Source organism: Nipponia nippon, unplaced genomic scaffold (genome assembly GCF_047370975.1).
Source record: "Nipponia nippon isolate SJK-2023a ecotype South Korea unplaced genomic scaffold, ASM4737097v1 scaffold_7, whole genome shotgun sequence".
In the NCBI taxonomy this organism is placed as follows: Eukaryota; Metazoa; Chordata; class Aves; order Pelecaniformes; family Threskiornithidae; genus Nipponia; species Nipponia nippon.
In genome coordinates this window covers 38898473-39007638 of record NW_028262391.1, presented here as the reverse complement: position 1 = coordinate 39007638, position 109166 = coordinate 38898473, and the positions used below count along the sequence as shown (strand labels likewise).

The following is a 109166-nucleotide window of genomic DNA, read 5'->3' as shown; positions in this document are numbered from 1 at the left end:
TCAGCGATGACCTCCTGTCTGCCACACCGCTCCCGTGTGCAAGTCTTGTCCACACGGACTGCAGCCGAAAGGTGAGGGTTTTAGTGCCACTCTGAAGATATTAATAGGCATTTACTTAAGGCGTTTCGTGTTCCCGCTTGCAGGGCTGACTCGGTTATGTTACTTTGTTGAGATTTTTTTAAATAAAACTTAAGCATCACCCATTGTATCGGATACCACAGACACACTTTAGTGCCTTTTCTTTTGTTTTCACTGAACGCTGTCGAGAAGAATAACAATCTGTGCAGCAGCAAGCCAGAACAGTAAAGTTTTAAACTAATTTCAGTACACTGGGGATTATTCTGCTTTGCCTCTGACAGGTAAATGGACCCGATATTAAACATGTGTCCCTCAGAATAAACCGTGAGATAGCTAAAGCTTACCGAAGGTGAAAAGCAAGCAGGGGTAGCTCCTTTCCTCTATCCACACTATAAATTGCTAGATAATAACTATTCCACTAGTACAGCTCATGCTTTAATCATAGTAGCTTTGAAAAGAGACTGGATGATACAACAGTATAGGCAGGAAGACAAACACAGTTCACCTGCTTTAATTTTAAAGCACGACTGCAAACAAGAACTAGCAAGAAATGTCAAAACAGAACCCAAATATTAACATCCACATTTGTCAAACAATTTCCTTTTACGGCTTTTTTTTTTAAAGGGCAATGAAAAACAATGGAGGTAGTGCTAGTGGACATACGCAAGATCTACTGCATTTCATCTATAAAAGACAAGTTTAAATACCCTTACCCAATACTACAGCAAAGTAAAACAGTGCTTTCTAAAATAAGTAGCTAATGTTAAGACAACGCCAGGCTTTAATACACCGTTTATTTTAGATAAGGTAGTAAACTGTACAGATTTCTAGTACGTTTTCTTTTTTCATATGTAACAGAGCATAGTTGACTTACCAGATCCTCAAACTCTTTGGAGAGATCCACTGAATTAGGCTTCTAATACTTTGGAGGATCTGGGCCTAAGGATAATTTGTTTAATCATTCCAACTGACGATGGGCATCAAATGTTTTATACAGATTTCTTTTTTTTTTTAAACGCCACATGGAGCAATACTAGCTGACGTTACAGTAAGTCAGCATACGTTAGTTATGCTATAGCATTTGTCATCTGTAAAACGTGACGAACTGTCTGACCGTACCAGTTAGCTTCTGAAGTTCATCACAAATGCCATTTTTAAAGTCCCCTTCAAAAGCACAGTCTTGATCTTCAGCCCATTCTAGCCTAAATAAAATCACTGCAGATCAGCACAGCACGGTTTTAAGCTCCACCGTTCTTTTGGGGACACAAGTCGGACCGTTCCAGGTACAAGCAGCAGCAGAGAACAGTCTTGTACAACTTGTCTGCTCGCGCAGCCCCGTTACTCTCTAACCCTAAGTGTCGGCCTGCTGAGGGTCCTTACAGCTTCTGAGCTACACTTTCTTAACAAAACTGCGGAGAGCGGAGAACCAGGTAACCTCGGCAGGCAAACTTCAGTCCAAGCCAGCCTCTCATGGGCGAGCAAGTCAGACAGTGAGTCAGTGTATTCCTCTAAAAATACCTGAAGTGTTTAGCCAAGTTTTTGTCAAAGACCAGAAGACAAACCTGAGGTAAATGTAGACAAGCTTAATTAGGCGAGAATAATTACTGAAGTTAGAAGACTGACTGCAAACAAATCGGCTGTATAGTCACACGAAAAAAAATGCTAGATTGCAGGATTTTTTGAAGCGTTTCTCTACTGTCACAAGGTACATCTTTGAAATGAAATCTGTGCACAGTTCAAACAGCCTAAATATCAAATTTTAAGAAGTGAAACTTTTTTACTACATGAAGCCAGCTATTTCTGTAGTATTTTATTAATCCAACCTGATGGATTTTATGTTCCTTACCTGTAGAACTACTTACCTCATCATGCATCAAAATAATAACAAGAGTTGTCTTAATAGATCAACTTCCGATAAGAAAGTTAAGACAGCGCACAGTAAATAAACTGTATTTTAATGGGTTACAAAAGCAGTTAATAGCCAGACCACCTTTCCCAACAGACACCCCGCTACTACTAGGTTTGACAAAGATTTCTTTCAAATAGCTCGAGATGAAACAGCTTTTCACCTTACTCTTTTTTCTGTCGCTACGTCAATGTTTCGCAACACAACACTGTACACATTCATGGTGGAATTTTTCACATGTAGGCAGTCTGCATAAAGCCCGATATCCTTCAGAAGCCTCTACAGCTGCTGAATCACACCTGTAAGAGATCACGTGCCTTGTAACGGGTATCATGTCACTAAAATGCTATACAAAAATCCGTTCAAAACAGCTACTTTAGTAACAACCAAAAGACGTGAAGACAAGAAACTGAGCAAGAGTAGCAATGTGTCAAACTTTGAGCTAAAGCAAAAGGCAAAAGTTGGGGGTTTTTAATTTGCCAGGTATTATTTTAATGACAAATATAAAAAGACTGAAAACATCTCATTCTGACTGCCTTTTTTTTTTTTTTTTTAAACAAACGGTCTGTTTTTATGATTACAAATACTGTGTAAGACAATACCTTCTTTGTACTGCAAAACCAACAAATACAAGGATGCAATCAAGTTTCTAAGCATCTCTAAATTTGAAACGTGAATTATTATTTTTTTAATTCGGAAAATTCTTAAGAATTGTTCATTTTTGTTAGAAGATAACTCAAAGTACAACAACATCTAGACCTGTTTTTAAAGGAGCTTTCTTTCCTGATACATCTTTGAACATAAGCACTCCTCTCGAGTTCGGTACATTCACAAAAGAGCTCAATTAAGAACAGCATCACCAATGAATTGACTACTGGAAAGAGACAAAATTTACCAAACATACAGAAATATAAGTTTTACCATAGCAATTATGCATATCAAAAGATGACACCTGTAATTAACTTTAAAAAGATACAAAAAAGAGAAAAACCTGAATTACAGAAAAGAAAGTCATATTTATTTAATGAAAAACTAGAAGTTAATAAAAATTAGCAAATACACAAAAAATATACACAAACAGCAGCAATACTATGTAGTGACTTACAAAGGGGGGGGCGGGGGGGAGGAGGGGAAGCAGCGGCCAGAGACCAGACCGCTCAACATGGCTTGTCAGTCAAAGGGGGGAGGAAAAAAACACAAACAAAAACACGAAACAGTATCCTTTTCAACAGTACAATCAATCTACAAACAAGTTTTTAGAATTATTTTACAACATTTCCTGTAGAGTCAATTCTTAATACAAAAGATGCCCATTTTGGGTGTATATATATTTTCAGTGGTTTACTGTTGACTTATTTTAAATATATTAGTGTTACTACATGCAACTGGTTCCTGTAATTTAACAGCCTTTCCTTTTATTTACCTTCATATATGTCTACCCTCCGCCTACCAAATAATTTGTCTGACAGTCAAAGATGGTTACCCCTACTTTCTGCTAAATTAAATGCAACGGTTTTAAACACTGGCCTGAAGAGGTTCGATTGCCGTTTCAACACATGGATATAGTTACATTGATGCCTAAGTTGCCATTTTCTGCAAAGAGCTGTGCAATGCTGGTGTCAAAGACTAGACAGTCACTATTCATAATGGCTGTTGCAATTCCCTCATGAATAGATCGAGGAGTTGCTTCCCAAGTCAATCGCCGCCTATGACCATTTAACTCAAGTCGATAAGCAAAGTTTTCTGCTTGCTTGCGTGTTCCTATCAGCTGTACAATCGCAAAGAACTGCTGGTGACCATCATATTTTTCCTGTTTCTCCAATACTAACATGAAATGAAAGCCAAAACAAGACTGCATCATAACCCAGTCAACAGCACCAGGAAGATTAATGTCTGTAGCAAGGAACACTATATCTTCTCCCTGAAGTGTTGTAATTGACTTATGTTGATGCATCAGATGTGGCATCACAGCATCCAGAGAACCTTGCCATTTACATGAAGCACCGGGACATGGACAGGAATAAGGCCTAAACTCACACAGATCCTCATGGTCTGCTTTTTCTGTGTGTGGCAAAGTTATCTCACATCCGGAAGAGGCATATTTACATGGGAATAGTACAGAATTGGCAACTTTCTCCATAGCCAGGTTACGAATGGAGCCCAGCGGGCCTCGGCAAGTTGGACAGCACGTAAGTTTGGGGCGACAGTTGCTACAAACAAGATGGCCACTCTGACACTGAAGAATTGGTGGCAGCACATAGTCAAAACACACAGGACACTCAAAGAGACTAGCCAAGTCATTATTGGAGGCTGTAGTGCCAGTCAGGGCAGGCACCCTCTGGGATGGCGTACACTTGGAAGTACCTGTAGGTAGTGCTGTAGCAGTCTGACGGCTCATTTCTGTAACAGAAGAGAGAAAACCGAATGAGTATCTAAATGCATTTTATTTGCCTCTGCGTACAGTATTTCTTGGTTTACAAAGAAGCTTCAAAAGAAAACAGATACAAAGGAAAGCAAAAAAAACATGTAATGCGAACTGCGGATACGTTACGTGTAGAATATCAATTGTGCTGCATACAATACGGGCACTTGTACGACATGCAAATTTAACAATGGAGAAGTTCTGCTAATTATTCTGAAGTGGAATTTACCTATTGGAAGCTGCAAGGGAGATGAGGAAAGATAGGCTAAAAATGTAGCTGAAATCCTCAAAGTAGTTTGTTGTTGTTGTTGTTGTTTTAATATTGCATTTACAAAATACTCCACCCAGATCAGTTGCGTGTAGTAACTAGGAGCACTATGGAATAAGTCTAAGGCTGAATTTTAAGTTGCTGCGTATTTCGTGAGATGAGAAACTAGCCATTTTAAATGAAAAAAATGAAATTCCGGATATGACCTTCCCAGTAATCATGTTTACTGTATAATTTTTTCTTTTTAATTGAAAAACAGTAGCAAGGAAAACCATAGCTAAGATGACTACTACACCGTTTTTTCCCAGGATAGGATAATGACTCTTTATTTTCATTACTCTGTTACCAAGGCCCGTAGCTCGTAAAGCGCATCCATTACTTTGCTTCCTGAACCAAATCATTTGTGAAGATAGCAGAGAAGTAAAACCAGAGCCATTATTTTATTGAATTTCCCAACTAAGACAAGAAATTCAAAAGATTAAATTTGAGAATTAATTTTAACATATAAGTACTCAAACACTTCCAGTAACTTACAAAGGCACTGTTGATGGAGTTTCACATTCGGAGGAGTTTACACTGAAGTTCTATTCTTTCCAGTGTCCCCAGACAAAAGTTAACAGCTGTCTGACCAAACAGCTCGCTCAAGCATTCAACAGATAAAAGTAAAGGTAAAAGGACTGTCTTAACATGTTACGGACGCTACACTCTGTCGTGCACCCCCTAACTCTCCTCCTTCTTGTGCAAAAGGAATTACTAGTACTACCACAAAAAGGAAACGCTCTGTTTTAAAAAAATAAACCTTACCTTCATAGGTTAAGGCAAGTTAAGTTAAATGCTATCCAAAATTGTCTTCCGTTACACAGTAAAATTCTCAACCACCTTAAGTGCTTCTCTGCAAGTGCACCAGCTCTCTATCTGTCTGTATAAAGCTCTCAAAATAAACCTCATATTTAATCTCCTTGCTATTTGACATGGGAATATTAGGCAATAGGCAAGCTTCCCATATTTAGCATCATTTCACCCACAAACTTACTCACACTTGGACTAGATACCTCAGAGCAGCATACTGTGCATGCTTTTGCAAGACGTGCACTGTTTGGGGTACAAAGCGAAGGAACTAAGAGATTCCAACATGCAAAACAACTTATCCCTTGGCATCCAAAAAGGAATCAGAGATGGGCAATTTCAAACTCTTCTACAGAAGCACCTCTCCCCAGTCCAGAGCTAGAAAAACGTGAGTGTCTAAGATTTGGTATTCGGCCATGGATTTTATGAGTCTCACATGCTCACAATAACAGCATCATCTCACCCCTCCAAAGTCTACTCCTTCATCTCAGGCTTGTTGGACTAGAAATACTCAGTTCCTATCTTCGGGGGAAAAACAAACAAGCAAACAAAAACATACAGTGGTTTTCAATGCTGGGCCTTAACCGATACTGCAGAGATATGACAGTAATGTTTGTATCTTTTGGCCTGAATTTTCCTGCTGCAAGGCATTCCAGCCTAGATGAAAAGTTGAAGATATCTGTGACAAATCAAATATATGTTCTGGGGAAGTGATGCCGCACCAGCTTGTTGCGAGGAGATTCAAACGATGCGGCCTCGGTGACAACTGAGCACTGCTGCTATTTTTCCCCAGCACCCGTAGGTGGGAGGCTCACGATGGCACACTGCAGTTCTATGCTCTAGAACAAATTATACACAGAGAATAACCGTACAGGGAGAACAAATTCTGATCGCGCTGTTCGCTTGGAAAGAGCTTAGAAATCACGTGCATATTCATATGCAAAATTCTAAAAGTGTTTCCCTTCCAATATTGTAAACACACACATTTCAGAAAAGTTTGCGCGTGCGTCATCTTACCTGAACCTATACGTCCCGATCCAGGGATTCCCAGTAACCCTCAGATAACACTGGTGAAAACCACTGCGTTAGACCAGTTCCCTAGGCAGTCTGACGAGCTGGGTGAGCTCTGGTTTCTTTAATTACACCTCTCAGAGCCCATCCAACAGTTAAATTAAGCAACCTACAAACTTTGCACAAGACCTTATGCACAGATGTGCTCCCCACTTAAGCTGTCTGAGCTACGGAAGTACTAGCGAGAAGAACCGTACAGCCCTGTTTTATCACCGTTTCTGCATGCGACCAGCCTTCACACACACCTTCCGCAACTAAGGACCATCCAAATGAGCGGGAATCCGTGAACCAGACCATCGAGATAGCACGCAAGGAAGAAACTGGATAAAGCTACAAACTGTAATTTAACCAAGCCTAAACCTGCCCAAAGCCTACGTTTTCATCACTCTTGTTAACGCAAAGATGAATAATAAATACATCATGATGGAAAAGTCAGAGAAGTTTTTTTTTTTTATAGCTATCTTAAAAACTACAAGTTAATCACAAGTAAAAGTGTTAACAGTGTAATACATTTAACCCACCAAACTATCAAAAACGTACAATTACAAACCAAGTGAAAACAACTACAGAACTGGAAATAAACTTTAAAGATATTTTTAGTTACAAAACCTTCACTACAGGTAAAAACCCCTGTAGGCAGTTTTTGTTACTTATGTTATCTTTGTTCGCACACACTGGGAATAAGTCTCTAAGCAACGGTGACAATCTGAAGTACAGTAGGTGTCATCTCCAAAGGTATTAGTTCCGACAACACAAATTATTCAAGAGATTGTACAAATTTGAAAAAGTTTAACCAACAGAAAGAGTGAAAAAGGGAAAATGTATTTTAAGATTTCCTAGTTCTAGATCAAGAAAAACTTTGTCCTTGATGACATCAGAACGCACCGACCCGTTGATGAAACTATTCTCAACACCATTCTGGGGAAGGGTGAAACGCACACGCCATCGAGATCTCCCGACGGACACGATTCCAGAGCTCCTACAAAACCAGCCTAAAATACCGGGCAGAGCGCAATTCAGAAGTCCCTACCTTTCCCCTTGCCGGTTTTACCTCCCGGCAAGCACGCACACAAGACTCCCTTCCACGAATGCAGGCAGCTGGAGGCAGATCTCCCCGTCATGGGGGGCGGAGGAGCTCATGGCGTTTCGGCGCGGAGGAGAGGGGCTGGGGGCAGCGGCCCCCCCTGGGCGCGGGCAGCCCGGAGGCCGCGGGGCGGCTGGGGGCCGCAGGCCGGGCGCTGCCCCCCGCGATCCCCGGCGGGACCCCGCGCCGCTCCGCGCCTTGCTGCTACCGCTTCGGGCCCGGACCCCCCCATCTACGGCCGCGCACACTCCGCATCCACCGGCTGCATCCGCGCTGCGGCCCGGCGCCCCAAAATGGTTCCCCAAACTTCCCCCGCCGCGCCGCGCCGGGCCGGGCTGGGCTGGGCCGGGCTGGCTCCTCCCCGCCGGCGCTGCCCCGCGCCCGGCTGCCGGCCAGCGGCTGAGGCGGCCCGGCCCGGCCCGGCCCTGCGCGGCGCGGCCGAGCCACTGGCGGCCCCGGGCTGGGCCCCGCTCCCGCCCGGCGCAGGCCCCGCCCCGCCGCTGCCCGGGGGCCGCGGGGGCGCGCAGGGGAGGGCGCGGCGGCCCCGCTCGGGCGCGGCGCCGGCGGCCCCAGGCGGCCGCCCGCTGCCGGGGGGAGGGGAGGGCCCCGCCCGGCCCGGCCCGGCCCGGCCCGGGGGAGCTGCTCGCTGCCGGCTGCCTCTCCCCGGGACAGCCGCCCCCAAGAGCGCGTCCCGGCCCCAGAAGGCCACGCCGCCTCCATCTCTCGCACGCTCCTAGGGAAGGCTGCGTACCCGTACGGAGCTCCCTTTGCTCGTCACCTCCGAGTCAGGTGGAACAACAACAGTGTGTGCTTTACACGTGTCACAGCTAGCTCCTTTTCAGAGACTTATAGACTGACCGACCCGATCACCTTCCCTAAATAATCGTTTTTAAAAGCCCTAGATTCCATTCAAAACCCCCCTCCATACACGAATTTCATTTCCCGTCCCTGCCATTTCAAGGATACTGCTCAAATTAGCATCTTCCACTGTCGACCTACAAAGTACCCGTTCAACAGGAGTTCTCTCCGTTTGTATAAAGATCATTCAATTCAGCAAAAGCATAACAATCTCAAGGAAAAGACCAACAGATTTGGAACAATGTGGCATATTTGAATATCCACATGGACTATTAAAAACATTAGAACAGATTAAGGATAAAGGAGTTTGAAACTAAGTCAACATGCTTGCATGATGCACACGCTGGGCTCAAAAAAGCTTAGGCATTATGGAATACAGACGTTAATGACGATAAGATGATGGAAGTACAAGTTTCAGTGGAGGCAAGAGAAGAACACACTGCAATAAATTGTTTTGGTTGCATAAAAAGTAAGGCTACAGTATCCGAGTAAAGAAAATTACCTGTAAAAATGCTTTCCTACTATGTGAAATTCAAGTCCTGCTCAAGGAAGACTGTGGAAGCTTGTACCAGCACGATAACACGTGCAAATAACGCCCAATTGCTATTAACAAAAACCACTAACTCGATACAAGGTATGCTTTCAGCTTCACCCCCAAATGTGCAATATACAATGTCCCCACCAGCTGAGTCAAGAAAGCTCCCAAGCAAAACAGAAAAGCTGAAGGAAACCAGCACAGAAACGGCTTTCGAGAAACTAAGGGCGTGTTCTGAAGTGTCTGAAACACGCCCGAGGCTTTCTCTCCGGCAGCAGAGCAGATGTCCCCAAAACAAAGCCAGGAGCCCTTCGCCAGGTTAGCTAATGCCCTATGCTCTTTGCTACCCTGTGGTACGACGTACAATGCCTGCAGAGAGAAAGGCTTCAAAATCCCAGATGGGTAAAAAAAATTACAGTGAGAATGGGAAGAGGCAATCAATTCACTGTTTACAAAGCTCAGCAGAGGTGCAGACATAAGGAAAGCGGTTTCAAGAGAAGTTCAAAAACATGACGTACCTCACATGCCATGGAATTAACAACAGTATATATACTGGGATAGACTGATACCCTTTCAGCTTCTCATCTTTCAAAGGTGTTAGCTTCAGACACCATCCTAGAAATCACATCTCCTGCATTTCACTGAAATACAGGACACCTTTGACAAATTCAAGTTAACACCATCCACTTCTCCAAAATCTTCAGTCATATCAAATAGACTAGACTTGGATTTAACAGTTTTATTTGCTTTCGAGAGGGTACCTGAATATTAGTTTTGGAAAAAATCCCACAAAACTTCCGTACCGTCATCTTAATGGCTGGAAGGGGAAAAAAATCTCATTATAGAATGCTGAAGAGTGATGCAAGTATAGAAAAAAATGCCTTATCACAGATGTCTATATGTGATGCAATACAATCTTTGTGCAATCACATTTCAGAACTAATTGAATTCAGAGATTTCCATTCAAAATGCATTCTTAATGCATTCCAGCCATCAACAAAGTAATACAAAATCTTTCAACTTTTGCAACTGTACAATCTTATTTGAAAATTAGACTTTTTAAAAAACTATACCCTGCTACAGAGCACTGGAAATGAGAACATTTCATGACAGTGTTCGAAGTTGTAAAAAAACACTTACAGGTTACTTTTTTCAAAATGGGATATAAGCCAAAGAATGTCAAAACCCAAAAGCTAAATGAACTGTTGAAAATACTCATTAAACAGCTGCAAATCAGAACTGAAGATACAGAAAGATTAGCCAATATCATCAGATATTTGTACAATTCAATATTGATAACTTCTGTAAAGTATTATAAACAATAAATATTTTGTAAAATATTATAAACAATAAATTGAAAAGATTAAAGAGTCACCAATATTTCTTTGGTGGCAGAAGGAAGGTTTCATGAATGCAGCGGAAAAAAGCAGTGTGTGTATATTTAGAAACAAGAAGGGGGGAGGGGGGTGTCCCTACACACACACAAGCATACACAAAGTACATACCTCATGCCCAAGAAACCACAAGTGTTACTGATACAGAAGTCCCAAGTGAATATTATCTTGAGAATGAAGGTAATTAAGAAGCACACTTTGCTCTGATTAGAAAGGGGCACCGGTGTATTTTAAGTAGGGAACTTTCTCTCAATTTTTAAAGTAGCATTAGGCTAATTTTATATTAAGAATTCTTAGGATACCATATTTTTGTACCATAGCTGCTCAATTATGAAAAGTCCTAAACTGTAGCATTACGGAAAAGTCAGCTTTTCAACTACACGTACTTACTATTTCTGAAAATAATTCTCCAAGGAATCTACCTTTTCTCTATCCCCTCTTGCACTCATAATCGTCAATGTACAGTAAAACAGAAGGCAAAAAGGTCTTAGCAAGCTCTAGTGAAAATATAATATGTTGCCCTCACCACCACCAAAACCACACTTGAGCAATCAAGCACATATAACATTAAATGTATTATGCCCAAGTGTCTCAGAGAATAGCTTGTGAATATTTTTTTAAATTTTTATTTTTAATTTCTATTTAAATTTTAAAAGGCATTTTAGGGCCCAAGGTTTTTCCATTTTGAATCCTATCGATTTATCTCTCTCAGCTCTTGGGAGGTGTTAGATCACAAAGGCCTGGCATGGTTTATATCAAATGCATGCCTGCTCCTGCAAATCTGACAACACTGGACACAGAAATGTACATCCCAGTTGACACACAGCCTTTGTACCTACTGGCCTACTTCAAAACTTTTAGAAGACAGTTCATGACATAAATTATTAATCAACTACATAACACAATTTAGTCTCTATACACTCTGTTTTTGATTCATGAATTATGAATTTTTTCAAGCCTTCCAGACACTGTTTTCTTTAGTGCCCTTAACTATATGCTATTTGTTATTTCAGACACCTCAGGGCTTCTCTTTTCCTGCATAATAACCAAAAGCCAGAGCAATCCAATGTAACAGAATATTATAAAACAAGACAGAAGAATTTTACAAAATTGAGGCAAGTCTCATGATGATTTCCTTTTCCAAAACGTCATCTGTCCAGTTCATCTCCTTTTCATACAAAATTACAACAATTTCCAGTACCTTGTAGCAACCCAGCCTGCCTGAAATTGCAAGTAGTTTTTCTTCTTGCACCTCAAGACACTCCCTACCAACCCTTCTTTCCAATCATCAGGAAAGGAAAGCCCAATGGATTTAAATAATCATGGAATCAGTCATCCTCTTTGTGGCTACCTCTGCAGCGAACCACCAGACCTTAACACTCAATGTTTCTGATGCTATCATATACGTTCTCTTGTACACAATGTGATCACCAATTGAGTCATTTGCTAGTCAGCAATCCAGATCATCTCCAAATTCAGTGCATACTATGTGGCAGATGCAGATACGAACAGCACTATGTAAACACAAACAGCATTGTTATGCCCATCAAATAGTGACCTGCTTCTAATCCAATACAAACACTTGAGCCTTGGCTAGCGCTGTTTGACTTCTGCTTCATCACTATCATTCACTATTTCTCCTGCCTATCTATGCCAGAATATTAAACATCAGCCCAGAAGGTGTTTTTTTCTAGCTATTAAAGATTCTTTCCAACAACTTTATAATGTAAAATTAAGAAGGAACAGTGTCCTACAGAAGATATACAACCACCACATAAAAATCATACTAGCAAGCAACTACCACCATGACTATAGCATTCATTTTTAAATGCAACAAAGAACTTCATCAATTTTAAAAAGTGAATAACCCATACTCTAGCCAACCAGAACTTTCCATATTCTAGAGAATCAAGATCCAAGTTAGCATGGAATATCGGAGACTAAACCGCTATAACACTTTAGTCTTGCAAAGAAAGACAAGCTGAGGAACAACGTTCAGAGAAAAAATGACTAACTGAAAAAACCCCAAATTTCATTCTAGAATGAAAACTCGAAGTGTCTGATCAACAGCAAAAACCTGAGTTTGGACCACTCACTCTGTACTATATAATCAGAGAACATCCCAGCTTTCACATATCTTGTAATTGTACGTAGCAGTAAATAAGGAAACAAGTTTCTTTGTAAATTCAGACCATCAACAAATTACAAAGCAAAATAGGATGTTTATCTCCCCCATCTTTTGAGCTTGGAAGAAGTAGGACAGAAATCAAAAGCTGGGGGAACTATAAAGGAAATTCCTGAAAATTCAAGCTATAATAAAAACAATTTATCAAATGCCACCTCTAGAAAAAGAAAATGCAGCAATACATTGAATAAACATGGTATAAGCAACAACAGCAAAAATTATTGATATTTGGTAATCTATTGTAATAAAAGAAAGTTAAGCTGCAAACTAGCTAGTGAATCAACCTTTTCCATTATATATAGTTAAACAAAAATACAGAGAAAAAGAGTAATTCTTTAAATACAAATAAAAAACAAACACTTGCATTAAAAAGATCATGGACCACTTCCAAATTGGACTTTACCATATTTTTCCTTTTTAAAAACACTCAAATAACTTATCTCACTGACACTGCCAAATCCTACCTACTACAGCGGCTGAAGATGGTGATACAGAAACACTGCTCAGAGCTGTGTCCTGCACACTCTTGCACCGTACCTGAAGCACTGCTCTGTGACAAAAGCCTTCTCTTTTCTCCGTTCGCTGGCTCCGTGTTCTCAGTGCCAATATCGCTGGTGAGTCAATGGCCAGAGCCTTCCTTGACATAGGACACCTGAACCTCTGGCATGCCCACACATGGAACCTGTAGCATGATAAACTATGCTATGAACTCAAAACAGCAGCTGTCCCACACTAGCCTTCTCCGATACCAAACTGAACTTGCCTTTCTGCAGCCTGCCGTAGTTTGAGCACCGTAAAGCTAATTGAGATAAAGCACAAGTACAGGTTTCAAAATAAAGATGGCAGAAACCACAGAATCTAAGAAAATAAAGAAAAACTTCGTATGAAAATAAAGACAACTCTATGCAAACAATAAATAACAGGGAAAATAGGTTTTGTTTTATTTTTTAGTAATATCTAGTTTCCTTTCACTGGGCACAGAGCGTGCTGAACTGAGCTGCATCAGGATCATCTTCCAACAATAATTCAGCCCAATAATTGAGATAAATACAGGTGGACAGTTACGTCTGAAAAAGTTCCAGACATGGCATGTTGCAACAAAAAGGCAGGCAGGCATACAGGAGGATCAGCTACAAAGAGAATTAGTAACAGCACCAGAAAAAAAAGCAAGTTATTTTTCATGCTGTAGCATATGCTACCATTCAGAAGTATCTAAAGCAGGAAGCACTTAATTCTGTTCTACAAGATATCATAGACGGGCTCTGTGTACAATTACACTCTATTAGTAAAAAAAAAAAAAAAAGGGGGGGGGGGAAGCCCTGTGTAAATGTTAACAGCAAATCCTACCGAGTGTGACAATTCAGGGGCTGTGTTTCTTTCCTCAGTCTGATTTTGCAAAACCTATATTCTTCTCTGCATACTGTAATTGCCACGCAATATTGCATCACCATTCCTGTGTCTGTGGCAGACACAGGGAAGAGGGTGTGGCATGGAAGTGCCTACCTTAATTCAACAAGGGTAAACTGAAAGAAGTACCTGTGCTTTGATGTGTCTTCACAGACAAAGTCTTTCTGCGATAACTATTCCAATTCAAGTTCAAGACCTATTTTATGCTCAATATTTTTCCTGCATAACTGAATAGTACTAGGGAGCAGACCATCAAAATAACCAGACCTGATCAAGGAGCACCTGGCCTATAAAAGAGACTGATCATGACACAGAAAGCTGCTCTGTAGGAGGAGTCAGGACAGGATTACGTACGTCGACTATTTTTACAAACATCCACCTTGTGCATTCCTTAGGTTCATACATATTTCCATCTTAAATAATCATTTATTCTTGCAGTCCTTAATATGTTCTGTCCTGATGACAGTGGAGCCCCGCGAAGAACGGCAATCTGACCTCTGGAGGGCGAACCCAGGGGAGGGCTTGGAGAACCGCAATACTGATTCCAGAGTACAGATCTTGGTGCCCTAAGGTATCTCAAACATGAAACCTACACGAGTACATCCAGCATCACAGAGCACAGAGTAGTGACACTGGAAGCCTAACTTTTAACTCATCAGGAATTACTAATTTTTCAGAACTTCTAGTACTAACCTACACAGAATCTCTAGCCATTTTGAGGGAGAGTTTTTACGAGTTGGGTTTTTTTTTTTTTAAATCCAGATATTTAATCTTCAGAAGCAAGAACATTTAGAAGAATGTCAGATAATGTCTTTATTATATCACACACACAACCAAAAGAGAATAAAATGCACAATATTTTAAATGTAAAGGATCAAGTCCATATTTTTAAAATGGTCATTTCTGCATTTTGGAAGTAAGATTTTCTTACTATGGATACCTAATTCAAAAGCAAAGCTATGGAAATCTAAGATGGGGCACAGGCTTTTGTATTTTGTTGATATACTGCGGGTAGAAAATAAAGAGCACTGAAATTATTTACGTTGTAACAAATATAAGACCTTAGTAAAAGAAGTGCAAAAACACAGTGACACCTTCACATTTCTGATGGTTCCAAACTTTTCAGTACTTCAGTTCTTTTAACTCCCATCTTCTACATGTCTTGTGTTTCTAGCATCAATTCTTTGAAGTACAATGTGCCACCATTAAAACCAACACGGTTTACTTAAGTGACTTAAGTTTTCCCTGCTCATCAGTTCTGAATCTACTGTTTCTGTAGTATTGTTGCACAAGAATTCAACCGCCACCATTAAAAATCTTTTTTTAAATCATAATCGCAATGTTACTCAAATTCTCAAAACTTGGCTACTGACAAGTCTACCATGGTCACACTCCCACACAGAGCAACAGCTCTATTGCTTTTCATGAAAGCGTCAGTTTTAGAATGTGGCTTTATCTCACAAATAAGAGCACTCTTCAGCAAATATTATCAACCTGAGGCATAGCAAACAGAAATGGGTTGAACTGCTGACTCCACAGACCACCATGTGACATGAAAAGATTGAAACAACACTCCTTGAAACCTTAAAAAAAAAAAAAAAAAGATTAGTGGTATTGTGGCATGGGAGACCTGGGTTTAGTTCCTGCGCTGTCACAAGTTTCTGAGTCACCACAGGCAAGTACTTCCCTGCCTTTTACAGGTTTTAAAATACCATAAGCAGCTGCGAGTCTCAGACATTAACGCAAAAGGGAATTAATTAACTTGATAAGGATACTAAATTAACTCTGCAGACCCTATTCAAATTTACTTCAGGTAAATAACTAAATATCATTATATACTAAAGGACACTATTTTAAATAATTTAAAATCTCAGTTTTTACAGTCAACGAGAGCCAAACTTCAATCACTGTTTACCTTCCAACTCCTGCTCACATATGGATAACTGTTCTCTGTTCAGTCCAATATTTTGTTCATCAAAGAGACAAATTAGGGAGACATTGGCAACACCCTTCTCACTAATTCTATTGTATCTAATCCAAAGGCCTCCTTCTGAGACATCAACTCCATACTGACATTTTATGGAAAGCAAATAAAGTAACCTTTCTTTAGAGGGACCCTTGTATTACCAAAAAAATTCCCTCAGCTTTCTTTGTGAAGATCCAACTACCCGGCTTTTGAAGCAAGTGATTCAAATTCAGCAGAAAGAGAGCTCTCGCGCAGGAGAATTATATGTTCTTTTATTGCAATTAAATTCTCATCAAGTATATCTCAAATGCTAAGTAAAACACACTCACTATTTCACTTATTTGTATTGCTTGGGAAATGCTTCATGGCATACAAAATTAAAATTCAACCATAATCACTCTGAAGTCAGGCCCAAATCTGCATCAGAAAATAAAACACAAGATATTATAAACGGTTTGGAAACAACAGGATTAGATGTATCTTTCTGCTACTTCATGCTCTCTTTATCAGCACTTTCTAAATTCAATACCTATCACTACATCCTTCTCTGCAAAATATTGTCCTCTCTTCTGTTACGTAGTTAAATCAAAACTTGGGTCTATGTGGCAGTGCTGAATCTCAAACATCAAATCCTAACGACGACTCACTATCTGGAACGTAGAATTCAGTACTTTTTAGCCTTTTTCTTTTACAGGAGTGTTACAAAAATATATTAGGTTGGAAGATCAAGAATTCAAAAATTAGGAAATAAAAAATTTAAAGTTTCACAGGCAACCCTAACTCTACTTCCTCATGTGCATATTAAGGAACAGCCTTCATGAAATAATCTTCTTCCCCACACTCAGCTCCTTTAGTAGATGAACACCTGTATATCCATGGAATAATTATGATTGTACAAGGAACAACAACTTTTCCTTAAATGGAACACCTGATTTTAAAATAAAACTGTTTAGGGAAGCAGCTAGTTTTAATATGCATAAAAGTGCTCTTAAAATTACTGCTTTACAGGTGCTGTTTTAGAAGAACATCCATCTCAACTTCTATTATAGAATGCATACTTCCTATTTGTAAAATTTCCTTTCTAATGATTATACTTGACCTAGCACAAAGCCAGACTAAAATTTTACAGCACACCATCAACATCTGCCAGCCAAATTACTCCCTAGTCACACCTGTGCAACCAGTCTTCAAATTACATCCTGAACATACTTGCGTAATCACACAGATATCGGCCATGTAGAGATGAACCCTACACAAATTAACTCTCAACCGTATTGACACCTTCACGCACAAAAAAGGGGAAAAAATTCCCGTGAATAAAAGTCATTTTGTTACTCTAATGATTTTGTATATATATATAAAACACATAGATATGTGCATATATATTTCAAAATAAAGTCATTCAGAAATCAAAAGATTAGTAGAGCAGAGCATTTTCACAGCTTTTACAAGAAGACAACTGCACATGCACATAAGCAGAAGGAAGGGAACAAGACTTAAGGCTCATATACAGGCAAAAATAAATAAGTTTACATGAATTTAAAAACTAGCTTCAGTTAAACATGAGAAGTTTATCTTGTACACCTTAAAGTGGGGTTATATATGTGTCAACACACAAATGCACACTGAGGCGTGTTTCGAATGTGATTTTCAAAACAACATTAGGTAATTTAAGAAGATTAAAATATCTGATCATAAGACTAGCAAATTCTGAGTCCTATGTCTGGTCAAAAAAATGACAGGAGGTAGTGAGGTTTCAAAAAAATAAAAAAGTCCATTTTCACAGATCTGCGGACAGGATTAAGGTCTTGGTTCTAAGTTGATGCACAGAGTTATAGTCATCTTTCAAAGAGAAAGTAGCAACATTACATGTTTTAAAGGTTCTTAAATATTTTAATAGCACTTTTAAGAACTGCTCAGTTACAGTATTTCTTAAGAGCTTTCAGATACCATTACAAACAACTGAAGACAATAGTTCATCTACAGCACAGAGAACAATCCACCAGATATGGGCTCCCCGACTCCAGGCACACACACACAGTATGTCACAGTGCAATTCCACCATTTCTACAACAAACAAAAGCAAGCTGCCACCAAAATGAATGGTTGCGCTGCCTGCCTTTTACCCATTAGTTTTCTTTCTCCTTAAGGTAATGTATTCAGCAAGATCAGTCTTGCACAACTACACGAGTACCCTGGCACACCAGGAAGACACCAAAAACAAGTTGGCAATGGAGGGTGAGACCATTCTTTCTTAGCTGTAAGCCTGGACTTAAGACTGATCCCGAGTGCACCCACAATGACAGAGGATGACATCTCTTGCAGCAGCGCTGGCTCTTACGTTACCATGCAGCAAGCTGCTCTGGGAAGTGAATCAGGTAGTAGTTACCCACTCCTCACAGGTGATTAGTTTTCAGCTAAACTTGGGACTAAAACTGGCCCATTTCACATCCACATTGGTGACGGCAACGCTGCAAGTTATCACCGGCAGCCTGAACCAAAACTGTCTTTAGCTACTTCAGAACTGGACCCTGGATGTGCTACAGCTTGTGCAGTGCTACATCTCCTATTATTTCTTCTTTCCTAACACTGATGTGTTAACAGCAACTAACCACGTATTTTAGAAATAATGCTGACTTTTAGAAAAATCATAGGAAAAACTAACTTTTAAAACCCACTTCAAACTAGTACCTACATCATGTTTCAGCATCGAGCAACATGCCCTAAGATTTACAAAACAGAACTTAGAAACCTCATATTTCAGTTGTCATCCCCTCGCAAAATACAGAAGACACAGAACCCTCCCTCATGAAAAGTCTGTAATAGAGAGTAAACAGAAACAACAAAGATAAGCCTTTTAATACACCTACATTTCTAAGCAAGACACCAGCTCTAGCAATTTTTACGTAAAGGAATTTATTTTCAAGATTTCCCTACTCGAATTTAACACTAAATTGTTTTAAAATACTCCTACTCCAGTTACAACCTTTTCAACCTTTTGACAATCTGTACATTAGCAAAATTTAACATAGCATTTTCCTTCATATATAGTTTTCCTTTGACATATTTCATCTGAACATGTATTTGAGAATAGCTCTTAAAAAGTGTGCCATTCTAAGTGCTCCTCCTTGTACAGCGTTCAAAAAAAAACAAATACAAACACTGAAAAGCCACTGTGGTCTTTCATCAAAGACTAAATGAATTTTTGCTCCATTTAGTACTATATGCAAGAACTGTAGGAGAAAACTTTACAATATTAACTTAAAGACTTCATGCCACACAAACCAAAGTTCAAAGAACTGCTGTTTCACTTTAAAGGAGCTGATGACTAATTCTTTAAGCAGCAGAAGTTATCACTACATGCTCGTGTTTTTCTTCATGTCTCAGCAAGGTCATCAATTGTAACAAGAAAAGATACAAACTTGTTTCTAGATAAGGCAAACAAAAAAGGAAATGGGCAACAACAACTGTCTGTAGATGAATTTGCTGCTCTTTTTATATGAATTTCCCTGTAGGAATATATCCACAGTATTTTTTTAAAATGCATTTCCAGATGCAGAAGGACAAATACAGTCTTCACCATTCAAATAATATTTTACTTGAAAACACAGCCAACCTCAGCTTCCATATTCAGCTGCTACAAAGAGAAACAAGTAAAAATCAGAAGTGCACCATTTGGTTAACTGTAATTATCTAGCACTTGATCTGATTAAAGTACTGTGGAATTAGTAACCAAATCTCTCATTATTCCTGATTCACCATTTTATAGATTAACTCAAACAGACATATATTTAAAATAGCTATCCTGGGCATTACAGAAACATAGTACATAGTCTGGATTAGAACTAGAAAAGATACACATATATGAAGTGTGGCATAAAACTTAAGAGTATTAATGGGCATTAATGCTAGGTTTTGTCTTCTTTCTTTACCTAGTATAGTTAACAGCTAAACACACTATAGCACGGTATAAAACAACCCCAAATCAATGACTTGGGAATATTTTTTCCTATTAGTGTTTAAGTAACAAAACTCAGGTAAACCTGCAGTAACGTCTCACGGTAACAACACAGTATTTAAGCATATCTCTCCATTTCTAGTCCATGATGTGATACTGTACGCAGAAGACATACACCAAAATTGCATTTTTATCGTGACATTGTACATTTAAGACATGAACAGTACGTACACTTTGAAAAAGAGTAAATTGCTTACAAAGAATTTTCTTATTAATGAAACAAAACATTTATCAAGGTAACAATGTCTCTACCTGTCACGTATTTCTGTTAGAGTCAAAAGGAATATTGCTTACTATTCTTTTTTAATCACAATTAGTTTTAACTTTTCTTAATGCTGATTTTCCTTCAAAAACCAAAGCAACAAAAAAGAAAAAAAATCTAGTAAAAACGATCTCCTGCATCTACGATGTTCACAATGTTTAAAACTGCAAACTTCAGAGAAGAAATCCTAAGCTTTAGGCCCTCAGTGATGGCTGAGATGAACTAGGGTTTGCCAGTGTCCTTACTTCACTGCTACTGCTCCCTGCAGCAGGTAGCACTTAACAGCACCAACCAGGGATTCAGGTAACCACAGTCAGCAGCTGGAAACACAATTTTCACTTTGGCTTTCTGCAGACTAGGTACATGCATCACAACTGCAGAACGGAGTTCCTTATATGTGTCCAGAATTTCAGATGCCATTGATTTACCTTGTCTATTCTGGTTCAGCTTAGCTCCTGAAAATGAGACAACCATTAAAGCAAAACACACGCTGATAATCTACTTGGCAAAACTCAGTCCAATTTTTAAAGTTGACAGTTACAAGACTACAAAGGCCACTACAAGCAGAAAAATAAAGAAAAGAGATTCTAACGTAAAATTAAGAACATCACGTTTCTCATAGAAGTTGCATGTATAGCCACCTAGAATGTTTCACGTGAAGACCCAGAGTTCATGAAACTGTCCTACTTGATTCTTTGAGTTTTCAGACCAAAAAGAGTTGTTTCTTATGTGAACATGCTCATGCTCCCCCCTCTTCTGCATTAGAGGCAGGTGTCTGACATCTGAGCAGTACCTCTTTCTCAAGTCATGCTAAGCAGACAGCAGCAACTATACTCAAACCTAAGCATGGAAGGTACTTGTATTATTTAAAATATTTACTTTCCTTAGTTCACACCTACTTAGCTGGAGCCACCGAATTTCTGAGCTAACTCCTCTGGTACAGTCTAATTAGACTATAGCATTAAAACCTTACCAACAGGAATGACAGATTAATGGACAAGATACTTTGTCATGACATGCACTTTCAGGACCAAAATGCCGATCATTTCATCAGTTTCAGAATTCTTGGGTCACAACAGATTTCTAAAACTATACTACTGATGGATAACTCTTATCCTTGTGCTTTCCTGTATAATTTTTCACTGCTGTGAAAAGTGCTGAAGCTATTCAAGAACATTAGCTTCCATTGAAGTTAACGCAATTATAATTTCTAGCACTCAATTTTTACATCAATGTTACAGCATAGATCAAATAACGAAAGTAGAACTAATCAATTTATTCTTTAGGTATACTCCCAAAAGTTGTTTTCTGCAACAGATGACTAGTCCAAAGATCCAGGTTTTATCCTAAAAGCCTCTGTATTAGTCTACCTGTATTCCAATACCTCAAATCTTCTTCAAGACCAGCTTGAATAACTCGGGGTTGAGAAGAGTCCCTTCTATTTTTCCTCCCCCTCTAGAATGCACTGTGCTAGCCTCAAAGTTTAGAAGGGAGATAAACAAACAATTAAAACTATGTCCCGCGTGTGGAATATCCCATGTCCTTCGTGACCTGGTCCAATTAGCTATGAGCTTCCTAACATCCACTCATCTGCCACGTTAAACAAATTAAGTCACTTTATCTATTTATTTAGCATATGAGTAAACTGCTTATTACAGAAGAAAGGTAGTATTCACCGAGACTGGTTGAAATAGAGACTGAAGAGAGAATACTGGAGAAATACTGTATGTTTACAGTTACAAATGAAACGTGAGCTTATGATAAAAGTGCCACCAGTTCACCTCTGGAAAAGAAACTTGGTTCTTCTCCTGAAGAAATACTTGGGATGCTTTGCCTTTCGCTACAAATACTATTGTTTCCTGTGCTTTTAAAACCGCGGAGAAGGGGAAAGAACGAAGGTCTCCAGCCTTTTAATTTCGCAGAGGAACCCGTGGGATGAGCAAGAAGCTCCCCCGCTCTTTGCTCTCACCGGATTAGAGAAGAAGGAGACAGCAGCCTTCCCAGGAAATGTCACAGAGGGGCACCCAGCGGCCCATTTGCTCCGGCAACCTGTTTCCCGCGGCGGCTGGGCCCGCGGGGACGCACGCAGAGAGGGGCGCCGCCGGGGCCCGGAGCGCCAGGCCGCCCCCGCCTCCCCGGCCCCGCTGACCTTCGCCGCGCCGGCAGCCGGCGCCGGGCCCCGCTCCGCTCCCGCCAGCACAAAGCGCCCGGCGCGGCGAGGCCGAGGCCGAGCCCACAAAGGGGCAGCCCCGCGGCCGAGGCGGCGCAGGCCCGCGCGCGGCAGGCTCTCCGCAGCAGCCGGGCCGGGCCGGGCCGGGCCGCCGCCTCAGCCTGGCGCACAATAGCCCGGCAGAAGGGCTCGGAGCCGCCCGCCGCCGCCTCCCTCCTCCCTCCTCCCCTCGGGACCCGCAGGCCCGCCCGGGGAGGAGAAGGGCCCGCCGCGCCTCGCTCCCTCGGCCCCCGTGGCGGGCGGCGGCGCGGGGCCCGCCGGCCAGCAGGAAACCGGACGCCCGGGCTGCGCTTAGGCCGCGGCGGGGCCTTGTCCCGACTCTCCTTTGCGGCCGCCGCGCCGCCCTCGCGGCCGCGCCGGGGCCTTCCGCGGGCGGCCGCCCAACGCAGAGGCCGGGCGGGCAGCGGGCCTCGCCGGGCCAGCCGCGCTCGCCCCTCCGCGTCCCTCGGCCTCCCTCCGCGGCGCGCTCACCTGTGGGCGCTGGGCTGGGCGGGACCCCGCTGAGGCGGCCTGGCTCCCCCGATCGTGCGGGCTGCGGGGCGACTGGCTGCGCCGCTCTCGCCGAGACGCTCGGTGCCCGGCCCGACCGCCCGAACCGACCGCGCGCTCCCTGCCTCTCGCTGCCGGCCGAGGAGACACCGCCACGGGGGCGCGCCAGCTGCGGCGGAGCGATCCTGCCTGCCGGGCGCGCTCCCGAGGCGGGCGGGCGGCAGCGCGCGGCCGGCAACGCGCACGCGCACCCGGCAGCGGCGCGCGGGCCGGGCTGCCCCGCTCGCGGGGCGGCGCGGGCCGGCGGCGCTGGGGAACAAAGGCCGCTCCGCTCCGCGGGGAACCGGCGCGGCTGGCGCCCGGCCGCCAGCGGCCTTCGGGCCCCTCCGTGCAAAGCGCCCTCCCTGCTTTCGCCCGTTTCCCGGGTCCGGGGAGAGGCCGCCTCTTACCTGTGCTGCCGCCGAGCCCCGCCAGCCTCCCCCGGCTCCCCTGCGGCCCCGAGAGCGAGCGAGCCCGGGGCGGCGCCGCGCCCTGGGGCAGGGAAGAGGCCCCCAGCCCGGCCCTCGCCCTCCTGCGCCCGGTGGGTGGTGGCGGCCCCTTCCAGGTCAGCGGGAGCACTCCTGCGCTGAAAGCGAGTTTTTTGGCACACCAGCATCTGCGGGGTCAAGGCCCCAGAGGCCCAACTGGGGCCTGCCACGAGGGCTGTTAATGCTGTTTTGAAAAACGAAAGAGCCCTCGAAAGCGGCCTTTCTTCCAGAGGCCGGTAACGTCCAGCACAGGAGCATTCTGGTGATTTTAAGGGTCTAACAGCAAACCCCTCCTCCAGTCTCCTCCAAGACCGTGCATAATTCAGGTTAGGCCCCAGTCCAGCAATGGCCTAAATACATACGTAACTTCCAGCACATCAACTGGATGAAATTGATGTAATTACTGGTGTGCTTGCATATGCTTTGTTGGATTAGGACCCTGTTCATCTACTGGGGCTATTCAGAGGTTTGCCAGAGGAGAGCCACTGTATTTTGAAATATTTTACTGAAAATAAAATAATGTATTTGCTACCTTATTTCAGTTTTTGAATGACTGAAGCATTTTCTTGGCTAGTTTAGTTGGTTATCCAGATGGTTCTCAATATCCTCCTCATTCCTTTTGATGACCAGAAAGCACTTCTTTTTGTAAAACATTCATATGTTGAATCTGCCAAGTCTGCTCTTATTCAGAGATTTTTGGGATTAGTTTTAAGGCAGCTTCTCAAAAATACATCACTGTAGTGATGCAGTACAATACGTACCAAACCCATTATTTAAGAATCTTCCCAAGTATAGATAATATCAATTATTTATTGTCAGAGGATGACAACTATAGGAGTATAACTTCTTTGCCCATAATTTTTCCCTACACACCTTGTAGCTATGCAGTGGTTATTGAGCCTTTAAGTATTCGTGACATACACATGGCAATGATTGCCAAGCCATAGTTGGGTTGACTTACTGAATACGTAAGAAAATACATGATGATTAAGTATTATTTTTGTCCTGGATAGGAAGGGCACAGTCCTGAAGCAACATGTTATCAATATTAGAGGGTTTTTTTCCACCTGTGGTTTTAGTAAGAGTAGGGCCAATCATTTGATGTATTTTTAAACATATGGAAGTCTATTCAGTAGTGGAAACTTCAAAAAACGTAGTCTCCTATAGACAACAAGGAAAAAAAAGCTTCTGTAATAGTCGCAGTTAGTATTTTTAGATATAAGAACCAGAAGGCTTATCAGTTCCAGTAGTCTGTGTGGTTTCTTACAAAGTATCTCTGTGGTTAAGGCTTTGATCCTGCAAACACACACTAACTTTTTGCTAAAAAAAGACAAGTTGACAGAGTCTCACAGTGCTATATCAGATCAATGCATTGCTAGTTGGTCAGTATTACTAAGCATTTGCCTTTCACTGAATAGAAACTAGTTCCTTGAGCAATAAAAGTAATTAAGCCTAGTTTCTAATGGATTTTTCTCCTCTCCCTCTCCTCACCACAGGAACCTCCCACTTCACTCCCATGTTCCTGCTAACCTCACCTCTGAAACGCCTCCAGCTTGCCCACGTGCCTTAACCCTGTGTAGCACCCCAGCACGCTCATGCCTGTAACCGAGAGCTGCCCCAGAGGGAGCACCCAACGCAGCTGCTTCCCGGCTGTGTGCATACACCCGCTGCTCCATCCCCCAGTTCACATCTTCAAGCCCTCCAGCTGGCAGACCAAAGAGTCCATGTTTCCCTCCTTCCCTCAATAGGACCACTTATCTAAGTCTTCCTCCGCTATCCTCCACTTTTCAAGAAAGTTACAGGAACTTCAGTGTCTTTGAGACATTCCTCCCTCAAACTGGGGTGAAATTAGCCCACAGGTTCAAAAGTCAGTAGAGAGCACCGACTGGAATAGACCCCATAGCATGATGGCACAAGCTTCATTACTGTGGGAAATGAGGGTTAAAAGGTCTCAAAAGACACGTTAAGAGGTCATCTAATCAATTTTCCTGCTCCAAGGTAGAATCAGCTATGCCTTCATTATGCCTGACAGATGTTTGTCTAAACAGCTCATAAAAATCCTCCTGCAGTAGAAATTTTTAAACCATCCTCTGAAACCTATTCTAGTGTTTGCCTGTCCTCTCCATTGCATTGTTTGTCCCCATGATATATAACCTAAATCTCCCATTATAGTTTTAGCCCATTCTTGAAACACTTCAGTGAACACAGAAACATTTTTTTCCCTTCTCTGTTTTTGAAGACTTTAATCATCACTAAATTACATCAGTTCCTTTCCATCTACAGGACACCACTGCAAGGCCTCTGATCTTTCTTGTCTTTTCTCTTTGCATACTCTGCAACTGCTCCTTTTATTCTTTTTTGACTATAGTTCTGGGAACTGGACACAGCGCTCCAACTGAGGCCCTTTTAAACGCTGAGTAATAAAGGCTGACTCTATGGGGATGCCATTAAATTAGCAGCATCAGTCAATATAATAATTGCAAACTGAAGCTGGTCTTTTGAACATCAAGTTTTATTAATTATTAATTCATTGACATTACTCTTGTATGCGTTGTTTAGTAGGAAAAGTACCTACTGTCACTATGGAAGTGTGTAATACCACTGTGGTTGATAAAGTTATATATGTATGTAGGCCTGTAGTTTAATGGGATTACTGTGTTTCCTTACTAGACAATAATGTCTGTAAGTCTTCAGTTTCATATTAAGGAGTAATAAAATACTTTTTTCTCCTCTAAACTTTAGATAGTATTCTCGTTCTTAAAAGTACTGTTATTTCATATTCATTTAGTAAAAGGGATAAACTTGTTCACACTATTTATGTGAGCTGCTGTAATATTTTACAAAGTTCATATATATTATTATAGTATGCATGAGGTTTTAAGTGAAAAGTCATTAGTGATATTTTATATGTTTCTGTAAAACACATTCTTTGTTTCAAGGATGAAGAGAGTATTAGCAACACATGGCAGCATTCTCTTGAGATGTAGAAATATGATTACCAATGGATAAACTGGATACTGAAATGTTGTGGCTGGATCTGGTTTCTTGGGCAGAAACACTGCTTCTGATCATTCACAGTAACCCTTGATCCTGGTAGCTAAGTGCCTACATCCTAAGCAAAGCACTCAAACACAAACTCATTTCTAAGCTTGTCTGTAACAACACTGAAGCTAGCAAAAATACACATGCTTAAGTGAATTTTCTGCTTACAGCATCTTAAAGTCTCTAAAAGTAAGGAAGAAGTCATTTTTACCCAGTTTTGAGTATTCAACTACTTTTTTGTATTGAAATGAGAACATTAAGCCCTTAAGAAAAATGAGTAAAGCGTCCAACAAAACACACTTATTTTGAGACTTGTGTAAACAAAGTACCTGAAGGTAACACAGTACACGAGTTACAAATTAGTGATTACACAAATTACAAAAGGACATCCGAGATAATCATTCCTCAAAGTACTAAATACAGTATGACTTTACAAGAAAAAGGCTATTCTTCATATGCAAAATGATACAAAAATAAAAATAAAATTATATTTAACCTTATTTTTTCTAGCCAGTTAATATTTTACCCATACATATTAGCACTTTGGATACATTACTAATGATTTTTGCTGTCTGCAATTTCCCAGTATCACAGAAAGGAAGATGACAAACTTTCAAAGTTTGTCTCCAACATCCAGGAGGGATCTTAAAGACGATAATATTGATTAAGACAGGAGATCAGTTGCTGATCTCTACTGATCTCTTCATCCTGCAGTAGGATGAGTTTCTTTTTTTTAATTTATATTCTTCACTGCCTAGGCTGCTAAACATCTCTATTCCCAAACAGTTTATTTATGACTTTCTGACAGAAAGAAGGTGAAAGACTAGCACAACTACTTAAAGCAGTTAATTAAAAAATAATCTTACTTTTTCAAGTAAACATCGATAGCCGTTTCATATGTTTGGACCACACATTTTGTATAGTAACAAAATTCTGAGCTAACAAGAACTCCTCAAGAAAGCAATTTTGGGATACACTGAAGACCTTCTTATATAAACTGTTGAACTAAACCTAGTTTGTAAGAAAGTAATGAGATTCTCTGAAATATGTGTGATATCCCACTCTCAACCTGCAAAGCCTCATACATATACAGGATTGCTGACTCCAGTAATTTTACTGATAATTACTTTACATGGCAAAAAGCTTGGGGATTTTTTCTTGCAATGCTACATCGAACATCTGCAGCATTCAAGTGATTCCCTCAAATTTGGTTTCCACTAAAAAAAGTGAACAAAAAAACCCTTCCAAAGTAAAAGCTAAAGTTCCAGAAGGCAAATAAATAGAACCCAAAACATAATATTTAAAATAATAAATATTTTATTTTGAAGGTAATGTTATGTTAGACTGGTTGGATTTGATGGTCCTGATGTACCAGTTGACTTCACTGGATATACTCATAGAAACTATATGTTACAGTCTATTATTAATTACGGATCCACTTAATTGCTTGTCCACTGATTATTATCCACTGCTGCTGTTTTACATGGGCACCAATGATACAGCCAGGGCAGTCTGAGGAGTATCAAGGATTACAGAGCCCTGGGAGTGGCAGTAAGGGACTCTGGAACGCAGGTGGCTTTTTTTATTAGTCCTCCCGGTCAAAGGGAAGGGGGTTGAAAGGGCCAGTCGAATCTGGTGAATCAACAAGTGGTTACAAGACTGGTGCCACAGCCAGGGGTTCACCTACTTAGACCACGGGTCTTGCTTTGAGAAACCTGGTCTACTGGGGGCTGATGGGCCCATCTGTCAGAGAAGGGGAAGAGCATTTTCGGTCATAGGCTTGCCAAACTGGTGAAGAGGGCTTTAAATTGAAGTTGCTGGGGGAGGGGAACCTCAATCCATCACACTCCTACCAGTTGGATGCCAGTGCCAGCAATAGATGCCCAGAGCCTAGAGAAGGATCACAGGTCAGCAGGAGTGCACCTGAAGAGCAGCACAAAGGAATTCCAGCCAGTAAGTCAGCTTCATCAGGGGCCCAACTTAAATGCCTCTATGCAAATGCAGGCAGCATGGGGAATAAACAAGAGGAGTTAGAGATGTGTGCACACCTGCAGGTCTATGATCTTATTGGATCACAGAGACATGGTGTGATGGCTCCTATGACTGGAGTGTTGGAATAGAAGGGTACAGGCTCTTTAGGAAGGACAGGCAGGGGAAACAAGGAGGGGGTGTCACCCTCTATGTCACTGACCAGCTGGAGTGCATTGAGCTCTGCCTGGGGATGGATGAGGAGCTGAGAGCTTATGGGTCAGGATTAAAGGGAGGGCAGGGACAGGTGACGTTATAGAGGGGGTCTGCTACAGGCTACCCGACCAGGAAGACCGTGCAGATGAGGCCCTCTATAAACAGATAGAAGCAGCCTCACGTTCATGAGCCCCGGTCCTCATGGGGGACTTCAACCACCCTGACATCTGTGGGAGGGACAACACAGCAGGGCATAAGCAATCCAGGAGGTTCCTGGAATGCGTTAATGATAACTTCCTTCTCTATGTGATAGAGGAGCCAACAAGGAGAAGTGCTGTGCTGGGCCTTGTTCTCACCAAGAAGGAGGGGCTGGTGGGGAAGGTGAAGCTCAAGGGCAGCCTTGGCTGCAGTGACCATGAGATGGTGGAGTTCAAGATCCTTAGGGCACCGAGGAGGGCACACAGCAAGCTCACTGCCCTGGACTTCAGGACAGCAGACTTTGGCCTCTTCAGGGATCTGCTCAGTAGAGTACCATGGGATAAAGCCCTGGAGGGAAGAGGGGCCCAAGAAAGCTGGTTAATATTCAAGGATCACCTCCTCCAAGCTCAGGAGCGATGCATCCCAACAAAGAAGTAGTCAGGCAAAAACACCAGGAGGCCTGCATGGATGGACAAGGAGCTCCTGGACAAACTCAAAAATGAAGCCTACAGAGGGTGGAAGCAAGGACAGGTAAACCTGGGAGGAATACAGAGAAATTGTCCAAGCAGCCAGGGATCAGGTTAGGAAAGCTAAAGCCCTGATAGAATTAAATCTGGCCAGGGATATCAAGGGCAACAAAAAAAGCTTCTATAAGTACGTCAGTGATAAAAGGAAGACTAGGGAAAATGTGGGTCCTTTCCAGAAGGAAACGGGAGACCTTGTTACCCAAGATATGGAAAAGACTGAGGTGCTCAATGACTTTTTTGCCTCAGTCTTCACCAGCAAGTGCTCTAGCCACACCACCCAAGTCACAGAATGTAAAGGCAGGGACTCGGAGAGTAAAGAACCGCCCACTATAGGAGAAGATCAGGTTCGAGACCATCTAAGGAGTCTGAAGGTGCACAAGGCCATGGGACCTGATGAGATGCATCCACGGGTCCTGAGGGAACTGGTGGATGAAGTTGCTAAGCCACTGTCCATCATATATGAGAAGTCATGGCAGTCCAGTGAAGTTCCTGCTGACTGGAAAAGGGGAAACATAACCCCCTTTTTTAAAAAAGGAAAAAAGAAAGACCCAGGGAACTACAGGCCAGTCAGCCTCACCTCTGTGCCCAGCATGATCATGGAGCAGATCCTCCTGGAACCTGTGCTAAGGCACAAGAAAAATAAGGAGGTGATTTGTGACAGCCAACATGGCTTCAGTAAGGGCAAATCGTGCCTGCCAAATTTGGTGGCCTTCTACGATGGGGTTACAAAGTTGGCGGATAAAAGAAGAGCAATAGATGTCATCTACCTGGACTTCTGCAAAGCGTTTGACGCTGTCCTGCACAACATCCTTGTCTCTAAATTGGAGACATGGATTTGACAGATGGACCACTCAGTGGATAAGGAATTGGCTGAATGGCTGCACTCAAAGAGTTGCGGTCAACAGCTTGATGTCTAAGTGGAGAGCAGTGACGAGTGGCATTCCTCAGGGGTTGGTATTGGGACCGGCACTGTTTAACCTTTGTCGGCAGCATGGACAGTGGGATTGAGTGCACCCTCAGCAAGTTTGCTGATGACAACAAGCTGTGTGGTGTGGTAAACATGCTGGAGGGAAGGGATGCCATCCAGAGGGACCTTGACAGGCTGGAGAGGTGTGCCCGTGCAAACCTCATGAAGTTCAACAAGGCCAAATGCAAGGTCCTGCACATGGATCGGGGCAGTCCCAAGCACAAATACAGGCTGGGTGGAGAATGGATAGAGAGCAGCTCTGAGGAGAAGAACTTGGGGGTATTGGTTGATCAGAAGCTCAACATGACCCACCAATGTGTGCCAGCAGCCTGAAAAGCCAACTGTATCCTGGGGTGCATCAAAAGAAGCGTGACCAGCAGGTCAAGGGAGGTGATTCTCCCCTTCTACTCTGCTCTCGTGAGGCCCTACCTGGAGTACTGCGTTCAGCTCTGGGGCCCCCCAATATAAGAAGGATATGGACCTGTTGGAGCAAGTCCAGAGGAGGTCCACGAAGATGGTCAGTGGGCTGGAGCACCTCTCCTATGAGGACAGGCTGAGAGAGTTGGGGTTGTTCAGCCTCAGAAGAGAAGGCTCCGAGAAGACTTATAGCAGCCTTCCAGTACTTGAAGGAGGCCTACAAGAAAGCTGGAGAGGGACTTTTTACAGGGCAGCATAGTGATAGGACAAGGGGTAATGCATACAAACTGAAAGAGGGTAGATTTAGATTAGATATAAGGAAGGAGTTCTTCACTGTGAGGGTGGTGAGGCACTGGAAAGGTTGCCCAGAGATGTTGTGGATGCCCCCTCCCTGGAAGTGTTGAAGGCCGGGCTGGATGGGCCTTTGAGCAACCTGGTCTAGTGGAAGGTGTCCCTGCCCATGGGGGGGGGGGGGTGTTGGAAGTAGATGATCTTTAAGGTCCCTTGCAACCCAAACCATTCTACGATTCTATGAATCTGTAATTATAGTGCAGCTATGTAACTAAAGTCTTCAAACACTTAAAAGACAGACAGCATTGAAAAAATATTAGACTCATATTCTGTATTTAGTAATTATCATAATTGACTAATTTAACTGATCTCAGTTATTTCATAAAGAAACATTTTCCTTTTTTTTTTGTTTGAACTTCACGCATTTGATTTATTTACCACTTATGTCCTTTTTCAGGATTTAAAAGAAGCTGAAATTGAAAGAGGAGAAGGAAGAAGACAGGTTTTATAGAAAGATTAGGAAGACAGAAGGATTTTTAGTTTAACAATGGACACAGTGTTGGGGAGACAAACAAAAAGAATCTTTTTAAAGTGAAAAAGATACTAAATTATTTTTAAAAAGTTATTCTGGCTGGGAAAAGGTGCCTTGTTACCCTTTAAATCATATAAGCATATTAAAGTATATTACAGAAGCATTTTCAGAACTGGAGATTTTAGGCAATAGCAAATCTACTAACTCTTCAGAAGCACTATGTAAGTTAATATAAGACTTGCCTTCTTCCCCAGCTGCATCCCTCCTGATAACAGCCAGCATCTTGACATTTTGTAGATAGCATACAGGAATCATAGGATTAGGTGGCACATATTTTTTCTTTATGTAGCAATTATTTAGAAAATATATTTTAATAATCTATCAACCAATTGTAGGCTATCTAGCAATTCTGAAAGGTCATAGAGCTCCACAGAAATATTTATGATCAGCATATTTCTAGACAATTATTACTTTGCAGTTTTAGGAGGGAAGCAAGTGGCTGTCTGCCACTGTGGGTGAAGTAATTAATATAAATTCTGGTTTAGGACAACAAGCTCTGATTTTTGAAACAGAAGTAGTATACTATTAGCAACAGAAAAAGCCAGCACAAGCACTGTCCTCCTGAGGATCAGTATGAGTCCAAGAAGAGGCTTAAGACCATCAAGTTACTTTGCAAGAATCCATAACTAGCCATTAGACAAAATACAATTCCAGTCAGCCCTGACCTGTTTTAGATTCCAACTAACTAAATTTAAAAACCTTTAAAACCAATTAAAATCTCCTGAATTATCCAGTTCTACTATGTAAATATGCAGTCTTCATTTAACTCCTTCTGAGTAAAAAATGAAATGTGTATTTAAAATGGTATAACATTGGAAAAATTCTGTGGACATTTAGCACATGATACTACAGAGAAATAAATTCATAACTACTTGGCAATTCAGCTAGTCAATTACAAGATGAAAACCTGATTTAAAAATAGTGTCAAACATACATAATAACTTTTCCAGTTTTGAAATTTGCATGTCTGTAAGGTTGAACAAGATAAGAAGGTGTTTTTGAGGGTTTTCTTTTGGCAAGGTTTTGGGGAGGTTATGCCTGGGTGGAAGAAATTATTCTTACACCATGCCCTGAAGCACAACATAACTGGACAGTGATAGGTAATTAGAAACATTATCAAGTTATAGGTCATCCATTAAACAGGTTTTTTCTTTTTTTCTTTTTTTTTTTTTTTTTTAAAGTCAGAGACTATTACCAGATCTGAATTAGCTTGACAGATAATCTGTATACACAAATAATCAGGTGCCAGCCAAAGCCTAAACATTATATTAAAAGTTCTGAACCCAACTCAACACATCTTTCGTTTAATACAGAAACAAACAGCGAACAGTGTATGCAAACACCTGTAGCTGGCACAAAGTAGTTAGTTTTCCAAGAGGTATAGTACATAGTCCTATACCAAGCGCATTATAGGTTGTTCCTATCTATATTCTTAGTTTGTTTCATTATATTGTTACTCATGGTTCAGGCAAACAGCCAACATTTTGAGCCTTCCTAAAATGTTTCACTCGGGAGGAGACCCATGTAGGATTTAGGTAGGTCTTTGGCATAAGCCTATTTATTTATGAAGTAGTTGCCTTGAAAATACTGGAGGGAAAAGGAGAGTGGCAACATTTTCCTTGCTTACAAATTCCTTTTTTGCTTTTGTGAAGTACCTCTGACAGAGGCTCATGGCTGCTCTTCAAGTTTTCTGATGAGAAAACACATACTAATCCCCATTTCTATCCTTGCAACCAATCTCCTGAGGCACATGATTAACACCTTGCTCAGATCCTGCCACGTCTACCAGTTCCTACTGTTCTAGCTCTCTCAGTACACATGAATGTTTCATTGTTCCCCTGTTCAGCCTTTACTTATTGACTGTACTCAGGCCCGTGACTGAGCATAGTCACAAACATTTGCCAGAAAAAGAGCATTTTGAGAACACCTCCAAAGAAAATGGTCATGCTTCCACCCTTTTTTCCCCTCTGTTCTTCCTCTATCCATACAAACAGGGACAAAAAGTCTCCTGGTTTTCATTTTCTGCATGAATCAGTAACAATGAGAGCACTACTGTGGAGAAGCTTGGACAAAGAAGCAAGGTTTGCATTCAGCTTTAAATGAAGGGAAACTGGGGAGTCTTGATTTTTCCTCGTTAGTAATTTTTCAGCAGAGTTCTGGTGGTCACCAAGACATAAATGCACCAGATCATACAGTATAGTAAGGGTCCACTTTAATCACATTCCTATTTATGTTTAAAATGCATTTAAAAATCATTATAATTCTCAACAAGGTCTTGTCACCAGAAATACATCAGCAAATGACATACTGGCTAAATATAACACCTTACATTCGGTGTTCTGGAAACAGTACAAAGTGGGGATATTTATTATCAGGTATCCTTTGTCATGCAACATTCCTGTTAATTTTACTGGGAGTTAGTCTGAGCAAACACCACAGAGTGTAATAAGGATTATAAAATCTGAGAGGGCACCTCACGGAAGAAGCTGTTGGCCACAAAGAAATCTGATTACATGCATTATCCCTGACACTTCTGATTTACCAGAGAAGAGGAAAAATAACAAAAGACAACATTCTGTTTTTCACACCTGAGTACAGAGAAAGCTTGAGGCATTATAACGTTCTTTGATACGAATGCCTATTTCATACCGCACATGTCTTTTTTGCTTCCTACTGTAATATCATTTACCATTGTAGCACCTCTTGTTTCCAGCCCTCCCCCTAGATTGCTGGTGCTGCACGGGAAAGCTTTTGAGTCACAGGCTTCCTTTTATTCAGTGAGGTCATTATAACAGTGTTATCCCTGGTCTCAAGGGGAAAAAAAAAATAAAACACAGCCTGGTTTGCAACAGGATAATTCAAAGAATGTAATATGACAAGAATAGGTTGGCCATTCCAGTTAGCATGGTGACACTCACCATCAATAATGTCACCATAATTTTCCCTACTAAAGATATTGGGGTTTTAATTCCTGTTATTGTTTGTTGGTTTGTTTTTTGGGGTTGTTTTTTTTTTTCTTTTTCATTTCTGTCAGTTGTGTGGAGAGGACAGCTGCCTGGCTAAGATGAAAGACAATTTTTAAAAAATTATTAGACTGGATTCATTAAAGATTAAGCACATACACCGAAGTAAGCCCAAAATTAAATGTAAAATCTCTTAGGTAGTTATAAATAAATCCATACTTGTTTTGATTATTTTGCACATTTGCTGAAAATGAAAAGCTCTTGGGAAGATCACACATTTACAGAGCTGCCTGAGAGAAAATTTATAGCTTGTCAGCTGCATAAAGATATCATCTTCCAAAGTATTTTTGGGTGACATGGTAACAACATTCAATAAGACGTTAAACAGAAACCCTTTGCAAGCTGTCCCTGTGTTCACTGTGATACTGCTAAAAAGTTTATTTCTCTCTAAATGAAAGAAAGCAAGCACATCATTTGAACATCTGCACAATGAAATACACATCTTTTCTCATAATTACGGAGCAAATCCTGCCCTGGCTGGCCCAGCGGGGATAAGGAGAAGCATTGCATAGTGCATCCATTACCACAGGGATCCTGCAGGCTAGGATTGGATTCCAACAGGCACACCCCAGGGAGGCACTTCAAGACATGATAAAATACTGTAACCCTGTCTGCCTGCATGGCCTTATATACAGTATTAGGGTAGTATTAACCTACAATATCACCATCATCTTATTTTAAATAATATGCAACTGAAGGTATATCATATCAAGCAGAGGCCTGCCACAGTCTCAATCTTGCTATTTCTTAATGTATTATTGTAACACATGCTTCCTTAAAAATTTATGAAAAGAGTGGTAATGGAAAAAATCCCTAGTTTGTTCAGAAGAACATAAGCTCTAGAACATGGGAATTTCTTGCTGCAGAACTATTCTTGCTGGTGGGCATTATACACATTTAGAAAGTTTGGATGGGTCGTAGGGAAAGCTACTGCCATAGCAATAAAATCCATCACCTCTGTATGTATCCTAAACGACACTGTTTGGGGACCAGTTTCAAATAAATTTACTCCAATAGTTTCAACAAATGTCTGTCCCTTAGTCATCACATTGCAGACAATAATTTTCACAATCAATACATTTCATCTATGAACTTCCCATTATAATACACTTCTAAGGACTGTTTATTGGAAGCCCTGGAATGTGACCTATCCTGGTAACTAACCAAAGCAGAATCTTTCCCAGCTGCGCATCAAAGCAGTTGTAAAACTGCTTTTAGCAAGGAATTAGTTGGATTTGTTTGAATGAACTCCAATTTACCCTATCAAAATTCTCCTCATCGTTGACTGTAGAGTTCCTATAGTGCTGCATCCAAAGTTTTGGTTTTTTGTTGTGGAGGTTTTTTTCTGGCGTAGATAAATTTCAGCATATTCCTGGAAAGTAGGAAAGAACTTCCTGATTCCAACTGCTAAATCTGCCACCTCTCCTCATTTCCAATTTCATTTTTACAATTTACCTTCCTTTTACAATGACTGCTCTCTCTTGAAAAGTTTTATTCCACTATTCAGGTTCAACTTTTCGAATTGTGCATTGTGTTTTTCAGGGTTGCATATCTTCCTTTTTCTCCTTAGTTAGGAAGTCCATTAAGAAACTACTTTAAGCCATGGCCACTTTAACGTTTTCCTCCTTTTTTAACTGGTGTTTACCATAAGCTCCCGATTTTATTGTCATCTTCCTGATTGCTGTCTAACAATTAGACATTGAAAAGCAAAAGGGTATCTGGAGTTTCTATCAAGGAGAAAGTACCCCCCGGGAATGAAAAACAACCCATGGCTGCTGCATCTGCTGAATTCTAATGGAAATGAATTTAATCTAGTTAGGGGATAGACACTGGGGCTTATTAGTGCCAGAGGCCTTCTGAAGTGTGTACATGCTTATCATAAATCCTCACAAACTATTTTAAATTTCATTTATCTTTGTAGCTTTCTAGTTTTGTAACTTTGTTATAACATGGTGCTTAATGAACCCATAACAAAATCCTTTTACTATGCAAAACTTTTTTCAACATGATTTTATACAGTACAAACTGCAACCAACACAAATAAGAACTGGGGGGTGGGGGGACACCTGTTTATGTCAGTACTGCTAAATACATGGTCTCAGCAGCCTAAGCTTGCATGTGCCAAACCTGTAACCATAGTTAAAATACTATCCCCAAAACCTGCTTACCCTAAAGAGAATGGTGAAAAGACAGTATCCTAGAAAAGGAGATAAATCTCTACAGATTATCAATACAAATTAAGCAGGGAGGTTATAAATTTCAATCTCTCGTGCTGATGGAGGAAAAAAGCAAGCAAAAAGTCAGTCTTGCCCCTAAAATTCTTGGTCTGAGTGAGGCACTTTTCTGAGCCATTTGCAGTTTATCATGTTTTTACCTTGAGTTTTGAACTGCAATTGCAATGACACCAATATGTAAATATTGTGATCTGACTTAAGAATGTTAAAACACTATACAACTAACTAATTTCAGCTAGTAGGCTACGAAATACTGGTTTCTCTGCCTTTCAGATCAGTTGCTGTATACATTTTTTTATTTGTGCACCAGCAGAGATTAGCTTAGACCAAGTGCTATAACTACATACTATTACCTGTACAGACAAGTTACAAGGCTAATAGAAAAATATCATTTACTCTTTTGGAGATCCGACAGATGTTATTTCCTATATCAAAAGGATTCTATTATCTACAAGATAAACTACGGGTAATGTATGCATTATACTGTGTTAGTAATCTACCAAGATTCACTTAGACAAGCATAATCTGGGAATACCCGTTCTAATGTCTCCTTTTGTACATATTTCATACAAACAGTATTGATCCTCCATATTCTAGGATACCTTGAATTCAGACAATTAACAAGAAAAGCAGAATAGGACCTGAAATCCTGTGTCTCTGTTCCCAAGAGCAGATTCTGTATGTCCTGGGGGAAGATGGAATAAGTCACTGCACTTCTCCAATTGCGATTTTTCCTTGTCTGCACATGTGCATAAAAAGACTGATATGTTTGATTCACTACCCTTGCAATACCTACAAGAGGACTAGGAAAAATCCAACTTTTCCTGACTGTAATTCATGGAGTAACCCTCCTGAACAGCCAGGCCATTAGAATGCTGAATGGACAGCTTCTCATCCTTTTGATGTCACATCTGAGACTACATACAGGGAAAGGCAGTGAAGTTACCTACGAGCAAGCCCCCTGGCTAAGGTGTACATGCAGCCCACACACAGTTGGCTCAGTTTCTGTGACAGAAGACTGAATTTAATTCTTTCTTCTATGCAAAATGCAACTGACCACCTCTTCAAATTACAAGACAATAAAGTGTATTAGGTAAAAACATGTCAACTGGATTTTCAGAGATCTTTGTTTGATCATAGATCCCTTTACATAGCCTTAATAGTGTCAAGTCCAGTTTCACACCAGGCTAAGTTACACAGGTAATGCTTCTTTTATTAAATGCACCCATGCCTATAAATCGTAATCATATGCCAGGGCTTCAGTATGCCAATTGTTCAATGAACATAAAGTTAGAAGGACACTTCCTGCCCCACAGAGACTTTTGTATAAAATGAGAGAAAAGAGAATACAGACAAAAGAAAGTGGCAAGACAATAAAAGCTAGCAATATAGGAAGTAGTTACAGTATGTTGACATCCTGATATTTATACTCTGTTTTGTAGGCATGACCAAAAAAAAAAAGGGACCAAAAGGTTTACTGGGATTTGAATGAAAATAACAGAGTTTTACAGGTGTGCAAAACCCTCTTCTGAAGCGTGAGGAGTGGCATAAAAAATGTGAATATTTTAATTGAGGCAATTAATTAAAAAGGCATGGATCCTACTGTGTTGGTGTTATTGGAGGAAGGATTTAACCATTCAGTACCATTCAGAGGTGACAGACAGTAACGGAGAGGCTGTGAATGGATCTAAGAAGGAGAATAGTTTGTTTGCTTGATGCAATCCGCAAACCAGAAGCATATGACTCCAGAACAGGATCATAGTCTCAAAGCTGCTGTCTAGTAAAAAAAAAAAATGTTTTAGCAAGATAGACATCAGCAGAGAGAAGTACCAGAACACGTTCATTTACTATGAAGCACAGATACAGAATCTTAGAAATACAGCTTTTTGTGTGTGTGTGTGGCTGACATACTGTATTTGTTAAGAAGTAGTGAATTATAGTACTGAGAATCAGACCTCACAATGTGGTTTTGGAAAGCATTTCACATTCGCCAGCTACACGTTTAAACAGAAGAATCCCCTGGCATCACCACTGGTTTACACACAGATTCACTTATACACACTCCATTTTTCATGAGGTGCCCACATCAGCCATGTAACATTACTTACAGAGAAGCCTTACTGATTTTTCTCCACTGTTTTTCAGTAAGACAAGGCTTCTGTTTCCTCTGGGTCCTACCATTTCCTCTTCTTTACTTTATATCCTGAGGCACAGAAGAGCATCTGCTGCCTTTCACTGTATTCCTCTGCTGGCTGCAAGGAGTAACTTTCATGCTTAGTGTGTATAAGACCTTCATTAGGAGAGATCCATTTTAGCCAGAAGACCCCTCTCTGGTTTGGGAAAAGATTAGGTTATTTCTTCTGCTATATCTCTGTCCTCATGAAGAAACTGTGTTAGGACTTCCCTGTTTCCTGAAAGTCTAGCCAGAGTTTCATCTTCCCAAGAAGCAGATCTTCATATGCTTATGTATAAACAGAGTTACATATATGAGCTTACACAGGACTGATTCCAGCTTATAAAAGGCCTTGGAATTCCCACAATATTAGGATTGTGTGAATGGCAGGAAACATTTGTACCCCATTCGTGCTGTGGGAACACAGCCCTTTACTGTCTACACAGCAGACACGCAGAAAGATTTGGGGGCCAAGCATGAATAGCTGAGCTATAACCGAATGGATCTCCCAGGCTAACTCATACATTGCGTTTAAAATTAATATTTCTGTCCCGCTGATGATGGTGCAGTGGTGAGAGAATGGAAACTGCTGTCATAATTCTTCTGTACATATCTGCCAACATTCTGAGCTATAATTCATGGAAAATCTCCCACAGGTTTCAATAGTTGGTAGAGAAGGGCTCAAAGTGTTAAGCTATTTTACAATTTTCATCAGTAGTTTTGGGCATTAATCCTGTTTGATCTCCATCAACACAGATGCAATTTGTCAGGCATCAGATCTTCAGGGAGCTCCTCTGGTACTTGCTGATAGTCCTCAGGAAAAGTTCTGTTTTATTATATTCCTTTACTGAAACATGGGCAAGAGAACTGCTTTAAGCCTTTTCCACTTTCAGGAGAATTTCTAACAAAACCTGTGTTAGAATCTCCATAGCTTTAGTGATTTGAGCCTAACAGGGAGACTAATTGCTCAAGTCTTTGAATCTCTCAACTGGAAAAAGATTGCAACCTGTAATTTAATTTATTAACTGTGCACATACCCTTAATTCTCTACAGAAATTAAGTAAAGGATAAGAAGGGGAATAATTTATCTTAAAGCCATACATTTAAGTGGCTATGAATTAACTCCCTCAGTTACTGCATAATCCATCATATTTTGCTTCTCTTATCCTCTACATATTACTGAAAAGTCTGACTAGGTAAAAGGAAAACAAGGAGAACTTGTGAAGAACTACAAAGGACCACTGACATGTATATCTGGATATGCACAGCAGGAAATTAAAATCATCGTCAACATACAGGTTTTCACTTTATCCTACCAAACCCTTATATGGGGATTTTGCAGGCAAGTTCCAGTTTGGAGAATAGCGTATGAGAGTCTACACAGTGAGAAGTGACTTTCTAAGTTAGAGCAAAACATTTTAGAGGATAGACCATATATGCTCTCTCTATATTCTAAGACCTCTGTTCAAGGTGGTGCAAATCTGCATTAGGTTCATCACTTCAGAAACAGAGAACAGTGGTAGCATCTGCTCCTCTGCCTACAACATAATTTAAATAGGAAAGTAATATTCTTTTTAAAAAGAACACAATTGAAGAACTTACAAATTATTAAATAATAACGTTTTGGACTTCATATAACCTGAATGTGGTCTCCTTTCCAGTGACCACAATCTAATTTCATCCACAGTAAGACCTGAAATAATTTCATTACTAGAGAGGTAAAATATACTACGCATCTGTAAATTAATCATGAGGGATGGAGGGAACGTTTTCATATAGCTCACACAGGAAGATGAGATTATGATAAATGTAATCACTTCCCACTCTGTCAAATACTGTTCTCCAGTTTAACAGATCCAGAGTTTTCTGGCTACATTGTGCTTACACCCCCTACAAATGGATCAGCTCACAAATAGAATACTAATACAAATTAGGAACTTCTTGGGTAACAACTCAGTGATGTTTCAAAGAACCTGTTTGTCATACTAACAAATTCCTCCCACACATGATGGCCATAACGTAAATCTTCAAACGCAAGTCAGAGTTTGAACGTACAAGAACAAAAGGCATATCCTCTTAAGGTTTCAAGGGAACGGGGAAGCGGTGTCCATCAAGACAAAGACTTTGTGAGCATTATATTACTTGCTATCACCTTATTTTAAGTCTCTGTATTGATTTGTTATAATCATCATCCTTCTCTAACTCCATGTCATCAATCAAGTTACAAGTGAACATGCTCACATCCTGTAATTAATATATCGCTCTATAGTGGAAATTTATGAGATTGCCAATGTTTGTATTACAATTTATAGTGCAAGAAAATACCTACAAGTGAACTTTATCTGCCCATCTGTCATCAAAATCTCTGAATCACATCTCATAATTCTGATTTTCCCCAAAAAGACAACTTGTATTTCTTCTGTATTTTTCTAGCATTCTTTCTACAAGGGGAAGGGGATGTCAACGGTTCAAAATGTAAGCCAGGATAGATTCAAGTATGCCATGCAAGAACACCTAATCTCTCAGCATCATACAAAGCAGAAATATTCAACTGTGTTATGATACAGATAACCTTTCCCATTATTTCCCAGAGAAAGTACAAGTGTTTGTTTAAACTAAATATAACCATATCAAATGTATGTTTCTTCATTGCATATGTGTCAGACTGAAGAATATTCAAAGCATTTTTTTATTGTTATTATTAAGATAAAAGGCATTTTCCTTTTAACGTGTATTTCATGTACTTTGACACGATCTGGGAAACTAACCAGAATAAAAGAACTAAATAGATTTATTTACACAGTGATATGCTGCCAACAAGTGTTGGATATGAAGGCCAGAAGTCAAGTTCCAGTCTTCTGAGTCAAATCCACAACAGAAAACAATGTCACCACCTCACATTTTCTGGAAACATTTTCTGTGTTTTTTGCTACCCATTTGTCAGCACTCCATCGAGCTTCTGCCACACCATAATGAACTGTTAGCTACCTCAGACTATTCACTATTATTAATGTAAGATCTTGCACTATTTGGCTAGATATTTTTGAAGCCTCATTAGCAAAGGTTACGTCATTAGTGAAGATTTAGTCCTGGCAAGGCTTGGTCCGTTAGAAAGAAAGGCTGAGCTGTTGTACAATATAGTAATTTTGCAAGTTATATTGGCTATACTTCCACACAGTACAACTGTGTTTATATTAGGTATTTTGTTGGTATGAGAAGAAAACATAATTACTAACAAACATTCACTCTGCGAGCAGTGAAACCAATGAAGTCCAGGCTCCTGTCTGGAATTTGAGCACTTGTGGCATCTGATCACTTACTGTCAGAAATACAGTAGAAAAAACCCTACCTTCATCACTTTGGTAGAAACTGGACAGTGGTGTGAAAGCTAACAACTTGAAAAGCACCTGAAAGAGGGCAAAATCTCATAAAACTCATTTAACTGGGAAGCCAAGCAGAGTAAATATCAAGTCCTAATCTAGATTATTACACCATCAAGATACTGCAGTGTGAATCAGGATTTAAGAGAAATGATGTTTAGAAATCTGCATATTAAGTTAGTATTAAATGCTTTCTAGCAAGTACGAAAACAATATAATTTAAGAGTTAGTGATGAGATAGAATATGCTAACATAAAATGCTTCTTAAGAAAATATACTCAATGTATTCTGCTCATATCACCAACTGCAGACAGCTGTATAATGTGATACACACACGATAAAAATGAGAGAACCATGAAAACGCCTGCTATCTTTAACACATTACGCTTTTACAGTCCGCTGCAGAGAAAGCTTAAAGCCTAGAGTTTACTTAGATTTATTTTTCAGAGATTCTAGGGGCTCCTAAGAGGACCTTCAGATACTGTCAGAACACCTTTAATTTATCTTGAAATGTGTAAACCAACTGTTCTTCAATGACTGCTAAATGTTTTCCACCATTCTTCCCCTGCTGGCATTACACTCCCTTTGCAGAACCTAAGCTTAGCATTCTGCAGCTATTAAACTTATCTTGACCCATACAAGGGGCCAGAAGAACTGAACACACAGGCTATTTTAATTTCTTTATGGTCAGCTTGTGAAAAAGGTCAGTATGCAGAGTATGGGTGGGTCAAAGCCCATTGACATAGACAGCAATGTTACACAGGGGCACCAGGATGGAAGCTTGCACAGGAAGTTGCAATTCCAGTTTATGTATCAGAGAAAGGTCACACAGCAGAAGTCCCTGCCATTGGTTTGGTTGATCCTAAGAAATAAAATGATTAAAAGATGGGGGAACCATATCTACTTTATTCCTCCACTCTGCTTTCAAGAGCAACATAGTGTAGTAACAGAGATAATCTGGGCATTGGGATCACTCTTACGTGAGCACAGCCACATACCCCAAGCTGCATCCTGCTTTAAGCTAAATTCTTTCCCAAGTCACAGCAAAAGCTCTGTCCGTCCCACTTACTGTCTTGTCTGAATAGATCCTACTCTATACATTTTACCTTCAGAACCTTAAAATTTTTATTTCAGCCACATCCTTTCTCCTCGGCATATGTTCCAAGGAATACCAGTAAAGTTTCCTTAAAGGAAGCATCATTTATGTGATGCCTAATAAGTGGTATACAATATAGCATAGAGTTATATACTACCTCTGTAGTAGCATATGCTTTCTAAAGCACATATATGCAATTTTGACAAGGTAGCTGGAATTAATCTTTGTATCCTGGTATGTGCAGAAATAAAAACATCAAAAGTGAAGTCTCCCAAAACATGTTTTCTCACTAGCTGATAGATCTCCCTTTATTTCTGATTTTGCAGAACAGCAGAGTATGCCCTGCCCTCTCTAGTATATGCATTTATTAATGTTTCCTCTTGAACTCCCATACTCAGGAGGGAGTTTCCCAAAGGCAGGCCTTCCAAATAGTGTCCTGTGTCAACTTGTGACCCTGAAGCAAACTAGCTGACATGCCAGTATCTTCCAAGGGTGACATATCTATTCCCCTGATATATGAGCACCTTGAACTCAATGTTATGTAGTCCAAATTGCAGGGATGACTACATCATGATGCAATTCTGCTGATATAGCAGGATTGCATAGAGGTATATTTGGTTTGTGGAACTCAGCAATGTTTTCATCTCTGTTTTGAAAGTGTACTGGAGAAAGACAAAATCCCCCAGACTGCCTGATTAGCTCCATTTCTTTTTTCCCCACTGCTAGTACTCTGACAGATGTTAGTTTTAAAAAAAACAAAAAACTGCAGCATACCATGTAGATACTATTCCTTCAAAGGCAGGCATTGTACTCTGTTTCTTGCACTCTCATTTTTTGTACTATTGCCATGTTCTAAATGCCTGCTATACTCTGAAATGATGGCCCTTTCCTCCTCCTTCTGTTTCTACCCCCATATTGACTTCCTAACTTTCACAGATAAGGACAGAGTGTAATCACAGTACCGACGTTAGAATCTAACCTTTTATATATACAGCACTTATGGATAACATCAATATAACAATAAAACAATCTCCTGAGAAATTCAGTAGTGCTCTTGCAGTCCCACCAAGGTCAGTGAACATGTAGGAGAACAGCATTTGTCCCATAATAAAAGTCCCCATTATACATAAACAAACTTTCTTCCAAGAGCCACTCGGTTTTCTTCAAATAAACTTTTTTTTAAAAAAGAGTGAAATTTAGCCTCCCAATTACTTAGTTCCTGTTTCTAGAATGAATAACCTGTGTTAGTGAAACAGTTTTGAAAATGTTACCCCAATCTAATACAAAAAATAAATAAAAAGAATTTTTGAGTTGAAAATTTCCCTCCTCAAATGTAGCACCGATACTTATTACAATGCTAGCTCCTTTTTTTTTTTTTTGGCATTTTTAGATGCATGGCAATTATGTGTGTATGTTTGTGGATGATCCTTAGAAGTTCATTGAACATTTTATACTTTCAGTTTCCAGTAAAAACATTTTTGTAAGATTTGCTGATTCTCCAGAAGTCTTGCAGATACTGTCCAAAACTTTCCCTACTGCTGAGTGGCAGTGGTGAAGAAAACAATTATAGTGGAGAAGAGTTAAAAGGAGCGATTTATAGGAAGAAAGTAAGAGCCATTAATCTTTCATTTCAGGAAGCAATACCTATAACACTATAGATTTTGCAAAACTTTTTCCCTCTTTTTCCCAAGCATGAGTTGTAAACACACTAAGAACTGCAGCCAGTAGAGAAGACCTACCATTATCCCAGCTTTGCTTCTCACAGCAGTAATGGGGGGTAACTGGTTTTGACTGGGCAGTGGATAAAACTAGGAGCACAGGGATCAGAATGTAGAATTTAATTTTCTTTGTATTCACTTTCATTTTTTGAATTAAGTCTCTGCTGCAGCAGCAGCAGCTAAAAACACTGTTAAGATTAAATTTATGAAAAAAATGTGTATGTGCATATTTATATTTGTGAGAGATTTTCATTGGGTAATATGAAACAGCTGAAAGTGGGAATTTATGTGTGAGGCACATGTTCCTATCATCAGTGGTTAGAAACTCAAATCTCATTGGGGCTTTCCTCTGCTGAATTCAAAACACTGCCATTGATGACCCCACTGTTCCTCACCATGGACCAAAAGTCACACACAAACAGGGTTTTAACATGCTCTGCTGGCCAGGTCAAACCCTTTGCAAAAGCATTATGGTATTAGCCTGTCATTTGTTCCTGTATTATTTGTCCAATTTCTAGTAATGCTGCATGAGTACAAATAAGAAGGTAGAGGACAAGGAAGTGTGACCCATAGCTGGTACATCTAGAGTCCCCCATTTTCAGAGAAACTATAAAAATAATTAAGATTTTTTTAATGAAAGATATAGTGTCCAATTCTTGTGGCAAAACCAGCATCAAATGTAGTAGCTTTGCTCAGTCAAATACAGAACAACTTAGGTCCAATCCCCTGCTCAAAGCAGGTGCAAGTAGACCTGGTGCAACAGGGCTTTGTCCTGTCCAGTTCTCCAAGGACGAAGATCCCATGACTTCTCTGGGCATCTGTTCCAGTGTTTGATCACTATCACAGTGAATACATTTCTCTTCATATGTAATTGTCATTTCCTGTGTTCCAGTTTGCATCTATTGTCTCTCATCCTATAGCTGTACACCCCCTGGGCAGAGCCACCCCCTGTCTTTTCTATACCTTCCCATTAGATAGATGTAGAGAGCAATAAGGTTTCCCCTTCTTCAGGTTCAAATAACCCAGTTGTCTCAGCCTCTCCTTGTGTATCATGTACTTCAACCACCTGGTTATCTTAGTGGCCTTTTGCTGAATTAACTCTAATATGTCAACGTCTTTCTGGTACTAGAGAGCCATTAAGAGATTTCTGGCGCTCATGTACCAGACAGATGCATCTCAGTTAACTGACTCTGAAAGGTTTGAAATTCTTTCAAAAGTAGCAGTAGAATATTTTACAAGTGGATCATAAATAGTCATACTTTTGCATTTTATCTCCTTCATCTTGCACAAAGCTTTACACACTACAATATACATGATTTAATATATATCAATACAAGAAGCTGTCAAACTTCTGTTTTCTAAAGTTTTTCTGCTGGAATTAGGAACTGAAAGTAGGACACTTCCTGCGTAAGCTTTACCTTCACTCACAGTAAAAAGACATATTAACAAGGACATCAGGACTTTGAAAAGTGTCATAGCTTTGCTGTCCTAGATTTAAAAAAGGAAATAGCAATGCAGTGTCTGCTACATTGAGACTGACTCCTGGGAGCCAGAGGGAAAGCAGATGAAAAGCAACTTTTTTTTTTTTTTTTTTAAATTTAGAAACCTATGCTGTCATTTAAGCCTCCAAATAGAGAGATCTTGCAAAGATCTTGAAGTGATACCTTATCCCACTTTAAAAAAAAAAAAAAAAAAATCATTGTTTCTAAGTGCTATTCATATATAGAAAAATAACAGCACAGGGATTACATCACCTCAAGAATACATAAAAGGTTAATCAAGGATTTTGTGCTTCAAAAAGAGAGGTGGTGCAAACAGCAGCCTTCTCTTGGTTAATATTGACAAAAGCCAAACGAAACAAACTTTCTCTTGCTCACACTATACCTCGCAAAGACATGGTTCCAGTGGGGTGTGTGCAAGTGGAGGGAGCTGAGGCAAGCCAACGACCTCACGTGGGCTAGTGTGTGGGAACAAACACTGCTTCCTTCTAAGAAAACACTGCAGAGATCCCTGCATAATACTGCACCTGCACCTAGTACTAGCAGAATGCCTCACATTTTCTCCAGTTGGTTTCCTGAAGCACTCAGAGGATCTCCATAGCTCCAAAAGACAGCCAGGTCACATACAATAAATAAATCAGGAGCCTGCTAAAATGTGCACTCAGCCAATAACATAGCTTTCAGTGTTGCTTTTATTTAAACCAATGGACACCTGGAGGCAAAAATAGGGATTCGAGACCCCTAAATCCTGTATTAAATTGCTGACTAGATTACTCAGATACATTAGCCTGTGTTGTAGGCAGAAAATCTTTGACCTCATTTAAGCTACTGCAAAAACAGAGACACAAAGATGGCAGTGAAAAACATATTTAAAATTAGACACTGAGATATTCAGACAGCATGTGCTGAATGCTGTTTTATTCACTGTCAGGGAGGGAGTGCTGGAATCGGGAAGTTCCATAAAAACTGAAAATGACAGTGGCTTGTGTAGCGAGAAGGGAGCGAGAACTAATCTAGCTAGCTTCTCTGTCTGTCCATAGGCAACAAAATTCTTTATGTTTGTTTTGTATGATTTTCCAAAGAGTTTAACCCCAAATGGGTAAGATCTTCAGCCCCTGGCAGATAGCTAAGGCTACTAGTTAACAGTGACAAGAGTTAGAGACCTCCCGCAAACTCCTTGCATAAAAAGCTACAACTTGCATGGAAGCATCTGACCTTTGTTGAAAGTCATACCAGTGTAAACAGAAGTGTTGTCTTTCCATAACAAGTACTTGCATAACTAGGGCAATCCCCTGAACAGATGAATTCAAGTACCTTTAGAAAATACAGGGAAGCAAGACTATAGCTGGAAATGACCTGACTCGCAAAGAATCTCTGTCCATTTGTTCTGCTTTCATTTATGCTTCAGGAAATAATCAGAAAGGTTGGCACTTCCACTGTTATGGGTAGCGGTTCAAGAACATCAACCGGTCCTCCTGATTTTCTTTCTCACCAAAAGAGGATTTTTTTTATTTTTTTTTTTTTTACTGTGGTATTGCCAGTCTTACCCTGTGACATTCAAATCTCATTTATTGTAGCAGTTGGTGTTGTTTTCTTCAGCTCATATTTAATGCTTGTTTACAGTCTCATTTTCTACCCTTAACTTTTGAGAAATAAGATGTTAGTGGTATGTCTAGTATTTTAGACTTTTGCTATGGATGCTGATTGATACAACTGGTAGAGCTCTTATATAAGCATGGGAAAATTATTGAAAAAAGGGCTTTAATCTGAAACACTTTAAGATACCTTAGGGGAAATAAAAAAAAAAAATCTCTGCAATACAATAAGAGAAAAAAAATTTAAAACCTATGCATAAAACTTGAAAATAAACTACTTTTATCTCTGAAATATTGCCAGTGCCAATATTATTAATAGTTTTCTGAAGGACAACATAAAACCTGAAACTCCATAATCACCCAACTAGTAAAAACAACCAAAATGAGAGCACAGAAAGGGGATTTTTTTTTTGTTTTGTTGGGTTTTTTGTTGTTTTTGTTTTAAGAGGTACTAATGGAGAAAAAAAATGAACTGTTTTGAACTGTCCTGTTCTTATTTTTTTAACTAAATATCTGAGTGGCACACAGGTATCAGCCTTCTTGACATGATACTGTTAAAATGGATCTCTGGTCTCACCACACCACTTTGGAACCTTAGTCCATTATACCTCTGAATAACCTGAAAAAGGCTTAGAAATAAAAATACTGAAATGAATTCAAAGGAGTCATAGGAGGAAATGGGCAGGGAAGAATCTGTTCCTTTTCAATACAACATTTAGGAAGAGACAAAGTAAATACAGCACAATCTCAATCATTTAGATGCCAAGAAAAAGGATCAACTATGTTTGAAACAAGTGATTTATTATGGTTTATATAGTCCATGTATCCACCCACATCCCCCTTCAGGGATCTGGATACCAATGTCACATGGACCTTCACCTACTACAAACTGGGAAGGAGGCCAAGAACAACCTTTCCGCTGGCCTTTGATGGCTATGTTTTCTATCAAGCCAAGGAAAATTGCAGAGGGACACTCAAAAAGTGAATGTATTTCTATGCTTCAAAAATCTGGACTGATCGTTTTTGTAAACAAAATCTCAAATTAAAACCCTCATAAGATCCATGACAAGCAATATTCATATAGTTGATGCACATGGAATGGATCCTGTATCCATGTTCTGCACACCCATATTACTATACCATACAATTTTTAAAGATATTGTAAAAAACCTAATATGGAGCCCTTTACATTAATATTTACTGTTTGATTTCTGAGCATTTATTATTTTTATATTTTCTCTTTCCTGCCAGGTAGTAAATATTTCTACAGTTTCCTCTAACATTGGAACTTTTTAAGTGAAAGTGAGACAGCACATCTGAGCAAATATATCAGAGGTTGGCCTGATTCACCAGCTAGCTCTGAAGAATCCCTCTGACCTTCTGGGATAGTTAGGGTGTAGGGTCTTAGGATCACACCTATAGCATTTAATATTTAGAATGATTGTGAAACATATATTGCTTTAATTATTTTAAAAATGTATTTAAATATAACAGAGAACATAAATGATATCTGGTCCCTTATGAATAGGCAGCCAGAGTAGAAGTGAAATATCTTAGATCATCATGATGGCCATGGACATTCATGCTTTGGCAACTGATTCATGCCCCAACAACGAAGTCCCAAAAACTAGGGGAAGTAGGATGGAGCATGCAGGATTTGTGCCCAGTCTGCTGTGTCTAAGTCTAAGCAGCTGCATAATACTAACTGCATACCTTATGAGGATGTAACAGTGCTTAATTAAACTTCAGGTAACACTTTCCGCAATCAGAAAACTTTACAAAATAAATCTTTATAACCTGTAAGATATTGGCATATCATAATTTTACAAATTGAAATGCAATTATTTGAGTTCCTTGACACAAAGGACTACAAAATTGCAAGGAACCAGGATGGAAAATTGACTACAGTGGTTTATGCTCAAAGCCAGAGAAGCTTAATAAGGGCTGGAGTGCATATGTTCAGCTAGACCTCTCCCCATCTCCTTACTCCCCAAAAGGCTTTTATTACGTATGGGAACAGCTTCTCATGTTGTTTATAAATTGCAAAATGAACATGACTTAACCATGCAACTTAAATTCAATCAAGAAGGCCCATCACTTTGAATTTATAACTACATTATAGTAGTAAGGAGTTAAATTTATTCACTAACTAATCAACAATATCAATGTCCTTCATGGTTACTAATGCTTATAGGCAAAAACATAAATATTATGATCATCAAGGGATATTTTCTTCATGGACTCATGACAGTGTTGCTGTTTCATGTAGTATTCAGTACCTCAAAGGGAAATGCTTGGTACTTCTCTCATTTGGTCATAGAGGTCCAAAATTATTTACTCTTGGAGGAAATAAATTGCAAGTTTGCCAAAGGCTAGCAAAGCAGCTTGTCATATTTATGCTATGACATCAAATGGCAAACAACAAAAATCAACTCAGAGTGAAAACTTCCACTACCCAGGATTAGAAATTATTTTACTGCTATATCTTTGCAAAGTGATTCCTGAAATGTTTTTGTACACATAATAATCCTATGATTATTACACTGCAGAAGCATTCTGCACATGAACTTGAATTTAATTTTCTATTTTTTCTTAAAATACTTAGTATTAAAGGGCACTTACTGGGTCTCAGTTAGTGGAATTGATGGTAAATTTTATCTCAGAAGAGTAATGCAAATGAAGTACTCAAACCTCCAGACACCTATTGCAGTGCATTGGAGAGAGGCCAGTTTTCACTCACAATGTTCTTTGACTAAATTGAATCCAGATGTTTACATGGAATAAAATATTAACAAATGTCTCCCAAGGGCAGCCAATCATTATTGAGTGCTTTAATAACCTAAACCAAAAATTCTTTAAGGTGACAACTAGCCTTTAGTCAGAAAGATACTTTTAATAATGCAGGGTGTATTATCCTAATTTAATTCCAGCTTGTCATCAACAAAATACTTATCTGGGATAATTCTGAAAAAGCTGTACAACAAACCATTTGTGAAAGCAGTAATAACTTAGTTCTAAACATATGGTTCCAATTTTGTTTTTCTTTTTTCTTTTTCTATAAACATAAGTTACTTGTTGTAGTTTTATTTTTGTAACACAAATCAGATATCTTTGAGAGAGAGATCTAGACATAAAAGAAAAGCTGTATTTATATTTTAAAACTGCTTCAATAGCCCACCATTTTGTCCCTATTACAATATAGTACTATTTAACAGTGTTCTAGTTCTTGAAGGTTAAATTCATAGAGAAACTATTATTTAACAGGAATTTCCTGGAAAGACATTTCACCTTTACATTTCTTGGGAAAATTACTTGACACTGTCTAAACAAACATATAGTTTATTTGTGTCTGCAGCTTGTACACATACAAATCTAAATTCTAGATTTCATAAAAGTCGGTGTGAAGTTGACCTGTGAGGACTCAATAGCATGTCAAGAAGCTAATATGCATTTTCAATATGTCCGAACATACAGCAAGGTAGTGCGAGATTCTCATTTACACTTCAACTTCCTTCTTGAGTAGTTTGGCCTAACTTGCTTTATTAGGAACTTGTAATGTGCAAGAAGTAAAGTTATGGTCCATTTTAGTACTACAAAGTATTTTGATAATTAAAAATGTATACTAAATTTTCTTATGTTTTTTAAATTTTTCTTTCACTTTCTTAAATACGCTTACCAACTTATATCCCCCCTGGTCCAAATACAAGCCAGGTTCCTGTCCTTGAAGATTAAGGATGCCCATTCCTCTCATATGCAGAAGTCTTATCCTGAAGTGCCACTAAGTGTTTAGTCAGGAAAACTCCTTCGTGACTAAGATTCTCCAGGCACAAATTTCTTTCTTTCTCAAAACTGCTCTCCGACAAACTTGTCGCTCTTTCCTGTCCTAACTGTTGCAACCATTTTGCATACAAGGAATCCCTAACCTCCTGATTTATCAGACATATTTACATGTCTGTTAAAATGCAATATATGGATGGAAAAGCTGAAATTCTACGTAAGGCATAGACATTTCCAGAGCATCTTTATACATAAATGCTGTGAGGAATTACTACTAAGTTCAAAGAATGCTCAACATCAGATACACAGGAGAGTTTAACCATCCTATTTTATACTTCCCTAAAACAAGAGATGGAAATATGTGGGACACGTTAAAAGCTTTCAGTGCATGTCATGTGAAGAGATAATGCAACATGCAAAAATGCATCAGCTAAGACTCGTAAGTACTATTCACAGAGAAATACTTGTGGGACTTATCCACTAGACATGCAAAGACCAAGCCAACACAAACACAGATGGTGAAGCCCTTTTCAGACCCTATCTGGTGTCAAAGGCAGGAGAAGGTATCGAATGAATTTTGCAACCCAAAAGTAGGCGAGGAATCCAAATTCCTCAATCTGCTTTGCAACAAGAGTTAAGCACACTAAAAGAGAGAAAGATGCAAGAAGTAGACTTTCTGGTCTTGCTTTTTGGTTTGCTACCAAGGACTTCTTTCAGAACTGTACCAGGGTTACAGGCTGACAAGCCTGCTTACCCATAGATATACACATGGCTACTACCTTCTCTTCTACTTTACTTGAATTTCATATCAGTTACTGAAATAAGATACCAAGCATGTCAATGAAAAAAGAAGTCCAGTGTTACACTGACATATGGAAGAGAAATCAGAGTGGATTCTTCCCTCCTCTACATAGACTGGGTGGTGTCGCTGAAAATATTCCATATTTATATCATTTGGAGAACAAGATTTAGGCCTACATTTTATTTTCAAGACAGACTGTTGATACTTACTGGTTGACAGAAAAGCAGTAGCTTCCAGGAATGTACTCAGACACTACAGAGATAACTGTAGTACACAAATCTATAAAAATTGGATTACCGTTCACTCTTTCCAGGCCTCTCTCCTCCCTTGAGGATTCTAGCCAATTAGTTTAAGGGGGTTATGCACTCAGGTTCCCAATGTATTTCCATGGGAGCTTCTAGTTTTTCTAGACTTATTGCAAAACTGTAGTCAAAAACAGATAGTACCACTCCTTTTAAATTGCAGCTATTCTCGTCTTCCCAATTATCAAATCTTGTTTCAAATGCCATATCTTAAATAAAGTATCAGGATCCGTCCTAGCATTTTTTTCTTGATAGTTTCACATTGTAATGCAATCAAAAGAAGGGTGCTTAGAGAATGAGGTGCCTATGCCAAGCCTTGGTGTTTAATTAATCTTCATTCATATTTAGTTCCAGAAAATTATTTATAGCATCTTTGAAATGTTTCACTTTAGAACTTAGATAATGGGCTGAGAATTGCAAAGAAGTAGGATACTGACTATATTTATGGTCTGCAAGTGCTACAGAATAAAAGAAACAGGATTGTAGCATAAACATACCTGCACTTTCACATACAAAAAGTTTCTACAGCTACTCAAAACTGAACTGAAAATATTTAAGGGGAAGGGGAAAACAGGCAATTTCTGCCTTTGCTAGTAATGGCACTCATATCTGTACAAAAGACAAAAAGTAGTTGAAATTAAAATATTCACCGATGATATGACATCTGTGCTTTTTCTGGGTCACATTAAATAACATTTATACCTTCTGTTGATTCTGGATTTGTCCATATTTATGCAGGTGCTTTGGTAGGAAGAAGAGCTTAATCTTTTTAGGCCAAAATATCTTATCCTGACTGTTAGTTCATGGTACCTTTAATCTTGAGGGAGCCAAGTAAAGAGACCTCATGATTTAGCTTTTCAGTATAGGCAAGCACTCGCAGTCCTTAAACAAAACAAGCACAACGAATAGTCAAGTTATTTTAAATTAATCTATTAGGAACAGACAGTAAACAAAATTCCCAACCACTTCAGAGGTTCTTCGTCCCTCTAAATAGAAAAAAAAAAAAGGAATCTAAAAAGTTCTCTTTGTTCATACCTTTCTTCTCTCTCTAGATTCTTTCTATTTCTCTTTTAGGATCTTCATAAACCTTTCTTCCCCTCTTGGCCTCTGTTACTACATATATACAAGTAAATAAGATTAGCCAGAACCTAGTCTCTGACCCTGAGGACAAGTGGTACACAGCCCAGCCGACATCTGGGAGTGCTGAACTCCCATCTTCCGCACCCTCACCGCCCCCCCCCGCCCAAGTCTAGCCCTGCCCTGTGCTACCCACCAGCCATGCCTTTACACTGCCTGGGGGAGTGCTCGCTGGCAGGCCAGAACTGCCTCAGGGAGCATGCTAACAATTAAACAGCACGGATGACTAAGGGCCAGCACGTGAATCTGTGCCCTAGTCCAGCTTAGTTTGCTAGTACAGACTGGAAAATAACTCTTTTTCTTTCCCCTTGTAGCCTATCTTTTCCTTTCCATATTTTAGGAAATTTGCAGTCAGACCAGACATCCTGCTCCTGCCATGGCACTTCTGTGAAATGCATGGGAAAAGTCATAGCACCCCTCAAAAAGCAACAGTTGGTAGCCTCCTACTTAGATTGTATTTGAAAACATGCTTGTAGCTGTAAACTTCTACATTCCTTTTAGCTGGAGCTCTTTTGGGGTTATTGTTTTGCCTAGTACTTCTTGGAGAGCATATTTTCCAGCTGTCACGAAGGAAAAATATCTGGAGGTTAGGCCATCTAGCAGTGTTTTCATTACTACACAGAAACCAGGAAAGGAAAGCAAGGAAGTTATCAAAAAAGAGATGGCAGATTTGGGCATACAGTTGCATACAAATTAAATACAAAATGCCGACACCACTAGAAAGTCAGCATTACCACTCAGAAGGACCCTTAGCCTTAGATGAAAATTAAGAATATCGGATTGATTCAGCTGTAAAACTCAAAGTCCTGATTTCCACAATGGTTTGCAATCTTTGCTGGGCCAGATCCTGAAACAGCTGAACAGCTATGATTTGCTTAGGACCTATCAGCCTATCTGCTTATGCTTTCACCTACCATTATAGTGTCTGAATACTTTGTATATACAAATTAGTAAAGTCCAAAGTGTATTTCATAAAATATTTGTCACGTCTCTTTCTTGTGAAATCAAATGTTTGAGACGCCTTTACTTAAAAAAAATTTTTTTTTTTGTCAAAATAATTTAGTGCTGCCTGGGTTTTCTTGGGCTGAAGCTGGTATCCAGATTATGTATGTAATTCCAACAGTAAGAAGACTTTTTCCATGAAAAAGATTTTGCACAAGTTCCCAAAGATGTTCAGTGCCTGGGTTTAATCTGCCCTGGAAGTATGTTTCTAAGCCAGAACCACTTAAACGGAAGAACTTCATCCAGGACTTTGTGATCCACATTGTCCCACAGGATCACAGCTGTTGTCTTAGCATTTCAGAGACTGAAATTCCATCTTCGGCGTAGCTGTGGTTTGATCTATTAACTACTGTGTCTTGTCACCAAATTAATGAAAAAACTTTGGAAGACAATATGTTATGTAAATTTAATCCACGTAACAGCAGCATTATTTAGGCGAACATTACCACTGGAGAAATCCATATTATACTAAACATGACCGCCACAATATACAACATTCTGAACTTTGTTTAGAAACAATCTGAACAGCCCCATCAGTTATACAAGACAAGAGTTAGAGACGTGATAATGAACAATTCAAGCACAGGACTGATGACAGGAGACATATCTAGAGAATACGTTTAGTGTGTACAGTCCTCTTGAGAAGGAAGTTATGCTGGTAAATAGGAACCATACGAGAGGCAAACTTCCTGTTTGCAATAGTATAGCTGTCACAAGGGAGGAATCAAGGTCACAAGCAGTTTGAACTTAAAATAATAAAGTATGTTAAACAGAAGAGGAAACAAGAAGTTCGGATGCAAATACCTCTACACAGTGCTTCACAGCCTAAACAAAGAATATTGCTTTAAGGTCGATACAAGTCTCTAAGCAAATCACTGGAACTTATCTGCAAAGTTATCCCAGATGGTCCTTCTTGGCTTGACACCACAGTAGCTGCCTCAATGACAGGAGCGATAAAACTCAGTCATTGTGTTAAGATAACTAGGCAGCTAAGGGAGTATATCACCATTTGGAAATTCCCTGGAGAATTTCAATGAGCCAGTTAAATGTCAGATATTATCAGTATCTAAAAAAGATCAGCACACCCTCTTACAGATGTGCTGGGACAAGCGTAGGGTCTTCCTGGGAGACATAGGAAATGGAACTCCTCCCAGAACCCCAAATAAATGAGTAAGAGATGGTTACAGAAAAAGCCTTATTTTCAGGCTATGCATCTTTATTAGGGGTCCTTTATAAACAAAGCCTCATAACCAGAAACAAAGACTCATTCAGTATGAGAATAGCTCAAGAAACGCACTCTAGAACTATTACATTCAGAGAGGAAGCAAAAATCTTCCTAAACTTTGACCAATAACAACCTATTTGCCTAAACAAAGCACTTGAAATGGGTATAAAAAAGTTCCTTAGCATTAATTTTAATTTCTGTGACCTCTGACTTTTCTCAGATCCTCCTCTTCTGCCTGTTACCATTTCTCATTGCATTAATTTCATGTTAACTCATAAGCTCCCTAAGGCATGTTCTGTTCCTGTCACACACTATTTAGCTCCCAGTAGGATGCTATGGATAAATTCTGGCATACTCTAGAAACACACCAGAATCTCACTGCATAGTGATCACATGAGTATTCCCTAGTCATGAACAGTCTGGTAATAAATATCAACTTTATACAACCATCTGGTAAGAATTTTAGAGCCAAATTCAAATGAATATTGGCCTTGACAAAATTTCATAGGGACAGAACTATGCAATTCTTATGTGTCATTCAAATGAGCTAGTGATTACTCAAATGACTACTGCATAAAGAAAACAGTGTGAATGCATATTGAGGGAGAAGTAATATCTAATATCAAGATTATGTGGTAAAAGGAAAAACTCCAGAACTTTCATCTTTCAAAATCAAAATGTTTAGAAATAGCAGAATTATCATCTTGTATTTGCTAGCATCTCATCATTTAGTTGTGGTTTGAATTTCAAAACTTAAAAAGCTAAACTGGAGCTACTTCATCATTAAAAACAAAACTGAATTCAACCAAGTGAAAGTTTTAAGATTCAATCCGTAAAGGACTGTCTTTATGTATGAAAAATGTTCCTCTGTGAAGAACAACTTATTTCGTAGCATAATGGAAAAAATTTTCCCAGTAAATTAAATACATCTTGAGAAAATTCTTTCAAAGGCTTCCTAACTGAACTTGCTTAGGCTCACAAGTATTTTTTTAAATAGCATGTAAATATTTGAAAGCCAATAGGAACAAGGTATCTCTAAGTTTTACTTCTTAAGAATTAGCAACAAATACCTGTTGAAAAGACAGTTTGATTCTGATTTAGAAGTAGGGTTTGGTTTGGTTTGTTTTTTTTTTTTTTTAAATGGTACTCTTACAAAAGCAAACCAAAACAAAACTTGGTTTCTTGTTCAACCACTTTCAAAAAGTCTGCAAGGCCAACATAGAAAAGGTTCTAAGTATTAGAGAAGGTGTTTTTAATCCCTTTAATGAGGTAGCAGTAATTGCCTTTAGGGTTCTCTTCAAATCAGCAATGTGCTAACATGCTTGCTGCTCTGCCCGGTTGCTGTGAAGTGTACCCTTCCTTCTCCCAGGGCCTTAATTATTGCTTCCTCCAGTGGCCACAACAATCCATTCTGATTTTCATTAGAGACTGTTGCCAAGAGGGATCCTCTTCTACAGACAGTGCCATATGGAACTAAAATGCTAACACTAAGTTAAGCAAGCTCTTTGGAGCCTTCAATGGGCACTTTTAAACACGTAAGATAGTAACTACTGCTACCCACAAAAGCTTAAACAATAACTTTTAAATTCAGCAACATTTTCACATACCCAGAACTAAACAATTCATAACTATCCAGAAAACAAATGTATTCAGAGCCTGTAAGTCCACGCTAGAAGCATAAATTCCCTGATGTCTTCTATGCCCTGGCTCCACAATAACAGAATTAGAAAGACAGTAGGTCAATTCTGGGCAAGTCAACTCTTGCTGCAGCTTTCTCTCACTCAAAACTAGGCCACCTACTTGCTCTGGATGAGAATATTTTAAATAAGCCAATTCCTGTGAAATTTATCCCAGATACTTCTGTTAAAGTCCTAAACATTTCTAAACAGTAAGAAGTGCATGCCAAATCCTATTTCAAAATAAAGCAAATCAGTTTAAATACCTACACCGACAATGATATGGATAGTGCTAACTAGATCTGAACTTTCCTAGAACGCAGAGATCTTTGATATCAATTTTGGCATTTGTCTCAGAAATGAGAATATTTGCATGAACGATAGTTTTGGAGCCGCCACTGCAATGTATGAACTGGAGAAACTACTCTTACCACATCCAGCTCTGCAACACTACACACTGACCTTTCCAGTAAAGAAATAATACAGAAAGTGTAAAAGCATACTGAACTAGCCAAGGATTGCACAGAAACATATTCAGAAACTCACAATTTTTGTCATCTCTGACAACCAAGTACCGTGCAAGTTACTTGACCAGATTCAAAACCCGATATACTTATGCAGTCTAGCCTTGTCAGGAAGTTTTCTCCTTTCTCATGCTAGGAACGTGACTTTAAACAAAACTACATAGCTGAGTTACGCTCCCACATCATTGTTTAAAAATAAACTTAAATCGACTTTTTGTAAATTCATTTTAGAAACTTTTCTGTTGATTTGTATGTATTCTTAATCCCTCAGATAAGTACAATGCTCAGATTATAACCATTTACATAATTATTCATAATTAGCAGGGCTATCTGTGTACTACTTGTTATCTAGGACTTTCTGTTGATTACATGTATGCTACAAAGCAGATCTCAAAAATAGAAGCTTCCATTTAATCTCCCCTGCATTACACAGAAATATTTGGCACTTGTTCATAATACATTAGCTTCTAAGTAACATAATAATAGAGCTAGCTGTCTGACTCAGGGCTATTTCTGAAGCTGCTAATTTGATTTTTTTCCAATAAACAGAAAACTTTCCCCATTATATATACCATTATGTGGCTTTTCTGCTTGCAATGAATTATCCCAGATTGCTACATAAGTAGATAATCTGATAAGACAAATTTTGTTTGTTTCAAATAACCTTCATTCAAAGCATCCACTGCATACAATGATGAATGTGAAGTGAGGATATAATGATTTTTTAATAAACATACCTTATACTTTTGACTTATTTATATGACCGTAATATATCTTAGGTATCAAAAGAGGAGGTGTGTATGCTCAGGGGGCTACACTAACACAAATCTATAGCACAGACATGGCACATTGGTAGCTGGGCAGCTGAACACTCAGGGACACATTGATGCAAGCTCATTGTGCGGCTGTAGTTGATCTAGATTAACATTACTTTTATAGATATATTTACTTGGTCTACATGAAGACTTTTTCCCCATATCTAAGGAAAAAAAAAAACAATCCAAACTTTGCAGTCATCAATATTACAGTGTCCATAAAAAAGCTGCATGCCAGTAGAGCATATAAATATTCTTATATCAATAATGTGCTTCTAGGTTAAGTCACAACTTTAAGATAACCCTAGAGCTGTACACATTCTGTCCCATCCTGGACTTGTTCCTGAGCTCAATGGAACAATTTCAAGGAGAGATGGGGAGAAATTTTTTCATTTTATGCTTAAAGAGCTAGCCAAACAGAACTGGGGGCTTTTAAAGGGGTAAAAGTGAGAGTTCTCTTGTCCAGTGAGTACATGGAAACTTATTTGGCAATTCAAAATTTCAGATTTCGGTTTTGGTTTCATTATTAGTCATTGCAGACTCTTTCAGAACATGAAGGACTGAATTTAAAATTGAATTCACATAACTTTACTTACAATTGTTTTTACTGTAAGAACTGGACTAGCAATCATATACAATTTAGTGAATGCATTACTATACAACAGACTTGACCCTACAGTTCTTTCGGTTAAGAACTCTGAAATTAATGTGGATTTTGCCAGTGAGGATGCAACTTTACCTCCCATCCCTGTCCCTGAACTGTCAAAGATCAAATAACCCTAGAGTTAGTAGTTCATTAAATAACATAGACTGCATAAACAGAATATTTGATTGGGTTCCAGTTTCTCATAGATGAAACACTAGGGCTGCTTCCTGGAGATTAGCCAGATTGTGTGCAATGATACATATTTTGCCTTTTAGGTAGCCACAAATCAAAGATGTGGAGTTTCTCATAAGAGGTTTAACTAAATATACCTCCTGATTTATATTCAGCTGATATTGAGAATGTATTTGCATTTCAGTAATAAAATCCAAAATAATCTGAGAATTTACTTCAATTTGCTGATCCCACATATCAGATTTTGTTTGCCACAACCAAACTATTGACTTTTCAAAATATGAACCTGAACAAGTCCTGCCAGAGGTTTAATTTTTTTTATATATATATATATATTTTTATTTTTTTGGTCAACCCCTTAGGGAGTTGCAAGAAGTTGATTCAGAAATACTGTCATTTTCTGGTCATTCAAATCCAAACCAAACATAATCACTTAATGAATCTGAGACATAAATTATTATGATACTGTGTTTAATCCAATAATCATCTTCTTGGGTGTCAGAGAATCCACTCAATAAAAACAGCAGTCCCTCTGATTACCATCTCAAGATTTGGGCACAATCCAGGTAATGGGAAAGGAGTCAAAAAGTGATCCATAGTTGTGTAATGAAACAGCAGAGGTGACGCTAGTGGCAGCAGAGAAACAATGGAGAGAGTAAGACTTGAGAAGGAATTCTCCTATAGTGAGCACTTTCAGGTAGAAACCTTTCCTTGTTAATATTGCTGGCATAGAGTCCAATTCCTGAAGATAGCGGGTTAAAAATGCACAAATATATGACAACTCATATCTGTGCAACTTTTACGAAGCTTTCAGTAACGCTATCCATACTGCACCTTTTGTGAATGAGATGAGGGCTTTGACAATCACATTTAGAATTAGTCATTTTCTCCAACAATTTTTAAAGAAGTAATAGTTGAATAAATACATTTCTTTGTTTCACCTTTCATATCTGCCTTCATGAAAGGAAAGCAAGTAATGGCTGCTACAGACATCATAATAGCAGATTTCATGTGATCTCACATAAATCATTCTGATTACTGCCTTCCGAAACAGTAGTGTCACCTCTTCACCACCAACATTCTTTTCAGAAAGACCAATCATCTTCAATTACAGTTGACAATGATGAGAGATGCATATGTAATTTTAGCTCTTTCCAAGTCACCAGCTCCTAACTGTTGAGTACCCAGAGAAACCCCAAATTTGTAACAAGCTGTGAACTTTTTTTCTTGCTGGGTGTGAAGATTGAGTGGGCCAGCTCAGGGACAGAAGGGGAAAGAATATTAGATTGCCTACTTCCAACTCCCAAGGAGACTTCATCTACACATTTTTCCTGCAGTTCTGTCTTTTGTTTTATCAACTGGAAGATAAAATAGTAATATAAACATTTATGCCACCTTATGCTGCATGAGTCCTCATATTGACCCTAAGGACCTGGATTGCAATGCACAAATACCACCCATCAGCTGGTCTAGAATTTTTGAGCAAGCTAACAGGGAGATGCATACATTTCCATAAGGACTGAAACATGCAGAGAGTAATCAAGCATCTGGAGATGGGTAGTGTATGTTATGAAGGGAGTTGAAGAATAATAGATGGAAGTTTCTTGTTAAGGCAAGAAGAATGCATGCCCCTAGGCTGCAATAAAGAACGAGACATCCCAATTCCCATTGTCCTTAAGTAACCACTGCAGCCATCTCCACAGACAACATCTTCGTGGCATTAATATCATGCTATTATTCAGGCCTTCCTCTCCCAAGTACACAGACTAAACCTTCTAGCTGCAAGTTTGGTCACCTATACTTTTATACATAGGTCATATAAGAAAAATGAAACACTCGGAAACCAGCTTATTTGTGTTAAGACCTCCAAGAAATGCTTAGTTGGCATAATTCAATTTCTTTAGTGTTGTGTCAACAAGAATTCTGCTAATAAAAGACAAAGTTGCCTTTGTGGTATGAAAAAAAAAATCATCTTATAAATGATTCATTATTTGGGGGAAAAAAAAAAAAAAAAAAAAAAAGAGGTGCCCCATATACAGAAAGATCAGGTCAAGAATCTCTTGTACAACTTTTTTTTTTTTTTTTTTAAAGAGTTAGGGTACCTTATTTCAGTAATTGTGTAGAAATCTGGAAGCAGTTTTTATTACAGAAAATGCCTTATGAAAAAGGTCCTTTCAGGCTGGGAAGGGAGTGCTGGATTATAAACCATGTTATGCAAGCTTGCTGCTCCAGAAGCCAAAACCCTGCCCCATCAATTGCATAACCAGCTCCAAGGGAGATCTGAGCCCTGGTCCTTTACGAAGGAGCCTTGATAGAAATTCAGCAAGTTACCAGCCTTCCCCAGGCAATAAACAAGGCATTGACTGTCACTTGGTATTTACTGGAGCCAATTGTGCGCAATTTGATTTTTTTCCCCCCTTCTCATTTCACAGTGTAAACAAAGAAACAACTTACAAAAAAATGACACTAGGCAGACTGTCTCCTGTTGACACCATTCTGATCTGGGAATCATATCGCCCCTTTGAAATGCTGAACAAGCCTGTAGGCTGCTGGTACAATTCTGAAAGGAAGTGGGAGAGGCAAAAGCAAAACAAGATGCTCTGCAATGGAATGCACTAAAGAAAACCAAATATTTCCACCAATATTTAAATTCCTCAAGCGTCAGACAAGACCTACTGATCTCATCCTTAACAACTGAAACCACTACAAAAAACATAAGGCTGATTTATATAGACATTAAAAAAAACGTCACGCTTCACTACGGATCAAGAGACACCTTAACCATTCAGTTACCATATTTTTGCTGTACTATTCTTTCTAGATTGTAGCTCTCAGTTCTGTTACAGGGCATGCCAAACTGTTTTGCCAGGTTTGTACAAGTAAAAAGGTTACAGAGAAACAGCTGAAAATAACAGCACAACTTTCATTTCCCATGCACATCTGCACTGAGTTTTGATCCGAATTAATATTATTCTTCCTCTATTGTTAGTACTGCATTACTAAAGTCTTCTGTATGCACATTGTTTTCATCTTCACTGGTCTATGAACTGATTTAACATGCAGGATGTCGCACTGTTGCTTTTCCATTACAGTAAAAGGCAAAAGGAGAAAAGAAAGATACAAAGTCTATCTGAGCCTTGATAGCCCATTGGCTAAGTCTGGTCAAGGGATGTCATTTTCCATAGCTAAAACCACACGAAGGAGTCATATGACTATTGTACTTTATAAGCAGTTCCCCCCCAGCTCCTTATTTCTTCTTCCCTTGTCCTTCCAATTTCATTCAGCTTGGAAAGGATGACTAGAAGTTTCACTCAGACACCAGGCTGGAATTAAGAATGGCAAATGTTGGAACAGACAGGTAAAGTATGTTTAGATTTAATTTCACATGTAATTTTGTTTTACCCTTGATTTTAAAAACAATTCTCATGGCTGATGTTACATTTTTCTAAATACCACATTTGTTGATTACTGGTTAGGGCAAAGAATTTTTGTAGAACAGCATGTAAATTTACATCTATTTCTCTACAGCAGCAGTTTTTCAAACAATATCTCCTGGAAAAAAAATCTTGTATTTTATAAAATATATTTTGTCAATCATTTTCCTGCAAAGCATTCAGCAGAACTGAAAGACCTGAAAAAGACCTCAGTTACATCTCCTTCATAGATTTACAAAGAGACTGAAGTATAGCAAAAATACCATCCATGTTTGAAGAAAGCAGCTGCACGGTCACCCAAAAGAAAAATTTACTCACCATTCTTACACCATTTTGTGTCACATTTGACTTGAAAAAAATTAGCCACCGTGCTAAAAATCTAGCCCAAATATTTTTAAGTCTCTATAAGCAATTAACTGTAAACGGCAAAGCAATGTTGTAGTTTGTAATATAGAACCCAGCAATTAAAGATCTGTGCACTAACAGGAAGGACTCAAAGAAAGGTCTTTTGAGTTTTCAGTTTCTAGGATTCCTTAGATATGATTCATAAGATAAAAACTGATGAAGTTCACAGTCAGCACAAATCCCCCTCTCTCCCTTTAATCAGATTGCACAATACAAGTGATTGAGCAACATATCCTAACTACCTTTAAGATACATTCAATTATCCTGGCCATAGCTCAGTGTGGACTTTATTATAAAAAACTAGATAACCAAGTGCAAAGATAAAAATTATAGTACGAGATACATTAACAGGAGCATTATTCCACATGATTCTCAAGGCATGAACTAGTTACAAGAACTATCAAATATTATTACTGAACATCTACATGCAAACCAGCTCTGAGTAGGTAACTTTTTCCCCCCTTCACAATTAATTTTCCTATTAAATTAATAATCATTAATCAGAGCCTGATGATCTTACCGCAGGCATGCGGAGGATTCCCTTTGCTTTGCTGCTTTATTAAGATGACTACTTTACTCTCATTGCTTCCCGATTGCTTAAAAATCCAGCAGCTTTGCTCTGAGACGTTAAAATCCCCCTGAAAGACTATTTTGGCCATACACGTTCCTGTAGCATCCTAAAAGTCACTTTAAACACTGATAAAATTAAGTAATGCATGATTGATTGAACAGAGCTCAGCAAACGAAGGTCTTTTCAGCTATCACCTTAGCCCACACATTGTTTTCTAATTAGTTACCGTGTTTGAATCTATGCCAAACAACACACCCTTAGCTAAGCATCCATTAAAACTTTGATCAGTAAATTAGTCAAGTTGTGCAATCCCTTTTAACTCTGTCAAGCCAAATAAATAAATAAATAAATATTGCCTTGACATTATGGAGACACTTTGAGTAACCAAAGCAAAATGTGTTCATAATATATAAACCTGAACTGTTTTCAATTAAAAAACAAAACAAAACAAAAAAAACCAAACCCAAAACCAAACAAAGAAACCAAACCAAAACAACACAACACCAAAAACCACTTTTAGCAGAAGGGTAGTGTTCCAAACACACTTATTTTCCCTTGAGATCAATGGGAAGGAGCCAATTATGCAGTTCTGAAAATTCCATGAGGTGTATATCTGAATATTCAGTTACCAAAAATTTCATTATAGCCAGAGTTTTCAATGAACTATAATGGTCTGGATAAGTTGCTTATTTACAATCCATTGTGGCAGCTTATGACATGTATTGTACTTTAAGAAGAGACATGCATCTTCTGAAGCAAAGGATATCCAAATGTATTCTCTGTACGATTTTAAACAAGCCAATAGAGATTATATCATACTGTCACAGATAAATTACTCACATTTTATATAATACAAAAGTATTATATAAGTCTATATAATACAAAGTATTATATTCCCAGAAAATAAAAAGGCACTAGGGCAGATATCTACAGGTACAGTACAGTTGGGCTATGTCATAAATAAACAACCTGTGGACCTTATTTTCATCTGCAATATAATTCTCAACCTAATTGTCTCCACAAAATCACTTACATATGCCAAGTTTAGTTTCCATCTAGGCACTTTCAATGAAACAAAAAAAAAAAGTTACAGATGCATCTACTTACAGACAGGATTTGCTTAATGGTTATAGTCCAGGTCAACTTCCCAAGATTTAGTTATTTTATTATTAAATATATTTTATTAAATGAGTTCAAATATAATTTAAGCTTAAGTATGTTGGTAATGAAGTGTTCTCTGGCAGCGATTAAGGAGCAGTTTGAATTAGGAGCTTCTAACTATGATTAATCTATAACCTAAGAGTATTTAAGAGGAAGAATTTGTGAGGGAGGGCATCCCGTGTACTTCTCACCAGCTACTACTTATTTTGTCACAAGGGTTGCTAGTCTTCACAAAACCCCAACAAAGCATCAGTTATCTATCCATCCAGTTGCATACAGAGTAGACCTTGACAAATAAGTCTGTGCAATTTATAGGGGAAAAGATCAGCAGGTAAGGCAACTGTATTTTACCCTGCATGTACCAGAGCATTTCATTTATTATCATATACAAATATATGTGTATATGATATATATACACGAGATATGTATATGATATATATATATAATATTCTATTTGTAACAGGGACTACTAAAAAGACTAAAAGCAGGCTGACAATAGATCTCTAAACATGATTATCAACATTTGCAGGACTAGATGATCTATTCTTGGATCATGCCTTTATACTTGTATAGGCAATCTAGACAGTTGTGCGAAACCTTTACTGCCAAAGTCTTTATAGGATGGCAAGTAACATTAATGATGTTAAACACGTGGTTTGGTGGTCATGTTGAATATTAATATAATTGAGTGTATTGCAATATATCTAGGAAGGAAGAAGAAAGGACACAAAAATGTACATTTGAGATGGAAGCCACCCTGAAAAGCAACAATTCACAGGAAAACCTGAGGATCATTGTAACTAACACAATTCAGCTCTTCGTGCAACCTTGTAACAAAAAGGATCAGCAATACCTATGGTAATAATTTTATTACTTCAGTAGTTCTTTACAATGGATTTTTGCATATTTGTAAACAAGAATATCAAGAAGAAACGTAATACTTTGCATCTGTGCAAATCTTTGGAAAGACAGCTTCTCTTCAATTCTGATATCCATACTTCAAGAATGAAAATATTTTGGAAAGCTTGAAGCACAGAGGCCCTAGCAGTGACACAGGGGACAGGAGGTTAACAAAGTTCAACTTTGTCAAGGAAGATTTTGATAGGTGACAGTCACTAAGCGTAAGTATTTACACATTAAAAACAAGCTTTTCAGTTTTGCTGATAAACAGAAACGCATGCAAGACAAAGTCAATGTTAATATTTCCTAACGGTGAAGTTCCACTATTTCTGATAAACATTTGTATTATGGTAGATGGCAGAAGAATCTCTCACCTAGCCATTCACATATCCATAGATGGGTCTTAATGGCATGCTTTCTCCTAATTCTCTGCTTGCAGCATTTAATCTCCCAGAATGCAAAAAGCTGGACCCTGGGACAACCATCCAAATTACTAGGTGAACTACAATTGCCTGTCAGGCTATATAATCTACTGGTTGTCCATGAAAGTACAATATAACTATCTTTAACTATGTAACAGCATGCAGACTAATTATGAACACAGCAGAATGCTAGTGGCTTCTGGAGAACAAGACACAGCAATTCCTTGAATAGCAAACATTAAGTATTTAAAAAGCTATTACTTAATTACAATTAACTACATATAATGAAGAAGCCAGCCTTAAAAAGTCAGAAATTCGCTTGGTATTAAATAACAATAATTAAGCTGTAAAATCAATGTATCATTTTGCCCCAGGATGTGTGTCAAATGGTAGTACATATTCATACATACAATAGCAATATGTACCCTAAACCAACTTACAACATATGGATCCAATGAACATGAATATTACATCCTTTTCTTCCCCATATTTGTTAAGAATGTAACAGTAAGCCCATGACTCTGTCAGGCAAAAATCTGCTGCATTTAGTGGTAAAGTATTGAATAAGGCCTAATAAATAGAACACCAATGTCTCTATTAACATGTTGAAATAGAATTCATCAAGAGGTTGTGAAGTTAGCTATTAGCAGTTTCCTCTTTCACTTGCAGTTTCAAAGCTGCAAAATTCAAGCCCTTTCATGGTTTCAGTGGATTTCTTTACATTTCATAACACGATCTACAGAACAAGGCTAGCGTGATTAAGATTATTGTGTTAAACATAGCATTTTGCGTAGTGAAATGCATGGCATACCATTTCCTATAAACCTCAAATGTGGAGAACTATAATTATAATAGGTTAAGATTTAGTGACATCACCAGCAAAATAAGGATATTTCCAAGATATATTTGCCTTAAATTCTCTTTATTACGACCAACAGTAGCACTTTCAGGCACAATTTTTTAATAAAGCAACTCATTATATTATTGAACTGCCAGACCAGACTTTCAGCAGATGGAGTTAATTAACAAATGTAGCATACCAGGCAGGCAAAGAACGTCTCAAAAAGTCAGAGTTAAAAGCAAAATGGTAATACATGGAACATTGATCAATTCCATACCATTTGCTAATTGTGTTGCCATTAAGCAGATCTTGTCTTCCTCAGATTTACCTTGATGACTGAAGAAGCATATAATCTGTGCAATTTATACTTACTGCGCTAAAAAACCCCAGTGGCTTTCTGTTGGAAACTTTTTCATGGGCTATTTCCTGTTGATTTGTTCTACTTAGGTATCTAGCTAGTTTTCATTGGCAGGATTTTCTGTTGCCAAAGGACTGGAACGTTGAGGCTTTTACATTGACATGCAGGTTTTCTGTGTGTGTGATCTCCCTGTTTACATGTCCTGGCCATTCTGAAAATGCCAAATCAAACTGAAATGCTGCAGATGAAGATTATTTCCTTTCCATAAAATATATGATAGATTTGTTGTGTCTGCTGACTAATGTACATACATAAAAACAACATGCAAAGATGATCCTACTACTAGAAGTGCTGTGTTTTAATTGTTTCTGGACAGAAACATGTCATGCTTCTCAAATTAAGTTTTGCTCCACAAGAAACTTCCTTGAAGAGTTTCAGAAAACATTTCCACAATCACATCCAAACATACAGTTCCATAAACTAAAATCATAATGAGAAAGCTCTTCAATATTTTCAACTTCATTGTAATCTTAGCTTCAAAAATTTCAGCTTGAACCCCTCCCAAATTTGCACCTTTGTTAGTGTCTCTGAATTGGGGGAAACCAGTCAACAGGCTTGAGGGCAAAACTCCCATCCAGAGACACTTAGGCTGAAGGCTTGGGTCAGCAGGAACCTTACAAAATTCAACAAGGACAAGTGCAGGGTCCTACATTTGGGATGGAACAACTGTGCAAGAATACAAGCTGAGGACTGTCTGGCTGTGAGCAGCTGCGCTGAAAAGGAGCTGGGCATCCTGCTTAACGGCAAGCTGAACATCAGCCCACAGTGTGCTCTAGCAGCCAAGATGGCCAATAGCATCCTGAGCTGTATTAACAGGAACACAGCCCATAGATTGAAGGAAGTAACTTGGCATTCGTTAGACTGCATCCAAAATACTGTGACCCATTTTGCGTTCCTCAATCAAGCAAGACTGATAAAATGGAGAGAGAGTTCAGTGGAGGACCACCAAGAGGGCCAGGGCCTGGAGCACTTATCCTGTGAGGAAAGGCAGAGGAAAGAGCGCTGTATAGAGCCTGGAGAAGGGAAAGCTTTGGGGGAACGTGACAGCAGTTCCCCATTACCTACAAGGAGGTTATCAAGGAGACAGAAGCAGGCTCCTCACAGCAACATATAGTGGAAGGATGAAAGATAAAAGACAAATTGAATCAAGAGAGGGTCAGATGGATACAAGGGAAAAATCTTTCAAGCATGAGGACAGCCAAGCAGTGGAACAAGTTGCCTAGTCTCAGTTCAATTGGATGTTTTCAAGACCCAACAGGATAAGGTCCTGGGCAGCCTGATCTTGTAGCTGACCCTGCTTTCAGTAAGAGGTTGTACTAGGTGGTGTCCTGAGGTCCTTTCCAACCTGAATTAATCTATGATTATATTGACTTAGTAAGCAAAATTGGGCCCTATCTTGCACTAGTTGTTAACCAAACTCAACAGCAGGGACAATAAAAGATAGCTAAAATCTTCCACCAAACATGCTTAGACTTCACAAAAGCATTCACTACAGAGAACATAAGGAACATGAGCACTGGTAAAGCTAAAGTAAATGAAAAACAGCATTAATCTTTCATAAAAAAAAAAAAGAGGAATAAGCATACTAGGTGCTGGCTTTGCTACTCTGAAAAGAGGAGCTGTGTAGACATGATATTGTGATATTCACGGAAACAAGAATTTCCATATCAAAATTCTTGTGTTTATACCGGAGGAATTATCTTTCTCCTATCCCCCTCATCAAAGGGAGGTTCTGGACAATCATCTTGGGGTCTGAGACACAAGCTTGGAGCTTTATTTTTGTTTCAATAACAGTAAGATTTTGCAGTTACTGTGTTTATGAGGAATCTTGAATCCTAATTTGCATACATAGTTATAAAATCTACCAATACAGAAGGATCTTTAAAGCTACACTGTTTTCTTTACTCAGATACATGAATATTCAAGGACTCTACATAAGTGTTTGAAGTTAAGCAGAAGTAAGTTACTATAGGCTGAAAAAAAAAAATATCTAAAAGTAATTTTTTTCTTTTTATGCTTAGAACTTTTATAAGCTGTGAACAACCATGGATCTATAGATGGATGCCTTGATTCTAGAAATGAAATTCTGTTCTTTATCATCTAATTCAAGATCTTATGTTTGCCATTGAGTAGACAAACAGTGGGCCAAATAGAACCAATGTACACAATCATCACAAACATGATCAGCCTCTCCAATAATACATTTACTGGAAAAAGTTCAGTCACTGAGACAATTTTTTCCAAACTTAAAAAACACCCAAACAAGCATGTAGTCCTATTAAGGTCAGCTGAATAAGAGCTGCAGCACTGGGCAGCTGATCTATGATACTAAAGTCAAATTTTAGAGTATTTAATAGACATTGTTAATGAAACTCACAAGGCTATAAACTTCCCAAATAGCAGTTTCACTGTCATGTGGATTATTTCCAAAGACTGCCTTTGTGGCCAAGGTTTTTCTTTAATTTCTGACCTATTTTTTTGAGAGAAAACAGTTCCAGCAAATAGATTACAGTGGGAGCTGAGCATCCTGACTCAAATAATGAAACCTTATACTGACTCCCCAGGTAGACATGCAGTCTTCATCAGTGAACTCTTAAGTTTACCCTATAGATAAACCAGCTGGGAAGGTTCTGCAGCACTACAATGAATGCCCTCTTCCAGACCATATGCTCCTTCCAAGACCATATGCCCTTTGTGACAGTCCCAGATTAACCCAGTTTGTGTGAACTCAAAACCCACATATGGCACCTTTATAGGCCACAGGAATAACTTACAGAACCCCCTTCTCTCTCTCAAAAAAAAAAAAAAACCAACCCAAAAAAAACACAACAACAAACCAAAACCAAAAAACAACCCACCCCCAAATGCACCTCCCACCAAAAAAACAAGACACCTCTCCACCAAAGAACCCCACACCACACAAAACATTTTGTTTTCTTTTTTAAAAAATATTACAGACTTTCATCATGTAGAGAAAGGAAGAGTTTGGGTTTCAGTTTTTTTTTTTTGGTCCACATGAAGCAGAATCAAGGGTGAAAATACTAAAAGGATTTGCTTTATTAAACTAGTTAAAACATAAAAACCCAAATTAGGGCACTTCCAAATCAAACCCAAACTGCAGACCAGTTATGACATCTCTAGAATTTAGAAGGACATGCTTGTCTGCAAGTCTTTTCTTCTTTAAATCCATGACCAATTTTATTTCATAAATGAAACAAGTGGTACGTTCAATATCCCATTTGCAAGTGCATTGACTCTTGCAACTTAATTAAATGCCTCGCTAACTTCACACAGCCAAGCATTTCTGCATGGTTGCTTCATATTAAAAAATTCACAAGAAGCAGAAAATAACACAAAACACTTTTGTAATCAGATATGCCATTGTACTATAAATTATTATTTTTGTGTAATAGAAACTGTGCTAATAAATACAGAGGCAGCTGGTAGAGAAGCCTTTATGGTTAAACAGACCATCATCTCTTTATCATCAGTTAAGCAGAGGGGAATTCCTACGGTGACAAACACTTTTAAGAAGCTTACCTCCCAACTGACAGGCTAGGCAGATTAACGGCATTGTCACACCAAATCACCATGATTGTTACTTCACTTTTATGCAAGCATTCTGTTGCTTGCTAGTTTTGTATTTTAAAACTACAACAGCTTATTTAAAAAAAAAAAAAAAAAAGCAGCTTGTGTACCAATGTTTGAAGTAAACGTTTATGCTTACTTTTGTATTGAACAGCAGTTGCAAAAGTAGTTATGGCAGAGGATGAACTAAGGGCCTGGAAATCACCAGCAAAACAAAAGCTCACAAGGGAGATGGGGAGTTTGTCAAGAAGGTCTTTCAGGCCAAGAGGGCTCTGATTTCATATTAACCTAAGATCAAAGTATCAGTACATTTAATGTGCCAAAGACATTCAGAATGGCTCTATGGCATACTTCACACTGGAAATGCTCTTTCTGCTTTGGAAAAGTATCATCTTGTGCCAGGTTTAGACAAAAACAGACACTCTGAAGTACACTGAAGCTTCTATGAAAGCATTTCAATGTTGGTTGGTCTCTGCAACAAGATACTGAACTCGCTACCTTTAATGCCAGCAAGTGACAACTGAGCCTGATGCTCAGTATTTTAGGACTCATAACTCAGAGTGGCTCTTGCAATAATCTGTAGCCACATTTGGGGCAGTTTATATGGAAATGCTGCACAGCCATGTGGCTGCAGTTGCTCCACATACTGCTCCAGATGGTGCTAGTGGCATGGGACCTAAAATACATTTACCTCCCACTGTAAATCCACATCTTATCTTCCTGTCCTGAGGTAGTCACATTTTGGTGATACTATATGAATGCAAAATAGGGGCTTTTCAAAAACATAAGTGCTTAGGTGCTAAAGCCACACTTTCTAAAGTACCTGAAGCACTATGGTCTTCCAGAGGTATTTATGTACATAGACACTTCTGAAAAATTCTGTAGAGCTCCTATCTGTATCTTTAGACCCCTAAGTGCCCTGTAAAGCTCCTGAATACCTTCTGGAACAAAAACTGCCCTGTTAAAAAACAAGAGAAGCTGAAACTCCTGGACCACTATCTAGTACAATTTGACGAGTTGGAGGTAAGGAATTATTTGTTTATATCTTCACATTGTCCACAAAATTATTGTAGATTTAAAAAACAAACTGGAAAAAAACCCCAAAAACCTGAGCAATAGCTAGATGAATATCATCCCTACTGAAAAGCAGAAAAGAGAAGGATAAGAAAATTGAGCTCAGCTGCTTTGACTTCCTCAAATGCACATAATGTTCCTTCTTAAAATTATTAAACAGGTTTATTATATTAAACACCAGATCACATCAGGGGAAGAAAATGTGTAGTGTATTGCCATCACTTAAAAACTGTCTATTAACAGGCAACAGCTATATATAGAAATATATATGTTACATATAGTGACGCAAACTTTTTTTTTTTTGCAAAATTTTGGAAATATTGTGAAGATAACAGCCCCAACAGTACAAATTCTATTTTCGCTACAAGATTTTTTCCTATTATTTTCTTTATTACTATTCAAACTGCAGGTTTTCCAAATTGCTTAAGCAGACCTCTTTCTGCAAAACCCTTGAGGTTTTTTTGCACTTAATTTCTCTATCCATCAATGGATATCCAACAATATGTACTTCTTCGTAATAATTCTCTAGAGATTACAGGTGAAGAATCCCCTGTATATCCCAAGAATTATCATTAGTCTGTAAATATTTTGTTCTGCAGCACCTTTAAAGGAATTTCTGCCTACAAAGAGCTTTTGTAAATAGCTTAACAGTAACGCATCATGGCACCACATTTTGATACAGGAATAGTTTTAGGGCTCCTTGATCGTAGTCTGCTTAAGTCTTTGGGAAAAACATACACAGGCAAAAGTTCATTCAAGTAAGAATGCTAATTTATATCACAGCTGATAGGCTATATCTAGCTTGGAGAGCAATATTCCATCTACCTAGCTCAAACGGTATTTAAGCACCTGAAGATACCAATGAGAATCATAGCAAGATTTTCAGTAGTTGTTTTTACTTTTAAATTAATTCTATTCTGAAACAGAGTTCTCATGGGGAATCAAACCAACACAACAGAAAAATTGGTCTGTCCAACCACCTGCTAGCTTATTTATAAATAAACCATAAATATCTACATAATTTTTTTCACTAAAACTTATATACCTCACTATTTAAGCTACGGCAAGATGACTAAAGCCAACATAAAAATGGACTTGCATAGACATACAAAAATGTCATATTAAAAATTGTCCTTATCAATTAAGAGTTGGTCATCCGTTTTTCAAGTTCAAAATTCTGGCTTTCCATTACTGGTTTGGTTTCTTCCCCCCCAATCACTCATCAATGCATTAGAATCAAATACAAAACATCATAGGCTTACATCAAAGCAATAACTTATGTAGATTGCTAAAACAACAAAAAATTGACACACAAAAAACCAACAATCAAACCTACAAGATAACTAGAAAATTAGAGGGAAAAACCCCCAAACCTTACATGAAAAAAGAGCCATCAAACTCTTCATATGCCTGCATCACCCTCCCAGTTCTTTAAATTTTCAATTCAGAATGCAGAGTCTTCATGACATAGCCTATCTTTTCCTCTGAATTTGCAGGTCACATGGCATAACAGAACCTTAAGTCAGCTGGGTCTGTCAGTTACCCATCATTCCAGTATATATTCAGTTCACCTGTGAGCTAAATTACCTTGTCAGTGCATAGCCTTGCTTTAGGAGTCATGGGGGAGTGGGGTATCACAGATGTCTTCAGTATAATGCTTTCAGAAAGCTTCAGGGAACAACCTGGTTGAAGGAGGAACACAGATGAGGTTGCAGCCCATCACAGTGTGTGCCATATTTTGTCCCCCTCAACTCTGTTAAGAGATGGTGAATTCCTTCCTGCTCTTTTTTCTGTCTTAGCAGGAAAGCCTTGGAAGCAGCTGTGCCTTTTTGCAAGTGCAAGGATTGCAATTGTTGCCCTGATGAGCTGCATAATGATAGGTCCCGATATAGACCTTCACACACTCTAAAGCCAATACCTGCATAACATAAGAACCACACAGTATATACGTCATTTTTTCTTCTGAAATATGCACAACAGAAGACATGCACATATTTCTAACATTGTTCAGTAGCATAGAGTGTCAAATCAATTAGCAGAACAGACAGTTCTCAGAAAGGCAGTTAACTCAGATCAAATGTTAGAAAGTGTAAAATTTTAAGCCTGTTAAACTTGTATTGTACAGTAGGATATGATTTAATACCTAACTCCTTCCACAATTACAATCCGTACAGAGACAGAGTCAGACAATAGCATCGTCTATGGCAGTTTGGTAAGTTGTTACAACACACAATCTATTCCAAAATAGAAACACAGTTTTCAAATATACCATCATATTTTCTCTTGTGGAATAGAACTTGCTCCATATGCCCACTCAGTGTGTTTCAGAGATTTCTGCTGAACGTTGCTTATCGTATTTCCCACCCTTCTACACACTGATATCTGATCAGATCTTCTGCTCCATGTCTGCATTCACTAACCACAAGATAGCCGTAAACAAGATTCTAATGTACAGACTGTGCTTGTTTCACCCAGCAAGAAACTGGAAAGAAACCTTCATAACTTCAAATTTTCATACTTTTTAAAAATAGTTTTATAGCAGAGTATGGAACTATTCACTTTACCATGTAAGGATGTCATCCTTTGGACTGGAAAGACCTTTCTAGACAGAACAGCACACCACCTTTACTGTTTGTTTTGATACCAAACAAGGTATGTCCTTGCCGAACAGCTTGCCTTCTTTTATTTAGCTGAATTCATCTTCTGTATGAGTGTTTCTGTATGTTTACAGCATTAGGAGATATTATCTCAACAAAACTTTTTCAAAGTACACCTACCCTGTATTTTATAGGAGGGAGAGAATACGTGCATGCAACACTAGTATTTAATCCATAACCACAACAACTAAATAGCGCTCCTAGTAATGAGAAGGTGTCACATGTACCTTAGATGGGAAAAGAAGATCTAGATTCTATTTCTGTCTCTGCCACTACAGCACTGACTAACCATTGGCAACTCTGCTAACTCTCCACTGCTGCTTCTCCTCCCACCTAAGGGCTTATGAACAGATACACACAATTTAAGGCGGACTCCCATTACATCCTTCTTCCTATGTATCACTCACCATTAGTGCATTATGGTACAAACAAAAGACAAGCAAGAGCCTATCAGTGAGGAAAGAAATAAAGGGCCATAACATTTTTACAGGAACATTACAAACTCATTTAAGCTGCTTTATTATTTGTATATAATGAAATATCATATTAAAAGAAATCATAACCTCCCCTCCCAAATAGCTCCTCAAGCAGCAATTACATTCACCTCCTACCAGAAACATTTGAATAATGTCCCTGAAAGGCCCTGAGACTAAATCCACCAGATGGGATAGATGAGATATTCTGGGCTTTTGCATGAATTATTTCAATCCATCATAATTTGGAAGACTCATAGCTGCTGTAATACTGGAAAGCTTAATTTGATTTCCGTTTATAAAGCAGGGCTTTGATGGATGCTATAAAACAAAGGATAACCATCTAGCTACTGTATCTTTATCTTCTCTGCATTTTTGTTGACAGCAGAGAACTGAGGGCTCTGACTCATGACCTACAGCAGTTTAAACCAATATGCCAGCTGTGACAACTGAGAAACCAACACACAGCACTCCTGCAGTAGCAAGGGTAGCTGAAGTGAATCTCCTGCAAATAATACCAGTAACATTTTAGGCCACTAAAACATATACTACTTAGGAATCTGAGCCCTAAATAATTTTTAGTCAAAACTAATGTATTGAATGGTTTAAAACAAAAATAATTGTGTGCACACACTGAATCAGTAGAGGCTCTGCAAATTAATTTCTTGATCACACTAGCATTGTCTTAAACCATTTAATTTTTAGTGCTATCTCCTTATTAATTTACTCAAAAGTCAGGTTTTGGCTCAGCTCTGGAAGGGAGCAAGTTTGAACATTGTGAAGCTGAGTGTTGATGTCACATGTTTCACACTAAAAGTACATTCAGCCCTGGAAATTTCTCTTTAGATTAGGTGCTAGCAGCTGATAGACACGCATGCCAAGAGAATAAAAATTTCATTAAAACTTAAAATATAGCAAATTCTATTTCCCTAATGTAAAGAATCCTTGGGTAGCTACACATGCAACAGAAAATATTAATTTGTTTCCAGCGATTGTCAAATATTACTATTTTAATGCCCCTTCACTTCAGAATGTCAAGAATGTCCTTATCCATATTCTTGGTGTTCTGCCAATAGGAGATCTGGCAAAGGACTCTGATGTGCTCTTTTTAATTCAAGGCCCTTTGCTGCAAAGATCTCCCACAGAAAAGTATTTATAAACCACAATGTATCTCCTCCTCCTCTCAGGAAATATTGCCAGACCTTCATGCTCTGCCTTTTAGATACTCGCAATTTTCTTCTGTCTTTGCAAAACACACAATTGACTTGGGTTCATTTGGATTCAAGGTGCAGTAGTGTTCTTCACATAAAGGAGTCAGACTCAGACTGGGTTCAGTATCATTTAGTCCTGTGTGCTCGTAAGTCACTGTCCCAGTGAAAGGGCTGGCCCCTTCCTGCCTCTGCTTTTGGATTCTGCTTTACTTCTCACCACGTTTTGGCAAAAGTAGGCAGCCAGCTCTGCTCTTGTCCTGTTATGCGAGTATCTGTGATATCTTCTCTGAGTTTTAATGTAATCGCTCTGAATTTCTTTTTTTTTCTTTTTCTTTTTTTTTTTTTTATTTTAATATACTTTCTCATGCACTGATCTCTTAACTTTTGGCAATCATAATTGTCCAAACAGCAGATTTCTGGTTGCAATTTTGAATTCAAAGAACTCATATCAAAGGTAAATATATTACTACCGATTTCATTTGCATCTCAAACCTAAACTATTAGCAAACAGAAGAAGAGTGCAGTCCGTGAGCCAAGAAGCAAATGAAACCTAACATACAGCAGTAAGGACACCCATAAAAGTCTAAAACGATACAATAAGACATACAAGTGAACTTCTGCACTAAGACAGGGTAACTGTGCAAACACTTACTATGTTTGTACATCATCCCGTAACATTCTACATTTTCTTTGGAGGCCAAGCATGCAACCATTTACGTTTAAACTGAAGAGTTAACAAGTGGCTCCCTCTACTGTTACAAGAATGTCAGTACTGGTATTTCTTTCCAGAAACTTTTAAACTGTTTTGTGACCATCAAAATCATTATGTAAAATTAAAGAAGTCAAAAGCTCACAGTTTGGATTCATCTTTAATATTTGTTTTTAAACGGGGATGTGTGTGTGTATACCAACATACATGCAAGTCAGCCTTTTATTTTTTGCTTTTATTTTTTTATTAATAGCCTCTGCATAATATTTTGCTCCGCAAAGTTTTCTCTTAAAATTAATAATACTAAGACTTAATACTTCGAATACTGTATGCTCATTCAACATCCAGGTAGACAATTATACATTACTTTGGATTTGAGTCACAATGATTCCTATACTTAGTGACAAACGATAAGAAAAGAAAACTTAATTGGTATATTTCAGCAGAAGTCTGATATCCTTGGAGCATAATTTCTATTCTTTTATTAAAAACATGTAATATTTTAGTTCTCTTATGTACATTGAAAGTATAATTCCCGAAACAGTTAAAAAAATGTACTCAAGTGGAGACTGAAAAGGGGAACCAGTGCATTCAAAGCCAGTTTCCTCTTAAAAAATGCTTCCTTTGAATTAGCCATTTAAAATGGTATAATGCGATCTTACAGAATTTATCTAGCCATGAGGCAGACAGCAAAACTTGGTTTGTCATACACAGCTGCAGAGTTTCAACAGTACAATGGAACCACATTCTAAACATAAATGCGCATATACACAGGTGAAAAACGTACATACTTAAAATCCATGTTTTTTAAAATTCATCAATTGTCTATCCCTTTTACTTGAGCATTGTAATATTTCCACTGTACACATAGGCACTGTCTCTGCTGTTGCAAAAGGCAGTTCAGAAATGCTCTTCCAAAAGACAAACTACCCTAAAACAGCACTGCAAGAGAAAGGAAAAACAGCAGCACCAGCACTGAACACTAGGACTGGTTTATAGCTTTGCTTATTTAAAACCAGAATAAAATTATTTACATTACGTAATGCCTATCTTAAAACTTAGAGAAAAACCTCCTTTTAACAATAAACTGCTGAACTTATCACAAAAATCTTGTACTCGTCCTCACATGAGGAATCAAAGTATCAGCACTTTATCCCAGAGAGACGTTCTATAAAATGTTAAAAGCAGGGAGAGGGTAATGTCACATCACTCACTCATAAGGAACGGTCCCTGTTATTTTCCACTCAAAACACTGCTTCTAGTTGTGTTTTTTCAGCGACCAAAAGTTGAATAGCACGAAGCATACTTTAGGAACAGACTTTAAAGAAAGAAATAAAGATTACAACATATGTATATTCTCACACCAGCACCTAAAAAATGAACATATATGCAACCAGGCTACACATAAGTGAAAGAAGACAAGTTCAACAAGCATGTTCACACATGCAAACAGGCTCCAGGCAGTTTAAGGGAGCCTATAGCTAATATAAGACTGAGTGCAAACAGAGAAAGCCATTTCTCTTTAAAACAGAGAAAAAACAAACAAAGCCCAAAAATCAAACTGGAGTTCTGCCTTTGTTTGATTAAGTAATTGTGTGACTTTGAAGTGATTCATCTATTCCTGATTAAGTCCAAGCATGAATATTTATTTTGGCATAAGAACATAGTACTTAACATTTTTCAGGCATAGCTCAATCATTCAGGACAAGAAAAACAAACCCCAAATATCTCTGCCATCAGTTGCAGAAAACCAATTCATTTGAACAGAAGCCTTTCTATATACTGAGGTAAAAAGACTGAATCCCATCTCCTTTACTACAGATAGCTACAGCATTTACACAGTATTTGCACCATTAAATCATAGCCCTAACAGGCAACACATTTGATTGCATCTTTTAGCAATTATTTAAAACCAGAAGTACAGTCTTGACCTCTCTGAATCCCCTTACTTTGTACGTAGGCTGTTCAGCACAGTGGGCTACCTGCAGTTTGCCATCTCCGTTTAATACTGACATTACTATATTTTGTCAAGCCTAGCGGTCCAGATAGAGCAGTGAGATCTAAGCTCACCTAAAACACATACCTACTGTGGAGCTGCCCTGTACCCAGCTGAGGGCTTTGCTGTTACCAGACGGTCTGCCACTGGGAGCAGGGGTTTGGCTTGTGGTCCCTCATCCCGTTGCTTTCCCGCCAGCCTCTCTCCCCTCCGTGTCTCTCATTCATTCAGTCTCAACCTGCCTGCTTCAGCTGCAAAACTGGTCCAAGGCATAGAAAACCAGCACAGCTGCTGCCCAGGTTGCCATACAAGCTCACAAAGCCTTCCCTTAAGTCAGTCACCAGCCACCCTCCACAGCCGTCCTGTTTCCTCACGCCCCTTTTCCCTCCCTCCCTGCCACAGCTCACCTGAGGTGAAACAAGATGGATGCCCTCAGAGGCCTCGTTTTCCACAGCAGCAGGGCTGTTGTGGTGCTGGTTGCAGGGTGGATCATACTGGAGCCAGCTGAGAAAAATCTTCACATCAGCCCTGGACATCTGCCTAGGCAGGATAGATGTTGTGGTGGGACGAGGAGGGACCTACCAAGGAGCTCGTTGTTGCGGTGAGGCTTGGAAGTTTAGTCACCACTTCTGTCTGCCATACTGAGCAGTTTTAGGCAAGTTGGTTCTTTCTTGTGCCTCAGTGTCTCTGTTTGAAAAATGGGAATGATTATTCTGGCCATCTCTGTGGAACGTTTTGGTTGATAAGAAAAAAGATACTCGTCAAATACTTTCCTTGGCAATTCTGTAGTTCCTCACGTCAAAGCCCTTTTCTTCCATGTTTTCCACCCATTAAAATCTAAGCATCATCTCAGATCTGTCTATAAAAAGAATGGGAATTATGTAGTGATATTCGCGCTACAAATTGACCCTCTGTGTGGTCATTCTCTGTGTTAAACAAAAGGTGATTTACAATTATGTTGTTAGCTTATCATTAATCGATTAGTATTTTTTCATAGGCAAAAAACCCATGTGGGCACTTGCTGTATACCCAGCCTGTTATCTGCTGCCAATAGGCACTGTCTTGTCCTCAGCAAACTTGTGAATGGACCTATGTAATGCTCCCGTGTGACTGTGTGCAAAAAACTTGTTCAGTCCTGTAACACTCTCTTCCTAGAGATTTTTACCTACTCATATCAAGGTTTTCATCTTAACTTTTTTCAGTGAAGAACAGCTTTCCCACAAATCACAATATTTTGACAATTTTTCATATTTTTGTTTCTTCATACAAGTTAGCATTAGGAAATAGTATTTTGCAATAAATATAAAAGTATATTTCATATTTTTAAACTGATGTGCTTTTTTTCTTAGGTTCAGTCAACTCTGTCTTCCAAGATGATGGGAAAGGTGCTTGGAACACCCATGGCATTAACACTGGTAGGAAAAAAAAGCCCAAATACCACATTATGGGACACACTGGGAAACACAATAAGAAGACACTGAGCATTAGCTCAGGTCCAGCAGGAATGACAAGTTCAGGCTCACCATCAGTGCAGGAGTTGCTTGCAAAACCATGTAATTCACTGTACGCTTCTTTTGCCAGCACAGAACCCAATAATGTATCTGAAATGTGAGCTGTCTGGGATCGGGAGCAATGCAGGAAGCAGGGTAGAGAGCTCTAAGATCATTGCTTAGAGCTGGATCCTGCCGGTCCCAAACTGACAAATCCAGAGTGCCTGGGGTATCTGAACTGCACTGTTTGCTACACAAGGATCACAGCAGAACTAGACCATAGTTAGACATTAGTTATCACACACACAACTACTTGAATGCACTCAGACAATTATGATATTTTATTGTTTTAGTATGGAGCTAGGAGATTATACATACATCCAGGATTTTGGGCTTTCTTGTTGCTTATTTCTAGGTCTTGGCACTTTTTTACTATCACAGGTAAACTCAGGGCTGTTCTGTTCAGGTAAAAGTAGCTGTTATCTACCTGGAATTATTAATATCTTATTGTAGTGCCCTGTTTTTGGCTGGGATAGAGTAGATTTTCTTCCTAGTAGCTGGTATAGTGCTGAGGGAACAGGGAAGTTCTGAGCAAGATCAAAGAAATATTCCTTTATCTTCCCATTTCAGTGGAAATACCAAGAAATTGAAAGCTGTATTAGCGATGTATACCATCTCACAGAAAATTAGTTTATTCTAGGGATCAGGAATATTCTGGCTACATTTGGACTAGACTTGACCTTTTCCTCTGCTCATTCCACTCTAAGTTAATAAAGGAGAATCAGAGACCAACTTTCTTGCATAAAAAAGCATATTTTCTTTGCCATTAAAAAAAAAAGCCACACAAAAACCTTGTTCAGCTTTCTCAGTTGCTGTGTTTCATGCAGTGCTAGTTCTGTTGTGCACTGAAAGAGGCTATTTATGGATTTTATGAACAGCCATACTTACAGTAAGTAGGCTAATAGGGAACTAAGAACAAGTGAAAACAAAACTGAAAGACACCGATGGTTTTGTTCTAAGTGCAGCTGAGATGCCACCCTGGGTGTTCCTCTACCATATGGCATAGCATTGCAACAGCTCCACCCGTTTCCCTCAAGGAAAATTCAGACCATACTAGTTATGTTTGTCATCTGCCCTGTTAAGAGATGCAGTGTTTAAAACTCAAAGCTGAAGGGACAATAGAACCTAAAAAAAAGGAAAAATAGAAAACAAAGAACCTTTGGCCTCACTTGGTATCATTTTACATGAACTTTAGCTGTGACAGCTTGCTTTAACGTCCAGCAATAAGCTTCTGCCATCAAAATCAATTAATTTGTGAAGTCTGTCCTCTATCTGGGAAAAAGTAGTAAGATTACAGGTTTTAGATAGCTGCTATTCCCAGCTAGGCTTCTTGTGTCATGCAAAAGTAATCAGCTACTACTCTGCTGAACACTTGATGCTACATTCCTCTTTAATTCCTTTCAAATTGGATGTTTAGCACAGAAGTGAACAGCACATCAGCATTTACTAGCATTAATCATAGAATCGTTAAGGTTGGAAAAGACCCTTAAGATCATTGAGTCCAACCATTAACCTATCACTGCCAAGTCCATCACTATACCATGTCCTCCAGTACCACGTCTACCCGTCCTTTAAATACCTCCAGGGATGGAGACTCAACCACTTCCCTGGGCAGCCTCTTCCAATGCTTGACCACCCTCTTGGTGAAGAAGTTTTTCCTAATAGCCAACCTAAACTTCCCCTGGCGCAGCTTGAGGCCGTTTCCTCTTGTCCTATCACTTGTTACCAGGGAGAAGAGACCAACCCCCACCGCACTACAACCTCCTTTCAGGTAGTTGTAGAGAGCAATAAGGTCTCCCCTCAGCCTCCTCTTCTCCAGACTAAACAACCCCAGCTCCCTCAGCCGCTCCTCACAGGACTTGTGCTCTAGACCCTTCACCAACTTTGTTGCCCTTCTCTGGACGCGCTCCAGCACCTCCGTGTCCTTCTTGTAGTGAGGGGCCCAAAACTGAACACAGTACTCGAGGTGCGGCCTCACCAGTGCCGACTACAGGGGCACCATCACCTCCCTGGTCCTGCTGGCCACACTATTCCTGATACAAGCCAGGGTGCCATTGGCCCTCTTGGCCACCTGAGCACACTGCTGGCTCATGTTCAGGCACCTGTCAACCAACACCCCCAGGTCCTTTTCTGCCAGACAGCTCTCCAGCCACTCCTCCCCCAGCCTGTAGCATTGCATGGGGTTGTTGTGACCCAAGTGCAGGACCCGGCACTGAGCCTTGTTGAATCTCAAATATAGTTCCCTAATCCACTGCTAGCCAGTGAAGAGTTTACGTGCTTCACTATGCCTCCCACACTAGATAGTAATCAACATGGTACTTCCCTTTTGCTGCCCCTGCAGTGACATACTCCATTTTTAATCTTCTTCCTTCCATGTGACAAAAACCCCATATTTCTTTTATCTGCACTTCTGTACTGCACAGTTGGTTTCAGTTTTGAGTATACTAATATGCAAAGGAGACATGAAATAGTTTGTATTGCTCTTGGCCCACTTCCTTGATTCTCATGATTGCCTCTGGAAGAGCTTATTAGGAATTAAGAAACTGACCCAAAGTTCCCATGTCTCTCTCCAATGCAGAACTAAGCAGAATTATCCAGTTCACCACCACTGTCTTCCTTGGAATCCTATCTCTGTTAAGGAAAAGCCCTTCACTGGTCATAATTTATTCCCTTACTACTTATTAAAATGATATCAACTCCAATCAGTGACAACAGACTTTAGGAACCTGCCTAAGTTTTTATGGGGACAGAACTTGGTGAACACATAGTGCTTAGTAGGTAAGCACTGCTTGGCAAACATGTGCTGGTCAGAATGACTCTGCCCACCTGACTAATGAATTGCCCTCTCATTTATACAGAAAAAAAAAAAAATTAAGAGTTTTCTATTTGGATGTAGAAACATATTCAAAACCTTTCTTCATCCTCACTTGTATTTTTGAGATGCTATTATAACTGTTCCCAGTACTTCTCTTTTGCTCTTGCTGCAATCATCTTTCAGTTTGCTCCTGTTAAGGGAAGAGCAAGACTTTGCCTTCTGTTTCTGATTTCACAATACATGTGAAAGGGCCATGCAAGAAGAGACTTTCAACAACCTAATTTCCTCAGTATATTTCAGCTCTTTTGAGTTTAAGCAAAGAGTGATTTCAGAACCCAGGGAACACCTACTGGAGAGAAAACCACTATTCTTATGCTTTAGGGTAAGACTCAGTATGTCAGAAGCTTAATGTGGGCTTTCTTTACAGTTTAATTTGATTTTACTAATGTGAACACTTGGCACCAGAAACCAGTTAAAAGGAAGGTGTAACAGACTTAAGCATGTACAGAGACGTACACACAGAGTAATCTTCACTTTGCTCCTGCTCTTGAAAGCGGTCCTGTTGGTCAGCTTTCGTAAATTATGTTCCTCTTTTTCCACCCTTGGGACAGATCCCAGAACAGATTTAAAGAGGTGCAGCTGACCGTTAACTGCAGTGTATTAGCTCTGCACAAGACAGCATGCCATTTCTATATAAACAGCATCACATTCTGTTAATAGCTTATCACAGCATTCAGATTTAGAACAGGCAGGGCAAAGACAAACAGGTAACAGTGCAGATTGTTAAAGATACTAGAATTATTCTGAAGGAGTACTGATAGTTAAAAGAATTTCCAATTTAAAAAGCAATGTAGGTATCACAGATCTTTTAAAGCATTACAAATATCTTCTATTGAGGAGAGTTGTGAATTTACACTTTCTAATTGAAACCTTCCCTCTCCTAACTACTCTAGCATAGAGTCTCTCAATCTGGATAAACAGGCAAATGGATTTTCTTGGTTTTCATTCCATGGGCACTAAGATTTTACCCATATACACAAAGCTTCTTAGCTGCTTGTAATATCAGAAGGCTGCTTAGTATCCGTAAGTTATTCATATAATATATGATTTTATCCATAACACTTACAGTTATTGTTATCTGTCTTACATTTAATCTTTCTTTATGCAAGAACGAACACTTCAGAATATGTCAGAAGCCTTCCTGCTGACATTACAAAGCAACAGATGCATAACGCCATCTTGTGACAGTACTTCAACAATACACCGAACATCCACTGCTCCCATACAGTGATCTTCAAACTGCTGTCCACAGATCCTTAGGAGTATAGCCTATTTCCAAAATCCACGACGCAGGCTTAAGGAAAGCAGGTTCACATATACACTACATAGAAGTCTTCGTATCTGAAAATATTAAAAAGGTCTGTTTTATTTCCATGGAGAAATATTTCAAAGTTCACGAGTGAAGGAGGTACTAGTAGAGCATAGGTTTTCTAAGAATATCTATACTCTAGATACAAACACCAACAATGATATCTGACAGGCGCATGGCTTATGTTATAGTATGTTATGCGTGCATCTGGAAAATATATCTGAAGCTGTAAGAGTCACTTTTAAGCCTCTGACATGATTTTTCCCTTTTGAGGAAAGGGATTTTTAAAAAGTGCTAACACACTATTTAAAGTGATAACAGTTCTTTAGAACTGCTACCGCTTTAACAAGCAATTCAAGTGAAGCAGAAGATTTGGTTTTTTCATAGAAAATATTACTACAAATCTGTAGTAGCAGCAGTTTTTAATTTACCAAAAACTGGCATCTATTAGCAACAGAACATACACAAAAAATATCTTTGTTTATACAAATAAAATTAGGTTCTGAATATTCACAAAGTAACACAACAGAGCAACATTTTTCTTCACATTGATATTCAAAGTTAGTCAGATCAGTTGTGATATAAAAACTCTGTATAATATTCAGTCAAGCACCATGGCAGACAGTGCATTAAGATCTCTCATGAATGGATGATCAGCTAGTATTTGATCAATCTTCTGTCTTTGCTCATTATCAGGAAAAATTTTTATCAGGGCTTCTCTTAGCTGTACTGTTTCTGAGGCAGATCTCTGTGGTGGAATTGGCAGACAAGCCTTTATTTTTGTTTCCACTGGAAGCCATGTTGATGAACGATCACCATGTACTCTGTTTTTAGGCTGTCGACTGCTACTGGTTGGTTTGGGGACTGGCACGAAGAAAGGTGTCTCAGAAGAATGTTGTCCACTGCTCTGTAAAGCCTTTTGTGCTGACCGAGAATCTCTATGGAACAAAATAAAACTTTTGATTAAATTAAGGTAAAGGAGATGCTAGATGTCTCTGTACAAACAGAAAAGAAAAATGCGTATAACTCCTATACTTCACTGCTGCTCAGCTAGCTACTGATCAGAATCAAATGATAAGCACTTTTTCAAAGTGAAACAAAATAGTAGGTGTAACAGTTTTCAGTTTGAATCTGGCACGACTAACGACATTAACTAACATTATCTAGGACTAGTTCCAATATGCTGTGAGTACTTTACTTGGCAGAACACAGCAACAGTCAAAGCTTATTTTATGAAGTATCAACATCAGTATTATTGAGCTAAATGGATAAAAAGATACATTGAACACATGTACGCTGACTCAGAACATGTGAAAATACTGACAGACCAAAGGGGCTTCCAGATGCTCCACAAGACTATTCCTCATCTACTTTTGCTCATGACTGTGAACTGTGCTCACATTTAGATCAAGGCCTTGTTTCCCTCATATGATATCCTTAATGGGGCAATGAAGTTGTTCAGCAACTTCACGACCTGAATATGCTTCCTCAATTATTGAGATTTCATTTCAGACTTTGAAAAGTTGTTGCTACTCTAAACCGCTAGCACTACAAAATTTAGGGCCAAGTCTACTTCAGATAACACAGAAATGTGAACTGGAAATCATGTTACAGTCCATTCTCCTACCACCAAGGGAAACAGTAACTAAATTACAGAGCTTTATTTTAAAAGCATTTAGGTTATGACACCTCCCGCTACTCAACATGGAAAGGCTCTCTAATTGCTCGAGATCCTTCTAGTTTATGATCTTATTCCTGGTGCCATTTATGCCTTCTGCATCATTTAACTCAAGTAGAAAAGTCTCAGGGAAGGAACAAAATTAACTCTTTACACTGGCACCTTTTCTGTCTTAAAAAACACCACCACACCCCCGCAAAAACCAAACCCTAGTTCGAGTTCCAAGTTTACAGATAGGAAACCAAGCTCTTCTAGAGTCTTCTCAAGAGAGTCTCTTTCCATTTCTACAATCACAGTCACCTCTCAGAACACACTCTGTTTTCACTTTATTTTTCTCGGACACAGGTGGCTAAACCACGGTGTTCCAAATGACATCTTGTAAGGGTTTTATATTAGAGCTTGAATACTTTCTTAGTGTTTCTTATTGGAGTTCCAGAGCTGCACTTGCTTTTTTCATGTCGACGTTACATGCTTATTTTCAAATCAGCCTGTGACCTACTGGTATATACATGTCTCGCTTTCCTCAATTGTTTCCAATAGCTGAGATTCCTGCTTATTCTTTGTGTTAATCCTTAAGCATAGCTTGCCTTTTGTTTTGCTAATTTTATTTACCTTACCCGTTTCTAAAAGCTCTCTCAATACTCCTCACTATCATTAGCATTTATAATTCCTAAGCTGGTGAAAGAAGAGCAAAGAGCAGCTTATTTTCTTGTGCAAAAGAGCAAACCCATTCTCAAGTCTTGGCAGTTAATGCAAAGCAAACTCATACTTTGAATATATGCACATTTAAAAAGTACAATGATCTTAACAGAACAACATATGTTTATTAATATTTAAAATTATGAATCAAATACAAATGCATTTAGTAACAATGCGTCTCAAAAATCATTTAATTAACAGTACAGTACCCTCAAGTGTGAAGTAAAATGCCTCTCCTGTGACAAAAGAACATGAGTGTAGAGTGTTTCTTTTGTAGCACCTATTGTCCCGCTATGAATAAGTGATCAACCAAGGTGTTTTAAATAACATCACTGTAACTAACAGGATACCAGGCTACCACATACCCAAACCACTGTCAGCTTTATGCAATGTTAACACAGTTTGGACCACCTTTGTATGAAACCCACCGCAATCAAATCTAAGAGGAAGTTACTGTCTTGCTTATCTTAGTTCTGAGAGAGATCTTGATTAGATGCAAATGTCACCAGCAGTTTCTGAACAGACTGAAGTAATAGGAAAAACATGTTTTTGTTAAGCTGCTACATCCTACAGTGTTCTTGCTTAATTTTACTTTACCTTTACTATATAGATCTAAAGAAGTGTTCAAGTGAACCAGGAAAACAGTTTATTTCACATTTGAAATCATAACTGTCTCAAACAAAAGTGAAAACAGTGCTTGTACCTAGAACAGCCTTCACTTCGAAGGAAGTCATCTAATCTAGGCCCATTTCTTCCCAAAGGATCATCAGGCACCATAAATATGTCACCAGCAAAAGTGTACTGGAGCAACCTGCAAGAGAGTTCTTTCAATATTATTTACTAACAATGTATTACACCCTCGCTCCCCTTCACCTCTGTAGCATGAGACAAGTTGCCTTAGAGCAGACACTTCACACCACATCAGGAGTCACTGAAACTTAGCTAGTAACCCATTTTAGATACAACCAGCATTCACTGTCAAAATAATTTAATTTAATGGGAGCTTATGTGAACTGTTCCCATTGCACTGCAAAATGCTGAGCTTGCTTTTTTTTTTTTTTTTGACAGCAAGTGTTGGATGACTGCAAAGTTTTGCAAAGAGACGAGGGTAGAATTTTCTAGGTGATTAGAGAAGACTTTCTGATTGTTAAAACTCCCCTTCCTTGTAAGGATCTTCAACCACATAGCTAAAGTGTGTATGTTATCAGAAAGCCACACAACTAGCAAACATAGCATTAGCTGTTTACAGTTAAGACACAAAGAAGCTTTTTTTCTGGAATCATTTTGGGACAGAGAGCAATCTGCATTAAAGGAAATCAGTTCAACTAAAATTTGTCTGCAAGGAGAGAATTTGGTACAGTGGAATTTCCCCAGAAGTAAAACTAATAGCAGATGTTAACACAAGCTCTTTAAAAACCACAGATTCAGAATGACGTGCTCAGTATTCTTGCTAAAGTTCTGTACGAGAACAGGACCTGACTTGGGTAGAATTCACTCAAGAAATAGCGTAAATACCTACACGATCAGCCAACATCAATTCCATGTTCTCCCAGCTATGCTGTGAGAACCCAGGACGGTTTTCAATTACTTATTTCATTAGACCTGTACAGATCCCAGTCACTGCAGTAGATGTACCCTCAGAAGATGTCAGGGAGACTCTGAGGGATTAGTGAGAAATTTGGGCAATAGAAGATCATACCTTAATAGTAAAATGACCCGATTTAACTGGAGGGGGAAAAAAGAAAACAAAACCCCAAACGAACTAAAAAAAGAAACCAGGTGCACGGGAGAAACTATAATTCACAGAGAATCCACAAGCTGAAGCAGGGATATGTGATAGCTAAGTGAACTCATCTAAACCCAAAGGACACTCAACAATTGCAGTGAAATGGCTACAGGGATATGTTGCAAGTGTTCATTATTTTGTTTAGCTATGCTGATTTGTTGTACTACAGTGAAGAGTGATTGATTCTGAAACCTTGAAAGTGACACTGTATGTCTGCATCAGCTATCATGTCTCTTTGAAGAAACGAAATGTAAAACAAGAAAGCCTGTGAGAATGGACCACAAAGTGTGTACTCTAACAGGATCTAACATTGAGCTTCAGAAGTGATATAGCTGGGATGCTACACCAAGCTCCTATTTATGTGAGCAATTAACAGACTTACATTAGAGAATATATGAATAATAGGGACATTAGACTACTCAAAACATGATTATAAGGCCATGAATCAAAGTGGTGAAACAAACACAGTACTTTGTTGGGCTCTACCAGAATTGCATGACAGATTAATTAAAAATAAAAAATCCTACATGAAGGTAGAGTGCCTACAACTGTAAGGACAGACATCCTTTTAAGGTTTCATAGAAAATGAGTAATTACCTTTTTTGAATAATTTCTCTCCAGGCAAGTGATTCTGTCACAAATTCTCTGAAGTTATCATTAGTCACAATAACACCTCCAGTTTTATCAGCAAGGTGTAGTAAAAACCTGTAAAATTCATTTCAAAGACCATTAAGGTAGTCTGCTTTGCTGAAAATCGTCCAAAGATCTAGAAAACTAAACATTTCACCATCCACCAGTAACCTATTTGCATGAAAACAGGCACTTTGATTACCAGGAAATTACTCTGTTTTGACCCACCATATAACTATAAACAAAGTTTTAGGTAGCATGCATTTGTTTAGTCTAGCAGAGTCTTCATAGAAGGCTTTTTTCTCCATAAAAAATCCCCCACATGCAACCCCCCCCCAAACCCACGGGTTATCAGATACTGAAATATTTGTAGAGGTAAATTGTTTGCTTTACAAAAGAGCACAGTATTTATTACACATTCCAACACAAACCTATTTCCATATATTTTTTTGCTTAGCATTAATGTCCGTGTTCTGCAAGATAGTGTTACACGTTAGTTGTTTGCTCTGTCAACACTTGTTAACAAAGAGTGCTGCTACCAGTTTGTTGTTAAATAAATTATGACAAAAGGTAACTAGTCATTTATTAAGAAAATCCCATAATTTTTTTTACCGGTCTGAAAACAAGCTTTTTGCCATTTGAAACTATTTTAGTAAAGAGATAATGGGTGGTATTCTTTTAAAGAAATGTATACACTTTTGATGAAAGTGCAAATATGTTGGCACACCACTCATTTCCACAGTAATCTCAACTGTAAATACTGTACCTACATAGCATTTTATATGAAATGCTGGGTGTATATAAAATATTGGTGTGTAAACAACTCCAACTTGGCTGCCTTCTATGTTTTTTGGCTACAACATTATTATTTAAGAGATCAGAGTTGCTGTATTTTAACAAGGAAGATAAATTAAGTGCACTCTATGTATCTTTTGCATATCAAGTTCTGCATGAACATGACAACGCAATCTAGTAAAATAGCATGCCCATGATGCAAAAACCTGGCAATTTTGTACTCAGAAAAATAAAGTACAGATGATTATTAGTAGGAAGAAAGAAACCGAAATCCAGCGAACTGCAGCTAGCTACAAAACATAATTTCAAAGCTGCAAACTGGTCATCAATGCAGAAGTAGGAAAGCTGGCTGTGGAAAAAAATTAAGCAGCATGCATTTTTAATCATGTCTCAAGACTAAGAAAAACTGGCAATAGCAATGTAAGCACTAGGAACCACCCCCAGCACCCAACCAAAAACCCTGAAGTTTACTGTTGTTCACTGAAAGATGATCCCCATATTTTGAAGTTGAACTTTGGTGCTTAAACTGACTTGGAAATTTACTAGTCTACACACTGTTACAAATACACTGCTTCAAATACACATCTATGCCCCTATGCCACAATGGCATAAAAACAAACCAAACCAAACCAAACCCAAAATGGAACAAACTAGTACCTGATCAGATTTATGCTAGTGCCCCCCAAACATAAAAGACAATTCATGGATAGACCAATGATCAGGAAAGCACAAAAACATTACTAAAAGACTAATGTCTTCCTCAATGCAAGTGATGACATTTGAAATGGATTAACTTTTTTTTTTTTTGTTAAAATTGCCATTAAAATTTGCCATTTTCCACGAATTTCTGAAAACAGTATGTACAATATTATTAGAGAATTATGTATAAAAATGTTTCTTAGGACAGTAAAATAACGTAACAGCTGAGCCTCAAGTTAGATACGCAGTGCTCTGTCTAGACAGTTTGAAGAAGCTTATGAAGTATTAAGCTTTTACAACCATTAATCAGATGTTCAAAAATACTTGAAAACTACATATATTCCATACCTGTCATCATGAGCAGCAATTCTTGCTCCTAAAACCATCCTTGCAGGGGTTAAAGACAATATTCCAACATCCTGGAGCTGTGTTAAGAAATCCTGCTCTGTTAAAACATGAAACAACTGTTCTTAAAAACAAAAGCTTTCTTCTAAGCTATTAGAGATTTGACAATTAGTCTGAGATATAATTAGCAGAGAAGATAGCCTATTTTTGTACCTATTACTTTACCAAAATGACATATTGACAGCTGAAGAACTGCTAATATTATAAAAACGGGGAGGAAGAGGTTGAAACTAGAAATTAAAGGGTAAACAAAACCCAAACTAAACAAAAAGGTCTCCACTTACAGTACATCAGTTAGCCTAAACAGCCTTTCAGAGTGTCTCACATTGTATATGGAAACCCCATTACTCATGCTGAGCAGCCAGACTGCTCATGCTTAACATTTTATGAAGTATTCTTTCTCCATTCATTCTTCGCAGAAGTATCCAAAAAAATAGTTACAATTTAGTTTAATAAAGAAAACATTAGGAAACTATTTCCCTCACCTGTAATGTAAGGATCACGTCTTGTTCTCCACTGTGGAACGAATACGGTAATATTTCTGTGGCCACGTTTCCAAAAGTAGTCAACAGCTATTGCAATTCCGCGACAGGAGAAGAATTTCTTTAGACCATGACTGGGGGTGAAAGAAAGAGAAGGGAGATTAAATTCACTAGAGTTTTACTACTATGAATACGAAGAAAACTGAACAAAACCTTGCAAAGTGAAGCTGTAAGTTACACATACAGCCTCACCAAAATAAAAGGCAGATGGACATTATAGATGAGGAATCTTATAAATGGAAAGAGATCTTCATCAAAAGAAGAAAATAGAAACATCACTTTGCAACTTCATAGCTCAGTCTTCTTTCAGTTTTGTGGGCACAATGATATTTGAGTAATTCGAAGTGGGTTTAGCTTTAAAAAGAGGGCAATAGTGATGGTGTCCTGGTTCTGGCTGGGATACAGTTAATTTTCCTCCTAGTAGCTGGTACAGTGCTGTGTTTTCGATTTAGGATGAGAATAATGTTGGTAACACACTCATGTTTTAGTTGTTGCTGAGCAATGCTCAATACTGCCCTGCCAGCGAGGAGGAGGCTGGAGGTGCACAAGAAGCTGGGAGGGGGCACAGCCAGGACAGCTGACCCAAACTGGCCCAAGGGATATTCCATACCGTATGATGTCATGCTCACTATGTAAACTGGGGGGAGTTGGTCAGGGGGGCACAGCCGCTGCTCAGGAACTGGCTGGGCATTCCTCAGCAGGTGGTGAGCAACTGAACTGTGCATCACTTGGTTTGTATATTCTTTTATCATTATCATTATTATTATTATTTTCCCTTCCTTTTCTGTCCTATTAAATTCTCTTTATTTCAACCCATGAGTTTTACCTTTTTTCCAATTCTCTCCCCCATCCCACTGGGAGGGGGAGCAAGCGAATGGCTGTGTGGTGTTTAGCTGCCTGCTGGGTTAAACCACGACAGATGGTTTCCAAAATCTATTGATTATAGATTAAAATGATCATAATCTAATATTGTGGTAGTTCCAAATACAGTCTCACTGCAAAATAGAACACCTTTGGTTCAACTGGTTCCCAAGGATTACATGTGACAAGTTCTCTGATAATATAAGATATTAGGGCCTCCTCTCCATTTCAACAATCTGAGCTATCATTTTCAAGGAAAATAATCAAATTTCTTTGAAGAAACACTGTATATGTTAGTGGAAATCTTTTTTTTTCTCCCCCATTTAAAAATGCAAGATGTTCATTACCTGTTTTTGCAACTCAGTTACGTGAGTTTCCAGAAAAATCAGCAACTGCCCAATATGAGGGATACAGAGATTGGAGTTGATGACCTTGTGAGGTCCCTCTCCATCTGAATTATCCCAATGATCCTATATGCCCATTTAACTTATGGCATGGTCCTCCTTTAGAATTAACTGTCTAACCAGACGCCGGGAACTGAGCTTCAGAAGAATAATGGAAGAAGAATCTCAAAATAAAGCACAGCAGACAGTGTCAAAAATACCTCTAGAATAAATTCCTGCAAAACACCTATTAGCACCTTACAAAGGCTAAATCCAGTTTTCATTCAGAAACTTTTCCCCTCGCATTTTCATAGATTAGAGGCTACACTTAGACAAAACAAAGACAGGCTTAGGTAGAAAAGACACACTGATTCCGAACTGATGACGTGAACAGGCAAAGCACTTCTTACAAAGTAGTACATACTCTGTTTTGAGTTAGATGTTAAGTCACTACAAAGTGCTTCTCACAACAATAAGTGATCAAGTAGTAATCATATTTTAAACCAGTCTCCTAATTAACATGCAATTGTATATTATAAACCTAACAGTAAGCCTTATTAGTTTTGAATGGAATCTTATCTTTAAACCCTTAGTTTAACCTACCAAGAAATCTTCTGAACAGAGACCTCTTTAAAACATCTCCATGGAAATATTTTACAGTGAAACTCAGCCTTTAGTACCATTCATGTATCCTTTTCCAATTTTGTAAACTAATTTTAAAATAAATGTATCAAAATATAAATCTATTAAGGTTCTCTGAATTTGGAGAGGAATGTTTTATGTAGAAGGGCAGAAAAATGAGTAAGCTACATCTGGACTACAAAAGGCAAAAAATCCAACGTATTAACAGAGTTTCTGGAGAAAAAAAAAATCCTATGCCACACTGGCTCCAATAAAATCGAGTGTTCTTGATGTCAAGAGCACTCAAATAAAGGAATGCAATTGTGACAGAAGAGTTACCCCTCGTAAACATCCTAGGTCATAAACTTAAAATGCAGTCATCATCCCCCCACTTTAAGTTAGACATGCTATTCAATAAACTGGAAAACTCTGTTAAATACTTTCACTGTATTAATGGCTCTCAACTGGACTTCAAGAGATGCAGAGGTCTTGATGTTCATGTTGAAAGTTATGCCTTCTCTACTTGTCCATTCTTCTGTTTTAGAGCTTTAAACCCACTGAACTACACAGAGCACTGTTTTTTAAATGTTTTGAAGCCTAGAACAGCAGGTCTTGATTTGTCCTGCATAATAACAAATTCCTGCTCTGTAGCAATTAAAAAAAAAAAGCATGCAAATAGAAGCAATATATTTAACTTTATCAAATAACATGTAGAATTAAGGTGAGCTATAATATGAATAAATATGTCACTGCTAGATAAACAGAAATATGAAATGCTTTATTTGAGCTAGGTAAACATCTGAAGGACAGTAAATTACCACAGCAAGGTGGTCTTTTCAAGACATCCATCTCAAAGACTGCATCTGTTCCCCAACTGCCATTGTAAATACTGGTTTTGGCTATCCCAGTTCTTTAAAAAACTGTGAAGACCCTACAAAGGTATTTCTGAAGTTAAATGAGAGATGATCATAAGCAGCACAAAGCACCAAACAGCAGGTTGCTTTCCAGGACATGTAACATTTTCCTTTTGGTTTTGTAACTAAATTAAGGAAAATACATATCATTATTTACAAACAATTTTAGCAAGATACAATTCCATCCAATTATTCTTTCATTATGAGTTTCTTCCACATTTTAATAAAATTAAATTTAAAATTACCCAACAACTATTTGGCTATTTCAGTCTGCCCTGAAAGGCCTATTTTCCGCACACAAAAAGAGGCAATTTTAAAAAATAGTTGTTAGTGGTTAGAGTAAACTCTGGGCTTTCTCTCATTCAACAAGCACACTGAAAGTACAGCTAGCTTTAATAGACCAATGTGCCATTTTTACTAAGCTGCACGTGTCAAGAGGAAAAACTCTTCAGCTTCTTGCAGCCTTCCAGAGTTAAGACACAAGGCAAGTGATTTGGAAGCCCATTCAGCCTTAGTCCAAGCATGTGGGCAATGCATTAATACCCTGCCCCAAAAACACATGACACTCAGAGGTCAGAAAAAAAACCCAACATAGGCATGGAAGCAGCTGTCCATAACCTCAAAGTACTGAGAAGTAAAACTGAAAACAATTCAAAGCCAAATTGAAAACAATTCTTCACTTTCTAAGATGTAAGAAAATAACGAGGCTTTATTTAGCCAGAAGGAAGCTGCAGAATACCTACATTAAAAAAAAACCCAGGCCCCCATGCATTGATTATTTAGTAGGACATTTAAATATCTCGATGGCTCTGCTATTTTGAGGCAGTTCTCTGTCCTTTGCTTTCCATAAGCAGAGTTTTCATTTGGTTGAGCAGCAGGTGGCAGATGCTATATAACCACATTTGGGGACTGTACGTCAATGGCACCCAGCTACTGAGCCCTCCTCTAATGTGGGATGTGCGCACCCCAGCTGGTGTGCAAGACAATCCATTGGGGTGCGTGAAGGAAACATGAGAACTTCAGTAATGCACATATATAGTTGATAAATATACATATATTGGGGGTGCATGCTCAAAGATTTTTATTGCTCATAGAGGTGTGTCATGGTTTAACCCCATCCAGCAACTAAGCACCACACAGATGCTCGCTCGCTCACTCCTCCCCCAGTGGGGAAGTGAGAAAACTCATGGGTTGAGATAAAGACAGTTTAATAGGTAAAGCAAAAGCTGTGTGCGCAAGCAGAGCAAAACAAGCAATTCATTCACTGCTTCCCATCGGCAGGCAGGTGTTCAGCCATCTCCAGGAAAGCAGGGCTCCATCATGCGTAATGGTTACTTGGGAAGACAAATGCCATCACTCTAAATGTCCCCCTGCTTCCTTCTTCTTCCCCCAGCTGTATGTGCTGAGCACGTTGTCATATGGTGTGGGATATCCCATTGGTCAGTTGGGGTCAGCTGTCCCGGTTGTGTCCCATCACAACTTGTGCACTCCCAGCCTACTCGCTGGTGGGGTGGTGCGAGAGGTAGAAAAGGCCTTGACTCTGTGTAAGCACTGCTCAGCAGTAATGAAAACATCCCTGTGTTATCAACACTGTTTTCAGCACAAATCCAAAACATAGCCCCATACCAGCTACTGTGAAGAAAATTAACTCTACCCCAGCCAAAACCAGCACAGGGTGCTCAATCAAAAAAAACTTAGGAGACCACTGCCTACAGTAGCCTCGCAGCCATCAGAGAGATAAGCAGATTTACCATCTTTTAATTCATTGATTTCAGATGTATTTGGTTGTTCTTAAAAGAAAAAAAAAAGGACACAGAACCCCATAGATGAAATATGTAGATGAAAAAATCTCTCCATGTTAAAAAAAAAAAATACACAAAGAAGATGTGGTGTATTCGTTATTTTCTCCATGACCCCAATAATTTGCATTTCTCTTCCATTAATACACATTTGGGAAATCATCTTAAAAAGTTCAAGGTAGCTTATGACTCAGTTGTGACTTGCACTTTTACATCACTATTTTCTAAATAACAGAGTCTGAACAATGAGGAAATAAGTTTGCTTTAAAAACTATTTACTGTAACAAAACACTGTATTTGAATTAAAGCAGTGTCAAGAGTTCCCCTTTAAGTTAGCAAGACTATAAAATGACAGAAAAACCTTAATCTATTAATTCACTTAATTCTCCAGTGATTGACTGGAAAAGTTTTACTGTTTCTAGTCATAAGGGACTAGCTCTGGGCTCTTTAACCTGGGGAAATCAATTTATAAGGATGATCATCACCTTCTTCAATTAATGATCACTTGGTAGGAAAGGTTACACATGAAGAAATCTTCTGACATTCCTTCTCATAAACAGAACTTACTTAGATTTACTTTTGATACCTCATCAGTGCTATAGAGACTTTCCGGACTAACTGCAAACACTTCTATATTACTAGGTCCCTGGTCCTTAAACTGCATTTGAAGCTAATCATATTTAAAAATGTATGTTTTGTTCTGAATGGGGAAAAATAGCGATGTAGCAGTAACATGTGCAAATACATAAGAGGCCTATAGAAAAAACAGGCAAAGTGAGATATATTTTTACATGAATTAAGTTTAAAACATCAGCAGAAGTATTTCTGAATGAACTATATGTCTAGGAATTTCACAGTATCATCTGGCAGTCTATGTAAGGTATTAGCAAATACCAAAGTATCAAAATAAAAGTCATCAGGCTAGGACTGTACATAAAGAGAAGGAGTGAAGATTGATTCCCCAATTTGCTAAGATAATACTAACAGTTCTACTAGCACTTCATAAAAATAACAACAGAATTTATTATCTCTGTTCTCAAGCAAAATTCAGAGAAAAGGGACTTACAAGTATTTACTATCCCTAACAATTGAGGAAGTTTTGCTATTCCATAAATTTTGGTGAAATGTTTAGGAGCTACAGTAGATCTTTCATAACCACGAAAGAACAATATCTAAGGGCATCTTTATCTCTGTGAAACTAGAAGCATACATCCATTTTTTCCCCCATTAACACAACTGTGTGTACATGCACATGCAGATCTGTGTTTACATAGTTACTTCTGGGAAACTGTACCAGCTGTCTGTCAACTGTCTGAAACATTAAATTCATTTTAGGTCAGACTTTGACATTATTTTCTTATGATACATAACATTATAATTTTTTTTAAAGGTTTATTTTCTTCCCCTAAACAGCATTTAAGCCCATTCTTTTGAGAAGCCTCTTTCATCTAGTAGCTGGAAGTAGATGACATACGATACACGTACCTTAATCAGGCAGATGTGTTTTTCTAGCCTAAGAGCATCCTACAGAATTCATGGGGTCACTGGTGGTACTCTGGCCTATTCTTAGAAAATATCCTATTCAAGAATTAGTTACGACTCATCAGAGGAACTCCTATTCAGAGGAACTCTGAATGCACCAAAAAAATCTTAAATAGCAAGTTAGCATAGTAAGTTTACTCTTACTTATTGTTACATTGACAAGTGGAGCAGGAGAAGAGTCAGTCAGTTTGTTCTTAAAAAATACCACTTCCTCATTAAGAAGAAGAAATATTGCATTTGTCATTGCTCACTTTCATATTCCAAAACTACAAAAAAGCCCCATAGCAAACACTGACAAAACCTTCTGACGTGTGCTTGCCAAAATTACTTAGTATAAAAAGAGCAAACCCAAGTCTCTTCCTGACTAGAGAACAGCAATCAATTCAGGGATAGTTTTAATGAGACAAATGTTAAAATGAACCAAGTGAAGCACAAAATTTTAAAGATATATAGGTTCTAACTGATTTTTGCTATTCCGGTTAGTTATAACAAACCTAGAAAAAAGAAAATGAAAAAAGAAAATTGTAATTGGCAATGCCCTCCAAAGTTGTCTAAAATAGAAACATTGGGGAAAAAAAAAAAAGTAATTAGAACCCTGCATCATAGTCAATGAAAGGGATTTCTTGATCTTTTCAGTATTAACTGCGCCCATTTCATAGGGTTTGTTTGCATGGTGCCATGTCACCCAATCTATTAAAATTATCCAACAGCCCTGTAATTGTCTACTATCGTTTGCATACATTCTTTCAGGTATCAGGAGGAATAGGAGACGAGGTGTGTGCACACATACACACAGTTCCCTATTCTTCAAGTTTTATGGAGGGGGATGGAATATTTTTGTTGCATGCCTACATTTGCAAAAAGTAACAGGACCCAAGCACTAATGTGTCATGTTAAAGGACAAATATATTACTACTATATAAGAACCTCCACTTTAAAATTACAAGACACTAAGAGCAAAATTAAAAAACAAAACACTTAAGTTGACGGTAACTCAACTTCTTCGTTAGGTGTGTGCAAAGCAAATTAAGTTTCATGCATAAAATTGCTTGCGCAGAGCTCACTGAAATTACTTCTGACTGAAGCGTTCCATCGAGCTGGAGCACTGATAATTCTAAGTAGGTTGCTCTGAAATGGCACAAATTGGGCTTCAAATTTGACCGTTACCTAGTAAGAAATGCTGTAGAATTAATTCACTTTTCATTTTGAAACATTGTTATCAAAAAGGATCTCATCTACCTCTAACATATATCTAGTTTTAGTTTCCATTGCCTGTTCTGTTCAAGTTTGTTTCAGGTTATTTTAGTATTTGGGCTTCACAAATCTGAGCTACCTGTTTTTACAAATTCACAAATTTCTACCAGAGTAGGAAAGCCAATTCTTAAAAGGCTTTACAGAAAATATTTTCCAGAATATTGCAACTACCAACCAATTTTTAAGTAAAAATCAAGGATTTTCCTTAATCTATTTTAACCGTTTATTGCATTTGTTCAACTTCAGATTATGCAATTTTTTTAAATCAAAAGTAAATTCTATAAGAATTGTTTCACGATAGAACATCCCACAACCACACTGTTCTATCTGGATTTGCGTACTGCAGTAAATGTCATATAGTGCACCTGCTAAAAACTTCTGAATTTCCTTCTATGCACAGTAGTTCAACAAAGAATAACAACTCCAAACAAGTCAGTCATAAAAATGAATGCTGTCACTAAATGGATAATAAAAACTATCAAAATTGCTATGCGTTGGAAATTAAAATGGCTACGGTCAATCTCACATAATTTTCATTATCATGCCTTGCCATAACTTACCAATGCAGCCATTACCAGTAGCAGAAAACCTTGCTGTGTACGTGGACTGTTGGTCACCCAAAAAGCTAGCTAGCAAAAACTTTACACATGCCACAAGCAACCTCTTAGTCCCTATTTCATTTGAAAGTTCATTGAAGTTTTAACAAAGAGATAGTTGAAAAGAACAATACTTACGACATTGCAACATTGCTTCCATCAATAATGATATGTTTTAAATACTGTTTCCCAGGTTCATTTTTCAACTCCAGTCTGTATGGCTTTTTCAGAGATTCCAAAAATCTTTGAACTCCAGTAACTGAAGGATCAGGATGACGTCTGTGTGGTCCCACTGTCTCTCTATCAGCATTTGAAGGATCTATTTGTGAGGACAATACCTGGTCTGGGATAGGATTTTCAGAATTTGAGGTTTGGGAAAGGCGCTGGTTGAGACGTCTCACTTGAGAAGAAGCACTGCAGTGTCCTAATTGGTCCTCAAAAACAGGATGACTATTCTGTAGAGTTGAGGAGCCTGCAGATTTTTGCTGAACTGCAGTTTTAGTCTTAGTTGAGATATGCTGCACATCTGAGCTCCCTCTGGCTACAAAATCAACATCTTTTAGAGCTCCAGCTTGTATAGTGCCAAAAGTTACACCACCATCAGTTTCTATATCACTCGACCTTGAACTGTGATTCTTACCAGAGCAATAAACGTCTCTTTGTTCATAGCACATAGCTGAATTTTTACTGGAAGGAGAAGCAGGTTTGCATACCAACATATGCATTTTATCTTCTGCATCAATTTGCATGCTTGGTGAAACTCTTATTTTGCAATATTCATTTTTTTTCTCCTTTGAAGTATGACTGGATTTAAGTGGACTTTTATTGCTAGAAATGCCTTTGTCTTCCAGCTTTTGTGAATCATTTGCATTACTTCCTAGAGGAGGATTGATAGTTCTAGGCTTTTGAGATGACTGTTCATGTTCTTTTTGAAATTTTAAATTTTCCTTTTCAATTTCTTCTAGCAATGTTAATGGTTCCACAGATTGTCCTAGGATACCAATAACTTTTTCTACAATATTTTGTGAATATCCCATTGTTCTGAAAAAGTTCACAAGAATCTTATATTCCATTTCCTCACTGATACCATCACCTTCTTTAAGGCAGTAACTGGGATCATCTGATTCACTGCAGTTATCCGAAAGCAGATCAATAACGGCATCACTGTCTGAAGGATCACTGTGTGAAGCAGATTTTACTTCCTGATCATTTTCCAAAGAGAACTGCTTTTTAGGGAGCCTTTCCTCATCATCAGAAGATCTTCTTTTACATGACTGCCTTTCTTTAGGCATCACTGCCTCTAACAGAGGCACAACGTTTATGGGAACAAAACTTGTTTCAGGAGCATCAGAAAACACAGTGTCCATTTGCTTTGTAAGCTCAGTTACAGGTGTCCCAGCATTGTTTCTTGCTTCCTCACCACCTGCTCTTCCATCTCTGTTTGTAGCAATTACTTTGGAGGCTTTGTTTTGTAAAAGCTCTGTCAGGCTTTCAGAACCTGTAAGATCTATGATATTGCTCTCCACTTCACAACGTTCAGTTTGTGTGAGAGCTAGGAGTTCTCTTTTCAGTGAGCTAGGCAAAATCAGTAAATCCATTGTATATTTATCTGCATGTGCTTCAACAAATTGTCTGAATTGCTTTTTAATCTCCGATTCGTTGTCACTTAATAAGCTTTCATTATTCTGAAAAAGTTTCACAAACTGCTGAACATGACTTTGAGCCATAACAACAGCTTCTGCACCCCCCTTAATACTGAGCAATCCTATTTCCAGAACTGTTATATCAGCACAGGTATCCTGAATAAGGCTGTTGAGGAACAGGCTCTGTGCACCAACAAAGATGCAGTGCATGTCCTTTGGGTAGTGCTCCTTTTCTTCTAGTTCAGGTTCACAGAGTCCCTTAATATACTCCTAGAAGCAGAAAAAGACAGCAGAGTGAATATTTGTGAAAAACTAATATATAAAATTAGTTTTGGTTAGGTCAGTAATGGACAAGTACATTAGAAAATAAAGCCAACTTAGCATAAGAAATGTGAGAAAGTAAATACTGGCAGTAAACCGGGTAATAGAGATAAAATGCAGATATCTGAAATGATTTTTAAATAGATCTCATAGAAGGCTTTCTTTTATATCCTACTGTTTATAAATAAATTTACTTGAAACGGATAGTAACAGAGTATCTCAGATGTAGCTCAAACAGTTTAAAAGATGAGTCAAAAGAGATTTATTTTCCCATCCCCATTCTTTGGTCATAGAGAACATATGCTTCATGAACAAATGCCTTGCACTAGAGAATTCTACCCAGTCCATGAAACTGAACTTCTAAAAACAGTTTCTAAAGAAAATTTCCAAAGGCTCATCACAGTAGTAGCTATCCTATTTTTTTTAAGTAGTTATAAATAATTAGTTAAAAATATCCTACATTTTTAAGTAGTTATTATGTGTTACTTATTCTATACTAATGAACCAAGGACATGGATCCTGTGGCAAGGCACAATATAATTAGTCGCCACAGTAGTATCCATTAAAAGATACCCTATAGAAAAAAAAAATATGCTAAAACCAAACAAATGATAAAACCACTATCTGGACTCTGACAGATTCCCTTATTAACCAAATAAAACATTTGTACTTTGAAACTGCAACTGCCAGAGCACCTACTTACAATGGGTACATAACACCAAAAAAATCACACCCAAAAAGCTCAACAGAAAGTCAGCTTTCCACATGAAGCTTTGAAACTCGGTATTTTGAAAAAGCAGATGATACTGACAAATGACTGAGAAAACTCCAGGCTCCAGCTAGTTCTGTGTTCTAGAAGTTCAGGGTTTTAATAGATTTTTTTTTAAAAAAAAACAAACAAAACCTCCCACTGCTGTTTCTGCCACCTAGAAGTTACAACAGGTAAATTCACTATACTACCTTGTTTTAAGTGTGTCAGAGTTCAGAACTCTGTCAATACAGTATACTATTTCTTCTTTCAGGTAGCATTACTTTTCCCCAAACTGTTTCTTTCTGTGCTTAAAATTCTGTAATGTAGTGAAACTAGTTTCTAAGTTGCAGTCATTGTATTTGCAGACTCCCAAGTATACCAAATTTTATTACCTGTCTTTACTCTCAGAAATTAAACTTCTCTTTTAAATGGAACTGAAAAACCAATACAAGGCAGTGAATAATGTAACACCACTTCCTATCACCTCTTGAGTTACATCACCACAGGTATCAAGGCAGGCTGCTTCAAGACCATATTAGCACAAACTGCTTTGGCAACAGAAGCCACAGGATTACTTTTCATGCCTTAGTCATCATATGACTGCTCTTGCAGAGCAACGGGACAATAATGAAATTAGAAAAAATGATATTCAAAATCTGGGACTTTTTTTCTTACATTTACTAAACAGCACTGAAGAACGAATACACGGCACGTGACTGATGAATTAAAACACAAATTGCTATCACAAAACCTTTTAAAGGGAGATAATAAAGACGTGCAATTATTTGTACTTTCTAGTCAATAATCCCTCCAGATAGGGTCTGAAAACTGCTCTACGTGTAAGGGAAGTCACGTCTCCCATACCCTTTAAAGTATTTGGAGTAGGAAACATTTTATATGTTATTAGGAAAAGCAGCAATTAGAAAATGGAAATCTTGCGCTGTTTGTTTCAGGCTTCAATTTTCTGGAAAAAAAGAAAGTTGTACTGCAGCTGCCTGGAGAAGAATAGCTGTTTATGCTACCTGTAAGGGTTTCTGGGGTCTCTGAGCCCAAATACACAAGCAAATTGGTTTTGAGTCAATTTCAGAGTCAAATAATTCAAAAACATCAACATTCAAAGTATTCTCCTAGAAGTCCTAGGCATCACATAGTTAAGGAATGAAGTTTTTGAAAGCGGACTGCCAAGTCTGGGAATTAAGTCACAAAGTACATGCTAAGGATCTCCACTAATATATATGTGTATTTAAACAAACCAACAAAAAGACACGAACGCCCACATATGGAGATTTCGGTTTTGAAAGCTGCCTTCAGCCTAGCTAGTGCTCACACTACCGTTCTCATCCCATGATTCAAACAGCTATAGTTGCCAGGTCCACTATGAGTAATATTAATTTCGTCATTACTACTGAGCTCCCCCAAAGGTTAGCTGCACAAGAGATTTAACAAAATAATTCTGTGAAGATACTTCACAGCAACTTGTGTCGCAGTCAGAGACACAAACAGAAAAGAAAACTACCTGCTCCAGCAAACAGACTGGTGAAGCAGTCTGGATCTGCCAACTTTTACACTAAGGAAATACTAGCTCTGTTACGCTGTTAGTGAGAGGTTTGCTAACAAGATACTAAATGCCACAGAATCAGCAAAGTCTGTACAGCAACTGTGAGATACGGCAACACCCAACCAACTCCAAAGAATTTCTTGACTTAGGGAAGAAAAAGGAGAGCTATAATACATTTTAATCGTGCCGTAAAGCAAACGTTGGCCCATTCTCACAGGTGTTAAAGCCCCTCACAGTGACATTTCACAACCTGGTGACCGTAACGCACTCTGCGATGCCGACGAACTTTGCACTTCTCGGCTGAATTGTTTCTCTCTACGCTTATGTCAACGCCACCGGAGACACCCTGGCACCTGGAACACACCTATGTGGCAAGGCAGGACCGCTTCTGTTTCCTGGTGAAGCACTGACTTTTCCCCCACCCTTTCTTCCTCCTACCCGCACGTAGCAGCCCCGAGCCCTGCCCCGGCCGAGAGGGGCCCTTCCGCCCGCCGACACAGCCCCGCTCTCCCCCCGGGTGACCCCGGCCCCACCGACACGGCCGGGCGCCGCTTCCCGCCCTGCCCCCGGCCCCCCGTACCTTGGCGCTGCGCACGGCCTTCCCACCGCCCGCCAGCTGCACCCAGATCCTGGCGGCGGCGGGCGGCGGACCCGGCGGCGGGATGGCGGGCCGCCAGTCCCCCTGCGCCCCCAGCACGGCCAGCCGCACCTCGAACAAGCCCTCGATGCGGCCCCGGCTCCCCTCCAGGAGGCGGCTCTTCTCCGCAGGGACGGTGAACTCGTCCACCCCCGGCTGGGAGCCGCGGGCTGCCCAGCGAGCCGCCATCAGCGCCGGCCGCGCCGCCCCGCGCTCCGGCCTCCCATCCCGCCGGGCCCCAGGACAACAACACGGGGAATCCCCGGGCTCCCTCCGCACGGCCCGCGCACGTCATCGGCCCGCGACGGCGCTGCCACCGCCCCGCGCCAGGGGGCGGGCAGCGCCCCTCCGCGGCCGCGGCGCCATCTTTAGCCAGGGCGGCGGGAGCGCTCCGCCCTCGGCCGGGTTTCGTCTCCCCGTTGCGCGGGAGGGGCCGCTTGCGGCGGGGCGCGGAAGGGTGCGGGTGGCCGAGCCGCCCGCCCTCTGCGTTCGCTCCGGCTCGCGGCTCCCGCTGCAGAGCGGCGGGGGCCCGCACTCCTGCCCCAGCTGCCCTGAGAGGAGCCTCGCGGCTCCTCGCCGCGCCCCGCGCGTTGGCGCCCCGCGCAGTCCTCAGACGGCGGTCTCTCCCCGCCTGGCAGGCAGGGGGAGAGGCGCCCGCCCGCCCGCCTAGGAAAGAAACCTTCCTCTTTCACGATTTCACAGCCCAGAAGTTTGGTTTTAACACACTGTTGGCACAGCCATGTTCTGGTATCGTCGTCTTGGATTTCATTTAAAAAGAAATGTAAGTTTTATTCCTCGTGGTTGCAGGGGATACAAGCGTAACTCCCATCCCCAAATCCTTAGCTCTGAAAGCTCGGAAAACGGAGGACACATTTTTACTTCAAAAAGTCTTAAAATGAGACGTGAAGGATAAGATTAGTTCTCAAAAAGTAGCTCTGGGGCTTCACTAGACTTTTGAATGCCTGGAGCTGACAATACTGAGCCGCTGTTGTGCAAAGGAGTGAATATCTTGGTTCCTTTCATCTCCTCCCATCCCAGACCCAGGTGAATATCTTCCAAGTTCCCCCTAGACTATTTGGTTCCCACTTGTTTTGTCCGTCTCTAGCATCACTGTGAAGTTAGTTTTTATTAGCTGTTCATCAAACATAGCCTCCTAAGGAAGGATGAGTATTTTATGGTTGTGTATCTAAATGTACATATTTTGTTTCAATCCACATACATGTTACACCAGGAAAGGATTAATATAAAAATATATTAAAAAAAATATAAAAGCACTTGTATCCCTGTTTAGAAACTTTTTAACCAAATGAGAGTTTGCAGTTCTTAGCACATTGGAAAATCACACTAAATGCTTACATCCAGGTATGGCTATATACATTTTCCTATCTGAATTTGAAGTGTTATGTCTTTGAGTCCAATATATTTTTTGTTTATGGCACGGTAAAATGGAAAAATTGACATCTGTGTACACACACGGCATTTACACACATACACGCATTCTAAACAGGATAGGGTTTTGATGATGAGTGTCATATTCGAGAAAGGTGCTGTACTTTCCTGAAGTTAATTTTTTTCTGGTTTTGTTGTTTAGACATTTGCGTTTTGCTTTCCCATCAAATTATTCTACAACATTCACATATAAGAATGTAATCTAACATTTAGCTAGGCAATTTCTTGTGGTGATTGGTGCCATCAACTGTTAAAATGTAGTCACTACAGCCATTGTTGCATTGTAGTCATTATTAATTACAAATGAAATTGCCAGCAAGGAACTTTATAGTGAAAATGAAATTACCAGCATTTTGGGATACAAAGAATCATTAAAAAGCTGAAAGAAAATGCTTTTATTTCTGTCTACCGTGTCAACACAGCCTTCTGGAATATCTCAGGATAACTGAAAGCTTACTGGTTTCTAAATAAAGTGGGTAATGCTTCGTGCTGTGTATATTTTCTTGTGGTCTGTTTTGCCATACTGTATGTTATAAAACTTTGTCTCGGTGCTGAATTTATTGTAATCTGTATAATTCTATATGTATTCTCTATAAGTCTGTATTCAAAGGTAATTTCCAGCATTATAATGGTCTGAAACTGCTCTCAGGGAGGTCATTGTGAGCGTGAATGGTTCTGTAAGACTGTGACCCTGTCTGCTAAGGTTAGGTAGTACATGACATTGTAACATTCAAGACAAACTAAAGCCCTTTTGAAGTGGAAAAGACCAATGCTATTGAAAAGGTTTACTTATGTTTACAAACATGGGTCAGTTATTAAAACAAGGTGGAACTTTCTCCCTGCATTGTTGTGACTCAGACTAGAAAAAATATTTAGATTATAGTAATTTTTAATTTTTTTTTTTTTAGTGGCCATTTGAAACTGCAGCCCAAACTTGATCTTCCCCATACTTAGAAGAAATTGCAAGCCTCTTGTCATAAGCACATATTCAGGCATACGAAAACCAAATATGAGCTAGGTTGAGAACACTAGAAATTCTCTTACATTCTGTAATAGGCTGCTTACAAAGAGGATTTGTCACAGAAGAAAGACTTTTTCAGCCTACGGGCTTTTCACAGTAAAATATTCAAAGTTGATAGGCCCTGTTTAGTTGGAAGGGAAATTTCAGTTTCCTGAGTCTTTGGTTGCATCTTATAAGCTTATTTGAGGGAAGGGAAAGTGCAGTGTTTAGCTGGTAGCAGTCAAAGGAATCGGTTACACTCAGTACCTGCTCTTGCATTTCTACTTGGACCACCAATGGGAGATTTTACAGATTGTCCTGAATGTAACTGAGTGAGTTGCTGTCAAGTTCAGTGTTTGTATTACCGTTGGAGAAATACTGTAATGTGTAAATAGTTGTGTTTTTCTTTTTTCTTTCATGTTTTAAGAT

General features: G+C 39.0%; 2 protein-coding genes across 7 annotated transcripts; both read right to left on the bottom strand.

The window, feature by feature from the left end:
• Positions 1-2980: 2980 nt before the first annotated feature.
• Positions 2981-74796, bottom strand: SIAH1 (siah E3 ubiquitin protein ligase 1). Of its 6 annotated transcripts, none has more exons than XM_087740955.1 (2): positions 74773-74796; positions 2981-4384 (listed from the first exon to the last, which is right to left on the bottom strand). In XM_087740955.1, exon 2 carries the CDS (start codon positions 4380-4382, stop codon positions 3534-3536), a length of 849 nt encoding a protein of 282 aa, XP_087597081.1. In that variant the 5' UTR covers positions 4383-4384; positions 74773-74796; the 3' UTR covers positions 2981-3533. The 6 variants fall into 6 exon arrangements, with proteins under 6 accessions (XP_087597081.1, XP_087597083.1, XP_087597079.1 ...); XM_087740957.1 differs by lacking the exon at positions 74773-74796 and adding an exon at positions 23469-23565; XM_087740953.1 differs by lacking the exon at positions 74773-74796 and adding an exon at positions 23002-23135.
• Positions 74797-86207: 11411 nt separating this feature from the next.
• Positions 86208-106587, bottom strand: N4BP1 (NEDD4 binding protein 1). The gene is made up of 7 exons (XM_009463497.2): positions 106232-106587; positions 101517-103291; positions 93352-93482; positions 92810-92906; positions 90935-91042; positions 89255-89362; positions 86208-87112 (listed from the first exon to the last, which is right to left on the bottom strand). The coding sequence occupies exons 1-7, from the start codon at positions 106475-106477 to the stop codon at positions 86776-86778; spliced, it is 2802 nt and encodes a 933-aa protein (XP_009461772.2). The 5' UTR covers positions 106478-106587; the 3' UTR covers positions 86208-86775.
• Positions 106588-109166: the final 2579 nt, after the last annotated feature.

Excerpts from the sequence above, each read along its gene's own strand:
- SIAH1 (XM_009463498.2), bottom strand. The coding sequence starts at position 7,712 with ATGACGGGGAGATCTGCCTCCAGCTGCCTGCATTCGTGGAAGGGAGTC. Across the intron at positions 4,385-7,621 it reads TAAAACCGGCAAGGGGAAAG|AAATGAGCCGTCAGACTGCT; the intron begins GTAGGGACTTCT and ends CTTCTGTTACAG.
- N4BP1 (XM_009463497.2), bottom strand. The coding sequence starts at position 106,477 with ATGGCGGCTCGCTGGGCAGCCCGCGGCTCCCAGCCGGGGGTGGACGAG. Across the intron at positions 92,907-93,351 it reads ACGTGATCCTTACATTACAG|AGCAGGATTTCTTAACACAG; the intron begins GTGAGGGAAATA and ends ATGTTTTAACAG. Across the intron at positions 91,043-92,809 it reads ATTGCTGCTCATGATGACAG|GTTTTTACTACACCTTGCTG; the intron begins GTATGGAATATA and ends TGAATTTTACAG.